The sequence below is a fragment of the Neopsephotus bourkii genome, unplaced genomic scaffold, assembly GCF_033783945.1.
Source record: "Neopsephotus bourkii isolate Nb327-2 ecotype Australia unplaced genomic scaffold, CSIRO-AGI_Nbou_v1 NB_74, whole genome shotgun sequence".
Classification (NCBI taxonomy): domain Eukaryota; kingdom Metazoa; phylum Chordata; class Aves; order Psittaciformes; family Psittacidae; genus Neopsephotus; species Neopsephotus bourkii.
In genome coordinates, this window is record NW_026900591.1 from 350,616 (window position 1) to 494,794 (window position 144,179).

Sequence of the window (144,179 nt, forward strand, 5' to 3'; positions counted from 1 at the left end):
GTCGGTGCTTCTGACATAAGTACAACACTCACACTGTTAGAGAATGGTCTCAACAGAGGCAAAATACCATTTTTACTTGAGAGAAATGGCCAAAAACTTCCTTTGCCTTTAAGGAGTACATTTTCTTTTCTTTTTTTTTTTTTTTTCACAAGTAGATATGAATTTACAGTTCTTTAACACGAAGGACTTACATGAAGGCTTCTGTAAGCAATATGGTGGGTCATTAAAGGTCCACAGAGGAGGCAGTGAGAGGTGACAAGTAGCTGCAGGTGAAAGCCAGGTAGATAAATATAAGGTACTTTGGCACCTGTTTTCTTATCTAACCTTTTAAGATTGTCATTAACAGTTTCCTGTTTATCCTTCAGTTGAAGTCTCTGCTCCTTGAATAAGCCGATTGTTCAGTGGGAAGACTCATTAGGAACTTCATTTCACTCCATCTCAGCAATTGGGTAGCTGGCCCTGAGGTTTTATTCCCAGTTCTGGGTTGAATGGTTGCTTTACTTAACAAAATGTTGCTGAAGCCTGGTATCTTTGGCCATCAGAACTTACTTGCTTTAAAGCTAAAGGTTGTGTGGGGCTTTTTTTTTTTTTTTAAATTTTATTTTCTTGTTCTTTCGGGCCCATTTTAAGATTAAAGCCAAGAGCTGTCTCTGGGGTTTATGGTTAGCTTTTGATATACAAAATTACACACGATAGGAAATCTGGGGACTTCTCCCTCTTGCTTCAGTGACTGTAGCAGCTTGCCCAGCAATCCTACAGTGACATGTTGTAAGGGTCATGGGTTTGGAGGAGAGCCAGCAGTAGTGTTAGCAAGCAGAATTTCTTATGATTCCAGTTCCCCCCCCCTTTAATTATTTATTTTATTATTATTATTTTGACCCAGTTGGCCCAGCACAGGCAGCAAAAGTAACATGTCTGTACCCATTTCCTTGTCTATTTTGTTGGTTACCCACTTTCTTCTCCCCTAGTTCAGGGAAAGTGGGGAAGAAAGGTCTTCCTGTGGCCAGCAGTGCTGCAGGTGTCTGTCCCTCTGAAAGAGTCCCAGCAGTGTGGGCGTGCTGGAAAGAAAAATCCCCAGTGACTTCACCCAGCTTGGCTTGTGGTGGTTACTCACAATGAGGTCATATTTTTTTTTTTCTTTTTATTTTTTTTTTTTTCAGCTCTGCATGTTTAATGCTACGTCTGAGTTTTTGCATATGAGTGAAACTGCAGCTCCAGGACTGGTTCAGGGAGTTTTCTCTGCAGAGTAGTTTTGGTGAGTAAACACAGATAAGAGGAAGCTGGGTTAATCCAATAACTCCTCCCTCAAGGGCAGGTGCAGCAATGTGGCTCAAGGTACAGAACAGAGGAAATGCCTTGTTGACACAGGTGATCAGAGCAAAGTGGCCAAAATTGGTATAATGATATTAGTTTGCAATGCGAAGCCCTGCTTTCTCAAGGCTACTATTTTCAGCCCTCCATAGCACATCTCTGTTCTTTCACCTCTGCTTGGTCAGGCATCCTGTTGTGGGTGATTTCCCAGCTCTTCATGATCTTGCAGTAGCTGCGTTTGCTACAGTGCAACTGTGCTATGTTAACCTGTGAGGATTATTAAAATAAACTCTGAGTCATATTTGAGCTGTATGTGGGATAAGATGGTTATCAAGGTTTATTTTTTTCTTATAATTAGGTCTCTTAAACATTGCCTCATTAGATATCTTCTGTGACTGTTGGAAAAGTCCTCAGGGGGCTAGCAGTTGTTTGTTTTCAAGGGAAGTTCACGTGATAAATAGCATACAGAAACTTGCCACTCTGTGAAGGGTTTTTCATTAATGACAATTAAGCAGGCATTTTTCTTAAATCCTTGGTTCTTGTCCTGAATTCTCTCCAGCCTTTCCACTGCTATTACAGTTCTGGTATTCTACAGCAAGTAAGAACATAACATTACAACTGTCTGTTCACACATGGGATACAGGAACTGCATTAAGAGCCCATCAGATAGGAAGATAGGAGGCTGCTTAGGTTCATATGGAGCCACTTCCAAGTTTGGCGAGCTGAACTGGGGTGCCTTGGCCCAGACTGAACTCCTAATCCTATAAGCACTGCTGGTTTTGTAATGGCCCTAAGGAATTCCTTTCCATCGTGTCCTTGAATGTTTATTTTGCATCTAGGGTTTCAGGCATGGCCCGCTTTGTCTGTAAGTACTCCTCTCCTTTCTCCATGCTTGAAGGTCTGCCTGGGAAGTAAGCACCAGATGCTTTTCCCTGCTGTGCAGTAGTATGAGCTTTCTGTGTTGCCTGTCCCCTGCCCTCTTTTGTTCACGTGGCTGCCTGCTGGCTTACCTCCATTTCTCAGTGCCTCTAGCTGATAAGACTGATGCTGTTTAGATATATTTTTGGGAGGTGTCAGAAAATATCCAAGGAGACATAGTTCTTTCTTTAGTCATCTTTTCTTCTAACCTCAATCAGGTAATCTTGCCCTTCAAATTCTACTTCGCCGTGGTCACCACTGTTCTCACCTCCTCCTGTCTCTGCCCTCACTTCCCCTTCAAAAACAGGAATAACCAGCTTGCTGCTCCTGCTCAGAGCTCTTGGTCCTCTGGGTGTGCCGGACACCGCACATGAAGTAGGAACTGCTCAGAGAGAAAAGAAAGGATGTTGCTGGTCATCTGAGGCATACCTCTGCCTTTTTGCTTTCCACTGTTGAATTATCTTTAACTGCCACAAGTTTTAGGTGAGGTCATTAGATAGAGCTAACTGCATAATATGATCTTTCCAGTGACAGCTTTTACAGTCAGATGTTGCAAGTTTTTTCCATTTCTTTCTTCATCTTTTTCCTCTTTGTATTCTCTAATTATTATTTTTTTTTTTTTTTTGCTAATACTGGCATATCTAGGAGGTATTTTTAGAAAGACTGATGGATCCAGAATGCTCACAAATTTTAGTGGAAATGCTTTTTCTTTTTTCTGCAAGTCTGTGCCAAAGGTGCATACATTATTTAATACTTGTCGGTATTCTCCTCAATTCAGGAGTTTCAGCCATGCAGTCAGGGACAAGGAGCAAAGAACGCATTTTGTTTTCTTGTGTCAGAAGCAATGAGTAGTGGCAGAGACTGTGAGGATGGGACTTGTTTCTGTGCATGATTTGATGGATTGATCTGTGAGTAATCTGAAAACAGAAAGAAAAAGGGGATAAATAACAATAAACATGAAATTTGGAATGCATAATTTGAACTAGTTGAAGCCACAGATTAGCTGTATTTTCAAATTCAGAGACTATTTGGAAAAGTTAAAGCTAGGAGGAGTTCTGGAATAGGCTGCATCAGCAAACTGGTGCATTATTTACTCTGGCAAGGTTTTTAGCGGTAGGGAAAGCTATTCCAGGAGGTGTTAGTCTGGGCATGGTCAGCACTGGCTCAGAGTTTGTATAAAATGCAGATTCAGAAGATTACTGGGCACAGAAGCAGATTTTAGGAGTTGTAAGGCACCTCAGAATATCAGCCTGTTGGACTATTGGATCTGCTGAGACATTATGTTCTCCTCTCTGGAAAAGAGGAATTGGCCCATGCTGTGGAATGACTAACAAATTGTCCCTGAGGACTGGCCAGTTAGGTAGGAAAATGTTATTTACCTTAAAAAAACACAATGTTTTCTACGCACATTTAAGATGCTAATAATAAACTGACAGTGGAGCTCTGCTGTCCTCTCATAACTGTGGTCATCTCTTCTCCACAGTGCGACTGAGTGTCAGCATTTGTCATTTCACCCAAACTACTCATACACTGAAACCAACAATTTGGCCATCACATCTCTCCTGGGAGGTTTGGATGTGAATCATGGAAGAGGTTTTGGGTCTGTGCCACAAGTCATGGGAATTGTGGAAGGAAATTATTATATGCTAGATTTGTTTTATAGTAAACCGTATACTGTCCTAGAATTAGGCCCCTACTTTGCCTTCTCAGGATCCAAGTCAAGGAGTTCTAATTCAGATGAAATTCCTCTTGCAGTTGGAAAGTTTGGCTGTCCCAAACATAGTTTAAATTTTCACTTGGGCTCTTGTTTACAGTTTATTTTCTTTCTCTTATATTTTCTCTTTGGATTCAGGCTTGCTCTTTCACATGAAATGTCTGTCTTGATTCCTTGAGTGGCTGGTCAGTACTTTTGGTTCTTATTTCTCTTCTCTTTCATGCAGTTAAAGATACTTGGTGGAGCATCCTTGCTTCACATCTGGTTCATACATAGTTTTTTATTTATTTATATTTTTTCCTCCTGCAGTCTCACAGGGGAAGCTTTCTGGAGTTGGCAGATACCTGGGGGTAGACCCCAATTAAGGCTGGATTTTAGTAGACCCTGCCCCAGGAACTAAGGGCCTTCAGTACATCACACACCAGCCAAAGGGCTGGTGAAGCCCAGCTGCAGCAGCACATACATTCGCTATGTCCACTCTGAGTAACTCACTGGTGGAAAAAGTAAACTGATAAACCCTGTGCACTGATTTCCAAACTGTAGTAATTTCATTAGCATGCTTTAAAAAACAAATCCCCTCCAAAAAAAAACAAACAAAAACCAACAAACAAACAAACTGAAACTTGCCCAAAAAACCTCACAAACTCTACAGAAAGGAGAGCAAAACTTTGAGGGATATATTGGGTTCATTCTGCCATAAATGTGTTGTCTGCAATATCTGAGGTCAGGTCTTCTGCAGGAAACTAAAATAGTCTGTGGGGAAAAATTCTTAAACCAGCCTAATAGAATGAATATGGCATTTTATTATTTTCTAGAGCTTGCTTTTATATGTGAAACATAATTAAAAGGAGAATACAATTAAGCTGAAATTGACTAAGGCTGGTGATTCTCCATAGGAAGTGATGATATCTGGGGCTTAACAAAAACCAACTTGTCTTGCTCATCCAAATGGTATTTTGAGATATATACTGAGCTTAAAAGAACTAATATTCCATTTGAAAAGAATAAAAGATACTATTTTGGAACTTATTCTTTTCTCAGGCACAGCTGAATAGTGAAACCAAGCTTTTCCATACAGATATATGAGACAGAATTCATACTCCCCCAAATGAGACCTTTACACTTCCACCTGCATATTATGGCTCTAATAAACACGTTATCAGCTCATGAAAATGATGGCAAACAGGTGACTGGAGGATTTGATAAGTCAGCAGCAAAGATTAACAGATTTTTCTCAGGGAAAAGCTGTGAGAGATTCCTTTATTTAAAACAATTGCAGCATGTGAATTTACTGCACTTAAATCATTACTGGCAATTAGTATGTGTCAGAAAGGTTGCAGCTGGCTCCAATTACAGGTAGAGCTTTTAGAAGCTGAACTTAATTGTACGTGTGATAGTGAGAGGCTGAGTAATGCATACCAGCATAATGCTGCTCCCAGTGCAGAAAGGAGGGCAAGATGTTACAAACTGGGGCTTGATTATTTTAACTAGGCCTGTCCCTGCCTCCTGGGAAATAGATATCATAGTGGAAAATGGCTGGGAATGCAGCAGTTCACCTTGCTGAGCTGCTTTGTGTGGTGGGGATAGCTTAGAAACTGTGCAATATATGCAACACCTCTCCCTTGGTCCTCTACAGTGGGTTTGCCCATCATATGGTCTTGCAAGTCATATCCAACCTGAGCTGCATAATTCTTCCAGAAAGAGGCCAGTGCCCTGCTGCCTCAAAGACCCTGCAGCTGTAAGCAGGGAGTGATTTGCAAGACTGCCTAGGTTTTTTGATGGGGCACTCCCTCTTGTGTAATTATCATATGTGAAAAACATTTTCCTTGTATGATGGAAGCATGTTGGATTCTGTGTTATAAACATTTTTGGACTTACAGCCATGTGCTTAGGGTGCTTCTGCTGTAGCCGTGTAATCAGGATCTCTCTCAGTTGTGTGTTGAGCTATAGCCATGCACCTTCACCCTAGCCATGGACCAAGGTGACTTCTTTGCTACTCCAGTTCTCTCTCTGGTTGTGTGTGTTTCTTGTCATGTGGCAAAATAGTGATATTTTATCGAATAGAAGACTAGGATGTGTCTCATAGTATGTTAGGAACGGGTATAACAGTATGTCAACTACCTTTTCACACTTCCATAAAAAGCAATGGGGTCTACCTTGCCAGAAATTTATCTTCAGTGCTCTTGAAGTTCCAGTTATATCAGTGATTGGTGTCTCCTCACAAGCTGTGTTGCTTTGCCTAAGTTCCAGTTACAGGAACCTTAAAGTATGGAGGGTATACATTAATATTCACATTGGGGGTTTCAGTGCTGCATATATACACGATGTGTGTCCCTGTGTCAAGATGATGCCCTCAGGTGGAGCCCAAGCTTACTGCTGGCTTGTGGAGGGGCTTCTGTACATTTAGTGGAAGAAGGGAGAGGGTGGGAAGCATGCCTCCTTTTTGTCTCTTTCCTTCCCTCTCTCATATATCCATTGGAGGAGAGAAGCTAAAACTTCATGATCCATGTACTGATGAGTCTTAGCTTCTTTTTTCTAAGGTTGTATGCAGACTATTGAATTTTGAAACATTTTGTTGGACACTTTCAACTTTATGTCGCTACTTCAGCTGAACTTACTCGTGCTGTGGTATAACTGTACTTAACGTCTTCTTGTTTATTAGCTTGCAAACAGCACTTGTGTAGGCAAAGAGCTGCAGTGAGCTTGTTCTTGGGATGATGTGTGGAGCGCAAGCATCCTATTGATTCTTTGTATTGCTCATAAACCCATGTTTGATCAGCAGGACATCTACCATGAAACTCATTAGAGTTGCTATTTTGGGAAAGCAGGATGATGTTTCACATAATGTGCTAATGTGAAAAGGATGCCATGCTTGTAAAACTAAACTGAAACTTTGCTGGAGAAGCACTTAGCATTCTAGGAGTGTGCACAGACTGTCTTTCAAGTAATTCTTCTGAAATCTTCCCGCTTACAACTTTCCTACTTACATCCAAGTTCCACAGTGTTGCTATAAGGTTGATAATCTGTTTTAAATCCCTAGCTCTTTCTCTAGGATTTTGAGATGGTAATAGTAATAAAGTAACAATTGGGACCTGGGAAAAGAGAGTCTGGGATTCCCAAACTCTTCCTGTGTTAATGCACTTTTCTTTATATCAGCATCAACAGAGGTACTTGCAGCTGTGTAGTCAGATAGGGTAGTTATTTGAAAATAGTGTTAATTTGTTGTGTGAGGTCTTTGCAAACAGAAACACCGTGCTCTGTCTCTCTGTAGTTTGTTAAAAAGCAGCACACCCATTTTTGACACAAATATATACTGACTTTACAAGAAATGATCTGTCATAAGTCCAGTAGCTAATGATCTGTTCTGCCCCATTTTATTGCAGTTCACAGAGTGCCCACAGTGCTGGAGGCTGGTGGCTGGAGTTCCAAAGCAGCACCATGTTCCAAATTAATAACTCATAATGCAGTGATCCATGTAGTGTCATCTCAGCTGGGTTGTGCACTGTTTGTTGCTGTCAGTTCATGAGGGCTGAAGTGCCAGCACAGAACATGCAGATCCAAAAGAAATTTTGAGTATGTTAAAGCAGCACATGCTACATCGCTTTCCCAACTGTGTCTCGGTCTCTCAAGATAAAGGCCTGTTGTATGTGTGAGAGGCACGTCATGTTCGGACCTGCAGCTTAATGGAAGGGGTGGGAGTGTTCGGAAGTGAGCTGTGTTAGCCATTATTGGTGCTAAATTTAACATTTTATTCTAATTAACTGCACAAAGAAGTGGACTTCAGCATTACTGGACCCAGACAGGAGCTTTAAAAAATGGGAAAGATGTGGATCAGTGCTCACGGGGCATGCATCTCTTCTCACATACTCTCTGGAGAACACCAGAAGGTTAGGGCAGGGCTGTCTCGTCTGGGATACTGTAGGGTCATAGGGCTATCCCACTGTCACCTCCCTGTGAGTGCCCTGTTGGCATTGTCTTAGGCCTGTGGGCAGCCTTCAGCCTCTTTGGTAGATTCAGTGTTTAAAGCTCCACGTAGTTCCTGAAGCTCTCCACACACACCAGAAACAGCTCTTTCTGTTTTTTTTATAATTAAAGCAGAGATACTTGTCTAGTAAAGTAATTGCTGGGATGATTTTGCCTTCTAAGAAACAAAGCATTACCATTAATGCAAATTTAAACAAATGTAACACTGCTCTTAATGGGAGCTGCCATGGGGTATGCGAGAAAGTTCATGTCATGAGCAAACCAGGCTGCTAATGGGCTGTCTCAAGTCTTGCTGGCCACATCTTCTCTTTAAGAACTCCAAGAACTGTACAGATGTCTTTTAATTATACGTCAACAGCTAAATACCCTGCTTACTTTGTGGGAATAACTTCCATCTTGGGCAATTCACTGTGAAGAATGGCGGTTGCAAATAGATTCCTCTCCCTTCATGGATTTATTTCATGGAAAAAGGTTCTGGGGGGGGTAAAGTTCTGGGGAAATAAATCCAGCCTCACACATGAGACATATTCTTTCATGTGTAGGCCTCCAGCAATTTGTTCTCTCACAGCTCATGTATTAGAAGAACTTGGGAGCGGTACAAGAAACTTAGAGATGCAACATTACAGTACTAAATAAGGAAACTCCTTGTCTTTCTTTAGTTTTGAATCTGTCTTAAATGCTTTTTTTTTTAATCTTTGGTCATTATAGTCATATCACTTACCAGCATTGCTTGTACAGATATGTTCGGGACTTTTTTGTGGTCCTGTTAGCTACTCTGACTGTGTGCTGGTGCATAGCTTTTTGGCTTTCTGGGCTCCTGTACAGTATACCATAAAAGAGCAATAGAAGTAACTAAATAGAGAAGTGTAGTGGTATATGTAAATTACTTCCAAGTTCTTCAGTGAAAAGCACTCTCCGAATGGAAATGATTTTTATTATTATTATTGCCTTCAATTTCGATCCATTTATGTCTCTGGACAATGAATGTCAACAAGAGAGCTTTTCTTCCCTGTAGCAATCCTAGCTCTGTGAAGTTACTCTTGGCTCCAAAGACTCTTAAGTTCCTTGCATGGGTCTTCTTCCTCTCTCTTGCCCACTCCCAATTGAGACTGTCTAGAACGACTTTATTTCTAAGGGTTTGCGTTACATTCTTGATTATAGCTTGTGTGTGAAAGAAAAGGCTTTAAAATGTGACTTTGTTGGACTGCAGTCTTTTCTGAAGAAGTGAGAGCTCTGCTGACAAGGCCTGAGGATCCTGGCACTCTGGGAACAGCACTGGCTATTGCAGAACTCAAGATGAAAATGGGGAGTCAGCAATACTTGAGGTCACTTTATTTCTTTTTGTCCCCACTGAACACAGCAGCAATTGAAACAAATTTTACTTGCAAAGAAGCCTCCTTTTATTTCTGTTTGACTTTTAATAACCTGCCTTGTCTGCCCTCATGACTCAAGCTCTGGTAGCATGGAGTCCCCCAATGGCTCAGGTGGCATTTTGAAAGCCATGGGATGTGTCTTTCTTCCTTGAAAATCTGTCTAGTGAAAAAGCAATTTCTTATTTTCACAGGTTTGTTGTTCCCCTGTGTGGGAGGCAGTCCCTATTTTGTTTCCTCCACTGCCATTCTCATCCCCCATATTTCCTTTACAATGTCTTCTCTGTGTTTGGGCATCAATAGCTCTGCTTCACCCTCCTCAAGGCTACGACTGGTGGGGATTTGCCTTAACAGCCAGTCCTTTCGTAGCAGGGCTTTTTCTAAGACCCCTTGCTCCCTTGGGAGAGGCTGTCAGCCCACACAGCTTGTCCTGAACAAGGGAATATTTGAAGGTTTTACTTAACTCACTTTCACATTTTTTCACAGATTAGTATTTTTTTAAACCCTGTTATGTTGTTTTAATTGAGTCTTGCCACCAAAACAAATGAACATTGTGTCACCACATCTCAGTTCCTTTCATACAGCCGCAGCTAAGAAAGTTTGGAGACGGTGCTACCTGCAGAAATGTTGAAGCCAATGCTATGTGTAATCGTGATGGATTGCATTCAAACTACTCCATACATAAATCTGGTCACACCAGAACAAGAACTGTGGAAAGTGTATAACGTTAATGTATACTCATTACATTCCTCCTTTCACAGGCTCCAAGGCTGTCAGGCTGTCAGGGGGGTAGGGAACTTGGAGTAATGAGGAGTTAGATTTAAACATTTTACTAGAAATCATTGCAGTTCTTCATCAAAAGGGGGGGTGCCTTTTAAAAAACAGTGCTTCTGTGATGTACAATGGCTGCTAAGGGGTAATGAGTTCTACATTTGTTGTCTTTTTATTGGTTGCAAAGTTTTTCTCGTTTTGTAAGTTTATTGAAAAAGGCAAGATTTAAAAAAAAACCACCTTGCAAACTCTGTTTAAAATTTATAGCACACCTTTCTACTCCCTTTGAAACCAAAGACAAATTTCCTACTGATTTTATCAGGAACAGTGTAAAGCCCTAAAAAGATAAGTAATGTTCTTTCTATCTCATGTAGAAGTGTGTCATTGGGTTCCTCTCTGGATGGTTTTGTCTGTATCTTTACAAGTGTACACCAAGGACTGAATTTGGCCCTGCAGTTAACGTTTTGTTTATTCAATTCACATAACCTCTATTCAAAATGAAGGGCTCATTGGCCCACAGAGTGGGGAGGAGGAGTATAGGGCAGGCAGCCATGCAAGGTAGCATGTCTCCCTCCATGGCTAGGAGTGGCAAGACTGATCAGTAGCTGGAGTGATACTTTTGAGCTCCCATGCCTTACACTGGCACTTCTGTCTCTCATTTCACTCATCTTTCAGAGCTGCTGAGCAGCCAGTGCCCCTTAAAGTCCTTCTCTCTTTTTTTCAGGGGAGTAAGTGTGGGTTCAGTCATGTAACATACATCCCAGATCTAAAACCTTTGCTGAGGAGCTTGGCTGGCTCAGGTGGAGGATGCCATGTTCTGTCAGGTATTTTTTGGAGAAGAGTGTTGCTTTGATAGCCAGCTCAAAAAGAGGGAATTTCCTTTCCCAGCAGACTGAGCAGGTAGGTCTGTTGCTGATCACCCTGTCTGTGGTTTATGTAACTGTTTTTTTGTGTGCCGAAGGCCCTAGCTGGTGATAGGGCTGCCAGGCTCCATTGCTAGCAGTGTACTGGTGGCTCTAGGGCTTCTATCTGACTTCCTACAGCTGCAAATGCTACCAGCACTGATTTCACAATGCCTGGGACACAACCAGTGGGATGAAGGAGGGTGCGTTTTAACTGAATTTGGGCAGTGAGAGAGGCTGTAAGGAAGGCTTTCTGCAGAAGAGAAGGCAGCTCATCACAGGAGAGCTGCCCCTACTTTTCATTAACGAAGCTGACTGCCCTTGCTGAGTCTACTCTTGGTTTCTTATGCCCTGAACTGTTTCTTTCCCAAATCTAGGTGTTGTGATTTGGCATGGCGATTCATGGCTCTGTTACCGTAAGACCGAATTCCTTCAATGGAGGATGAGGACGGAGGCAAGTTGGAGACTCAGCTTGTGCAAATATGACACCTTTGTATCCTTGTGAAGATGAGCCACTACCACCCCAAGCATTGATGTTCTGCTTGGCTCCCAGGCTATTGGCTGTGGTCTGGCTCATCAGAGCCATGTGTTAGTTACTACCATCCTTGATTCACTACAGCCAAGCCTTTAAGGCCAGGTCCTGCTCATGAAAGCTCCTGTATAGGTACCTTTGTCCTGTGATTCATACAGCTGTATTTGCATGCAATTATATTCCTTCCTCTGAGTTCAGACATGGCTTGCCAGTCAGCATGCTGTTGTTACATTAATAGTAGATGCCAGGCCCCTTGGTGTTGCTTATTGTTCTGCTGAGGTTTGGTTTTGAGAAATGCTATCCGCCTCCCACTTCAGCTAAAGCAAAAGGCAGTGTTGTATGCAGAGAGAGAGGATTTTGTGGCCCTCATGGACCATAGATATAAATAGTATTTGCAGTTATAAGTAAACATGGAAAATTCAAACATATCTGTAAGTTTTGGCTTTTAATATTTTTATGTTCCTTGACTCTCTAGTTTTGTCTCCAGTCAAGAATAGGTATTTTCACTGCTGAAACCCTCAGAGGCTGCTTTCTGGTGTGAGCGCTCTCTTGATGATTCACTTCTTTGGGCTCCTAAGCAGTTGGTTTGCTCAAGGTGTTGTAGCTGTTATTATCCTTGAGAGTAACACACAGGTCATGGCTGATAAAGATAACAAAGCAGACACTGTTTAAATAAAACCCCCTCAGTTCTGAGAGCCAGTGTTGTTAATCCTTGATCTTCACTGCCTGCCTGCAAACTTGACAGTGTGCTTCAAGGGTAGATTGCTGGTATTTTCAGTTTTAACTAACAGGCAGCCATACTGTATTGAGATATCATTAGGATCAGAATTACTAAACTGTGTTATAATCTAACCTGGGATCACATCTGAGATTTCCCAGTCAGCACAGGACTCCCTTAGATCAGATAGATGTCAGAGCTCAAGTTGGCAATCACAGAAAACAGGAAGAATTTGAAACTGGGATCAGAGTTGGTGATGTAATTCTGTCTTTAACAGTGATAAATATCTCAGGGATTTGCTGATGTTTTGTACTTCTTTTTTAAAGGTGGGCCTAGATATGAAGGCTTTTTCCAACATTTTGTGATTCCTCACGGTAATTATATTCAACTCAGTTCTACAAGGGCAAATTGGTATTGAAGAGCCCAGGCAGAAGACAAATGTAAGTAGTACAAAGCAAATACACATCACGTTACAAGACTGTATGGGCAGGTTTAGCCTTACCTAAATGTGGGGGCTGCACCCTCACAGAGCCTCTGCCACATCCAGTCAAATGGACAGTGCTCCATCTTCTAGTGCTGGGGAGAAAAATGTCTGCTTGTGGTGCACTCTAGTGAAATTGTATCTGTAGGACAGACTGAATTTGTTATGTGCATGTTGGGAAAATGAGGGAAAGAAAGTGAAAGAGATTATAAACATAAAAAAAATGTGCACATTTATTTTCAACCCAGTATGCTACATGTAGCACTGTCAGGTTAATTGGTAGTGGACTGCATGACTCCAGGCTCAGTTCAAATCCTGAAATTTGAAGACAGCAGAGTTTTTCTTTTAAACTCACTGAGTCTCTCTAAGGACTGAATTTTGGGTGCATTTAAAACTGATTTCAGATCTGACACTTGCAATAAAAATATGTATTTTGTGATGGACATTAAATTTGTGATATGTACCTCAGTCTATGGCATAACACAGAGCCTTGGGTGGCATGGTTTAGTGGGAGGTGTCCCCACCCATGGCAAGGGGGTTGGAACTAGATGATAAGGTCCTTTTCAACCCTAGCTATTCTATGATTCTGTGATTCTATGATTCTATAAATTGATAATGGGCCAGCACACACAATGCTTGTTGTTCCAAAATCAAAGCAGATACACAAGGGTGAGAATGAAGATGTGGAAAAGTTGAATGCAGTCTCAGGCTTTTCCCATAGGTAAGAACAAATCCCTTGAAGCCTCTCCCTTTCTAATTTTAGTGATAGAGTTGGTGCTTTTGCAGGAATTTATAATTGCTGTTGATTTCTTTACTTAGAACTTGCGTGACTTGTTTAAACAGCATTGCAGTTCTGGAGTTCTTTTGTAACATCTTAGGAGGGTACAAAACTAATGTAAGACAGACTAGGCCTGACCCCAGGGGAGTTGACATGGGTTCAGAAAGTCTTATTTGCTCATTCTTTCTGCAACTCAAGGACAGCCATCATGTTTTGCACCTGGAGTAATACTTTGTCCAAGGCACAAGTTGTCCCCAAATATTGCTTTCCATCTTCATGTCTTTCTATGGGTCTGAAAAGATCTACATGGGTTACACATGTATATTCTCTGAAAGGATGTCCTTGTTTTTCCTGTCACTGCCATAAATGCTTCCCTAAAGGTCATGGGATATAAGACAGGAAAGTATTGTACTTCTGGAACTGGAACGTCTATATATTTCCCTTGCAGCACGCCAGGTTAAAGATAACATGATTTTAATTGCCTGCTGCTGTAATATCCTTGTGGAAAAGCTAGTGGATTTCTGGAACAGAAGCATACTGCAGAAAGTCAGTACAAGTTTAATCCCCTGATCTGCACAGACTGTCAGGGTGCTTTTGAGCAAGTTAGTTGGTCTCCATGTAACTCAGTATCTTGTGAGTACAGCTGAAATGAGCACACTTCCCTATGGCCCTTTCATGGTGAGAAGTGCATTAAAGACTGTAAAATACTTGTAGTCTGCAATGGTCAATCTATGTGTACTATTAAAGTAGCTGTTAAAATACTTGAATAAACAATCTGACCAGAAGAGCCTCTCCATGAGGTATTGCAGCCATTGCTTTGTCTTCCTTTGCCAGCATGCTGTACTGCCTTGTATGTCACTGTTAATCATTTCCCTTCCTGAAAGAATTTGTTGAAGGAGTACTGTTTTACTCCACTTCAGACAGTGCAGGTTGGCTAAAATCTCTGGAAATGCTCATCACAGACAGTCAGCTTTGAGATGATGCAAATACCTCATAGGGGACCTGCTAGCCAGAGGAACTTGGTACTTGGGCATTAACTGAAGATGGTCAGGGCTTCTGTACCGTCCTAGACCAACACACTTCATTGTAGTTCTCTGCATACTGCATCTTGCATCAGATCTGTCCCATTAAATCAGTGGAATTATTTAAATAAATTATTTTTATTAATTTATTATATGAAAAATTTTAGAGCAAATTCCTTTGATGTGTGATATCCTAATCACACCCGCAGGGCATTAGCAGGCACAAGGCACATCTGAGTGTCTCTAATTCCCTAGTGGTGTGATTATATCTCATAATATTCAGAACCCCCTGGAGCTTCTTTACTAGTATAAATAAATCAATTATTTAAGTCAAATACTTTGATCATTAGAAGCTGCCAGTGCGTGCTTGAATGCCTGAGCTGTGCGATTCACCAGGAATGATCTTGCCTCTCAAAATGCTGAGCAGCTGAGCCGAGTGCTACCAGCACTTCATTTCAATCTGCTTTATAAATTAGATTAGAAGTCAGTTTCCAATGCTTCATTCTGGATAGTAAGGAAGGGTGAACTTTACAGGGGTGGAATTGTGAGATATCGCTGCCAACAGATCCTTTTATCATTTAACACTGCTGTCATAGGTTAAATTTGAGCTACTGTTCATATTAACTAATAGCTATTACACTGAAAACTGACACAGGGATTCCAGCTAATGCACCATGAACCTGGTTCACACGCACTGCATCATATTACCTATTATTTGCACATATGGATGGAAAGAAGTTTTGAGTCACTTGGGATATATGGCAAATTATCATTTTATATCATATTAATGAAGTGCTAATTGCTCCTTGCAACCTTTTTTTGTGCAAATTGAGTGGGTCCTATTTGCATTGTCATGTAACCGCTGTATTACCTTGCAGCACTTTCATTAGGATGAGGCAGCACAGAGTTCATCAAGGAAAAATAGTAATTGTGAGATAATTAGTTGTGAAACTAATATTGTTTAAAGTAGAACAGAAATATTCAGTTGACCTTGGTTTGGCTTGGGAATATTTTTTATTAATAGGTTTATAAAATATCTTTCATTCTGCATATGTTAAACTGACATCTTATAAACACAGCTCCCTGCTCCAATATTTTTCAGTTCCTGTTTGTCAGGGGGTTTCGCATCTTCTAATGAAACATGGAACTTAGTTGAAAAAAAAAAAAAAGAGTTGTTTCTTGCTGGCCGTTTATCTCTAAAGTGAATCACAAGTCTGGAACTTTGTGAAATTGTGAAATAGGAAAATTTCTCTAAAGCTATTGAATTTGCAGGTGTCCAAACAGCAGCAAATTCTGTAAAAGAATGTAAGAAACGTTAAAGACGATACAGTCTTAATTATTTGCAGACTCTTGTTACCTATCACAGATAAAATTCTCCATAAGAGTAAAATGTAGTACGTGTTATTTTCAGCCAAGACAGGCATTCTGTGGAAGAGGTAGGAAGTGGGAAAAAATGAGGGGAAAAAAATTGAAAAGTAGTTTCATGCTAACTCTGGGTTGTTTCCATAATTGTGGAAGAAGCATGATTAATTTCTGAAGGCTCTGTGGGCAAGGCATCCAGACAAAATGACATAAATCTACATTAGAGGATTTAAATGCTTTTTCCAAGAAAAAAGTGAGCTGAACTTTAGGTAGCACAGCCCTTTGCCAGTCAAGTCAGCCAGATTTAGGGCCTGCACCTTTTCTTTTTCAGTGAAGTATTGGATAGGGACAGATTGCAAGTTACAGCCAAAGGCAGTATGACAGCTTTATTGCTGTTGCATGGGCAACATATTGTCTTTGTTTGGGAAATAAGCTGTGGACTTACAGAAAGGTATGCACAAAGAAATGCCTTCAGATATTTGTATTATTAAAACAAAGGTTGTTAATACAGATTGACTAGTATTCTCTTTCTTTTGGCTGTGTATGCCAATGCATTTGTGTAAACATAGACCATATTTATTACAAGGTAGTCCCAGCTTGAGAGCAAACTGAATGAAGAAACTGTGCCTAACATAGTCTGTCACAGAATATATTCTCAATTGTCCATAGTGTGTGTGTGTGTGTGTGTAATTGGAATTCACACCTCACACAGACGTAATGAATGTAAAAGCAATTGCATAGGACATTTTCCCAGGTGGGCATGAAGCAGTGCAGCAAGTAAACACCTTCTCTGCTGACTTAAGAGTCTTAGCAGCAGCAAAGGAAGGAAAAAACAAGTAGCAGCAGCTCAGCATTTTTTTCAGACCTGGTCTAGATAGGGGCATTTGCAAATTGCTTTGTTTTGCTCTGTATGTGATCCTGGATGATGTAAAAAATGCAGATCATCTGGATTTCAGATGTATTCTGTCCACCCAGGGGCCAAACCAGAAATACTTGATTATGGTGCTATTTGCATCCAATTTGTTCTGAACCGGAGGAATTGTATAGGTGAGCTGGACAGAACTTGCTTAGTGACAGCATCTGCTTTGTGCTTTTACAAAATGCTTTCCACCCTGTCTACAGAAGCTTACACTTGGTGAAGTCTCTATGGGGAGAAATATTTTCTGTCTTTTTTTTTTTTTTCCTTTTCTGTCTTAAAAATACATTGCAGATCTTCCTGTCGCATTCTGGGAGACGTCAGTAGATGGTTGTGAGAACACAAATATTATTTTATTGGTAAAGCCTGAGTGCTTCAGCAAAGTCTTACCTGGCAGCAGTGCACTGAAGCTTGGAGTATAGCATGCGTCAGAGCTGAAGTTTTAATGGGCTTGTTAGTTACCACAATAAATGTGGACCCTGCGGGGAGTTGTTTACTGTATGTAAGAAGAGGAGGTCCTGGGTGTGGACAAGAGAAAAGGGCAATGTGGCAACCTCAAGAATTTTATGGGTTTCTGTTAAACAAACAGCTGCGGTAACATCAGGAGGTTATCAGGAGCCTGAGGAGATCCAAGAGCAAAGCTCTGGTAGATAGAGGAATCAGATGTACAAACATTCTTCCTTGCTGACAGGTAGGGCTGCACTGGTATATTCTTCTGCTAGTCCAAATGAGTCTGGGAGAGGAGTTGAGTAGAAAAGGGAACTTTTGGTAAATGAGGAAGGCTGCTTCTTGCTTCACAAGCCACTTCCTGTGTTACAACTCATCTCTTTTCCAGGCATTGCTGACAGGAGTCCTTGCTGAGCTCTGGAGGCTGACACTGGGCTATGAAGCTTTTAAGCTGTAGTTGAGAGTGCAGTTTAAGCTCATGGCTACCAAAAGTCATTAACATATGGCACAATGTTTGGTGGCCCATGGGAAATTAGTTCAACTTCACTACGATTCCCTACAATTACTTTATCTGGCTGAAAAGACACCCCAGATTTCCTCAGTTGGCACATTTTTTTCTGTGCCTGCAGAAATAAAGGGCCCTGACTGAGTGTGAAGCAAAGGCAGCAAGTGTGTGCCAAGAGGGGGGACTGCAAATCAGACTTGGAAGACATCTTGTTGCGATGGCATGGAGACTTCATTTCTGTTGCTGAGATACGTATCTCTTATTTTTCTTAAAAAAAGAAAAAAAAAAAAGAAAAAGAAAAGAACTCTTCCTTCTATGGGCTGATGAGTAAGAAACTTTTCAGACACCTAAAATGAGTAATGTGAAAAATTAATAGTTTGGAGTCCAAAGCAAAGTTTGTGTGACCTTGGAAAGGGAGGCGGGGAGAGAGAGAATGAGCCTTTAAGGGAATGACAAGAATCTAAAAATATTGATTTCAATTTGCCATGGGAGGGAGCAGGAGAAACAAGCCATTGGAACAAGTTCTTGAAGCATCCCACTAGCTGGAATGTCAAGCAGCAGAGTGAAAACAAACATTTCTATAAGGTTTGCCTTCCGAGGAAAGATTAAGTCCAGTCCCTCTTGCCTTGCATGCTGTCTCTGGCAGTATCTGGTCCTGCTTGAAACAGCAAAGAAGGGAGGACTTTCAATGCACTGATCTAGTACTGGTGGTCTGGGGAAAAAGGGGAAAAACTATTGAGGATGTCTTACTTTGGGAGGGGGAGTCCAGGCTTCAGCAGCATCCAGCTTGTACCCTTATGAAATGCTGTGCTCGGCCTCTGGGTCTGGAGAGAGAAGAGGGAACAGCTGTGCTCCGTGCAGAAACCCAAAGCAGCCACTTGACTTCATCAGAGCTCTTCTAGGGGTGCCTGCATCAGGCAGCCCTCTGCCTTTACTCAAAAGTGCTCAATGCAGATTTCATGAGGCACTCTGACCCTACCTGACTCGGTTCTGTGTTTTGTGTGATTTCTGGCCAGTCACTGTCTCAGAAATATTGCTCCTGAGTTTTGAGCCCCAGTAAACCCTGCCTTACACAGCTCACCTTTCCCTTGAGAGCGAAGGGTACAGTGTGCGCAAGTGTCTCCAGCTGGCCAGGCAAGAAGGAAGCTTTGACATTTGACTTGACTTTTTCCTCTTTAATAAAGAGTCTAAGCAAAATCACAGTCCCTGTAGCTTTTTGTCTTTGAGAATGATGGAGTGACTGAAATAAAATGATAAAATTGAAATTTGGAAATGGAAACGGCTTAAAATCAATGCATCTGAAGGTGACTGGCTATTAACATAAAATGAACTTTCTTGTGACCTATATGCATGCAAAGATTGACACCTATACAGGATCAAAGGAGCTTATGAAAGGCTAGAGTACTGGAGAGGAAATTGAAAATGTGTAGGTTGTCGATCTCAAGAGTGGCTTTTATTAGTTATTGTACATAATAACTATTGTGTCAGAAATGAAAGAGATTAACTCTTACCCAAGGTACTGCACCTGAGCAAATATTGTCTTGCCTGGATGACATTTGTGCCAATACAAAGAAGACCTGGTATGAGGCTATGTACTGCTTAAGTCTCACTTAAGTCTTCAAAATGAGGATTATGCAGGATTTTAGTGGTACAAAAATATGAGGACAAATGTCAGCCCTTACATTACTGCAGTGTATGTCCCCGGGGCTTCTAGAGTAATGTAGAGTCTCACCAGAACACATCAAAGCAGTTGGAAAGTATTTTCTCTGCAGACAGACCACTTTCCAGATACGGGAGTTCTCATGTCACTGAAAAGAAGCTCTTGAAGGACTATTAGAGAGAAACTAACTGGGTAAGTGGGTTTTAATGGCTGAATGTTTTATTCTCTGCTGTATTTTCCAATGGCTCAAGCGCTTTGGTCTAAGTGAGCAAACAGGGGAATGTTTTGCTGTGGTCAGTAGGTTTTTCTGAGAAATACTGTAAATATGGGATTGCATTTGACAGTGTGTTTTTGGAAGTGTGAATAGAAAACAGTCAAAATTTCAGAATAAAAGCAACAAACATTTTAAGGCCAGAGGAAGAAAATTCTAAGTCTGGAGGACAAAGGAAATATTTTTCATGCCGAATCCTTCTGACTAGATCTGCTTTCAGCAGATGATACCCACCTTTCAATCACACTCTTGCATCTGTACAGTTTGCACACCTCTTGCTAAATATTTTCCTGTGTGTGGAAGAATGGTGAAATGGTTTCACAAGAGCACGGCCCATTTACTGACAGCCGTTCCCTTATTTAATTGTCTGTCTTCAGCGATAAGGCGTGCCTGTGTAATCAGGACTGTAACCACCAGAGGGGACAGGAGTAGGATATAATCTTGTACACACAGTATTTTCAGAAAAGACTTTCTTAGTTCTGTGGGGGATTCCCATATTTATTATGTCTGCCATTCCTCCTGCCACAAGATAGGCTGAAGGGAAAAGAAACGGGGAACCTGATGGTGTCTTTCTGTAAAGCTGCCCCTCCTGTTTTCCCTGTTTTCAGGGATACCTTGTAGAGATGCCTGTGTTTTCTCCATGTATGTTCCAAGACATGGAGAGTACTATGGGGTGTGAGCGGCTTGGGGATATTTTCATATAAGACTGTTTCTTCTGAGAGGATGTTTGAAAATGCAATGTTTCTGAGGGACTTGTGTCATCTGTGACCTTCACTATAGTTTCCATGTCATAAAAATACTTTTCTTCCCTATAAAGCTAATATTGAGCATCGAGCCTTTGCTATATGGCTGACTTACTAGAGTTACTGCTTGGTTTGAAGGATCATGTTCCCCCATTTTCCCGCCCTTCTTTTTCTTAAATGCTTTGCAACCCAAATGTACTCTGATGTGATTTCATTAGATTCATTTGTCCTGCACTCCCCTCCTCCCCTTTCAATTTGATCTTACACATATAACTGTAAGCAGTATGTTTTTATAACTTGCATTGGTATAGTGGTTGTGTTCTGATTTGAGACAAGGAAGTACAAAATGAAATATAAACCTTTGTAAGTAAGTAGATTCAGTTCTAAGTAATGTGAAGGTGACTATTGAGCTGAGGAAGCCAGGTCAATGCTGGTTTAGGTAAAATGATCATAGGTCTTTCCCCAGTGGCATGTTTGGTTCCCTACCTTACTGTCAGTCCACAGTAGAGCACCAGAGCAAAGATTGTTCCTCCTGGTGAAGTGATATCTAATTTACTAGATTTAAATGGTCCTGCAATCGGCATGTTTATAGCTAGAGGTAATTATATCAAATTCTGATAAATTGATCTCATCTACTGCTGTGTGTCTGTGGACGTTGTGTTTCTTCTGTTGCTCTGACCAAATCTAGTTATCACAGCTAGATTACAACTGCTTTTTCTTCACAGCCTTTACTTGGCCTTGTATCTTGCTCTTTTGATTAGCTGATAATCCATAACAACAGTATTTCCAAGCGAGAAGGAACAGAACTGTTTTGCATGCCAAAAGCCCTATGTGCTTCTCTGACATATGAGGAGGCCATAGAGTGTTGATGGGCTCCTCTATCCTTCAGCTAATATTTCCCTAATGTAGGAACACTGCAAAGCAGTTTGTTGTCCTCACAGGATCCCTGTAAGTTTGGCAGTACTGCTGTCACCATTTTGCAGACGAGGGAATTTTTGGCAAAACAGAATCAAGTGACATAACCAGCATTCCTCTAATACGTATCAGATGGTGGTGTATAGAATGTGGGAATTCTGCGTTGTAGCACATGATACCTCCTTCCCAAGGCTTTGCATTTTTCTTGATTTCTATCCTAGTCAGAATTGCTTTGTCATCTGCTCCAAATTAATTTCTTTAGGTTTTCTCTAATTTCTGAAATAAAAATATTGGAATGTTTTTGTGTCATGTTTACAATGTACATGGAGGTGCAGGGAAGTTTTGGAACAGTCTGATCATGGATGTTAAAGCTTGCACATGTGTGGCTGTGACTGAGCTGTGAGTAAGCACAGACCAGGCAAGAACCTTTGTGTGCTAGGTGTGTATCTAGGGAGTCTTTCCTTTCCATGGTCAACAAGTTTCGGAAAGCAGGATGGTTTTCCCTTGGTGTGTTTTTAGACATGAAGGCAGAAGTAGAGGAATATCAATTTTTTTATTATTGGAGGGAAAAAAGTGCATTTAGATTTTTGCTTTGTCCAACTTGCTCACACTTCAAAGAGGAGAAGGGAAAAGTAGGAGAAAAAGCCAGGGGAGACAGAGAGAGAGCGTCAGAAGTTTTTGTCTTATTTCTAGAAAAAACGTCACTAGTGAGCTTACTCGTATGGCATTTTCAGTGGAAATACAGTATTTCTGCTGGACAAAATGCAAGAATGTTTTATCTCATGGAATTTCCCACTCAGGAACGGAACAGTTCTTCGTACTGCCACGGCTGCCTCAGCTCCTAATATGGATTTAGCAAGTAGCTCAAAAATACCCATCAGGACCCAAAGACGTAGTTGCTATGGTGGTTTTTGAAAACCTTAAAGGGGCATACCCAAAAATGTCAGGAAAACACTTTGCTATAAAAATTGTTGTTTGCAAAATAGGAAAGATCTTACATTTTGCCACTGAGTTATTAGCCATTTGTTTTGATTTCTGTCACAGCAAGTTCTGCCTTGAATATGCTGTGAAATTTGTTTTGGTTTGGTTTTGTGTGCACTGAGCCCAAGCAAAAGCCTTCTGTGAGAGTGTCAGTGCCATTTTGCTCTAAGAGATTGTAGCTTTCAGCTTGATGCTGTCTTGTAATGACACTACTCTTGCTCATCCTTGTTTTGATGTTTTTTTGATGTAAAATGCATTTTCTGAATGAATAGGTTTGCTCCCTGTTTATAATTCAAATTGCTAAAGCCTATTTTCACTGACTTCTTAATTATGCAGCATTTAAATCCAGAGTTCATTTTCTTTCAAAAGAATCCTCAGAGGGCTATTAAATACCAAGATAGTACTTTTGGTTCAGGAAGTCCTTGAATCACAAAGTGCTGCAGGAGAGTGTACTGAGGAAGTAATACTGCAAGCTTACCTTGATCTTATATTTTTTCCTAAGTTTGTGCCATTGGTTAGTGCTGGAGGCCTGATGGATCTGTGGTCTTACCTGGTATGGCTCTTTTATGTCCTTCTACAAACAAAATGTATATATGTCTTCATTCCTTATGCTTTTTGTTGGATGTCACCACATTTCTTATTCTGCAACTGGAAGTCACTTATGGAAAGGTAAGCATATTTTAGGGTAATATCCTAGCACAAGTCCCAGAATATGTCTGTTGGTAGCCTGGACAAGGCCAGGAACCGTGGCATGTTGTGACCTGTGGTGTTTAACTGTTATCACATTCCCTTGCCTGGTTTTGTCTGCACCAGGCAGCACTCTCTGCAGTGGTGTCAGGATATGGGTTAAGGCATCAGCATGAGCCAGGGACTACTCCAAGCTGGCAGATATGGATGAGGACTCCTCTTTGGAGAGTGAGCAGAAGGACAGAGTTTAGCCATATGGACATCGGCTTTGCCATAAAACTTGTGCTCAGGGGCAGGAAATTGGCCCTGGACTGCTTTATTTTCTATTCCAAGGCAGGCCTGTTGATTTCTGCGCCGTGGTGCCAGGCCCTAAGACAGAATGCATTTACAGCTCTCTGTATACAGGACATAATTTTAATGCTTGGCTCCCACTGCAAAATATGTCACAGCAAACTTCAAGAGGATTGTTTATGTCCCCAGAACCTTAAGCTGGAATAATGACTCTAATTTATTTATGAACATTTTGACAGCTTGTTATGTTTTATTCCATAAAGCTAAATGTGGTCACAACACTTTGGAGTTATTGCTACTGTGTAATGATACCAGGGAGAGACAGGGATTTTTGTCTCTGAGCACAGAAGATCTTTTCCACCCTGTAAGGATTTAAAGCCACTGTCCTTGTGTCTGCGTATCTGTTTGAGAAAGGACAGTGAAACTGAGGGTTGATGTGGCCTAGCTGCATAACTGAACAGGAACAGATCGACTCTACGTCAAAAGTGACCGTACAATCATCACAGAATCATTGAATGGTTTGGGTTGGAAGAGATCTTAACAATCACCTAGTTCCACCCCCACTACCATGGCCAGAGACAACTTCCTCTAAACCAGGTTGCTCAAAGCCGTGTCCAACCTGGCCTTCAACATGCTTGAATAACCAAATCTCGGTGATCTTAATATTGGACCTGTCGCATTCAGACAAGAGTAGGGAAACTCTGTCCTTGAGTAGAGAGCTGCAAATGCTTGCTTGCTTTCTAATATAACTCATTTTCTCTTTAAAATCTACTGACAATACAGTTTGGGTACCCCCTTAGGAAAGACTCAGTCTCTTATCTTTCTCCAAGGAGGTTTGAAAGACAGATAGACCCCTTCTGGTCTTAAAGGGTTGTATCATTTATGGGTGTGATTGTATAATATGTACGCATAGTGTTTATTGTGTCTAATATAATCAATTTTGATAGTACATTTAGAGCTAATCAGGATGTTTGTAGAAGCATTAAGTAGTTTTGTAAACCAGTAGGATATGATATTGGTGGGTTGTTAGGTGGTTTTGACCAGGAGTTTAAATGAAAACAAAAGAAAGCAACTGTAAAACCAAAGCACTAGACATTGACTGGATTGTGTATGACTTTGTTTCTTTTTCTGTTCTCTACAGCAATGTCTTTACTACTAAAAAAAATGTGAGGAAACATTCCCAGGCACTGCATTGTCTACACTTAAAGCATTAGAAGAATCCTTGGCAGATTTTAGACCTGTGCCAACTAGGATTCTCCCAAATAATTTATGGGCACTGTTCAGGGATTAATTCCAACCAGGGACCAATTCTGAACACATAGCTGACCATGTTGTTTTGGAGGCTAAGAGGGTTAAATTTTATGAATAGGAACTGTGTGCAATCAGTAGCTGTAATCATGAAGAGCAGTCCCAGGCTGGTTCAGTTTTCTAGTACAGATGTAGTAATGCAAGCTTACTTCTATACCATACACATTTGGAAGCAGTGCTGAAGCAGGGAAGGGGGGAAAGAATATGTTTAACCTAATCCAGGATATATAGGGATGACAGAAATCACATCAACACAGACTCTTAATTCCTTGCTGAATATTTTCTATTGGCTCTAAGCAGTAGTAGCACAAGAAAAATAACGTGAAGGGTCAGTGTGGATCCCTGGAGTTTCTGTAGGGACTGCTGAAAGACAAAGCTGTAAATGTGTCATGATAAACTGAAAAGAAAGAGGTACCACTCTAGGGGGGAACTCAGTGTGTAAGCATCGGCTCATGTTCCCTAACCTGAGTGACAGTTATGAGACAGACTGATCTCTAGGCTTTAGTCCTAGTTTTAATGTGTTGGGTTTTTTGTATGCTTTTTTTTTTTCCTTTTTGTTGGTCTTCTTCTTCCTCTACTAGTGTTTAAGCCACTGCTTCAACAGCACAGTTTCCAGGGCCAAACTTATCTACAAGTCACATGGAAAATACTAGTTACTCCTAGTTACTAGCTTCAGATACAATGGGAGGGTGTTTACTCTGCTGCTGCTGCAGATACACTGATGAGAATGATGAGGTTACTATTCATTTATTAACTCCTTAATCAAAGGTTTGACTAGGTTTATAATACATCAGAGAGAGCTGCAGCCTCACTAGGATTCATGTGCTAAGTTATTCATCATCAGAGTCTAGTGATAGTGGTTTGAATTTCTCACTCCTGTCCTGAGGGACAGCTGTTAATGACCAAAGTCAATCTGACAAGTTACCACTTTCACAGTCCCAGCAGGAAGGTCTTCTTGAACACAGAGAGCAAGCTAATTCCCCACCTCCTTTGGGTTGGTCCTTCGTATCAGGATTTGAATCTTATATTGTGCATGTCTCAGGGGTATGTCACAGTTATCAGGATGGCATTTGCATATAGTCTGTAATCATTGTGACAGCTCCTTGGTCACAAAAGGAACTTCATGGAAAAAAACCATGAAAATCGTGTTAGTCAGCGATTTATAGCATTTTTAAGTAATCAAATGCAGCTGAAAATATTGATAAGTGAAAGGTTAGGTGAAATCTTGGCTATAATCTTATCTCAGAACTGTGTGATGCTGCACGCTCCCTTGTCCTTTTTGTGAGAAGGCAACAACTTGTTCAATTTCCTGAAATGACTCCTGTTCCCAGTTTTAGCAGAGAGAGGATGTGAAGGTCGTTGAGGAAACAAGCCACTTGCAGTCTGATATAAGTTAAGTTATACCATCAGTGAACTCTCCTGTTGTCAATCACAGGCATGTCTCTGTGGTGTGTTAGCCTAATCCTAGTCTGAAGTATCTGTTTTCTTTTCAGAAGTGGCTGCCCCTGACACGTAGTGCAGATTGCACAATTTACCTGTTTTTAGGGCCTTGCCTTGGACTTTTTCATCTTGTATAATATACATAGTTCATCTCTAGTCATGTCCCCTTTTCACATGGGAGACACTGGCAACAAGAAGTAGCTGGTGGAGTTCCTGCCCACAGGTGTTTCATTTTATTTGGCTGTTATAGGGGGTTTTGATATACTACTGTGATTTCTTTTTCTTCCATAATTTATGTGAAAATGAATTATGGAGCTGAGGCCTGGCCTGCATTAGGAAGTTGCCCTGCTTTAAATTAATTCTCTATACGGTCAAATGGGACCTTTGGATGTTTGGAATGGCCAACCACCAAATGCTTTCTCATTTTCATACACTGTGGAAAGGGATTCTCATCTTTATACTCCTGCTCCAGAGATTCACCCTGCAGGAAAATGGGGTTGTTACTTTTCTGGCAAATAACACATTCATCATGGTAAACTTGAAAATTCATCTTTTCTAACTTTTCTGTTTATTTTGTTTTACCCTCAACACACAATTTCTGTGCCATGAGGTACACTAGTGTTTATTGCCAGAATGTTGTCCCCGATCTTTATTAGCCCTTTGAAACCAAATGCACATTGTGTATAAGTTACCAAGCTTAGTCTTTCACCTAACAAACGGCTAGCTGGCTAGGTAAAAACAAGCTGCTTTGTAAAGACTTGTTGTGGTTTAAGCTCAGCTGGTAACTCAGAACCACTTAAACCATGACAAGACTCTAGTCTCCAGCCCACCAGGGTACCTGGGTATATACAGCTACAGCCTGCAGTAACTTTTAGCATTCTGTAGTGTATGGACATATGTGAAAAGGAGATTATGACTTTGTAAAACCTTTATAAGGAGATGGCACAGGTCTATATAGTTCACTCTGGCTATATTTTGCTAGCATTTGCTCATATGGAATAGCATCTTCCTCTGCAATAATCTCACCTATATAATGGTGTCAGAGCATGTCGTGACAGCTGGAGTGAACTACTTTACACTGTATCTGATATTGTTTCCTTTTTATCTGTTGAGATAGAATGCTTTGCTGTGTATCCTGATACCCCATGGCTCTGTTTTTGGAGCTCTGTTAGCACATCTTGATTCCATCTGTAATCTTGAAGAGGTCTGTTAGGTGAAAGATGTATCTGTTAGACACATGTAGATTCTGGACAGCAGCCCTTTACGGGTCATGCCTTGAAACATTACTAATTTGGTTTCAAAGGGAGTTATTACAGAATGTCTTTTGTGTTGTTAGGCCTCAGGAGAAGGACCTCAGTTGGACATAGTGAAATGCTGCATTTGCTATAGTCATGGAGGCCCTTGTTGGAACATACATAAGAATCAGTTGTGCTTTGTCTTGGAGCTCAGCACCTTTCAGGAGTCCCCTGATGAGAAAGGGGGACGGCTGAATGTGTGTTAAAAGGTCCAGGGGACAGAAACTTAGTGATCCACAGCATCCATTTGATGCTGTCCAAGGCTGTTGAGCAACCTCAGGAAATTAGTGGAAATCTGACTCTTGTTTGACTATGCTGAGTCCTGAAACTGGGACAGTGGGTGCAAGAGGGTTGACATACACATCTGTTCACTCTGTGGCAGTGCTTTGAAGATCTGTGATGTAGCCTGTGGCTTTTTATGGTGCAGTCCAGCATTTTTAAGACTAAGAATTAGACACCTTTGTGCTTGAAGTTAAGCATGACTGTGACTCATTCAGCTGTCACTCTTACAGACTTGGTGTGAGAACCATATGGATAGGAAGGAGTAACCTAGACCCAAGATGCAAGTTCACGGATTGCAAGACAGGAGGCCAAACACTGAAACAGCATCTGACAAAAGTGAGTAATTGGTCAAAGTTTCCACTTCTGTTTAGTCAAATTTCCAACATAATCTATTGTCTCAGGGTAGTGACTTTTTGTCTGGTAAGCTGTGGATTCACAGCTACTTCCCTTTTTGCAGTTAGTTACAGTTGCTTGTTGGCTGTACAATCTCTGAGCACATTAGAGCTATAGTAGAAGCCTGACTGGCATTCGTAAACAGGCAATGCTTGGGACTTAGTAATACTCTAACTCAGTGCAGTAGCGTGCCAAAATAAAGGTCATTTCAATTTCATGTTATGTCACGCAGTTTTGAAGTGACATGTGTTTAACGAGTTTTCTCCAGTAAATGAACGATAGCAAGTATTACATTAATAGGCTTTGATGATATGCTCACCAAAAAAAAAAAGAAGGAAAAATCTTTCCAAAAACATTAAACTGATATTTTACCAGAGAAGAAAAAAAAAAAAAGGAAAACAGAACAAAGATTCAAACTCCTGCCCCCAAGCTTCTGTAATGCAGAAAATTAGGCTTTTTGGCCCCTTCCAGATGACAGTTTGCAGAAGTTTCACTCTAATTTATTTAAGTATGCCCTACACTACAGAGATTGAGGCTGATCTTCTGATAGGGATAGGAGAGCATGAAGAGTGCAAATTGTGCTTGTCAGAAGCTGTATCACAAACCTCATGATGGGACCACTAAAGAAGTGAAAATCTGGTCCCTATGTGTATGGAGCTTATAATTGTGCATAGAAAAGTTTGGAGTAGTTTCTGTCTTCTCATATAGCAATGCCTGCTTGTCTTGCAACTCTGCCCAGTACCCCAGCTTATTGTTCCCTGTTATCTCAATCAGGCTATAGACTCAAACAGGTACAAACTAGAACACAGAAGGAACTGTCTGAACATCAGGATAAACTTTTTCACGGTGAGGGTGGTCAAACACTGGCACAGGTTTCCCTCAGAGGATGTGAAGTCTCTGTCCTTGGAGATAGTCAGAAGCCATCTAGGCATGGTCCTGAGCAACCTGCTTCAGGTAGCACTGCTTGAGCATGATGGTTGAATCAGATGACTGCCAGAAGTCTCTTCCAACCTCAACCATTCTAGGACTGTGATTCTATGACTGCTTGATCAGGGCTGCTGACATCTTGTCATACAAAGGCTCAAAGGTGTTGAACAAAATCTGTTCTTGGAAGTGTTGCTTTTGGTGTCAGCAGTGGGTTGTGTGGCACATTAAAACTTAATAGTTTCTTTAGGACAGAATAGGCAGGAGAGCTATTTCAGTACTTGATCGTGTACTTGTTGGGTATGCAGGAGGGACCTTTGTATTGAGACTGGCTTTCTAAGGAGGACGTGTGAAGCTATGGGAGGTAGGGTGAGCCTAGTAAATGGTTGGTAGTGTAAATATTGGTGATGTACAGCTTTCAGAAGTTTGCAACAAAGTGTATACTAGTTGGGTTTTGCAAAAATTGGTTCTTAATGTTCTATGTAATCCTTTGCAGTCAGAGAATGAAATGTCTCTTGTGCTGGTCACACACCAAGCCTTGTCTTCTTTTGGTCACTGTTCCTACTGATGTCAAACTGATGGTGAACTGAGAACTGAGAAGTCAATAATGTATGCAAAATGAAGTGTTCGCTACCTGCATCTCCTGTCTGCCCCCAGTGAGTAATAGGAATAGGCAGAGATCAGGACTGGTGTCCTGGCAAAATTTGGCATTAGGCTGCAATCCTAGAACAGGGCAGCTAAAGTAATTCTAATTAATTTCCTTTTCAAGACACATTTTTCTGAGCATCACTGAAGGTGTTATATGGTACTTCGTCTTAGGTACACAAACTGCAAAAAGCCTGCTGTGTTGTATACAGATGCTAAATCTTTCTATATTGTTCAGCTGATTGATTACATTTTGGGGTCAATGGTTACATGACATTTAACAAGGGACAGCTAAGTCCATGTAGATACTAATTTAAAAAATAGAAGGAGACCATGTACTTGCTGTCTTAAGCAATATAATGAAATTTAATAATACAACCATTCATTACCACTCTAAATGTTTTTTACGACCTGTTCTGCCCAGTAATCATGCCAAATACATTGTGGTATTCATATTTTTCCAGTACAAGGCATGAGCACTTCTATGAGCTTCCATGATGATAATACTTGGCTTACAAATTATTTTCACAAATTTTGAAACGTTTTTATTCATATCAAATTCAATGCCAGAAGATAAACAAAATGGCGTCAAGAATATTTGTGATGCTGTGCTTGTTATTTAACCTAGCTTAATGCATTCATAGTAATAGGAAACTGAAGTAACCTTTTGAATGAACGTGTCATGCAACTGAGAAATCTCTTAAAACAACAAAATACTGTGTATTTGCTGCTTTTTAACTGATACAGTGCCCAGCAAAGTCAGTAGAAATTCTCTTGTGAGCAGAGATAGCAGGATAGTGCTGCACTTCTTTGTTATAGATTTCTGTACAGCTGCACATACATTGTGTTGCTGTTTTTAACTGGCTCTGTTATCTGTCAGGGTAAGTTATTCAGATGCCCTTTTACATTCTAGGTATGCACTGTCATCACGGTGCCTCTGTGCTGGGTACTGTGGCTGATCAGCCACCGGCGCTCAGATACTTGCACTCAGAGAAGGGGTGAGACATGCAGAATAGTGAAAGGGCTGGTGCCAGGGATGTCAGAGCCAGTAACCAGCCTGGCATTATGGGCCTGGGGGAAACCACCCCCTGGGACTGCAGCTGTGCTGTGGGACTGAAGACAGGTTGGATTGCAGACGTATAGTAATGCTTAAAGGCTGGCTGCGCTGTCAGAGCATCATGTCTCTTGTTTCACAAGAGAATGGTATGCAGTCTTCGGGCCTTTCATGTCTTGCATTTTATCCTGAGACCCATCTCTTTTTGAAAAGACATTAAAAGGGGTCTAGCATATATATGGGTAGGATTTTTTTTCCTTGTAGGAGAGAAATTTTTCAGACTTTGCATGCAAATTGTTGGAAAGAGCAGGTACACTCTTGTATAAACTCGGAGCATTTGAATTGTGAGACAAATGTGTTCTATATGTGATGCATTTGTTTGAATGAGTGATCACAATAAAAAAATACATCTTAAAAATAATCTTGCAGTCCAGGAGAAAATAACATGAACACCATGAAAACAGTTTCCAAACTTTATTGTTGTAGTGTAAGACTTTAGTGAAATTATGTGTACACAGTTACTGAGAAAATCAAGGTTCTATATATACTGAGAAATCCATATATACTGAGAAAATCAAGCTTCCATAATAACCATGGCTTTGCCGAAACTCAACTTGCATTGTATTTGCATAAATCCTGTATCTATACAAATGGGTTAGAAGCCCAATGGTGGTGAATTCTCATACTTACTTAATATAAAGGCCTGTAAATTCTCTGTTGTTGCTTTTGACTGATGCTGTTAAATAGAACTACTACTAAGTTGGCACTTTATTTTAAAAGTTAATAGATTTTTTTTTTTAAGGACTCCAAACACTTTCTGGCTTGCATTAAATCTGTGCTGTCCTCTGGGTGCATCCTCTCTTCATTAATGCTTCTTTTAAATTTCAAGGTGCTATATGCTGCCCCTGACATAAATGTGTATCTCTCAGTGGAACTTCCCATTCTGGTAGGACTAGATAAAAGGCATTGTACAATACTTCTGGCCTGATCTTCATCCAACAATGGAGGTAATTGTGGCATTAGGACACATATCTTGGAAAGTAAATCAGGTGGTATTGAAGTGCTGGAGGTGTTTTGATGTACAGAGTTGATTTCAGTACATTATTATAAGAAGAAAAGGCTCTACTTAGTATTCAAAGAGGGATGAACAGATTGAAAGTTATGTTCGGGATGGGCTTTGTCGCTACTGAAAATAACTGTGGAGTCTCTAGGGAATCTATTCAACTCTGCCACATCTATGTTAAAAGGAAACCACGTCAATTGTACTGAGGAACTTGGATGAGTTTCACAAAACCACTTCAGTGTGACCTAGTGTTTTACCAGTTTTAAAGAGTTCTGTACCTTTTTCAGATAGGAAAGGGATATGAAAAGTAAACAAACAATTCCTGTATCCAGGATGAAGAAAAAAAGTGGATGAGGAGGAGCATGGAAAAGCATACATACATGAATGTAGATTTTACTGCATGTAATGGCACAGAGCTGCTGTGCCAGCTCTGGGGACCAGCTCTCCGCTGTGTTGGTCTGTGGGCTGCCAAGTGGCTGTAAAAGTCTGTTGAGAGTGACCATGTTTCACAGTCTTTGCACAGATCTAAATACCTATCATGAAAGACAGCAAAGAATCAGACCCAGGTATGGGTTATATGCAGATTCTCAGTAGACTCCATTCTAGATGCAGGTTTCTCTGCTCACTGCAACAAGATCTGCAGCCCACTCAGCAGCTGCTCCACTTAATTGTTGCATACTTTTCTTGTCCACAATCTTTTCCCTTATGTCTGAAAGGGTACCTTTAAGATTAACTGTGAAAAATTATTTTTAAGATGTCTTATTTTCCCTTGACAGGAAAACTCTGTATTGGGAGAGAATGTGCCACGAAATGGGAGCTGTGGCTCAGGCTTGGTCATGCTGTTCCTAACCTTTCCCTGCATGACTGCACTGTAGCTTGAATTGATTATGGAAAGTAAATAGAAGCTGTTAGTTCATTTAATTGTCAGTTCTGTGCCTGTGCACTGAGTCAGTCAATGATTCTTCTGAAGTGACTGCTGCTACATCACATAGCTGCTCACATGGCCATTGGATGTATATTGATGGCACTAATGGAGTCATTGAGCCAAGCTCACAGCTAACAATGTCACAGCTTCCCAGGTATTGATCACAATGATGATTTGTTCTACAGCAGTGTCCTCAAAGCCCAGGCAGTATCAGAATCCAATGTACTAGTCAGTAGATAGAATGACATAGCCCCAAGGCTGAAGAGGCTACATGAAACTTGAAAGAAGACAGTAAAAAGCAAAAACAATGGGTGGATGGTGATACAGGATGCACAGGCTAGCTTTACATTACAGTTTTTGAGATTCAAAGAACTCCTTTGAACCCCTTGAAAATAGTGAATGTAATACTGATTTTTTAGATACTGAACTTGGCAATAATATTCTAATTAAAAAGAATTTTCTAATGAAGTTTGGCCATTCTGAACCTAGCAAACAGAGATGACTAATTTTTTTATGGACCAGGTGATAACTGTTTGAAAGACCAGCAGCAGTGTTAGATCTGAAAACATCTTGTAGAAAGCACCTGTTAGGTCATTAGTCGACGTCACCCCGAAGATAGGATTACTCTTAATTGTATGCTGTCTGGATATGTGTTTTCATGTTATTTTGAAAACTAACATTAATTTAACCCTATTTTGCCTCCTTTTTGTCTCCGATGCTGTGGTAAATTATCACTCTGTGTCTTGGATGTTTTTCAGCTTACCAGCTTTTGTAGACTCACCACTTCTGACTACTGACAGCCTCAGCTATAGCTGAACTAGTGATATAGAGACGAAAAGCTGTGTATTTCATTACTGAGCCTTCTCTGCCTCCTTTGCATCCAAAGAAAAATATTTTTTTTATAGGCTCTTTTTCTTCCAAGATTGCGCTCTCTTTGTCAAGCACTTTCCTTAAAAATGTCTTTGAGACCTGTCCTAGGGACTGTAATGATCTTCTTTATCAAAGAACAAGAAAGCAGAACAACCTGTAGCATCAGGGAATTACTCCTCGCATATACAATTGGATAAGATGGGATTGATGCGACATCTGATAATAACTGATTTCTTTTGGAGCAAAGGCATTTGATTGCTATTTGCATTGAGAATCATTCCATAATTCTAAGAATTCTTGTAGAAAAGAGGGTTTTCTGTATAAGAAGAAACTTCACATTTCTTGTGGGGGCTGGGGGAAAAGGTCAGTGATAATACTGTTGTACAAATGATCTGGAATGATGATAAGTAGTCTGCAGCTATCTGACACTGTGTGACCCAGCCAGAGAAATGTGTCTGGGCTGTACTGGATTGAAATGACACAGTTGTGTATTTATTGTGCTGAGATCAACTGTGGGGCCATGAACAACAACTAATTCTTTCTCAGAATGGAAAAGGAAAAAAACTATGTATCCCATTGGGCACCAATGGAGGACCACTTAGCTGATGAAGGTGCTAAGCCTATTGAAATGTTGAGAGTAAGTCCTGTTTCCCTATTGCTTACCATGCTGAAGTAAGACCATTATAGGAACAAAGCAGTGTATCCATGGGAACATAGAACTCAAGTTTAAAATTTAAAGCTCTTAAGAAAGCAACTGCTTTTTTTTTTTTTTCCTTTTAAAGTAATTTTATAAGTAGTATTTGCAGAACTTTTTTAACAAATGGTCTAAAAAATGGTACTTTATTAACGTACCAATAGGTATGCTAAGAAGCAATGTTGCTAAGAAGCAGTAGGTATGCTATGGAACTTAGACAGGATGTTACTTTAATAAGTAAATCTGGCTCTCGCAAACCAGGATTATTTTGTAAGAATAAGGACTGATAATGTGAATAAGTTTTTTCAGGATCAGATTGCCCTTGGCATTGGGAATTTCTCATAGTTAATGGTTCTTCCAGCTAGACATTTGCTGCCAGGAAAGCTCTCCTTATTGATTATGGTTGCATATTATGGTTGCATATTACTGGATCTATCAGATATTTATTTTGCAAGTTTCTTGGTTGAATTTTCTCTATTGATTTCTCCCAGGAATAAATGAGCTGTAGAAGTGGAAATAGGCACTCCTCTTCTGCTAGGTCTAGATACCCAAGTGTATTTTCAATGTGTGTATCTATTACAGGAGCGTTTGGGGCAGGCATTTTGATTCCAATAATATAATGGATGTCTTATATAAATGAGGACTCTAGAAAACAGCTGGATGGTTCATGTCAAGAATACAAGCACCTTTCCACTAGAATGCCGAAGACCTTTTTTCAGCACTGTCCATGCTGAATGAGTAAAAGCTGTGTATGCAGATCAAACTACCCATTTCCAGCTATCCAGTTGTGTGTGCAAATGGAAATTCAGCAGGCATAAGTTTAGTTGTCCCCTTTAAATTGGACTTGCCAGAGGTGAGTTTATCAGTGTTCCAGATATAGCTTATAATTGCTGCTTCACATTATAAGCAAAGTCATTAACTGAAATGTATCTACATTTACTGAAAAGAATTTCATTCATTGAAGACATTGGGGCATATTTAATGCCTTTTTGCTTTGTGTAAAGACAACAATAAATCTTTCACATTTGCTAATATTTAAATCAAACTTCAAAGTTGCCCAAATGCCTACTTTGACAGGGGAGCAGGCTTTATGCATTCAACTAAAGATCCGTTTTTTTGCATAAGCACTTTTATTGCAGATTTATTTTTTGTAAAAACTTGTATAAAGACACTGTCTTCAGGAAAAAACATTGGAATTTTAGGGTTGTTTGAAACAAATGTATAAGGATATATGTCACAACTATGCTGCTGCACATGCAGTTGGATAAAAAGGACTTGAAATACTGGTGGACCAAAATGAAACTCATATTTCAGTAGACATGGTTGCATGTACTACTACAGAAGGACACTCATAATCCTGGACCTCTTTTCAGGTGAGGCTGGTGATATGAAGATACTTCATAGAGCAAATCATAATAGAAGACTTGTAACAGTGCATGGAGTTACATACTTTGCAGGGTTGCTTTTGGGGCAGCACAAGGCTACACAGCAAGGTGTAATTTAACCTTATGCATGTGTACCAGGATTTGCATAATTGCATTCTACTGCAGTTAGATCCAATGGTAAACAAGAATTGCAGTGAGGGAGGAGGTTCATGCGGTCGTTTTGCTACCTTGTCCTGCAAGGTATCAGATAATATATCAGATAAAATATCAGATGGATAATACTTGCAGAGTTACTATCTTTTTTCATACTTCATCATGTTCGGGTAAAAAGTCCAAGAAATTTAAACTTAAGGTAACAAATGTTGGCATTAAAAATTCAGTGTTTACCTCTCAGTAATTGTGAATAAATTTGGTTTTGTTTTTGTTTTAGTTGTTTGGTTGGGATTTTTTTGTTCTCAGAATAAAGTCTAATTTTGAACTGCTAGAGAATTAAACAGTTGTTCAGAGCATTTGAATTCACTAAATTCTATTTTGGAAGCACTTATTGGAATCACTAGTTTTTATAAAATCAGTAACTAAATCCAAAATAGGTTCTAAAAATTAGTCTAGTCATTACCAAGAAAGATCTGTTACAACTGGTTATCTTTATGCCCACACTACGAACTTTGAAAGACTACTTTTCAGACAGATACTGTTATATGAGTTTTCAGACAGTAGACACAATAATTCAAGGCTTTCTGCCTCCATTTGGAAGTAAGTTTGGATAAAAACAAAGTTTGCTTTTAAAGTGCAAAAGCTCTTCCTGCATAAATGCATGTATGGACAGTTCTAATTCAGAAATCAAAATGTCTTCTTGTTTCACTTAATCTACTTTGAAAATAGAAGTGTTTAGCTTAATCCTTCATTGAACTGGAACAGGTCCACTTATTCCAGTCCACCTGTGAGTTATGCTGGAAAGGGAGTAGCTTTTCTGAATAACTACTGTTCATTTCAGAAATATTTTTCCAACTAGTTAGGTCTGAGCCTGATCTCTGTTGACACATGTTGCAGCCTTCCAAATCTCAGGTCTGAATTTTGCAACTATCTCTTCAAATATCAGACTCCATTTTAGTGCTCAGAAGACTTGACTCCTGAACTGAACCTAAACTGTATTGCCTGCTTCTGACAGAAATGTAACTTAGATTTTGTGGCTTTTACCAACTTCAAACTACAATTAATTCTTTCTTGTCTGTAGATATGGTAGTAGCAGTATTTTTAACAGTAAAAATGGCAGTGATGATGGTCATTAGTTGAACAAATTAAATCATGGATTGTTTTGGTACAGAGGAAATCAAAGCATGTGAACAAATTCTATCAATCTCAGTTAAATGGTGCCATGATTTAGGAATAATTCTCTGAACCAGGACTTAAGGCTGTCAGCTCTAAGAAGCAAGTCTTGTTATCTCTGCATGTCTGAACTGTGCTTAACCAACTAGAACTGTTATATGGTTGGGAACTTGAGAGACAATTGCAAAATATTATATAAGCATCTTTTTGGCACTTTGGGAGATTCTGAGAGTTAGAAATAAAATCCTTGCACTTAGTCTCTTGAGAGGCTGGAGTACTTATTTTTTATTTTTTTTATTTTTAAATGAGAATTCAAGCTCCTCATGCAGTTGGTAGAAGGCTGATGTGCATACGTGGGTTACTCTGAAGGTCAAATACTCTTTATACTGGACATTTCAAGCTGCTGTCCTAACTTCCAAATCATTAGCTTAGCAAATGGGAGCTTAAATATAAGCCTAGTCAATGGGAAGGAAAGAAAGTCTGCTGCATAGTATGTCTAGCAATAGAAAAAGCTACAGAATGTGAACATAAATTTTTAATTCAACATTCCTTAATTTAAAAAACCCCACACCACCACCACCTATCCCCTCCCCCTGACAAGCTTGCAAAAACTAGGTCTGAATTCCCAGTGGGAATAATGAGCAACAGCAAGAATGAATGCTGGGAGAGAAGAATGCAATTGTATTAGGCTCCATCACAATGGGAGGTAAACCCAAATCATTTATAAAACGTAAATGCTGGCAGAACACAGGGAGCTCAGAGCACCACACTGCAGGTGTGATTTATGAGGCTGGGGACTGGCTATAAATCAAACCCTTTTGTTTTAAATAGTACTGCTTCAACGCAGGAGATCAGTTTACATGTAGAGGAAATGATGAAAAAAATGCAGTACATTGCATCCCAAGAATATTAGAGAATCAGCTTTACAATGCGACTATCAGTACCACATTCAGACAATGGCTATCTGATGTGCGATTGAACGAATGCTCCCACTGTTTGAACAGAGCGCCCTAATCTAGCAACTCAGGTTTGTTTCAAATGTATTAATCAAGTAATCTATTTTGTGAGACCAGCTGTTAAAATTATTGCACTTAGGATCAGGAATGCATTGGCTATTCCTGTTAACTAGCCAGAGTATCCTTTTGTGCCACCAAAGGCTCTGCTTGTTTCTATGTTATCTGTATTTTCCCTTAATTATAAAGGTTTATGGGTCTGATTATTTAGTGGCCTTGTCCTGTGAAAATGGGTGGATAAAACAATTAATTCCTAAGGATTCAAATAGAGGCTAGGTATCCTGGGAAGTTCTGCTCGATTACAGGAAAATACACGTCTGGCAAAGAAAAATGCTTTTCTCCCTCTATTGGTTGTATAATTATCAAATGGATGAGATTTTAAAGGTAACAAGCAAAATTATTTCTTCTGCTCTGCTTCCCAGATCTGCCAGGGCTTATCTTGGCTGCATATTTTGCATTCATTTTGCATGCATTCCACTAGAGCAAACTATATGCCTGAAACCCCACTGTGTGTCCTGCAACGTGGGCCAGAGAAGCACTTAAAGAAGCTGAAAGGACAAAAGGCCTACATAAAGGAAAGTACAGTAATATCAGCGTTGAAAGACATTTATAATGGAACAAAAGCTGAGTGCCTTGCACTTGCATGTGTTCTAGTCATTTGATGTAATGGTATTACATCAGTAATGGTTTAGCCATGTGAATATAAGAAATTGCCTTTAATTCACTGATAAGCAGAGTGCCTTTAAGTCATCAAGGAGCCAAGAGACATCTTGTATTGCAGTGCTTTATTACTTTCCAAGAGTCCAAAATGCAAACACTATAGAAACATACAAGCTACATTTCCAGGGTCTTTCTGAGGCTCTGATATTGATATAGCCAGCATCAGCTGTTGCTGGAGGCATTAATATCAATTGCTAGTGTAAGGAGAGTATCATTTAACTGAAATAATTGATTTTTTTTTCTTATTTATTATAAAAGTGCATCCAGTGCCATGAATTTATGGGCAGTCTATGAATGTAAAAACATATTCCCTGCTCAGGAGAGCTTGCAGTCTAAATTAGACCAATATATGAAGAAGATTGGTGGTGAACAGAGACAAGAAAGCAGTGTCTGAAATTGCTTTTACCAATTTCTTGAATCTGACCAGGCTTCCGGCTGATAATGGGCCAGACATTTAGAAGAATTTGGGCTTCTGTTTTCCAAAGATTAGGGCTTAAATGTCTTTAAAAATGCTGTTGTTTTACACAGAAAACCTAATGAACCACAAAAGGCACATAATGCGGGAGAGGAGTGAAGGTGGCTTTATGTTTTATGAATCTTAAGTTGTCTTGGACACTAAAGTCAATTTAGGTAGATAGCCTTGAAAGGGTCTGGCCAAGTATTGTGGTCCTTTCTGGTTGCAGTGACATCTGTAATCTTTATAACATTTGTGTTTTAACTGGATTCCTGAAACCTCTTTCCATCTTAGGGATTTTTTGGTAGGCAAACACTCTGTCTCCTTTCTTTGTCTGTTGTGTCCTGTGAGAGAAATACTTCTGTGGGCCAGTAGTAGTGTTTTAAAACCCATTTTTGCAAACTCTTCTACCTTTTACACAAATAAAGATGTCACTCAAGGGACCTTGTTGCAACAGTTGAGAAAAAATATAATTAGAGGTCACTCAAGGGACCTTGTTGCAACAGTTGAGAAAAAATATAATTAAAGCTGATTTAAACATTGAATTTCTTTGCCATCATAAAGGTTAAATAGACGGAAAAGCAAAAGAACATTTATATAGCAGAAACAATAATGAAGGGTTTACTTTTGCAGCCTCCATGAACAGTGGAGGTTGTGGCTTTTCCTATGTACAGTCATCAGGAATAACTGGTAATTACCGAGTTCAAAGTCTATTGTCTCCTCCAAAAGCTGACTTGTTTTTCTGGGGCTGTTTCAGAATGACGTGACGTCTGATGGCTTTATTTCTTTTATAGGTCTTCTTGATACACAATGAATCCTGATCTGGGATGGAAAGTAATTTTTGTGAACATATTTACAGAACTATGTGTAATAGATCTAGCGAAGACTGAAGGCTTGTAATAGCGACTGATGTAGTACCATGGAGAAAAGAAACCTGAACACTGCTCTCTGAGGAGGCCAAGTGAGGAGTGAGGTAATAACAGGTTTCATTGCCCAGTTGGGGTTGACAGAAGGAGAGGTGATTTTGCCCCTCAAATTGTGCTCAGAGGATGGGAGGAAGTGTGTATTTTACATATATGCTGTAGGTGATGGGACAGACTTGTTCAGTGATCTAGGAGGCATTGTGTTACATACAAAGGTCTCCTGCAAAGCTGATGAATTTTTTTTCCTATTGCAGGGCTGAAATGCTGAATGCCTCCCTGCAAACCTTGAATCCAGCCTTGCCATGTAGAATCAATGTAGATTGCTCAATGTAGAATATTAAGCCAATGAGTGTTGCACTGAGGTAAAATTACAGGAGAATTTTTTGGATTCAGTAGATGACAAAAGGAATGTCCTGAATTTATTCTAATGACATGGTTTTACTTTCAGGTAGATGTTGGCATTTCAAACTGCTTCAATGGCTGCAAGCATGAAAAATTCCATGGTAGCTTACTCACTCTAGCATGCTGTCTGTGGGCAGGGTTTATAGAGGGCGATTCATGAACTTTGCTTCTTAAACCATAACCTTCCACATAAGGAAGCTCAAATAGGTCATGTGCTGAGAGGAGCCAGGAAACACCCATAAGTGTGTGATGCAAATCTTACAGCCTGTCTACTAGCTGTGAGTGGCCAACAGATGTGCATCCTCGTTTGTCAGATGTGTTTATACATCTTCTGAGATGTCACAGCTATTAACTGTATATCAGAGCTTAGAATCTGACCCTAAAAAGTAGATGTTTTCTAAGATGGTATTCAGCTTCCTTGTGATGAAAATTAGCTTTCCAACTTAAGCAGCATTTGTGACTTGCTTCAGAAGAGCACTGAAGATGTGTTTATTGCAATCCCCATTCAGCAAACTTTTAAGTACATGCTCCTGTAACAGAAATGAAAATTAAATATGGGTTTAGACGCTTTTGCAAAACTGTGTTTCAACTTTTGGCCTCTGGATGGGAAAATTAGTCACGAATGTTTGGTTCATAGTATAAGGTTTCTCCTTTTTTACTCAGGAAGGGACTGATACAGGAGGTGTCATTGGAAACCATGACTAGTGGTGAACAGTTAGCAGGAGATTTTAGAATGCATTCTGAAACAACAGCTAAACATGTGAGTAGGTATAAATAAGCAGAAGTAGTGTTTTTGACATTTGGATATTAAAAAAAGGAAAAATTTTTGGAAGACTGATATTTCAATTTTAAAATTAAGTGAAAAAATTGTAATTCAAAAAAAGATTGCAGCCATCTGTAACCCTCACGGTTCATGTGTCTGCAGACAGACATTCCCTTTCTAAGTCATTTTTCCAAGATGATGGATTTTAAAATGTAAAATAAATGAATAAATAAGCATACATATTTTGATATGCTCTACCATTCCTCTAATATTGTCCTGTAGGATGCAGTAAAGACAAGATGAATAAAGGGACAATGAATAAAGACATTTGGAGTAAAGGGATGATGAATATCAGACCTAAAGACTTTTTTTTTTATTTCTTGTCAGGAATATAGATGTAAGAATAAGCACTTTGGAGAATGCCCTGTTACTAGACCCTAATGGTGACAGAAATGCCATCTTCAGCTGTGCTGCTAGTGGAGTTCTGCAAAGTCCACTCCACAAAGATGGCTGTAGTCCAAATATGGGACCTCTTTTGCTTCAACATGCCACTGGCAGCAGCAATATCTTGCTTCCTCCCTTGCCATCTGCAGGCCAGAAACATCACTATCTTTCAGCTATGGCAAACTGAAGAACCCAATCATCCTTTTCTGCTCTCAGAAACGTGCACCGTGAGGAATGTCCCAGAAATGGTAACTTCCTGGTGTTATTTAAACACTGTATCTTAAGGTCTGTGGATGGCTCCCGAATATTTAAGTATTTGAGTGCTTTTTTTAACATTGATATGAAAGACATTCTCTTACAAAGAAGTTCACTAGTTGAACAGCCCTCTTTCACAGCAGTGTAGGAACTGGTGCTCCAGACAACAGCGCTTTTCTGGTCTGGTGCCTACCTTCAGCTTTACCAGTGGGCAGCACTGTATGGCAAGGAGAAGCTTCTTTAGAAGCTCTGATTAGGCACTAATGCAGATGATAATTTCCGCCTTTACTGTACCTTTAATAAATTATCAAAGTGTAGTGGTATATAAGGTTTGAGCAGGCTGTCTGGTGGGGGATGTGAGAGCGATGGAGGATCCTGCTGCACAGCCCACCTTAAACTACTGGAGGTAGAGTTTTAAAGCAGGAGTCTGGATTTGTTTGCAATTCTGTATGCATGGTTTTAGTTTAGTAAGTGTCAAGAGTATAAAATAGAATATAAAACTATTGCTTCAAAGGGAAATGTTTAAAAAAATTTAAAACCACCTGTCCAAATTACTGTGTATGTCATTGATTTTAATTTTCAATTAGACTCTGAGCTAGATAATATCCTACACACATGACTTCTGCTGGTCACCTGCAAATTATGGGGCAGAGCATGTTATGCTGTTTCTAAATGATTTATTTAATGTCCTGATGAAGTTTCATTTCTGTCTATTTAGTTCTAACCCAGGTAAGAATTTATTTTTTAAACCTCATAAATTAGAGAAATTTCCTGTTAATTCATCTGGTATATCCATTGCTGGCAATGTTAGGGTGTTTTTCCTTATGAGTTGCATAGTTGGTGATTGATCTAGATAGGTCTAAGTGGTGAAAGAAGCAGAAACCCCTCTAACTTCCAAAACCTGCTCCACAACTTTGTATGCTGTGTATATTCTAGTCACAGTCTCTATCTGTGCAAAATTTGGAATAAATGGATTGAAGTCAACAAAGCTGTTTTAGTTTAACATAATGTAATAATAGACTCTGTCCTCGAACTCCATCTATCATTCCAGCACTCGTTAGGCATTCTGGTTTTGCTCATAGTAGAAGCCATCATAAAGAAATTGATTTCCCTCTGTTCACTCATCCAATTTATTGCAAGAGAACTCCATGTTCATTTGCCCATTACACAGCATTTTGTAGGGTGAGAAAGAAACAAGCCAAAAGAAATCAGAAGAAGTAGTTATCATGTTGGCTGAGGTTCTGCTCTCATTTATATTTGGTATAAATGCAGAACAGCTCCACTTCTCCTAGAGGAGTTTATTTGCATTTTGTTGGGTGAGGTGAACTCCAGATTATACTGTGAACCCCAAAACTCCCCTTCTCTACCCTTATTTGCTGTACTGAGTTACAAAAGAGACTTGTCATGATCTTGTAGCCTATGTGTTATGATTTTTAGTACCTCTGCTGTTTCTCCCCCTCCTTTATTGCTAGTTGCATTCCCCGAGTTGGGCAGCCAAATAATGTGTCCTCCATGGCTGTTAAAATGGCACTATAAATAGGCTAGGAAGTAGTATTATTGAGGCAAAGCAACCAGCACAGTCCTCTTTCCTCTCCTCAGTGATAAAAGTTCTTCATGACCACAATGCACCTGGTGTCTGTTATTGGTAGAGCATAGGCATGGTGTTGTTTCTGCATCATTGTCTCTCACAGGGTTGCACAAACCATGGTGCATTTCAGTAAGGATGGCACCATTAGTGTGCTGAATGCTGTACAGTGGCAATGACAGAAAACAAGAGCCCTCTTCTCCCACATTGCTTCACGCTGTGAACAAAACGGTGTTCTTGGTGAAGCCAAATCGAAAACTTTCTGTGCAGTTGGCTCAGTTAGAAATTTGCAGTGAGGAATGTGTTAGCTGGTAAATCTGTAAGCTGTGAATTGCATAGAGACTTGACATGACAGTATATGAAGTGATCCAGTAGTAGTTTTGCTTTCCTTTTATGCCACTCATTTCTTGTTTAGCTGCATCACATGAAATCTTCCCACCCTCATCTTCAAGGCGTTACAGATGTTGCCTTCACTGCCATGTCGCCTTCCTGTACTAGTTTACCAGCTTCATATCTGTCCCCTGCCTACAACTTTGTGCTTTCTTTCATTTATTTTCTATCCCTGGAACATTTTTTCCTCAGAAAACCGACCTGCTTCTGTATGTTGGCAGTTCTTTGCCCACCTCCACCCCTTTCTTGCCTTCTCCATAGCTTGATTTGGTATGTTGTGGATGCTATATATTTATACATGTTGGGTGGGCTAAGATCAGTACTATTCTTGGGGTGTTGTGTTTCTGAAGGCTGTGTATATCTCAGAATATATTTTGTTTTCAATTGTGTGAGGACAATGGCTGAGACCATCACTTCATGGCAGGAGCTGTGGCTGAAGTAATTACAGCAGTTCACTGCAGCTAAACATGTAGATATTATAGATGAAGTGTTTATGCATTTGTGTGGTTCTGGGAGAAAACAAAAAATTCTGTTTGGAAATTGTGAAGTAGTGGTTTTGATTAAATTAATATTGCAGAGACTTTCTCTTTGGACCAATGGTTTGTTGGTAGCTTAGAATGAATCAAGCAAGAACTTTATACAAACACCACACTGTTATTTAAATGTGTCACAGCATTGGTAGGGCACCCCTGAATTGGTGCTAAACTCAGCTTTCAAGTTTGTGGTGAACTTTGGGACTTGACTTTTCAACCACTTTGACTGGATGGTTGAAACTTGGTCTCTTCTTTTGGCTTCTCTGGCAGTTTTCCAATAAACAGCCTGTCAGCCTGTTCTGCTTTCACAGCTGTATTAGCCCCTTTGGCCTCCCCACCAAGCTGCTGACTAAAGTCAACTCATCTTTGCTGAGAATGTTGGTCCTACTGGAAAGTGAGTTTGCAATTTATTCTTTGGGCATGTGACATCTGATAGCAAGCACGCAAACAGTCTTTGCACTCTAGTCACTTTTATACTGAAATAGCACAAGAAATAACACATACATAAATGTATGTGTATATATATGTATGTTTATGAACACAAAAATGTCTATTTATGTACAAAAATTTGTATGTGTATGTTTCTAATGAGAAGAAGTAATATATATGCTCATTGCCTTTTCTTTCTTCTGTCTCTATTGCTCCCAGGAGTTGTCTGTGTCAGAGCCTTCCAGGCTGTCCCCCTGAGTCCTCATGTGTTGCACAGCTCTTCCTCTGAATCACAGGCTCGATGTCATTTGGTTCCTACTTCCTTCCTTGGCCCACTGCCTTCTCCATCTCTTTGTCTCAATTTCTTTCTTGCTCAGCTTGCCCTCAGCTTCTTAATGTGTGAGATTTTATCGAGGCAAAATATGTGCTTCTGCGGGATTGTATCAATGCTTTGTTTCATTCTTCTGCCTTTAGGAAAATTCCCAGGCTCCAGTTCCAGCAGCCAGTGCAGACAATCTGCCTTTTCCTAGATATTAGCCTTCTCATTGTCCTGCCCTGGTGCCCAGACAATAACACTTACAAGAGACTTTTTCAAAGATAGATTTTTCTTTTGGCCCCACTTTCCTGCTTATTAGTACAAACTGTATTGAACCAAGGTATGGCGAAGACAGCCAGATATGAAAGTTTAAGAGATTCTTACACTGAAACCAGGATTTTGTAAGGTGTGCAGATGTGTCCTGGATGACTCCTAAAAGGTTTTGAAAGAAAGACTGACCTAAGGGGAATACAAGGCCCCAAACTAAATTAGTAACCAGGAAAAAAAGTGTTGAGCTCTCAAGTTACAACCCCCCTGCTCTTAAACAATGCAGCATAGGGACAGTTTTCACTTTCATGCAGTAAACAGGAGTTTCAGGAGTAACTCGGTTTCAAATGAGCCGTATTTGACAGGCAAACTCAGACTGAAACCCGAGTGGAGTGTTTGTGAATGCTTGGGCTGAAACTGAAGAAAAGCTTTCCATGAATCGCTATAAACAGAAACCACTACGTTAACCTAGATGGGTGCCCTACTTCCCAGCTGAGATACCTCCTTCTGCTCACTCCCTATGGACCAGCATGAAGCCATAAAAGGCGACCTTGAGTATAGGGCTCTGCCCCAGATACAGCACTAGAAAGGAACTATTAATGCACAAATATTTCTCCTCTCCTGTGTGAGGTGGAAGATGAGTAAGGTATAAACCCTCCTGAGCTGTATCCTTTCTTCCCTCTTCCCTCAGCTGCTTTTGGCATAGTCTTGTCCGCATCCTCCTCATGCTATGCGGGTGTCCAGCCTCTGTGTGAAGCCTGTTTCTATGCAAGCTATGGTTTGCAGCCTTTACTTATATCTTTTGTGCCTACATTTCCAGGGGCTGCCTGAGTCGTACTTTTAAAAGGCACCTCAGCCTTATTTTATTTTTTCACATCTCCATTTTCTATAGAAAAATAGAAAGGCTACAAAATGCTCCCCTCCCCTTCACCAGCCTTGTTTCTTGTAGACCATAGCAATTCCCCAAAGTATAGCCACTGCTGGGGTTGAAAAGTAAGGGTTGTTTAATAATACACAAAAGCCTCACACCATGTTTATTACTACTGTGCTAAGGAAAATGTTGTATTTAGGGCAGCAAGTTTATGGCAGAGTAAATGATCTTTTCTCTAAATTTAAGGCAATTTTTTATTTTTAGATTACTTTCCAAAGCTGTAGAAATATTAGATAGCTAGATATATGTTTAATATTTTCCATTGTTTGATTGTAATTATTTCTGATAGAGAATTTAGATATTTTTCTTTATGAAACTTGGTGAACTTTTAGACCTTCCAAGGGATTTCACTATTAATTTTAGTCTGAGCAAAATCCAATATATGTCAGTAGTTCTGATTTGTACTGTTTGTTGCACACTGGCATCAGTGCTGACTGAATCAAATGGAAAAGCACAAAGACTGAAGTCAGTGCTAAGTTGTGTGATTGCTCTGTTGCTGCTTCTCTTGTCCACATGAAATCTCATCTGTCTGTATTGCAAATCAGCTGTCCTGACTGCTGTTGGTCAGACTTCACCCAGGTGCTGTTGGAGAAATTGTTTTAAAATCATGAGGGTCTCCATGCAACTGAGAGCACCAACCTGCCACAAACTGGGACAAAATTGAAGTCAAAGAACGCTAATTTCCACAGAATCAGACTGCAGTTCCTTCACCATCTTTATGGCTCTTTGCTGGACTTGCACCAGTATGTCCACAGCTCTTGAACTGGGAGCCCAGGGTTTGACCCAGCACACCAGATGTTTCTCACCAGTGCTGAGCAGACCTGCTGGGAAAAGCTCTTCTTAACGCAGCCCAAGAAGCCGTTCCCCTTCTTTGCTGCAAGGGCATATTGCTGGTATGTGTTCAACTTACTGTTCTCCAGGGAGATCAAGATGTTCTTCTGCAAAGCTGCTTTCCATCTGGTCAGCCCCCAGCATGATCTTGTGCATGGAGTTGTTCCTCTCCAGCTGCGGGGCTCGGCATTTCCCCTTGTTGAACTTCATGAGTTTCCTGTTGGCCCATTTCTCCAGCCTGTGGAGGTCCCTCTGGATGGCAGCGCAAGCATCTGGTACATCAAGTACTCCTTCCAAATTTGTGCTGCCTGCAAACTTGCTGAGGGTGCACACTCTATGCCCATCATCCAGGCTCTTAATGAAGAGATTAAACAGTACTGGCCCCAGTATCAGCTCCCATAGTACTCCACTAATGACTGATCTACAGCTAGGCTTCATAATGCTCATCGCAACCCTTTCAGCTCAACACTTCAGCCAGTTATCAGTCCACCTCACTGTCCATTTATCTTGTCTGTACTTCACCAGTTTGTCCATGAGGCTGTTACAGGAGATGGTATTGAAAGCCATGCTAAAATCAAGATAAAGCTGTACTTAGGTCAAGACTTTCAGGACCGAACCTGCCAGGTCAGACTTTTTATCTACTGAATTATACTGCTGTTGAGGTCTTTTGCCCTAGACAAGTTACTAAGTCTTTTTCTGTGCCATGTTTTAGGAGGCTGGACCTGAAGTTAGCAGTTATATAGAAAGAAGGGAGGAATGATCTTTCATAGAAAGTATTTTAATACTGTCAAGTATGAGCAGTTTACATAATAAGATTCAGAAGTGAGAGTTAGGCATGGACCACTGAGACCAAATATTTAAAATACAAAAAATAAGATAAAGGTATTTATAAAGACAGAGCAGTTTTATAAAGCTTTTAAAATTTATTGAACTTAGCATCCACAAATGTTAAACATGTACAGTTTACCTTTAAGAGGAAAGGCTCTGCAGTGGGCATTTAGCTAGATTTGTACACCTACACACTGCAGATGGTTTAGTTTTATAAGAGATGAAACTGCATTTGGTGGAACTGATTAAATATAAAAACACCACCATCTGCCATTTATTCTAATATAAAATGGTTTGGGCAGATGCTGACATCTTTTGAGATGATTGATTCGTCTCTGACAAGTGAAGATTCTCGGAGGGTTCCAGCTGCCCACTGCTCACACAATACCCGCTTACGAGAGCAAACGCCAATCACCGCAGTGTGATTTGGATGTAGCAGGTGACCAAAGGGCACTTTAATAACCAGCAGCCTGGAATTCCTAACTACATCAGTGGTGGGTTTTTTTTCTTCTCTCCCCCCCCCCCCCCATCTCCTACACTTCTGGCCCACATTAAACCGTGAGAATATTTTATGCACACGGTATACTGTATTGGAGCACAGCTACCCTAGCATGGCGATAACTGGAAGAGTGTCAATTTCTGGCACAAACAGCTCTCTTTCATTTTTTTGGAATGGAAAACCATCAGATACTCTCCACACATGCTATTCATTTTAAAATTATTTTTTGCTAAATGTCCATCAGGATTACATTTAAACTTCCTGGACTATTACTTATTGAATATGACACAAAATGCTTTGTAATAACTTAAATAACACGTCTATCCTGTTTTATTTGATAACATTGTCACACTTTCTACTGTGGTATGCTTTAGAGTAGCTTGCTGTAGCATCATCTTTATTGACGGTTTTGCTCAAACTTTTTAAAACATGCATGAAAAGTTGTAGAAGAATGCATTTAAATATACTCAGGACCAGACTGTGACATCCTTACCCACCCTGGATAGCTGCTTGCACCAGCAGTAAATCCTGCTGCAGACAGACCATTTCTTATGAAATATGGTCCTGACCTAAAGATTTGTGGTAACTGCAGTGGACTTTTGGTCTGATTCCAAGTGGGAGAAAGTGCAGTATAATTAGACCATCATGGAATAAGGAAGCAGATCAAGTCAGTCCATCCGTTGCAAGTATATAAACTGCAGGACTTCTTCAGATTTTAAAATAGGACACTCTTTTTGTACGTGTAAAATGTAATCTCCATGTCCCTTACTCAAAAGTATCACTTTGCACAGCTTCTTCACTATAAAAAATTAGTTAAAAAAGGAAAAGGATCTGTTTATATGAAATGACATGAAAATGTGACAGTTTAGCGTTGTGCTGGCAGAGCAGCGTATGGTATATATATATAAGTTTGGTCAGAGGGATACTGAGTGATTGAACTGTCATTTGCTGTTTAATGTATCTGAAGTAATTCCAACAGTCTGGAATAACCGTATTGGACATGGAAGAAGTTGGTGCTACAATATGGGCAAGAAACCACTCTGTAGGGCGTTTTTAAACTATTGAGAAAAGCTAAAAGCTTTTTGAAAAGGGGCGGATTCTTATAATTGGTAGAGAATATTTTCTGCTCACCTCTTGCTGAAGGCAAGGCTATAGATAGTGTCATTTTATTGTTTTAAGAAGTAAGAGGTAAAATTAAGTCAGCTGGATCCTTATCTGGCATAAATTGGAATTTGAAGTCAGTGAAGCTAATCTTATTTTTATCAGTTGTACACCTGGGCCAGGGGATTCAGAAATGATTTTCCCTACGCTTCTCTTCATATTAACCCCTTCTTTACTTACAGTGTTTCCTTCATTCAAAACATGAGATTCTTTACATTTCCTTCAGCCCCCCTTTTCTGCAGGTGCTTTTTCTGCAGGAAGAGGCAATCTGACATCTTCCCTTAGAACAACCTTACTGACCCTTCCTGGATAGTGGTTTGTAGAAGGCATTGGTGAATGCTTCCCCCTGTGAAAGGAGAACTCTCCCATCAGAAGAAGTGTGTTATTTCATCTAATAATCTGGGAAGCTGGATGCTTGGAATTGCCTCTGAGTTTGGGTTTACTCCTTTGAAAGCGTGATATTTATGTTAAACTCGAAAAGCAGCACCTTAATTTGATTGTTCAAAAGGTTTGATTTTAAACAATGAAACAATCTGGAAAATAAGTGTGTTTTGGAAGTGGAAAGGAAAATCAGAATCCTGCTAAATATACAACACTTAATATATGGAATGCATATCTGACTGTGAGGAAAATACTTTTTTCTCCATTTTGGCTCCTGTTTCTAATGACATAGAAACATAATACAAACCTAAAGTGTCTAATCCAAGAAACAGCCATCGGAACCTTTATAATGCAAATGATCTGACTGTTCTATAGTGTCTTTCTTCCAGAAGGGTCCCAAAGTGCTATACAAATTACATGTGGCTACGTGAATCAGTTCCCACACCACTGAATTACAGGGAACTCCGGGGAGTAGAACGTCTTTCTACGAATGCATTACCCAGCATTTTGGAATGGCAAGCAGAAAATACAAAGGAAGGTAAATAACAAAATAAGTAAAGACATAGCAGATAGAAGTTAAGATTCAGAGGACTGAGGAAAAGGATAAAATCAGCTCCATGTTTTTCTTTGATAGTGTCATCAGAGCTGGTGGTGCATATGGTTATTGATAGCTATAGCTGACCTTCACAATATTCGTCAAGAAGGTTCCCAGGACTTGGGCAAAGAAGGGTGTCTGGGCAGGGAAGAGCACTGCTCTGTTTCTGGCTCTCTGCAGGCCCTTCCTCCTGTATGCCCAAGTTCCCACAAAGAAGACCCCGGTAGAAAGGCCCTGGGGTACCTATGCCCCAGGTGTATGTGATTCTTTAACGGAATGCTCCTGATTTTCCTGAAACGGGAGAGTTTGATTCCTGTGCCACCTATCCTGCTCCCATCACCCCATCATCAAATAACAGGGTTGACTACTTGTGGAGCTGGAACTGGGATCAAACCTCACCACTGCCCTTAGAGGGAGTGCTATCCTGGCTGCCACTGTGCCAGCCAAAGTCCTGCGGAGCAGAGAGAGTAGAAGGGACCAAATAAAGGATGGCAGGGGAAGAGTGTTTCCCACAAACCCAGTTAAACAAAAATCAACAGTCCTTCACAATGCTGTTTATTTCTTTAAAAAAAAATGTTTTGGATTTCTCATAGATGTTTGGAAATAGATACCTTTTTTTTTTTTTTTTTCATGAGGCTTTTAGGATTGAAAGTTGAAACATGAGAAAATCCCTCACTCTGTCTGGTTTTATGTCAGCTAAAAATTTTGTCTGACAATGCTAAAACTTGCCATAGAACTGACTTTTGAGATTGGGGTTTTATGTGATAAGCACTCAAGTATTGTCATTACATTGTTGCTTACCACCTAAATTCTGTTAAATGCCCCCTCTTATGTTGAAAAGATATTTGTTCTTTTTTTCAATAGATAGCTTGACATTCACTCTCGTAAGAAATCATGTTGGGCTAATCATTTCCAGAGTCTGCCTGAATGCAGTGATGGTGACAGTGCTGCTACTTGTGCATAATAGTTCCTTCACTTGTAGAAGACACACTAGGTAATTAAGAAAGTCTGTAAACAAAAGCTAAGGTGCAGCTTCTTAGCAGAGTGATGCACAGTGACATTGTGGTAGGTGATTAGTCTTCTTGGGAACAAAATCAATGAAAGCAGCAGTAGTCAGATATCTTCTGGCATAATTTTTCCTTTGTGCAGATCAGGTGTTTTACAGGAGTCCTAGGAGCTGTCATCACAATTTTCTGCCTGCTTTATAGTCAACATTTACAAAAATGTCCAATGGATTTGAGTGTGCTTCTGTGAATATAACCTGTGTATGGGATTTAGGCAGGTATGAAAAATGGAAAGGGGCAAAAATCTCCAACATTTCTCCCCACAAACTCTCATTGAAACTTCCCAGGTTTCTTCTCTTGTTGCTGCCCACTCCTTGTTCCCTCTCAGTGCTGCTTATCTGGAGGAAGAATCACGGCTGGAATTTATAAATGCTTCTCTGTTGTGCAAAAGAACTTTGATAGCATGAAATGAATAACAGGTAACATAATAAGAAAAAGTATCTGGCTACAGCTTTGGAAATGTAAATTCTTTTATCTGTCCCCTTGCTAATTGGAATTGCTGTTTGTTGTTTCACATTTAGTGGATTTCATTACATTTTCTTTGGTAATTAGATATTTTAACTACCAATTAAAAATACCCTCCTTAAAAAGAAAAGGAAGAAAAAATCCAACAACCCCAAAACAACAACAAAAAGTCTTTCATTAAGATTCAGTCAAAGTTGTGTATAGATATGACTTTAATTAAAATAATATTGTTAGAATGTACTGTTAAGGAAAACAAAGTGAAGAAATGAGCCACAAACATTTGATACTTGGAAAGAAGGACCTGATCCAGTCCTTCCAGTCACTGCAATGGCACTTGCAGTCTGCACTGTGCTTTCTGCATTTGCAGCTTCACTTTTAGAGCTGAGCGTAGATGTGGCAGAAGGAAAACCGTTGCACAAAACATTCATTCTTTCTGAGTCTGATTTCTATCTTACTAGCCAGAGGAAAGGACAGCCCAAGAAGAAAATATCTGAGAAAGATCTGAGTCCAGATTTGTTAGCAAAATTAACCTCTGCTCTGTAAGCTAGGTCTGATAGAGGCAGGCAGCAGTGTTGGAGAGATTATGAGGTCTAGAGACCTCATATGTATGAAGACAGCTTTCCTTTGAACAGAAGGAAGAAATCTTGTTCCTTACTCACCCATTTACTTTGCCCTGTATAAACTCCCACATTTATTAAGTTTTCAAATCAAGCTTTTTTTTGAGATGATTTGCCTTGTACTGGAAACATTAGATAAATGTGAAACATACCAAAACCCAAACGAAGCAAAAGGAATGGCATTTTTCTCCAGCTGAAGGTCAGTGTGAACACTGAACGCATTGCTGTGCTCCCAGAATTGTCTTCTTAATTTCAAGTCTCTCCCTGCAACTCAACCTCCTCCCTTTTGTATCACCCCTTCTATTAGTTTAGTAATATGCTGTCATCCTGATTTTTCTTAATTTCGCTTGTGATATTACTTCTGCTTTTTCTCCTCCTATGGGAACAGATTTCTTCTGCCATATGCCCATTTAAACCTAATTGTAGTATCTGAACATCTTGTGTGCTTAGCCACAGCATCCCTTGGGGTTCAATTGAGGCAGAGTATGTATGTGACCTTTAGAGCCATGTCAATGTGAGACTCTCTCAGCACATGGGTCTTTAAAGCCTGGATGTCTATGCTTCGTACTAGCAAATTTGACCAGCCTGCCTTTTTGTGAGGATATCATCGTTTTGGGCAAATTCCAGGTTCCATATTTTAAATCAGCATGTAGAGCACTTTTAAAATCTCAATTTCCCAAAGATCAAGTTCCAGAAGATTAAAAATAAAAAAAAATAAAAATAATCAAAGCAGTTGTTAATTTATTCCAGCAAATTTGTAATAGTAACTATTTGAGCATGACTAATTGGCAATTTGTAAAATGGACTGTTCTCAGTAGCAAAGTTTGAAGGAAATCAGTGGTGTAACTGTTTCCTTATTATGACAGTTCTTAAAAAGTGTGATAAGGTTGTTATAGGAAACAGTGAAAATTCCCTAAATTTCTGGGGATTTTAGATTTTGTATTTGTAACCTAAATAGTCTTTATTTTCACTTTTTTTTTGCATACACCAGAAATGTGATTTTGGTAGGTAAACAGTGAGCTGCTCTAGTAGTCCTGCCATAATAATGCTATACTGTGCTGAAGTCTCATAAAATCTCTTTGGCTCAGCGAAAGCCTTTTCACAAACATCCTCAGTTTGGATCTTTGTGTCATGCCACAGCACCGTTTTACAAAACCTGAGCTTTTGCCTTCCCAGAGCCTCTCTGGCAGTTCAGCACATAAATTGTCCAAATTTCAGTGCATTGCTAACGTAGAAGTCCTTAAATATCAAACCTCAGGTGTGTCACAGTACATGTAAACCAAAACGTTGTAGCGCTTATATAGTAAGGATTTATAAAACACCAATATTTGGGGTCTTAAGGGTATTTTATGATGCAGCTGAATGGAGAGACTGAGAGAATTCAATGATTGATTTGTATTCTGAAGTAGAAAAGAATGTTAAATTTTAATTAAAATTGACAGTATGTTCTAGTAACATAAGTGTAATATACACTATACATGTATGGAAATTAACCCTACAATAAGTATGCAAGGCAAGAAATTTAGTGCTAAAATGACACATCTATGAAATAAAAACATTTTAGGTTATGAAAATAAACAATTATGACATCCATCCAAAGAATATTAACTTTGCTCAGTAGTGCTATATAACATGCAATAGGCTTTTGGCTGTTAGGCATTTTAGTTTACCAATTAAAATTAGGCATTTTCATATTCATCTTCCAGCTTAGCTTGGTTAGTTTCTTTATAAAAATGCTTTCTAATCCTTCTGATATCATTAAATGAAAATTCCTTATCCAAAAGCCCTCAGCTTTGAAAGATTTCTAAATATAGAATCTAAGTTTTGTAGAGCCAATTGTTTTCTGCTGAGAATGTAGTAAAGGAGAAATGAATAGCATTTAAACAGAAGACAAAACCAGCAGCTGGAGTTGGCAAATATTGTAAGCTGGTTTTAGTCCTTTTCTTGTTTTAACTCAATAGTGAGGAACTGGGAAGAGAGTTGCCTTTGCAGTGCAGATTATGAACAAAATCAAATGCTACGGGACTTGCCACTTAAAGTTAATTCCTAAATCAACTGTCTTTTCCATGTTAACCACTTCCTGAATCTGATTAGAGCATCTCTGTCCAATGAAGAACGCTCCTGATTTTCCTTTTTGGAAGCAATTTTTGTGGGAGATTCTGAAGGGGAGGAATTTGAGTGGCAAGTGCGTCTTTTGCAGAGGTAACTTGTAGATTTATAATGTATGAAAGCCAAGCTTATGTATTGACTATTTGTCCTGTTGAGATACTGTTAAATCCTGAATGCCTGGAAACCCCATGTCCTGCATTCAGCAGTAGCAGTCATTTTTCTCCTTCTTAGTAGCTGGTGCAGTGCTGTGTTTTTGACTTTCAGCTTGGGAACGGTGCTGATAACGCTCAAATGTTTGATCTGGTCAAGGACTTTGTGAGCCTCATGCTCTGCCAGGGAGGAGGGGAAGCCGGGAGGAAGCAGAGACAGGACACCTGACCCAAACTAGCCAAAGAGGTGTTCCATACCACAGCACATCATGCCCAGGATGTAACTGGAAGTTACCTGGAAGGGCAGCCACTGCTCGGTTGGGCTTGTTTTCAGCGGGTGGTATCATACTCTCTTCCCTTGTTATTTCCCTTATCATTATTATCATTGGTGGTAGCAGCAGTGGTTTGTGTTATACCTTAGTTACTGGACTGTTCTTATCTCAACCAATGGGAGTTACATTCTTTTGATTCTCCTCCCCATTCCTCTGGGAGCAAGGGGGGGGGAGGGGTGGGAAGGGAAGAAAAGGCGGGGCAGGAGTAGAAACTGGGAGGCTGACTTGCCGACAGGGCTTAAACCACGACACCCCATCAAGCTGGAATAAAAGTAGCAGCAAATGCATGATTTCTACCTCCCCTTCAAACAATATTATTTATTTTGTTATTTTACAAAATCTTGAGTTTCATTTTTTTATTTGCATTACTTCATAGTGAATGGTATTTCTTATGTGCCTTGAAAATACAAGCATGAAAATTTGTGTTTTCACAGAGGACAACTAACTGGAAAGACACATTTTACTTTAAGAAAATACTCAGATGCAAACTCATGAGAGTACAATTACGGGTGATGTACATGCATGTTTAGGGGTGAGTGTCTCATGTTACTCATACACCTTTCAACTCAAGGGCCTCCACAGAGAAGTCCCCTTGAGTTAGTGTCTCCTTCTTTTCGGAGCTGGTTGGCAAGAACCTTGGGGGGATGCTGAGGCAAATGGAAGCTGCTCACATATGGACAAGGATCATAGCCCTGAGTTCAACTGAGTGATAACACAGCTGAGTGACTGTGTCAGCATCGGAGAGGAGTATGCCTGTGCTGTTAACATGGACTCATAGCTATGCTTTGATTTTGCTCTCTCTCTATATGATGAACTATATTCAAGATATTTTCCTTCAGTGATATTATCATGTTCTTATTTGATGCTTAAATCAAAGATATGCTGTCTTTTAATTAGTGCTGTGTTCTCCTGCACATTTATCTTGTGGCATAAAGAAAGGTTATCTAGAAGGTCAAGGGCCAGAGAGAATAATGATATCTTATAGCTTGAATTAATCTAAAAATAAGGAAATAGATTTTTAGAGAAGAAAACAGTTTGAGCCTGGCCTAAATTGGATGAGGCCCAATATCCTTCTGAGGAAGAAATAAAGGGCTTGAACCTTCTCCCACTGAGAGCAATTACAAACCTGCAGTTGACTATAATAGCTGTGTGTGATAGGGGCATAATAAATTTAAGGTCTGAGATAATCAAGGAGGACTGTAATCTTCTGCTAATGCTTCTGAAAGATGCTCTGCTAAAATGCTAGGCAGGAAGAGCACTACACTACCCTGTTAATGGAAGAAATAAGCTTAAGCCACTTGCTTGTTGTGCTCAGATATAGCCAATCCTCTGAGTCTGATTTAAATTTGACAGTGATTTAAAATGAAAAATATTTGAAAAGAAAATCTATGGAATGATGACTGTGAATACTGTAACTGTGAGGGAGTAGGCCTCAGGATGGGAAAGAGAAGTTTTGCAAAGGTATCTGTCTGATTTTCTGTATAGTACATAAGAACATTAAAAGACCATTTTAGCCAAAGGCCCCCCAGCTTGGTGTCCTCTTTTTGACAGAGGCTGACAGGAGATGCCTGTGGATGGTACAGGAGTAGGGCACTCACACAGTGTGGAATCCCAGCCTCCAGCAATGTACAGCTCAGGGATTTCACTTTCATAAAGTGCCTTCAAGGAAAAGCTATCGCTATCCATTTAAATGTCTTCCTGAAACTCACCTTATTCATAGTGTAGCTTATTCAAAGACATTCATTAGGCATTTGCAAATTGTAAGGTTCACTGAGTTTAACAGAGCAAGCTAAAATGCTTTATGACCTTAGCCTAAATTAGATAAAAATAGTAGTTCTGACCCAAAATGCCACTGTAGCCATTATGTGCCTTTCTGCTGCTATTTGGCTCAGAACCCCTACACCCTCTATCAATTTAAAATAATTGTGACAATGGCAATTTTTATTTTTTTGCTTTTCCTAAGTTTAGGAGTCTCTCTGACTTGCAAAGGTGATGCTATAACCTTGCCTTGTCTCTTCTATTCATTGTCCCTAGTTTAACTAAAATTTATATTTTAGGTTTCAGAAATGAGACACTTTTTTTTCATCTTCTCTTTGGAATCCTATAAAATAGTAGTAGTAATGGATCCTAGAACTTTGTTGGTATTTTGCATGAAGCTGAAGATATATATACATAGCTTTTTTGCATAGAAAGCATATGAAATACTATATGTACTACACATATGGCAGAATTACCTACCAGCAATAGGAGAACCTTTTGAAAGAAAACCTAGAAGTTATTTTAGCAAAGAAGTATTTTCTGCTCACCTAAATTTTTTCTGAAGCCAAGAATATATCGTGTCACTGCAGATTGTTAGATTTGAGGGGGATGTTAGGTTATTTCTTGTAAATTATGTTGATATGTAATTTTATGTGCAGCTTGACCAGTGGTGGGAGTTTTGTTGTCTTTGTTTTCCTCTCTTGTATTTTGCAGCATGTGTATTCAATTGGCATAATCTGTGAACATGAAAATACATGTTGAATCTCTAGTGGGCAACTGATGCATTAGTAAAAATAAAACAAAAAAATCTTTATCTTATTCCAGATAAAGGCATTGATATCCTAAGTAAAATTTGAGGTAAGTTTCAAAGCTGAACCATATGTGAGGTTGTATGTAGAAATGCTGCTGTGGATGTAATTGGTGTAAATGGGATTTAACCTATCGTGTTTCATACAGGCAAGTTCTGTAACCACCTGGCTAATAGGCATACGCTAATCCTTCTTTCTTAATAAGAAGTACAATTTACACTGAAAGTGAAACAAAACATACAAAAGTCATGCATTATATATAATAAATATATATAACAATTTGCTTGCATATAATAACAGACTTTGCAATCAGTTTCTGAAGGGTCATTTCTCATTAAATTTTCTGAACAACCCCTCTCCCCCTTAATTGATTCATCCACTTGTTTAGTATATGCATTTGTGTGAATCAGGAATTTATTTTCAGACTGAGAGGCTCCAGTGCTTAGGGGAACTACTGACAGCTCAATGTCAAAACCAGTCTCTGGTTAAATGTTATCCTTGGTTGTCTTCAGGAACACAGACTTTCCAGCCAATATTTTTTCTACAGTTTTCCTGGTTTGTGCATCATGTTTTCCTTATCCTTCTCTAGACACAGTAAAAATGGGCTCCATTTTATAAGCCCAGTAGTTAGCAATTCCTAGAAATGTGAATATTTGTTTTAAAAAGGAAAATATTGCAAGCAAATTATTAAAAATTCCGCTTTCAGAAGTTAATAAAATTTCTGTTATTTACTGGAACCTTGAGTTTTTTTTATTGCCCACAGTGTTATAACTAAGCTAAAATTCAGAAACACAGCTAGAGTGTTATTTCTTTGGCGTACTGCTTTGGAACTTTGGGGTATGATATAAGGCAGAGAGCATTCAGTGCACTGCAGCAGATTGCTGCTTACTGAATAACCAGGGGAAATAGCTGTACAAGGGAGTCAAGGGAAATGATGGTCAGAAAAAATTCTGACTAAAGAGTTTTTCATTGGCAAATGTCAGATTGCTGTAACCCAGGATGCATTAACTGTGACGACACTGGCAAAGAGTTTCTGGTCACATGCTGCAGCCTATGCCCCGGCCTGCACCCCAGCTTAACAAACATCCCTGTTCTTAAAGGTGGGCAACAAGCGTGGTTCTCTAAAGTGACCTCTAAGCCTTTTTGTTATGGGCCTCTCACCTTCCCAATTAGAAGTTGTTCTTATTTGTACAAATAAATGTACCTTTAATGAAGGAGAAAAAAATGGACTTTGTATAGTGAAGAACTCCGTGGAAGGTGGAAAATGACTGAGATTCTGTTTCCAGTGAATATGTGATTGTTTACACAAAACTAATTTATTCCGGCAAGTGAGGTGGATAGAGCTGAGCCCTGAATACCCCTGAAACAGTGACTCAGACATTCAAAGGATGGTAGAAGTTTAAGGTTTAATATCCAAGCCTGCATCTAATGTCTCCTAGATGTCCTCAAACTATTGGGTTTCGGTTGTTCTTGGGTGCGCTACCTTTTTCTTTTGTTTTGTAAGAAAAATATTCAAAGGATACCATTGATGCTCAGAAATTGTCCAGAGCTGGTGTTGCTTTGTGCTTGGTTTCTGCTGTCACAGCTGCGTGGGGCACAAGCATCTGTACAACACAGCTGCTCTTGTAGATGCCCAGGTATCCATACCTTGTTTCCCATATTGTCTCAGACATAACAATAGGAATAAAACTGACAGTAGTAAGATTAAACTAAAAGAGAATCCCCCTGCCACCCTTGTAATATCTCCCATCTCTTATGTTACCAGGCAGTTTGCCTCTGTGACATCTGGAGGTATATGGACCCTTGGGCACTTCACTGGTGGCCAGCACCACTCTTGCTGGAAGGTCACTTAGTTATGGGTGTGCCTGACATGAAGCTAGGCCATCTCAGTCTCCTGAGGCTGTTGCCTGCCCATGATCTGAAATAGGACAGATTTGGACCTACATATGATCCTCTCCAGTGGAGATACGTTGTCTGCCTCCCAGAGCAGGTTTTTGTAGCCTTAGGTCTGGGCATCTGAGCTCCAATGCAATGTGTAGGACCTATTGATGCCCCAAGCCTGTTTTACAGAGATCAGGACATAAACCGGGAGTGAAGTTGTTGAATGCCTGTGCTAGCAAATAGGAGCCCCTCTTTCCACTTCCCAATATTCTTCTGTCAGTCTGAGATGTGCCTTTGGTGAATCAGAGTATGTAACTCTTGAAAGGCTTCCCAGGTGCATGTTTTGCCTTGGGAAAACTGGCCCATTCAAATTTTTAGGAGCCAGCTACCAGGAAAGGTGGTGTCAGAGGTGCTGAGAGGACCCTGTGGTGAGAACTGATCCCCAGGAAGTGGGACCTTCTGCTTCTGCATTCATCCATGCACTGCTTACCCCCAGTATATCAGGTACAGCCCTGCATCCAAGTGGGTGAGCTGTGAGACACTTCACCTCTCTACAGTGTTGGCTGGGCATTTTGAGGACCACACTGTTCCATGTAAGGCTTTTTTTGTGTGTCTGACTTCAATACAGCAGGCTTGCGTATTGTCTGCACTGTTGGTGCAAAGCTGTGTTGTGCTTGGCTTGCTTTTGACTGTTGTGGGGAGGGTGTTTTTTAAGTACTCCCTTCATTCAATTGGAGTTTTGTTGGTTTTGTTTTTCTGATGCGCATTTGCCATCTGAGTTGTAAATGACAGCGGTGAGGGACATGAGCTTCTAAATGATGGAGCAGCCAAATTGAACTGGTTCATGCTAGAGCTGCCATCAGTTAGTCTCCAGATGCAGAATGGGGACAGTTTTGAATTACTAATACTGATATCACAGGACACCAGTTCCTGCTCTCAACAAGAAACCTGCATTGCTTTTAACAAATGTGTTTACTGGAGGAAGAGTTCACCCCCAAGGGTGTTTCCACAAATTGCAGTACAACAAGAAGTGAGCTGTTGGCAGATGCTGGCTGTGAACTCAGTGCCTGTCCAGTAAAACATCAGAGCAGTGGACATGAACATGAATAAAGCAATCCTAGTTTACTGCTGCTGTGGGTCTGGTTCAGCATTGATAGCTTTTTGCCCTGTGGGTAGTGTGCACAAAGTAACACCACAAGGAAAGAATCACAACTGGACCCCAGCTTTTATATGGGGGGGGGGGGGGAATGTTTTCATTTCATTAGTGTTAAGTTTGCCATTTCCAAGGATTGGGAAGAAAAATCTCTTCCCTCTTTGCTAGAATATAGAGCGGTGTTTACTTTCTCATTTTGAAATTTTCGCATCTTGTGTAACAGCTGTGCTAGGGCAGGACTCGCTCTGTGCTGAACTGCTGCTTTTTTCCTTTGGCCTTTGTTAAAATTTCTGATAAATAACAGACTGTCTACAGCTGTTCAAATGATGTTGCTGTTTCTAAGTGTCACTTTGGTGTTCATTCCCACCAATGTGGGCTTTGCTTTAGAAGGTAAATAAGGGAGAAATAGGGCTTGCTGTTGAGTAAAATTGAACATGTGGGCAGTGGGAAAAGAATCTGAAATGTGAATTGCCCAAGCCTACAGAAGCCATCCACCTCCGGCTGTGATGGAGACGCTGTGGCATCTTGGCAGCATTGCTGTGTGCAATTTTCTTTAAATAACTAGTGGGGTTTTTGTTTGCTGCAGTTGCTGCTATTTCTTCACATTTTCTCATTTGAAGGTAATCTGCTTCTAAGAAGTGATTAGTGCACTTTGTACATGGAAGGCTTCACTGGGCTTTGAATTTTTGCAGTGGCTTTAGCTATGCTGGTGCTACTGGGCTCACCACTGTAATAAATACTGAGAAGAATATGTATGCGACTTAATAGTATACTAATCTATTGTTATAAAGATAACTTTGTATAATTTGTAGTAATCCATGATTTAATTTATCTATAGGCTTTCTCTAAAAACTATAAAATTACTGTTCTGGAATAAAAGTATATTTCGAGCAAGGACTAAAGATTTTCTTTTCCACACACTGTATCTCTCCTTTCCACAGCAGTAGTTCTGTCCATTTTTTACTCTTAACTTTTCCGTGCAAATCCCTCTAAGAGGCTGAAGGGAAGAATTTGGTCTGATTTTGAAAAACTGATCAGAAATTTTAAAGAAACAATATGAGTGCAAAGTTTCATCTATGTTTAAGATTAGAAATTGAATTTCTGTAGTAATATTTAAGTGAGGTTTGAGGTTAATACTCAGATGAGTTTGATTTATTTCCTGTTGCAAACTGCCTATAAAGTCAAAAATATATAATTTATAAATTCAAAGAGAGAGAAAAGGGAATGAACTGAAGTAACTCAACTCTGTCCTTTCCACAGCTGAGGACACAAAGTAATAATTGTTGCTTAGCTAAATTATCACACAAAAGAACAGCAAGTCATTCATTTCCACATGAAAAAGCACAAAAATAGGGTGTCTGTAAGACTGATAGGAAGGCTTTAGATGAGAATGTCAATGTTAAGGTTTCCCTTTAAAGGTGTTAGATCTGCTTAGGCTGAAATTGGTCCTGCTCTTGCACAAGCATAGCTAGGGTAAACCCATAGCAGTCAAATAAATTGAGAGTCAGTGCCTTGGTTTAAACACCAAAAAATAGGATGGGCCAGATCCTCAGCTCTTCTAGCTTTTTTAAACCTTTCTCAGGATTGTTGGAGTTGAAACAATTTACATCATTTATAAGCTAAAAGTTTTGGTTCCAGCATAGTACCAGCACTTACTGCAAGATGACAGATCCGATGGCTCTGTAATTCCCTGGCTGACTCTTTAAATACAGGATGCTGGCTAACAGCAGATCTGCATGGCAGACAGATATCATTCTGTTGGAAGATCCCAAATTTTGGAGCTTTTGGAAAGAAGCTGGGTTTGTTGGTTACAGGGAAATCTCAAAAAGGAACTTGAGAATTTTGCGAGTGTGTGCTTCAGGTTTGCTCAATGTTTTGAGGCAAGTGTAAATCACTTCTAAGTAAGCTGCGATGAATGAAATGTTTGTAATTACAAGCTGCTAGCCAATCTTTAAACTATTTTTTCCTGAGTACTGCTTAAACTACTACAGCACATTTTATAGACAAAAAAGCATGACTAATTAATACCTGCAAACATCAGTAGACTTATATAGGAATGACAGTAAGAAGAAGCCAAACTAACTCCTCAAGTTGAATATAATTATTTCTTGGATTAGAGGTGATAAATTAGGGGCCTCAGACAAAATCTGGGTGACCATCCACTCCAGCCCCTTTTCACCAACTTGGCACAGAGGCCAGAGACTGAATGGAGGCAGAGGTTGAACTATGCTCTGGTTCCCTGAGATGGCTCCTTCTCACGAGCGTTATGGGGAAAGTTGTGACTAATGAGAAATGCGTGTCCTGCTGGAGCACAGCTGCCTGCATTCACTGGATGAGTGAAGACCTGCAGGCCACTTTTCAATTGCAAGTGTTTTAATGGTGATAAACACTAGATTTTGATCAGGTTTTCAAGCAGCATCATAAATGCGCTTGCAAATTGTTGATCTTGGTTGATCTTAGGACCTATTTTTCCTGTGACAGCTGAGGCCATCTTAGCAGAAAGCAATGATAACAGTGTGATAAAAGCATTTCTGTAGACCTTTGTAGTTGATGAGAGAGGATGTTCAGTTTACCCCAGATAGTAGCCATAATGCATAAACAGCAAGGCTTGCACATGCTATTTTCTGAAATGTGGTTCAGAGAGGCTGACCACTAGCTTCTGCTAATAGCAGTGGAACAGCCACACTCCGAACGTTGGACAGATACACATCTAGGTCACCGCTGCCGGGAGCCAAAAGTGTGCGGCTGAAGTCACTTGGGGAATGTATCTTTGTCACTGCTGTTGTGCATTTCTAACGGTTGTACTGAGGCCTTATATCTGCTAGGAACAAGATTTTTGGTTCAATATTTAAATGCCTTTGAAACCCAGCTTTCATGTAAGAGAAATATCGGGGTTCTTCACTTTGCTTAATCAAAAGAGTACTTGGAGAAGTGGAAGAATTGCTAGGTTCACGGGGTCACTTGATCGTTAGCTTTATTAGCTGGCACAGCAGCACTGTTCAATCTTGACAGCTTGTGCTCTGTTTTGAAAGCAGAAATTAATCCAGGAATACTGGATTCATTTGCACTGGTAAGAATCAGGGCTTTGCTGTGTCAAGGCTGGTGTCAGGTAGGATTTTGCCTTGGACTAGGTGGTGAGAATTTTGTATGTGGAGATATTAGTCAGCATCATGGTTATGTTATGTTACTTTCATTGTCATGGTTTTTTTTTTAGTGAAAGGTGGCTTTTATACATCCGCAAATGGAAAGCATTCATTCCTCATGTGTGCCATCTGGATACAAATATTGTGTCTGGAGATTGTGTTTTTAGTAAATAATTGCCTTTTCATAATCAGTACGATGGAGAAGATCTTGGGCAGGTAGTCCTTTACTTTTCCACAAAGGAATTCTACCTTTTTGAGCTGAATCATAACATTTACTTGTGTGTTCAACCGAAGTACCTAAAGCAGGATTTCTATATCCAGAATTAGAACTCAGGGGTTCTTAATTACCATTCCTTTTTCACATCAATTGTATTTTAAACCATCTTATAAGAATCCTGTTGAAAAAAAAAGGGGAAACAAAACCTAACCCTCCCCCCACCCTTTAACTGCCCTGATATTTGTGGAAGAAAAGCTGCAAAAACACTTTATGCAGCACATATGAAATGTAAATTATTTTCATGTTTAACCATAATATTTTACTTTCCTGGAATTTATCTTCTCTCTTGGAGGTTCTCTACAAGAAAAGAGGATCTGTAACCCTTCTGCAGGCTTTATTTGGAATCTCTTCTAAATTTTCTTTAATTACAAATGTCTTGGATACATTGTTGGAAGGATTTATTGGAAGAACAAGGTCAATTAAACTGTGACTATTTTGGCTTGTGCCGTATCCCAATACTTTCTTACCTGCCTATTTTTCCCTGCACATAACACTTCTATTAACTTCCTGTGTCATTATATTCTCAGCTGCCCACAACAGAATAAACTTCCTTACCTCTTTTCACTCTGGTAGCGAGCAGAACATGCTAAAAACGTATGTGTGTGTGTGTGCCTGTGTGGCATCCGGTGTTTACACTTTTAGTGGACATTTCACTCTCAGCCTTTTCCATCCCCGATGCTTTATGTGGTCAGCTGTGGCTCTGCAAACCTGGCCAGCGCCCTGTGGGAAGGCATGAATAGCCCTTGTTGTGCTAGCACACCTGTGTTCTGTGCACAGCTGTTTGGTTCACAACAGGGTTGCTGTTAGCAGTTATGAAACGTTTTCACACCACCCACCCACCATCCACTGGTTTATAACATTTGCTGGCACTTCTGTCCAGCTTGGACTTTTTTTTTTTTTTAATTTAAAGGACACCAGGATACTTTATGTATCAGAATAACAAGCCAAATTGGCACGGCACCTTATTAAAAATATTCCCTCTCTCCTGTGTCAAAGTTTACTCTTTTCTGTCTGTGGTAAATCTGACACTGTAAGAATACAGTTTTCTATTTATTTTACTTCCCCCCTCACTTTCCCCTCCCCCTTACTTATCAGACAGCTTTGTGCTGGCTGGAATTTAAACAGGCTGGAACATTACTTTGTTGAGATGTAGAGTCACCCATTTGTTCTACATTTTATCTGTGTGTTATAATGGGAAATTAAGACACGGAGCAATAGAATGCTGCCCCTACAGCTAACTTTTTAAACCACCAGAACTGATTGAATGGACTCTCCTGAAAAAAAGATGGCTAAAAGCTCACCTTTCTGGTAGCATAGATGATGTCAAATCTCCAAAATAGAAAACTGAGCTAAAAGAGAAAACTAAATAGAAAATGAGGTGGCCAAGTAAAGCAGGTGCTCCATACGGAGGAAAAAAAAAAAAACAACACCCAAAAGACAAATTAACTTAATGTAAAAACTGCTTCATTTCTATAGGAGAATGCTATTTAAATTCATAGACTAGGAAGACAGCTGAACTCTTCTGTGTAGTTTTATCAGCTGTGTTTTGTATCTCTCCATGACACAGTATGTGGCTCTTTTCTGAAAGCAGGACAATGTGTTTTGACAGCCCTTGGCAGTGAGAGCAACAGTGAGAAAAGCAAACCAAAGTGATTCAAATTAACACGAGCTGGCTGTTGTGAAGCTGGACCATCCAAAGCATTTCCCATGAATAGAGAACCTCAGATATTGTAAGATGCAATATAGCCAACTGGGTTAGAAACAATGTGGAAGGGCTGCTGCTGACACTGCTCACCATGCCACCACGTACAGAAAACATTGTTTTTCTTTGGTAAGCTACAGGGGCATTTTGCTCTAGTCCTGTTTGACAAGGTGAACAGATCCTTACTGAGCTCTATTAAGGACCTGCAGGGAAAACAGCATCAAGCAGAAAGGCAAAGCTCAATTAAAACTGCATTAGACAACCTTGACCATTTCTGTAGGGGATGGCTTGCATGGGAATTTGTTGCTCTTCATCACACATACGTGTATGTTTACTTTCCTGTAATGTGACTGCTAATGGCTTTTATTTTCTAAACACTTTATTGGTGATCAGAAGGGAAAACATTGAAAACTTATTATACCTTATTAGTTTTCTAAAGTCTTTCAAGAGAGAGGCAGACATCTTTGTAACCTTAGAATTAAGGATTCTTTGATGATACTAGAACAATCTCCATGAAACCCATTGACTCACAGATGACTGGTTTGAGGAATCCAAAGTGGTCCAGAAAAGAGACCCCTGAAAGTACATCAAAGCTGAAAAATGTGATTTCTGTAATTCACATCATCGTCTTGCAGGACTTTCATATTCCTTTCATATTCTTTTGCTGCTAATACAAACATCCAGTTCTCTGAGGTTAACAGTGCTATGACACATCTCTCTGTTTTGTGTTCCACAAAATTACTTTCTCCCACATTCTGACTTTGTAAGAATCTTCCTTTTATTTAAGATTCTTTCATTTTGCTTCTCTTCTGAATGTCTTACTTTAGATAATTCAAAGTATCTCGTTTTTTTTTCCCCGTTCCCACACCTGTTTTCTGTTACGAGAGGGATGGTAACCTTTCTATTGGTATGTCAGTTGCTCATGATCCATAACAGATTTTATCTACCCTGTGCCTGTGAAGCAAGGAATTGTAGTTGCAAGAAATTAAGTGATTTGCCCAAGGTCATAAAGAAAGTTAATGGGTAAATTAAGCTCAAACCTCGTTGATCCTGATCCTAGCTGTTGAGGCTGTGAGGAGGGTGCAAAGTCCAGGCAAATGATTTGTATTCCTTACTTACGGCCAAATATGACACAAATAGAGGCACCCTGTTCCTGACAAGGAGAGGCGGGAAAGGGGGACATAATTCATACTATTCAGATTCTGCTATTTAGCATTTCCCGATCCCTAATGGGATATTTGCAAAGTATAATATTTTCTAACAGCTGTAAGGACAAGAGAGCCTAAAATTTCTCCCTATACATAATATCCATGAAATTGCATTGAATATTGTAATGATGTGTTATGCTGCCATTAGCTCCCTCTGAATACCTAATTTGGAAGGTTAATGAAATTGACAAATGTGTGTACTGTATGTGCATTGTCAGTACTAGTTAATGGCAACTCTCACATTTTTATTTGGAAAATTATATAAAACTGAAAGTGACAATTATTGTAACTTCATCTTTTTTTGGAATCTAGCACAGTGTGCAGTTTATTTAAATAGGGTTGTATGTGTTTTAAACATGTATACCATCGTATGAAGTCTTTTGCTCATCATGTGATTATATACTTAATTTTTGCATGAATGAATGCATGTATTGTGGTCTTTTATAGCATATTGGGCCAATTCTTAGGGTTTTTTTGTTGTTGTTTTTTTGGTTTTGGTTTGTTTTTTTTTTTTTTTTTTTTTTTGTGTGTGTGTGTGTGTCTATTCCACACGAAAATGCTGTAAGTCCTTGTCTTTCTGTTGGCTCAACAGTGCTTGATTACAAAACTGGTGCCAGTTAATTCAAAGAGACATCACACATCCAAAATGAATTTCCCCAGGCAAGGAAAGTATGCTAGAGTACACTGGGAGGGAATGCTCTTGTGTTTTATGTAAATGACTGAGCACCATAAAAGGTCACTTGCAGCTTGTACAGCTTCCATGTATAAATTGAATGAGATCCTTGAAGTTTGGCCCCTAAATACTTCTGTGGCTTTAGAAAGTACTTCTTTAGGTCACGAACACATTTTTACATGTAAAGAGTCTGGCTTGAGATCTTTTGATCTACAGCTGTTTATTAGGCAGAGTTTCACATAGTGAATTATCCCTTATGGTGAGGGTAATTTCAGATTCATCTGCTAGGAAGTGAGAAGATACATTATGAAAATTGTGTGTGACACACCGCAGAATGGATGAGGTTTCCTCATCCAAACCTTGAGAGCTGGAAAAGGGTGGGTGGATGTATGTATGTACGGATAGATGTATATATGCATGTATGTATGTATGGATGGATAGAAGGATGGATAGAAGGACAGATGAACGGATGGAGTGAGAGCTGCACATCCCACTTGCCCTCTTACTTGTTTTTTAGGCAACTCTTCAAGTCCTTGTGGATTTTCTTCTGAGGGAGCAGGTGTCACAGAGGAGGGCTGGTGCCCTGAGGAGACTGTATGTGTCACTTCCAAGAACAAAGCAGTCTTTTAATCCCAGTGCTATATTGAGCTTGTGAGTCATGAATCTTTAGATCAATAACCAAAATGTTTTTATATGTGGGGGCAGCCCCAAACAGACTGACTCAGCACCGGCAGTTCCGCATTCAGCACATTTCTGTGCTGGATCTGGTTTCCGATGACTGATTGCGGGACTGGGGCCGGGTGATGTGTGGAGGCTGAGGCACTGCTTGCGGGCACAGCAGAGCAGAAGTTTCTTTTTGATACTTGCACACCTGCCCCTCATTCAGCTGCACACAGGAGCTGTGTTCTCAGGCTGTCTGAGATGCTGCCTGCAAATCAGCAGCCTGTCTGGCTGTCCCTGGCACTTTTTATAAGGTGACTTAGAGGCGCTGAGGTTTATGATTTTCTTAAGATTCTGTTGTAGCTTTTACTTCTTTTGTCATGTTTTATTAATAAATACATAGCAAAATCTGGTGAAAGAATATATGTATTCAGACTCTTTGTCACAGATGCCACAGATTCCAGTGGCCTAAAATTCTGAGGAGTGATTGTCCCTCTCACACTTGACAACAGGGACTCTTTCTGCTCTTGCTCCAGTCCTGGTGACTACATCACATCAGGCTTATGCTAACCCTCTGGGAGAAGATGGGGTCCATCAATCACTCCATGGGTCTCTACCCCAAAGGCATGTATTAAGCTGACAAGTTTGCATCAGCTGTGGTGGTCAATGTATACATTGATTTGAAATAGGAAATTTGGAGCCTGGAAAAGCTTCACACTGAGATTTGTCCTGGTAAGTGGGAGCGTTTTGCTCCTCTCTGGATTAATGATTTACCAATAGTTCAGTGAAGGATAAGGGATGTCTGCACCTGGCCTGTTGAAGGGATATTTGCATTTGAAGAAGGTAGGCCACTGAATAGTCCAGGGAGAGGACAGTGAAGCCAACCCCTGAATGTGGGAGGGGAGATGGATTTGAACCTTCGCAGAACTCCACCAAGGAGTACAGGGTTGTAAGTTAGCTGCCTTCCCCGGCTGCAGGTTCTCTCCTGGGAATATGTATTTGAAATGGAGTGCATACACCAGCTCTGAGACCTTGTCCACGTGAATCAGATGTGGCTTCGATCTTATTTGGCAGCAAGATACCAAGCAAGACAGAGAGAATGATGGGCCTTTTGGACTTGATTTTAGAGCAAGAAAGCCAGACTTTTCTTTCCTTCTTTTCAGCCATATGTTATAAATTTCTGCAACTGTGTTGCTTATTTTGGATTGGATAAATAAGTATTTTTCCTTGCTTTTGGCTTGACTTGGTTTGTGCCGAGGATGATTTCTAATGATGGCTAGCATAAAAAACCTACTCTGGAAGCTGGTATATAGGCACAGTCTAGTAACATCTGAGTCTCTAATACATTGCTCCACAATAACCCATGATCAACACAAATTGCTACCTGTGCATGGGACAGTATAGGGGCTGGTAAAGTAGGGAGACTATACTAATGTAGAATTTTAACTTTACCAGCACAAGCCAGGCAGTTTTATGCAAACACAGAGTGTCAAAAACCATACTGATCCTCCAGGTTTGGGTTCCTCCCCAGGGCTCTTGGGGAACACATAAAAAGCAGGGAACATGCTTTAGCTATTGTTTGAGAGCTCTGCATCTTGTATATTGAATGCTATTTGGTAATTTGTGCAGGACTGAGCATATTTGATATGCATATGAATTCTTCTTTTCTGACCAATTCGCTTTTGGACTCTGTGCAGGAGGGAGATAGAGAAGATTGCTGCTGCTGAATCAGATTTACTTCAAGGTCAGGAACTGAAGTTTTACCTACTGTTAGATGATGAAATTGGAGTAACTTGGAGAAAGCAAGTAATCATGAGGACATATTTCAAGTTAAATGATTTTTCCTCAAGAAAGATAACATGAACATAATTTCAAGGAGAAGTAGAAGGAGATTAATGGTGAGTGATTTTGAGAGAAGATGCTGCCAGGGCACCATAGCGCCTGAGTGTCAGGAGCAGCAGGCACTCTGAGCTGGGAACTAAGGAGCTTCCAGCCCATCCAAGGCCTGTTCAATCACCCCCAGGAATGATTTCTTATAGGAAGTTTATTCCTGCCCTAAGGGTAGTAGGAGTGGAGCCCAAAATTCTCAAAGAACATTGACTTTGTCAGTAGCTAAAATGCCACCAACAGAAAGAAAACCTCTCTAGAAGAATAATCTCTTGCCTTTAACAGGGAAAGTTATGCTGGAAATTTGGCTTCAAGCATAGAGTGAACAGGGGGCAGCAGGAAAAAAATGAAACTGAGCAACATAACAGAAAACTTTCCTGATATCTGTGGAATATAACAGAAGTCCCAACTATCAAGCAAGTGTGGATAATTATTGATTCACTATGATTTATTTCAGTATTCCCTGAAAAAAATAAGAATTCTCACTGACTTCAAGAGATAGCAAACTGAGCGCAGGGAAAGATAAAATAAAAACCTGGTCATTTAGTCAATGGAATTTGGAGAGTGAAAGTTTCATTTATTTTCTTATAAAAAACACCAGCTATAACATACATGTTATGCCTACCTTTTTTCCAGCTTGAGACAAATTATTATGGAATGTGTGATTCCTGAGGTGTGGGAAATGGTGCTATACCAGAAGCAGAAGAGGCAAAAATTGGAGTTCACAGTTCTGGGAAAGGTTGTTATTCTGTTGCTGCTAGAAGGTATTTGTTTAATCTGAGAAATTCAGCATCTTTTCTTAAAATGTCTATGCTATGCAAAAAGAAAGAGAAGGGATGCCATTTCTTTAAAAGCATTTAGTATAAACCATAGTTTTGCCTCTGCAGCTGTTTCCCAAGCTAGAAGAAAAAAGAATGCTTTGGTTCTCAAGAACAAAAAGTCTTGATAAAACATCATGTTTTAACCTCTTAAAAAAAAAAACCCCACCAAAACAGTGTTACTGAATCAACGAGACACAGAAAAAATAACAATTTTTATTAATGTGAATTTGTGCTATGGCGCCTTCTAATTGAGAGGCAAAAACTGAAATTCTTCCTCTATCTGAGGCTGGAGGCAAAAATCCTACTAAGTCAAACCTATCTGGATTTCTCTGCTAATCTTCTGCTTTCACAGCCAATGAACCAGCACTCAGGATATTTGGCTTTGTTCAGACACTGACGGTATGGAGGTTTTCATGGCTTTCATAGTTCCTCTGATCTTCTCTCCATCCTTTAATTGAATGTATTGGACACACCATTCAGCTTTCAATATTTCCCTCAATATCTTCCATGACTAAGTTTGTCACAAGCAAACCAGAAGTTCAGTCAGGTGGAAGTCCTCTGTCCATTGTCTACTCCAAAATGGTTCAGACTGTGTAGACTTATCATCATCACAATCAAGTGTTAGCAGTGTCTTTTGCAATCCGCTTGTTATCCTTGTTGCCCTGGTAGAAAATAATCTTTCTGGATCATACTGAAGGTATTCAAATGCCACAGGGATCAGGAATAAATGCTGGAAATAAAGAAGTGTGTCTGTCCTAGTGCTCTGTGGCTCTAGCTTGCTATGCCAATCTTTGCTGGACATCCGATTTGTTATTTTTTCCATGAGAAATATAGCTGTTTGAGCAGGTTAGCCCTGTAGGAACAGCTTTCAGCTGGAAGCAATGTGGGATACAGGCAGCATGTGGAATACAGGGCATGAAGGGTGCTCAGCATGCAGCATTATAAGATTCTTCGTTTTTCTTGACTTTGGTGAGCCTGCCTGGGTGAACAAGGCTTACCTGTGGGAGTTCTAAAGTATGTTGCTAAGCTTATTTTTGTTTTTTCTTGCAAAAATCTTCTGTGCCTGTTGCCAAACATGCGGGGTTTGTTTTCAGACTCTAATTTCTCAGGTAAAGCTGTCATGTTTATTCTGACTCACTACATCAACACATAAATATGGTATTTTTGTTTACATTTGTTGTTTTGTGTGTGTCCTTATATAGCCTGGAAATATTTTGTTTTCAAGGCCTTACTAATTTTCCAGGTATGAAAGAATGAGGGAGAAAAACCATCACTGTCTAACTTAATCTCAGGAGATGCATTTGGGCTCATATGTTGGCTATGACACAGTGAAGTATGGTTAAACAAGGGACAGATTGGGGTTTACATCTTCCATAATAAGTAACAATCTTAATTTTGACCATCACTTGACAGTAAAAAAATATTTCCACTTTCCAACATGAAAGATGTGAGTCATCCTTGAAGTGAGGGTCACCAGCGTAGTGCATTTGAGGAACGGTTTGGGGCAGGCTGATTTGCTTTCACGGGTTCTGTAATCTGTCATCCACTTTGCAGTACTTTACTTACAAGCATTTTCACAGGCTGCAAACAGTGGTTCTCTGCTTGGATTAACCACAAGCTCATTCTGCTTCACCACAGTTTGACCTCTCTGATTAGCCACGCATTAATGTGTTTACAGACTGCGTATATATATCTGGTATAGACTTGTCAAGGCATGCACAGCACAAAAATTGTTTTTATTTTCCAATGTGTTTACTTTTGGCTGTGATCTTGCTGGTCATTTGTTTCAACAAATTATTTCTGTGGTGTCAGTGGGTCATTGTTGAGGTGTGCTGTTAAATATTGGCCCATCATCAAAAAAAAACCCCAGACCAAAACAGAGAGATCATTCATGAGGGGTGTTACAGAATTAGGTCAGAAAAAGACCCTGAGAAGTCATGTAGTCCTGCTGTGTTGGCTTAAGGTAGGCAGTCTGAACCAGTTAGCCCCCTCACTGCCTACTCCAGCTCACTACTGGAGATTTTTCCTGCTCCCTAATGTCCGAGTGTGCATGCTCTGCATCCTCTGACTCACCACAGTTTGTTGGAATAGACCTCAAGTCTATTTTGCTAAGGCAAGCCGCAGGCTTGTGGAAGCCAGGCAAACCCTCCTGCTCTGTCTCCTTGACTAGGGGAGAGGAGAGGCAGAGCAGAATACTGAAGGTCAGGACTGAACTAGGACAGCTGAAGATCCCTGCCATGGCATGTGCATTCTCATCCTTGGCTTGAGTTTTAACTGCTGAGTTTGGGCACCTGCTTCTCAGCTTCACCAGGTCTTTCATAACTGGTCTCAGCAGAGGCTGCTCTGAAGTGAGAAGCAGATGATCCCGCAGTCTGTTAAATTTGTACCTGCAAATGGTCCCTATGTCTGGATAAATAATCAAATGTTTGAGGGGGCTCTACTATGCCACAGGAACGCATGTTCTGACCTGAGGCATCTAGGCTCAGTGTAGATCATGAAGTCACTCTGTGCTGCAAGGTTGACATCTCCAGAGGATGATGGACCTCACTGCTGTTGAGGGATGTGGGTGCCTCCACATGCACTTGCAGTTCTCTCTCCCCTTTGTAATAGCTCCAGAGTGAAAAATGATCTTCAGAGTTGCTAGTCTATTGTTGGCTGTGCCTTCTCCCAGTGAAAACTAAGCAGGAGGAAAGCTTTGATGCCCATCTTGCCAGCCCATCACAAAATGCCAGCACTGAGCCCCACACAGCATGTCTGTCCCCCCAGTCAGAGATGTGGAGTGGGTGGACTGAAGGATGTTAGTGACATCCTCCTCCAGACCAGGCATAAATAGATGCCCCTTAGTGAGTACCTTATGATCCAACCTGGTTTTTAGTTTTGTATTGCTGTAATTTCAAAGGAGATTGTCCAATGGTCAAACAATAGCATATCCAGGAACTTATTCTGAGGTTTCAGCTGGCTTATTTTTGGAGAGCGCTTTCTCACTTGCTCTGACATGAGACATACAAAGGTAATGTGGTCCTCTCCCTTTTTATCTCTTCTTTTGTTTTTTTTATTTTTTATTTCCTCAGCATGTAGGAACTTGTTACTGGTCTCACTGTGCAGATGAAAAGCGATGTCTTGAGCAACATCTATAAATGTCACAGGGCTGGGTTTTCTCAAGTGTTTACTGAGAACATATTATGTTTTAGTGTCTCTATCATAAATACCTTTTTGTTAATCTTTCACCCTCACTAAATCTATTACAAGCTTTAATCAACCTTTCTAAGCAGTAATAAAATGTTATCAGCAGTTGGCAGAGATTATAAGTGACAGACCCTAATGTTTTCTAATGATTGTCATTATTTAGAAGGTTGTTTGTAGTTTTACAGAAAAATAATTAGATCTATTGCATATTTGAAGAGAGGGGAGTGTGTCTCCTCTGATAGTTTACTCTCAAGAAATCTAATTTGTAAATAATTACTTAAAAAGAAAAAAAAACAAACCCAAACCAACAAGCCAGAGCTGAATGGAAATTCAAGATATATTTGGACAAATGCAGGCAGAAGAGAACAGGCTTTATGCTAAAGAGACAGGATATTCCCTAGATGAATAAATACAATTCAAGTTTTTCACCTATTATCAACAGGATCTGAGGTCTGCATTTCCAAGAAGAATACATACATTTCCCTCTTTATCAACTCGTCATCATGTTACACACTCAGAAATAGGCTTCACAAAAATATTATATTATGCAAATTGTTTTTCCCTTAAGAACAAGTCAATACCCTTTCACTTACATGCCATGTTTCTGCAACTGGTTAAGTGAAAGGCTTCACATGGGACATAAATGAAGGTGAGGTTTTCTCGGTCCCCTTAAAGTTTAAAGGTGTTTTCATTTGGTTGTTTTCACTGGCTGAATTCCAGCTTTGTAAACTCAAGCAAGATACATTTCCCTGAATTATCAATGGTGTGACTATAGCTGGATAAGGTGCAGCCCTAAGTTTAGCACAAGCTAATTGTTGTGCTTGAAGTATGGTGTTCAGTCATCGGTCCTCCAGCTCCTGTCTCCCATGTACCATGAGTTCACCATGATGCAGTAGCTCCCTAGCTCCATGCTCTGCTAAGTCCCTGAAGCTGCAGAGGCATTTCACTGCACTCCTGGTGCAGCCCTTGAGCTTAAAGAGACCCACAGGCAGGACCCGCTCTTGGGCAGCAGCCTCATGGCATCTCCTTCTCCCCTTCTTGTTTTGTCTCCTACTACATGATGCCAGATGTGTATCTGTTAAGAAAGGGCACCTAGGAAGCAGCACATCAGATACCTGTGGTGAATGTATCTACAGCACTCCCTGATACTTGGTTGTGCCCCAAACCTGAAATCCTTGCTAGCAGCAGGCAGGGAACATTTTATAGTTTAATGTTGTTTCATGCCCAGTGAATGCTCATTCCTGACCTGCTTTTTTAGAGGGTATAAAAAAAAAAATCCATGTAGGTGTTTAGGTGCAAGCACACATGCACAATCCTCTAGGCTAAGTGACCAGTGTAAGCAGAAGTGTGGAGGAGATCAGATTAGTGTAACTGTGCTGGATCTTAGCTTTATAAACACAGACTTCATCCAGTCTGCTTTTAAGCCTCAAGCTTAAAACTCATTCCCCAAGTACACCCTCTTCTCTGACTTCAGCTTGCCTCTTGCTTGGCATGAAGAGCAGCCATGCACTCCACATGAACTTGCAAATGATTATTAATTTCTGTGTATTTTTTGAAAAGTTTGGTTTATTTCTTGTGGTGGGTTTCTGTTGGCCAGCATAGATGTTGACTCTCTGTGTTCCTGTCATCACCTCTAAGGCATTTCTAGAGTGTTATGCTGACCACCAAAAAAAGGTGCACATTGCAGAAACTTCCTTGTTTGATTCTGCTTACAGAAAAGGATGATATGTTTAAAAAAAAGACCAGACTGAACTTAGCTCCTCAGTAAAAACTAAATGGTGCACTTTTTCTAGGCATTTTCAGCAATTAATTTATTTTCTGAAACTCTCCATTACCCTGGAGAAGGATGTGCATCCTAAAGATATTATAAAGTAAGCAGAAAACCCAACTTGAAAGGACTGGCAGTGTTTAAAGTTAGCATTTGGAGTATATCTGCAAGAAGCAGCAGCAGTGTTTAAATGGGAAATTCCAGGCTATAAATTCTTTTTCAGCTAGATTATATGCAGTACAAGTGTTGACTTTCAATTTATACCTTTGATATGACTCATTGAATGTTCTGATTCTTAGTTTATTTGTCCTGTCTTCAGCAAAATGGATTGAATATAGGGTTATCCAACCATGATGCGTTGCCTCTGTGCCTCAGATGTTATATTGATGAAATCTTAGTGTCTGGCACTATCTAAGAGGAATATAAAAATTTGATTTGGTCTGCAGCCAGCTTTCCTCCCACTCTGGAACAATGATGGAACATCTGGGAGAATGCTGTATTCATTAACCCAAATCCTGAGCACTTCGTATAATACCTGATCCTGTAAGAAGCTGCTTAGTTTTCCAGCCTGTGTAATTTGTGCTGGATGCAGCTAGAGCATATTCAGTCAAAGGACCTTGTCTCTTTTACATATTTGAGCTTTTATGTGACATTATGCTTTGTCGTAATTGATGATAACAAGGTTGCCATTTGTTATCTGATTTTAAATGCCAGTTACATGCATGGTGGCTCATTCCATTCTCTCTCCTCCAGAAATTTCTCTTTGTCATTTGTATTTTCAGCTGGAGACCTTGGGGTTTTCTCTTGCCCATCGTCTCAGCTGAAGCCATATGCCAAGAGGCCTCTTAACTTTCCTGAGGATGGATCTTGGAATATCAGACTGGTGTCAGTGTGCCACCTTTATTGTTTTTCCTGTTTTCATAATCTTCGCTTTTCACAGTGGCAGATGCACACCAGCATTGTGGCTGACAGAATAGCCATTTTCCTCCTGGGGTTTGATACTGTGCTCTGTCCAGCTGCTGTGGGGTATACAAAAGGGATGCGGTTGGTACATCCCAAAGTTTGAACATCCCCTGTGATTTTATGGTCTGTGCTTGCCTAAGAAAAGGATTGTGTTTGTCTCCATGTGACCCCAGATTGTCTGCATGGGTTTGATTGTTCAGGAGACTAAATAAAGCTAAACTCCTGATCTTGTGCATAAAAAATGGTTGTCCTAATGCAAAAGAACATGGGAGCTCAGCTGTCTGTTTAGGAAAGGAGGAATAAGACAGCAGTTAAAGCAGTAGCATGGAACTTTTTTCTCCCTTTACGGTATAGATACACTCTGTGCTTGACCTTGGGCAAGTCAGACAGGCTGAGTTCCAGAAAATACTTATGCACCTAAATCCCACTCTGGGATTTAGCCACCTGGATAGGAGAAAGGTCCAAATTTTCAAAGATTCTACATCTTTCATCTGCAAAATGAACATGGAGGCTCATGGTTTTCTTCAGCAGGATGCCATGAGAACAGATGCAGCACGTTTGTAACATACGAACTGCTCATCTTTGCCAAGCCCAAACACTGAATCAAAAGGAGGTAAAACCATGTGCTCTGCAGCTACCTGCCTCTTCTGTTGGTGTTTCTAAAATGTACCATTTCTTTGCAGGGTTTGGCAGAGGTGGAAGAGTGGGATAGAAACAGCAAATTCCATCTTTGCATTTTGTCAATATGGCCTACTAAAGGTTTACATAAAAATTGCTCAGAAGGACCACTTTTCAAGGCCTTGACATCAGTATGGCTGAAAGAGTTAAGGCCATTAGGTGGATGCCATTAAAATACTTAGTATCTCACATCTTCAAAGCAACATACAAATACTAACTAATTAATCTTCAAAATAGCCTTACCTCCACACCCCACAGTCAACCCTGATTAAAAAGTAAATATTCCTCTTGCACATGTAATCAAGACTTAGAGCTTTATGCTCTAAGAGGGTAATTGATTTGTGCCTTGTTTGTGATTTTGATAAACAATTCAGAGTGGTTCAAAGGATGCAGAGCCAGAGGGAAGGTCAGTAGCAGTACTGAAGGAGGACTGCTTCCTCTCCAGACGTCACCAGTGTATTTCTGGACCTAGCTCTCTTTCCACATTGACATGAGGGAGATGATATTTATGGTAAGAAATACTGTGTCTGGGAAGGCTGAGCTAGGGGGAATGCATAACTATGATGGTACTTTGATATACTCCTTTAGGTGCCTAAAATTTCTGTTATTGCTCACTGTTTTTCTTGGTATGCAGAATGCAGTTGAATTGCTTCAGCTCTTTCCTGAGAGTGGACTTATTACTGGATCCAGTGACAAAGTGTAATACTGATAGCAAATTGATGGTTACTCAAAGTCAGGGGAAAGTGCTGTACTTAAAAATATATGCATTAATTCATTTCAGATGAGGCTGTGTATGAAAACTGACCCTAAGAACAGGTAGATGGGAGATACTTCATCATAATTGATTTCTCTCATGCAACTGAGACAGTGACATTTAAAATAGAACCACTTAGGTGACGCTGACTAGAAAATGTTCACATCAGACCTCAAAGTTCGTGGTGCTATATCAGGTGAAACTGCTTCAGCAGTCTGGAACCTCCTGCTGCTGCAGAAGTGAAACTTGGAAGACCACTTGCTACTTTTAAAGGTTTTGCTAAAATAGGGGTGTACAAACTCCCATTGCAATAACAAGGTATTTATCCATGGAAACAGCTCAACAAATTAAAAGGTAATAAACGCCAAAGAAAAGGGAATGCTTAATGCTTTAAGGATAAACATTTCAGGTGCTTAAGTGTATTACTGCTGGGGATCAGAGGTTATTGACGTGTGTGAAGTTAGAAAAAAGGTCTGAAGGCATGGAGTTGAAATTTATGTAGATGAGTTGGCAGGAATGGACATCTGCATCAAGAGCTGAAATGTGCTTTTATATTCAGCAAGCTTAGGCAGCAGCAGTAGTTGCATTGTTAGCATGGTATTTAGTGTCCTGAGTGCTAAACTTGGAGCTTTGAATTACCACTAGAGTACCTCTATCAGTAAAATTCTGCCAGCCCAATAGTGTGTTGATTCTCTGGACATATAAAGCATCATGTAAATCTTCTTGCCAGACCAGAGTTTTAAATATCAAAAAGCAGTTCTAGTAATGAGTAATATTTATAAAAAAGCCAGTAAATTGGAACACTTGATAAGGTATTAAAATATGCTGTCTGAAATTCAGGTGTAGTTGGTTAACAGAGTGAAAAATAATGGATTCTCACTGTGCACAAATTGAGTTCAGTTTGCAAGATATTCCTGTTCCTGCTTTTGAACATTAAAAATTCAGGGTTTGTCACAAAGCCACTTCAGCTCAGTTCAACACACCTGGGTGCATGCCACAGTGGGATTATCTCTGATCTAATCACTAGGGAAAGTGGTCTTTTCAGGTCAAGACTGAGGTCATGGTTAGATTGTAGATAGAAAATTATGCCTCTTCTCTCTGAAGCATGCTTATTTACAGTATCAGGTGGTGTTCACTCATCTCTCCTCATTTCATCATTGAAATGCTAATACTCATTCATCAGTGTCACTGGTACTCCGTGTGTGTGTGGGAATATATTTTATTCTCAAATAGGTGGTGTGGCATTTCAGTATCATTTTCAAAGGCAGACCTTTCTTAATACATTTAGGTAGCTCTATATATGTATTTAGGTCAATGGCCTCAGTAGATACTAAGTTTTCATGCATAATAATAATATTGGGCCTTTGTATTTAGCTTGTTATTAGTAAAGCTATGAAGAACATGTGTAAAGTTTTAAGCAATTCTAAAACGTAAATCCTTATCTTTGTGTTGAAATATTAAATGTTCAAATGTCATGAAGCTCCACATACCAAGGATGTTCCAACAGTATGCATTCACTGCTTGTCTACTGTGCTTTCTGGTTTATATCATACCATAGCCTTATCAGAAAATAATTGATTAAAATGCATATATTTAACAAGGACAGCATTCTTATTAGAAATGAGATGAATATTTTGAGATGAAATACTGGAAACAAGGTGAAACGCAGCTGAAGGCAATAGCTGTAAAATCTTTTGATCCTTTCTGTCTCCTTGCTATCATTTTCCTGGATCTGTTTTGGTACAGAATATCCAGAGGCTGTGTTTCTCCCAGCTCCTCCTAATCCTCCAGACTATTATATCAAAACTCTTGGGAAGTCCCACAGCATCAGCTTGGTGATTCTCACATCAGGATTTAAAATCCTCTGCAAAAGCTAGAGTCAAAATGAATGTGATATGTAGACAGGAGGAGATCAGAACAGGGTTTAGCATTTTTCTTCCATTGGTCTACTCCTCTGCAGGTATGTAAAGTAACTGACTTTCACTGGTACTTCAGAATCTGGAGACATGTTGCATGGGTCAAATTATGTTAGATTCCAAGCCGTCATGTGAGATTAATCACTAGCAACTACATATGTAGAGGGCTGTGTCTCAAAAAAGAAGGTAGTTCCAAGGAAAATGGAAGCTGGATGTATAGATAACATCAAAAGTTATTAAAACTGTGGCTAAAAAATAGCAAGGATGTAGGAAGAACAGGACCCTCTGCGACCATGTCCAAGGAAATGGAAGATAAACAAGGAGGTGGAGGACACAATAGAACATAGGTGAGTGTACTGTGATTGCTCGAAGTCTAAGCTCATCTTCTAGACACACTTAGCAGCCATCAAATTAAAGTTAGCACAGCTAGGGTATGATCTGTTACCCTAAGTTTGACATCTGAGTTCAGATTTGTGAAGCCTCTGTTTCTGTCTATTGACTGCATCAAAAGGAGCGTGACCAGCAGGTCAAAGGAGGCGATCCTGCCCTTCTACTCTGCTCTTGTGAGACCTCACCTGGAGTATTGTGTTCAGTTCTGGGGTCCTCAACATAAAAAGGACATGGAACTGTTGGAACAAGTCCAGAGGAGGGCCACGAGGATGATCAGGGGACTGGAGCACCTCCCGCATGAAGATCGGCTGAGAAAGTTGGGGCTGTTCAGCCTGGAGAAGAGAAGGCTGCGTGGAGGCCTCATAGCAGCCTTCCAGTATCTGAAGGGGGGGGCTATAGGGATGCTGGGGAGGGACTCTTCATTAGGGACTATAGTGGTAGGACAAGGGGTAATGGGTTCAAACTTAAATAGGGGAAGTTTAGATTGGATATAAGGAGGAAATTGTTTCTTGTTAGGGTGGTGAGGCACTGGAATGGGTTGCCCAGGGAGGCTGTGAATGCTCCATCCCTGGCAGTGTTCAAGGCCAGGTTGGAGGAAGCCTTGGGTGAGACGCTTTAGTGTGAGGTGTCCCTGCCCATGGCAGGGGGGTTGGAACTAGGTGATCTTAAGGTGCTTTCCAACCCTAACTATTCTATGATTCTAAGACTAGAAGATGGGATTGTAGCCTACTAAGTCAGGCATGAACACCTACTTTATAGATAATCAGAAACAGGTGAGGTGATTTGTGTCCTGATCATGCTTGAGACACCCCTCATGGTTTTCATCCATTGCACAGTATCTGACTGTGAATGAAGGGTCTGAAAGAGCTTTGTGCTGGTAAATAAAAACAGGAGAGAAACCCTTTACAAAAGGCCAGGTGGGTTTTCACGATTTCTGGAATATAGCAACATGAACTTCCCAACAAACAGTGCTATTTATTCTGTTTCTATTGACATCAAAGAGATTTTGATACTGCATCTGGAGAGGGAGGTAACAGAGCTGGGCCCAGCATTTCCATTTTGGAGCCCTTATTAACCTCATTTCAGTGCAGGTGAAGAGCAGAATGCAGATGCTGCTGGAGAAATAAAGCCTAGATTAAATAGTGCACATGTATCTTTGCATTAGTCCTGCTCACATATGCTTGAGGGATAATGTGTATGTTGAACTCTGTGCTTCTATTTGTGCACCTATTAGAAAACATAATCCAGTTTTGTCATCCAAATTAAAAACAATATTTTTTAAAGCTGGCAGAAAAATATGCTTTTGGTTTGTGAGTATACAGCACTTTGAAAGGTATTTGATAACTGAAGACTTGTTTTTCTCTCTTCCCCATTCTCTAGTTTCTGTAATTGATTTTCTGCTCACATGTAGCTTGGGCTCATCTGAACCAGTGTCAGCAGTAAGCACTTAGAGCAGCATGGCTGCAGTGCCACTGAAAGCCTTCCTGGGGCTCATTCCTGACATTGCAACAATGCAGTGCACTGAGGCAGGAGCTGCTGGCATTTCAGAGGTCCTCGACTGCCTTAATTTTCATCGTCTGTGATCATTTGCTAAAAAACAGAAAAAAAAATCCAAACTATTCTATTTTCTGATAGAGAAATCTTTTCCAAGTCAAGCCATACGTTCCTGGGGTATTTAGATTAGTAGCTTGTCTTTTCTTTGTTTATAGACACATATACAGCTGGTGTGAATCTCTTTCTACATTTGACACTATTGCTGCTTAAACAGTGTTCTAAAGGAAGGCTCTGTAATCTGGTAGTACAGCTTGCTTTGTGTTTAACTATGGGAAAGAGTACCTGTGCTCTACCAGAATATCTCCTAAATATTGTAAGGGTAATCTCTTTAAAGATATCCTTATTGTACAAGGCAAAAATCCATCAAGTCTTATAGTCAAAGAGTTTTGAATCTGATAAGAATGCAGATACAAACCCTACTGAAGACAATCATTCTTCTGTACACAATAGGCAGGTAGGATATGAAAAGATTTGCCACAATGCATTTTTCAGGTTGAGCTAGTAAGTTTTCGATTCATTATATAAAACAGAAACTGCAGGCACTGTAAAATAAAATGTGGGTCTTAGGCCCACTGAATGTACTTCTGTTTTCAGGATTGTTTGCGACAGGTATGTGCTATGGAGGTTAATCACAGGTGTAAAACTCAGGGGAGGGTAAACGTACCTTGCTCCCAGGCTATTCAGGTGTTGTGTGCATCTACCCTGTTTGCAAACACGTTGAGAATGGTTTGTTATCTCTGGAGACCACCTGGACTGTGCAGTTCCCAGAGGGATCAGCAAGTGAAAGAGCCTCTGTAGTGTTCATGCCGCTTTGAGATGGCCCAGGATCCCAACCCCAAACCGGGCTTGGTGTGGCATAATAGGTGGGATGTGCGAACTGACATGTTTCCTGCCACAGCCCAAAGCTATGGTCGTCTGCACTGAAAGCAACCCAAGGTCTTTTGTTTGCCTTTTTAAATCCTAGGAGCTTTTGTAGTTGTTTGCAAGGGCGAAGGCAGAGCTAATATGTGGTTTAGAAACAGTAAGATGTGCTGTACAGCTATGCAAAAATTTTAACTTGACATGCATATTTCCTCTAGAAGCACCAAAGACTGCGAGGGAGGGTTAAAACATCAAAAACTGTTATTTCCCACTGGAAAAGAAAAAAATCACTGTGTGAAACATACTTCTCAGTGTGAAGCTTTTCATTAAGAGATTGGCATGGTGTGATACAAAAGAAGAAATCAGGGGTTATACTGTTTTCCTAACAAATGAGGAGATTTTTTTTTAATGCTGAGGTACTTGCGACAGAATGTTCCTCTGTAAAAGTCAAGGTTTGATTATAGTTCCTGCATTATTATTTATAGTTTAGCAGTTATACATGCCACGTCCTTGGCTGTGGCATTGCAGTTTGCACCATCTATGTCTGCTTCCTAAATTTATTGATCTCATTAGAAGATAAAAATGACAAAGATAGCTCATAATACTTCTGAGAAATGTAAAACCATTAGCAGGTCATTGTCAAAGTTATAACATGTCCTTTTAAGCTGCTTAGCAAACTGGTGGCAGCCTATGATACAGGGATTAACCTGTGCCAGGAGTGACTGAGTGGATGGCAGTGGATGGTTAATATTCAGCCTGCCTGCAAAGCTTTGAAGCTGCCTCAGAAAATGATACAATGAAGAGATAAACAGAAATACATTAAAAACAAAGGGAACAGAAGTTTTATTTTCCTGTACTTTATCTTAATGTTTGACATAAAAGAAGCAGAATGGATGTTAGAGTTTTGGTCTGAAATTAGAGTTGCTTTTTTGTAAGCTGGGCTTTGCTCCCCCAGGCAAAAGGAGCTTGGGCTTTGCTCTCTGAGTGCAGGCTGACCTTGCTGAGACCCCAAGGCAGCTTTTCCTGAGGTGGGAGCTTGAAGGTGCTATCTTAGAGCTGTGTTTAGGTGTGTGGTTTTAATAATGACTATTTCAGACACATGGTGCATGGCAGTATTTTGAAGCCATCATTTGTTGTTCCAGTTGTAGCATGTTCCATACTGCCCAGTACACCCATTAGTTCAATGGGCATCACAAGACTTCCTACTTTTTTACAGGAGAGCTGTACATCTGCATTATAACTATTGTTGTCTACATTTCTTCCAATAGGGAAACGGGTGCAAGCACCAGTTGATTGCATTATTGCTTACTGTACTGTTTGGGGTTACAGAGAGTATTCTTAAACTGAGCAGATCACATACAGCTGTGTAAGATTTGGGCTGGGGGCCCAGGTTTTCTACATTGGTTCTCAGGGATGAAAGTAGTGTAGGTGGTTAAGGAGAGGAGGATGTGTGCAGAAAGATTGGCACCTAAAGGGTCTCTTCAGGATCTTCCCTGACTCTTCACTCACAGCAGAGGGCATAGTATTAGTGTGGTTCACAGTTACTGCCAAATCCCTTTGTGGGTGTGTTGGGTTTACACAGGTGGGCTCTGACAAGAGAAGTAAGAAGGTGAATAGACAATAGAAACCCAAGCCCCAGTTCACTGTTACTGAGCATTGTGTAACCTGATTTGCACCAGTGCATTATTCTCTTTCAGGAGCATTTTATGTGCACATTCCAGTAACAAGTAAACAAGCATTAGGGCAATGATGAATTAGCCTAGACAACTGTTTACAGATTACAGCTGGGGAGAATGAGGACAACAACATTATTAATCATTTCAGTTATTTACTTCATTTTTAACCTATTAATGACTATTTGTTTATGTTATCTATTGGGAAGTCAGAATTATCAGGAAGTGGACCCTTGAGTACTGGCACAGAAATTTCTCCCAACAAAACTCAGATCTGTTTTCTTTTTCTGTGTACATAGTAGTAATTTTAATTGATACAACTATATGATCTTGGCTAGACTACAGATATACACATTGTGACACTTACTATGCTGTCTACCTCACTAAGGTGGTTTTGGGTTAATTGGTGACCTCCAAATACTCAGGATGCTTCATAACTGTGCTGTATTATTAATTTGTACAGGCATTCTCAACCATTAATTGCCCTGACATTGTAGTCTGGACTGCTAGCATTTGGTTGTAGTAGAAACATAATTTTCTACTTGATGTAACAAAACAGTCTTTAAAGAGATGTTTTCTCAGTCTCAGACCTTGCAAATGCTGTTACGGGATGCGGTCAATAAAGAACAAAAAAGTGCTAATATCATTATTAAAATTGTGGGAGGAAAGCCAATTCAATTTCATAGAGAATTCTGAGCTTTAAACCAAAATTTTTTATTCTAATTCAGATTGGAAAAAAAACCCAAAAAGTACTAAAATACAAACTCTCCTTTTGAAGACTGAGTTCTACGGGTCTGGCTCTGAAGGTCCTTGCCTTGTTCTCATGTCCAGCCAATGGGTAGAGAAAAATTCTTCAATTTCTGTCCTAAGAGCAGCCTCACTTCCTAGCGTACCTGGAGCCATGCAAAAAGCTGATGGCCTCTGATTTTAATACCGTTCCCGTGGTTGGTGTTCCAGAGCTAGGAATGTTTCCCATGGATTTCTGTCCCAGAATCCTGTAATCCTTTTGCTGAATATTCTTACTTCTGAAGGATTAAGGCAAACACGAAAGGTTGCAGAAAAGAACAGCAAGAACAATTGAAAGTCTGAAAACCCTGTCTGACACTGAAAGATTAAAGAAGCTCAGTGTACTTACATTATCTGAGGGAAGGTTAACAGGTGACATGATCATGGTCTCAAAGTCCCAAGTTGAGAAACAGTTTTCCAATACATGGGGAATCTCTAATTTAGCAGACAAAATCATAGCAAGATCGAGTGATTTAATGCTTAATCTGGACAAGTTCACACGAGATACAAACAAATATGAGACTGTAGCAGCTAAGACCATTTTTTTCTTAAGGTATTGGTAGAGTCTCAGTCATTTTGAGATTTTAAAACATATCTTCACTAAAATTTGTTCTACCTTGACCAGAATTTATAGTCCCTGGGTCAAATGCTGTGGTATGTGTTGTGCTCAAGGGCAACCTATACAATCATAATTTCAGAATACATTAATTCTTTCATAATTAATGTTCCCTACTGCTACATAAATTAGGCCTATATAAAATACTATCACTTGCAGTTTTCTAACCCTAATGTTGATATTCAGAACCTTGTCAAAACTGTTTTGTACCTCTGTGTGCTTAGCCCAAAGAAAAGCTAGTTAATATAAAAGATATTTTTAGCTTTTCTGAAAGCTTCTTATGCCAATCACGAAAAGAAAATAAGAATATTCTAAAAAAAATGCAAATGCTCTGTCTAGAAGCAAGAGTATCATTTTCAGTTTTAACTGCTTCATCTCTATGTGTCACTCCCTATGTATAGTAAGTTCTGAGTGACAGTTATTTCTAAGAGACAATTAGGGACTTTTCCAATAACTACATTATTATATTTCATAATAAATATATATGTGAGGCGTGGGGCTTTGTGTTCAAAGCACTTAGCAGTCACTAACTAATGCTCACAGTACCTCTATGGACCAGGTAAGATAGTATTATAAAGGCAGATGGTCCCCAAAAGGGGACCTGAAAATCAAACCCTTGCAATGGTTTTATTTGCCTCCTACACTAATGCAAGGGGTATTGCTGTGCTACACCAATACTATGACACTGTGTAATTTGTCAAGATCAGCAGCCTTAGCCTCCAAAGTTCTTATGAGAGCTTGATCTTACTTACTGGGGTAGTCCTACTGGAGTTAAATCACTGCATGAAAAGGACATTTCATTAAAAATAACTGTGAAGAAGAAGTGGTGCTACTTATTTTCAAAGTTTGCCTTTATTTTACAGAATAATGGTATTATGATATGGCAGTAACGTCCATACAGCAGCAGGGGCTAAGTGCTTGCTATGCCAAGCACAGTCCTTGCTGTTAAAAGAGTGCTTTATAAAAGGGACTACATAAGTAACCAATACCAGGCCCAAATAAATAAAATTTATGAAAGACCCTCCAAGCTGTCTATTCTGCCTGAGTGCAGAAGGGAAGTATGTATGTCTGCAATAGTGGAATATTCTCTCACAAGGGATTCCTTTGGCCATGGGGCCCCTGCCCACAGCCCTTCTTCCCACTCCTTGACCCTGCATGTCTGGCAGAAGCATCTTGAATTTGTGTGTAGATACTGTGATGGCAATGCAGAGCCTAACCAATTAAGCCTTATTAATGAATAAATCTCATGCATGCCAGGCTTGAAGAAAGAACTGATAGTTGCCTACCTCACCCAGAAACTTTCCAGTGCCATATTATGCTTGCTTATTATGTTTCCCATGAATTTGCAAGAGTGACTGGCAAGGCAAATGGTGAAGGAGCTGGTTATGGCACAGATGTGGTAAAAGGACCGTGTGTTCAAAACATGAGTTCCTCTGTGGATTTATTTTGCCCTGAGTTTTGGGCACCATCAGGCATAGCTTCTAGACTTCTTTGCTTCTTGGGACTGTCACTCTAGCTCGACTAAGTTATGTCTAACCCCTAAGTTGTGTTTAACTACTAAGTTATGGACAAAGAAGGAAATGGGAGGATTGCCATACTGCCACTTCACAGACTATCAGGAATATATACTAATATATTTAAGAGATGGATGATGGGATGAATAACCTCATACCAGGCCTTCTGAGTGCATTTTGACCATTTCTATTGAAGACTAATCAAAAAACCCTAAGAAAATACAAATGCTACTGGGCTGCTGGTGTGTGCCTTTTGAAGGAAAAATATTCCCCCCAGAAAGACCAAGTTTCCTTTCCTCTTTTTGGTTTGTGGCACAAGACATGCAAAGAAGAGAATCTTGGGAAGTCAGCAGTGTATAAAAAGAAGTGTTTTGAAAGCAAAAAACACCAACGCAAAATCCGTGTTTCACTACAAAAGGAAAAGTAGGGTACAGAGAAGGCAGGGGTCACAGATCTGTTTCTGTCATGTTTTCAATTCACCTAATTCCAGATAACTTCTGGCCAGCACTTCCATGCTACCTAGGCTCATCTCAAAGACTTAAGACATGGAGACAAGAAGTACTACCAGTTTTGTGGAATATGATCCTGGCAGGTGAAGTGTTCAAGGGTCCTTGCAGGCAGTGATCTACAGAGCAAAAGCAGATTGTTAGCTTTATCGTAAATGAAGCAGGTTATTCTTGTGAGAAGAAAACCAGAATCATGATATTGGAAAACACAGAACAATTAACCTGGTAAGATATGTGCATCCTCTGCATTGTAAAATGCTTATTTAATCTGTATTATGGTATCACTTTATGGCTTGACAGTGCAGCTTACTGATCATATAGTGTCCCAAGAGGAATCTGACCATTTGCAAAAATCAATAATTTCAGCAACTGAAATGGGATGGCGAATGTCCATTCCCTTCAAATGGGTATACTAGCACTTCCTATAGAGGAGGAAATGGAAATGAAGGAGGAAGTTCAGCCTTTCTAAAAATGTACATCCAAATTATTGGTTAAACTGCTCTCAGTAGCATTTGGATCCCAGATATTAGCTTTCTTCTGAACTCTAAAATTATTCAGCTCAGAAAAAAAAAGCACAAGAATTGAAAGTAGTGTGAGAATTTGGGTTTTCTGCATATGTTTTGCAGCTATTTTTGAAGGGGAGAGCAGGGACTGAATTTGGAAGTTCCATCATTGAAGTCTGAAGCCATGATACATCCTGAGAAACAGTATTCAGAGAGCCCTGTGCACAGGGAAGGAAATAAGGCAAATAACATACAACTGGTATTAGTCACCACCACAGCATCATTTCCAAGCTTAGGCACTTTGAGTTTGGAGGTATTTTATGAAGAATATCATTATTTTCAGAAGAAGCAGATGCTTTTGTGGAAAACTGACAGTAGCCCAATACAAAAACCTTTCCAGAGCTATTAATAAGAAGTTTAATGAAGTGTTTTAAGCTGAAAGATTTTTTTTAACTTTGTACCCTAGCTGTTATCATAGTTCCTTAGCTTTGTGGTGCAGGATATTTTAGAAGGAACCTTTATTTTGTGAACCATATGGCCCAGATGCCACAAGAAGTACCAATAAAGAAGCTGTGCAGAACTGCCATCACTTATGTGTGATAGACTGATTTCTGACATTTATTTCATCCTGTTCTTCCGGTTCTCTGTTCCTCTGCAGGGACTAATTGAAAGCATAGGAATAAATGGTCATCTTTTCCAGCAGAAATTCATCAGTGATGTCCCTCAAAGACATATGCAAGGGCCTGTTAGAAGATCTGAATAAAGAAATATCGAAGTAATGTAGCTTACAAATAATACAAAGCTATTAGGAAAAATAGTGGCAGAGGAATACGATGACCCTGACTGACTGTGTGATAAAATGTCAGATAATATTAGATGATAATAAATATGAAGTGGTGCTAATTTTAGATACACAGCTTTTGGGCTTGCTCTTACCACTCAGAAGAAACCTTTGAATTCTCTGAAAACATCAGCTTAGGACTCAATACAGATAAGAGAAAGAAAGGTATCACAGTATCACAGTATGTTAGAGATTGGAAGGGACCTCAAAAGATCATCTAGTCCAATCCCCCTGCCGGAGCAGGAACACCTAGATAAGGTTACGCAAGAACGTGTCCAGGCAGATTTTGAATGTCTCCAAAGAAGGAGATTCCACAACCTCCCTGGGCAGCCTGTTCCAGTGTTCCGTCACCCTCACTGAGAAGAAGTTTCATCTCAGGTTTAAGTGGAAAAGGTGGTCAAATGTGCGGAACAGCTTCTTCAGATGAAATGATGAAATAGGCTAGGGCTCTTCAGTGTGAAAGGAGGAAGTGATGGGAATCTCTGAGATCATGACAGGTGGGGGAAGTTGAATAAAGAATTATTATTAAAACCTTCTTATAGCACTGGACCTAGAAGTCAATATAAATTACTGGATGTTAGGTTTGAAACAAATACCTGCTGTGTAGTTAGATTGTGCAACTCATTATTTCATGAGTGGAAAAAAAAGTTTAGATGTACACGGAAAGTTATTAAATGGGTTCCTGGAATAAAAACCCATTGAGAGCTATTAAAGTATCTTATTGGTGAGTCCCTGGCAACACATCATGAACGGATGTGTGAGCCAATGGAGGATCTATATTTGCTCTCTTCTTTTGCTCTTCCATAGCTCCATTGCTGGAAATGAGATAAAAAGCTGTAAAGACTCTTGCTCTCATGCAGCAAAACTGTTCCTGTGTTGAAGGGTGCTTTCGGGTATTCTGTTTTGTAATCCATATGATATATGAAGCATACGTGTAAATGTGTGTGGCAGTTGCTATGACCACAGTGGGGAGATGTTCAGATCAGGGCCACTGCTTCCTAGTCCCAGCTTCCTCACTGTGCTCTTGGGTGCTAATGAACCTGAGAAGAAGGAGGGGAATTCAGAGCTTCTGTGTCTCTCGATTCCAGTAAATTTGTGCCAAGAAATGGTAAAACTTATTTCTGTGAAATGGTGAGGCCAGTGGTTTGGAGTTTGGCTGCATTTTTTTTCTCTTCTACCTATTTAGTTTTATTTTCCCCTGTCCTGATTTAATTTAACCAGGCAATCAAGTTTCAGTGATCCTTATCACTTGACTCACTGTTTTATGTTGATGTTTATTCATATCTTCTTGATTGTACAACTCACTAGTTCCCTCTCAATATGTTGATACCAATGTTCAGGGATGCTATAAAAATACTAGAGGAAAACACGGTCATTTACTCCCCCTTGTCTTGTTTGTTTGCTTCAGAAGTACTTGCACTGACACAAATAGACTTTCCTTGTGCATGGAAAGAGATAAGGTTGGGGTTTTCTGGTTTATTTGTTCTGTACCACACATATTTTCCCCACCCACTCCGTCGCTCGCTTTTATACATGCTCACACCCAGAGGTACTTACATACTAGCAGGTTTCAGAGAATTTCACTCAGATTAGGAGAATGTGACCAATGTCTGGGATGAAATGTTTATATTTTCAGCATCACGAGTCATTTCCGCCAATCTTACCATCACAGGTGGGTGTTTCTGGGAAGGGTGCTAACGCACCTATCACTCAGCATTGAGGACATTGAAATAACATTAGTGAAAGTAGTGCTATGAAGAGTTGGGGTGCACCATGCTGCCACAAGCTGTTGCTGCCTGCGCAGTTTAGCTCCATTTTCAGAAGTAGAGAAGTGATTTAGCTAATAGGTGATGAAGTTAATCTGTGTTTTATTGCCTGTTCCTTTCTTAAAAATGTCACTATGGCTCATAGCTCTGCCTCTTTGACATATCTTCGACTACTGCTTCTCATAAGGGAAGCTGCACATTGGTAATTCAAATGATTTTATGAATAGAGGGATTTTTCTGAACTTGCTGCATTGGCTCAAGTGTTCTCCCTAAGCTGTGTGTCTCTGCAGATAGATGAGTGCATCTGCAGGTTTCAAGATGTGCAGTTTCTGTGGGTGGGGTGGGATGAGCGTGGTGAGGTGAAAGAAGAGAAGAAACGGTCTCCAGCATCAACAAAGTTTCTGGTGCCTCACATCAATGTATGTTCCCTTACAGGTTCTGCTTTTTAAGCACTGACCTCAAGAGAAGGTCTGCAGGATGAAAAGGTTATTATGTGACTGGACACCTTGAGTCACCTGGGGTAAATTAGTACAGTCTCTCAGTTAAGTCCTTGTTTTCTGTTGACATCAGTGGAGCTTGTTTTCACTGGTGTAGTGTTTGAGCCATCAAGTTTAATGATTTGTTACAAATACTTTAATATGCACTTTCAGGTGCTATTAAAACAGCCCCCCCGGTCTATTCTATTCTATTCTGTTCTGTTCTGTTCTGTTCTGTTCTGTTCTATGATGAAGAACAACCTTTCTCAGTCACAAGGGTTTAAATATGGAGTAGTGGGATAGGTTTTGCTCTTTACAAAGCCTGATGCTGAATTCAGTATTCACTTCTAAACTTACCTCCTTCAGAATTTAAGACTTTTAAGTTTCAGGGGATAAAACATAAGGTCCTGGTTAATTGCAAATAAATAGTGCCAGAAATATGTACAGATGGTACCTGAAGTTCACTGCTGAAGACTACCCAGTAAACTATATTTAATTTGCACAACATGTATGTACAGGAAGCAGGAGAACAAGTTTTTTTGTGGTTTCTCACATTTGTAAAAAAACAAAATAACAAAAAAACTGAAATCATAAATGAACACTTAGTCTGTGAAACTTCTGATTTGGGAAAACAGCAACCTATACTGCTATTTATTTACCTTAATTAAATTAATTAATTTAACAAGTCTGAAGATTTCAACAATTTACAAGATACAGGTATAAATATCTGGCGAGAAGTGTGTATATATTAAACTACATCTACTTAGCTAGTAAATATTTTGCCGCATTAGTTTGCTCATTCCCAAGCAATCAGTTGTGAACTCCAGTGTTGTAACGGGTCCACAGGGAACATTTGTGCTTTCATTGGCACTTAGATGAAATTCATCAAATGATTTTTTTTCCCCCCTTCAAGGCTGACATTTCAGAATGTTTTTTTTTTAAAAAGGTTGTGTGCCAACTGCCAAAGTCAATTAATTAAATGGTAAATCTGAAATTTGTAAGGGAAGACTATAGCTCCATTTTGCTGTGCAACCTCAGAAAAGTGAACATTTAATCCATGTAACACATGGTTCACCAGAGGGCCCAGGTCTGCTTGCACTGAAGGTAAAAGCAAAACCCCCAGAGAGTTTTTTGGAGATTAGGAATTACCTCAAGGATGGCATTTTACCCTGCATTTTCCTTCTGCTTTTGATACTCAGTACTAATAAGAATATCCTTTGAGGTTCTGCTATGTTTGATAGCTTAAAGGATACAGCACTTAGTAGAAGGAAAATGTGCAAATTTGTTGCCTCATTTTTGCTCATTTTCCATCTGGAGGTATCCCAGCTGAAGGCATGATGTTTAGTCCCAGAATTAGTGATCCCTACGCTGGCCAAAGAACTTCATCTCAGATCTGTTAAAGAGGCAAAATTCAAGAGACACGAGCAGATGGTGATCCTATTCTAAGACAGCGTAGGTACTACAGATTTCTCATCAAAATGTACACCTCCCAGGGAGTGCAGCCTTCAGTGGCTGCAAAGGCAGCCTGGTTTCAAAGATTAGACTGGACCTTACTCGTCTGCGTCCTACTCCCCATGTCACAACTTGTACATCTTACTGAACTCCTCTTACTGTATTTGAAGATTTCCAAGCTTCATAAGGTGCTTGGCAATGAGTGCAGTGCACTTACTGTTCTTCAGCTGTTAGTTTTCTGTCATTTTTATATTTGTTTTGTGTTTATTTATGTTTTCCCTGCCTGAAGACTGTGGTGTGGATCAGGACCCTGTATTGTGGACCCTGTATATTCATAGACAGTAGAAACATGAGTAAGACAGGTGGACAGGTGGTTTGTGACAGAACAAATGACATAGTACTTTTCTCCGGTTGTCATTTGAAATTGATTTTATGTTTTGCTATAATTTCAAGTTCAGGACTTACACCTAATTTTCGGCCTGCCTGTTTGCTTCATGAAAATAGGTATTTACTTGGGAAGAGAAAAGCAACCTAAAGAGGGTGGTTCCTGCCTAATTCAAAAGTTGTTAGGATTTCGTCTCTATTTTGAAAATTTGGCATGAGAGGGGTAGAATTCAAGGGAAGGCACTGATCAGACATCTGTAGCAGGGAGAAGTGGTGAAAGCTTCTAGTGCCAAGGGTGTTTCTTAAATAACAGCCTTGTAGGAATGTAGGTGCTATATATTAAAATATAGGAAGTTAATCCTTCTTAGGATTCATAATCTTGTGCCTTCTATCTCTTTGCTTTATACAGTGAATAGAAAGAAGCAGTTCTTCCTCTTAAAGCCCTGTACTGCAATTCTTAGGACATGTTTATTCCCCTGCCACCACTTTGGAATTACCCTTCCTGTCCAGATATAGGGTATTTTGCAGTGAAGATATCTCATATTTTGCCATTGAAATTGATCCTACTTGTAAAAAAGATTTACAGATGTGGCCCAGACAGACTGTGTCACTTAGGTGTTGGGCAGAAGTGGAAGATCTTAGCATGTTTCTGAGCCTCTGTTACTGTATTTAAACGGAGGGATATTTGATGTAAAACATTAGCAAGAATGCTTCCAAGAATGACATAAATGAAGTATGCCAAGCTGTGGATAATGCTTGGGGGTCAGAGCTACTTTGGATTCCCATCTTCTTCATACTGTAAAAATTGAAGCATTTCTATGCGTAGAAGGAGAATCCCTGTGGGGAGCTGGGAAACTTTAGTTTAAACACTTGGAGAGCTTCAGATGATGCCAAGGCTAACAATAGATATGCGGAAGTTTAGAATATTGAATTGTTTAAATCCTATCTGAAGCACCTAAAGTGTTGTGTGGGTCTAAAACTCAGCCGACATGTGTTTAAAATTCCTTCCTGTAGGACGGATTTGTTGATATTTGTTTATCTCAGGGGGACATTGGGCAGAGAAATGTGTTAAGCACTTGCTTTTTACAGTAATAACTATACCTTATATGGACTTATTCATATAGAAAAGGTGTTTTAAATGGCTTGCAAAATTTAGCAGAGAAATCTCATGAATGTTTCTAGATCATCACTAGATTGACAAGTTCCCCTTAATCAGTGTTGGGTGGTCATATATATTACTGCTGTGCAGAATGCCTGTATCTTCCTGGGAGATGTGAATCCAGTTTGCCAAGAGATCATCAAACATGAAAGAACTAAACATCCTATTTTTAATCCCTAAAGTTGTATCTCAGCATTGTCTTCATCAGTAGCTTTGTCTGCAGGAAGTGTAAAGTTTCCTGCTATGATTGTTTGACTGCTGCCAATTATCAGATTTGCTTTTGGCAGCTTTCCCCTCAACCTGCTGATTAGCTAATGTGTGGTTACTAATACAATATGGGAAACTGGTGTAAACGAGGAAGTAAAAGATTTATTAATTTCATGTGCTAAAAACTGTTTGTAATATAATTATCAATACTGTGAAAAGAAATCCTGGCTTAAGAAATAGCCAGGTTCCTATGTCTTTTGTGAAATGAGGTGCAAGAATTTTGTGCAGTAAACAGGTATATTTTCCCCTTGATACAGACACATAATTTTCATTAGATTTCTAGGTTTTAAAGGCAGAAGAGAGACCATTAGAGCATCTAGTCTAACTACCTGTAAAAGATAGGCCAGATTTTTATCCAGCTACTCCGTGTTAGAGCTAATAAAAAACAGGAGCCAAATCCTGAGCTGAATGTACAGCAGTGTTACTCCAGCAAGCTAAAATAATGGTGATTTATATCAGCTGAGAAATTGGCAGTACACTTAAGTGACAATTGATTCTTTTTGCATAAACCTAAATGAAAATGGTCATTTATATTTTAACAGCAGTATTGAAAGAGCCTTGCTGGGAGCGAGTACTCAAAAAGTATTTTAAACCTTAGAAGAATTGGTTGTTTTTTTTTTTTTTTCCCCAGACCTTTCTGGGATAATTATCTTCCCTGTTTGAATTTAAGCTTGTCCCTACACTGGATCTCCTGAAGAAAAGGCATAAAGTAAGAAAAAACAAAAGTTTATTTTTAAATTGAAACCTGTGCCAAGATTTAATTTGTAATTAATTCATGCCCTAGGATTTTAGTGGGGGAAGGAAGACCTAAATAATGTAATAAACCCCTGAATTTTATCAAAGCCAAGAAGAACTTGAACTGAAAAGTTCAAAGATTGAAAATCTCAAGAGCTAAAATTTAGTCTGTGATTTCTTGCATTAGGTTTTATAGCAAAACAAGATGTCTCTTCATTCTTTTGTAGCCATCTGTATGTCTCTGGCTGATGTTATTATATTTAGAGCAGATACAGCCTTATCATTTAGCTACAGACATAATTCTACCTGCACAAAGCTACAGGGTTTAAGAATGCACTCAGACAATACTGATATAGCCAATGCCATAACATCCTGCAATCTGAGCAGAAAATAAGACTCTGCACACCAAAGCTGAACAAAAAAACTTACTTCCTGCTCCCCTAACCCAGGAGAGAGTGTTTAAAGGAAAGTACCAGTGTGGGGAGAATATCCTACAGATTCCCAGCATTTTCTGTTAGTTTTATATCAGGAAAATGTGGCAAATGCTTTTGGTTGAATGGTACAGAAATCTGTGAGTATCATGTCAACATGTAGAATATACAGAAAGGAAGATAGCTTCTTATTAGAGCAGCTGCTTATGTGGCTAGTAAGCAGAGAGAATCTTCTCCCATAATATTCACATTCTCAGTGATTATGAACCAACTGCTGGTTTAGTTGCTGAACAGTTGGAGGGGCTTTATATTTGCTTAAAAAAGGTAAACAATTTTAATTTTAAATTTAATTTTAATTTAGTTTTAATACATTCCCCATACTTCCACCTCCCCACTCCTCTACCCCCACCGCTCCAAGTGTTTTTCTTCTTCAGAGCTGGAATTCCGTTTCAACATGTCAACATGCATTTTGGTGCCACTGTCATATGGAGAAAAAATTATAATGATTTACTGCACAGATAAACATCAGAAGACATGCTCTGAAGCCTGCCAGTAAACCACACTCCTCTGTATGTGCGTCCCTCTCTCCTTTAAGCAGGACTAGAAGAGTCAACACCCCCTTGAGAAGAATGTTTCTTTTTGTCCTTGCCTGGAAGGATTTCCGTGGTCCCATCCTTTAGGAAATCCTCATTTACCTCTATCATACCACTAAGTATTTGGTAACATTACACTTGCCTACAAAGCTTGTAGCAACATCACATGCTTCAGCTTGTTGCGAACAGCATCTGCCTTATGAGGTAAACCAGCTTCTGAACTGCTCTTCCCACAATGTCTAGACCTAAAGTTCATTCAGCACTCCATAAGAAAAGTGAGAAAAATAACTGTATATCCTCTATTTTATGCAGGCAGGCAAAAGCAACCATCTAACAATGCTGTTTTAAATATTCTTCATTCCTGAACATCAGCCTACAGCATCTAATAGCTTATGTTAGATGATACTGTGGAATGGATCCTCATGAGTGAACCATTGGGAACAGCAGCTTGTGAATAAGACAACCCTTTCCAGCACTACACCAAATTTGGTGATGTATTGTGGCATGTAGAGGCTACTGCTGCTTCTCACTGTGCCTCATGACAGTATATTCTGCCCCAACAAAGATGTGTGTAGAATGTGCCAGCATATTTGCACTTTGATACAAAGTAAAGCAAGACAAAACATGAATGCCATGGGGAAGCTGGACAAGAGACACTCTGACTGAGGTCTGAACTTAATATTGTGGCTAACTCAGTATCGTGTGCTTACTGCTTGATTCAGTCCTACATTTCTTGGGCCACTAGGCTGACCTCCAAGAAACGTTAAGACAATTTTTTCCAAAGGCTGAAGTTAGCTTATTGTTACAGAAAAATTAGCTGTGGATTATGGTCTTGCCAAATTAGATTTAGCTTCAGTGAATATGATGTAAAATCTGTATAGTATAGCCACACCAGTGAATAAAAAGGCTCCTTCAACCTAGTCATATATAAATATCTGTAATATAAAAATCTGCATTCACAGAAGCTTTGCACTTTCAGTCTGGTGATAAAACATCAGTCTGTATATAATTCCATTTTGTCATTTGCTCGTGGAGTACTTCTTTCCTACACGAAAATTCACTTCTGGGGAAAAGAGCACCATTGAAGAGAAATTCTCCCTGGCAAATTAATAGATAAGGTCTTCCATGCTAACTCAAAAGCAAGCAAAAGGTAAAAATTGAATCTGTTTATCACAGTTCAGTCATTCTTCTAAACTGGGAAAGTAATATAGTATGGAATTTATAGGATAGATTCTCTTACAGAAAGTGCTTTTAAACTTTAAGAAATCCATAACTAATATTGGGAATGGTTATAAATGACAGTCTTCTCTTTCAGATTATGTTGCATTTATTACATTCTACCAGGACTTTATGGAGATTCTCAAAGAATTAAAGTTATATTTATGATAAAAACATGGAGCTGCTTCTAAATAGCATTTTCATCATATTAACTGTTGCCTAGATAACAGGCATATCTCCTCGAGCACCTCTATTCTGGTTTAGCACTACAGCTTGCAAATTAATACAGTCATTATAAGACAGCAAAGCTATATCACTTACCATTTCATTATTGTTCAACTCAAAATCCATATTTTTTCAGTTTTCCCTAGGGTTACAAACTGGATAGGGAAATGTTATCATCTTGCAAAATAATCTTTCAAGACTCACTCTCTTTGGTGTTGGGAGAAGCAGTTAATCATATTACAGTAATTTTCATATTAATAGGTCCTGTGTAAAGACAGAGTTAATGCTCTCCTTCTACATTCAAGCCTCCAACAGTTTTTTATATATACATATATTTATATATGTGTGTACGTATATATATATATTAATCTGCTTGGAACTAGATTAGCACAAAAGATATCACGTCCTACTCAGTATATGAATCAGGGTCAAATCAACAGCATACCCTTAAATTTTTAATCAAAATGGCAATCTGTCATCCCTAAGAGAGTTAGGTAATGTTTAAATGAATAACATGAATACATACCATGTTTTAATGGAAAATACAGGGGAGAACTTACTGCAGCACAGGGAAGTACTCCATAGAGTATTTTGCAGATAATTTACTCCTTACATGAGAAGCTGTGGTCCCACAACATGCGTATCCACTCTCAAATGAAAATAATCCTCAGGCCTGAATTCTATTTTTGGAGGAATTAATGCACCCTTCACTTCTGAGATCTTTTCACATATGGTAATTTTCTGAAAGTTTCTCATATAATGTTGTGCATCTAATAATGTAATGTTATTTAACTCAAAAGCTTTGACTTTGTGTGTGGTCATTTTGTGGTACTTTTCTTTTGCGCAATTCATTAACCTGATTAGGGTGGTCTGTTCAAAAGAACTTGAGCCTGAAGCTGGCCAAGGGGTCAGGTGTTTGCCTAATTTTCTGCAGCCTGAATGTGAAAGAAAGTTGGGTCAAGTCTGCAGAGGTGCATGGGAGGTCTAGCTCTTCTCTGCCCCAGCTCAGTGGAAGCTGCTCCACGTGGGAGCCCTAGTGCTGCCCAGGCATTGTGGCTAACAAGCCCTACGGAGAATGGGACTGAGATCTGGAGCATGATGCTGACTTAATGTAGTTATCTGGCTCCTGGACCTGGTCAGCCTAGCCCATGAAAGAGTCCGCTGCTCTCCTTTTGCTAAGCTCCATTACTGTAATGATGCCATCTCTCTTGAAGTCCTTCATAATTTTCCTCACTGTCATTCCCAGGGGGTCTGATTAAAATTGGTGGAAAGCTTCCTTAGATTTTACTGGCTTTGGTACTTGGTCTGTGCTCCTTAATTTGCCTTTCTTGTCTGTTTTTAACTCTGCTTTCTGTTCAGACTCACTTCTGCCACGTTCTTTGCATCCCTCATCTTCCCCCACTTTTATATACTTTTATTCCTATTCCTGACCTGCTCGACAACTGTTAAATTACTTAGGCAGTGAGTAAAATGCAGATTAAAGAAGTGCTTTCAGCTCTGAGCTAAAATGTGTTGACAGGACTCACAAGAGGCCTAGAGGAGACATGGAAAAGTGGCATCATTTGGGGAGAAAAAAAAGCTAGAAAAATTCTTCTAATCGGATCTGAGGGCTCACCATGGTTTTGTGGCAGCACTCCTGGCTGCCTTAATGAGGTTACAAGTCCACTAATAGTGTGTAGAAACAGTTTTAATTGGTGATAATTTTAACACTTGTTTAATGAAAGTTAAAGGCAGCTGGTTCTATCCACACTATAGTGGCGTAAATCAAAAGTAATGTTATTCAAACTTATGTTCTTCTTGATTAGCAGCACTTTAAAAGAAATCAGACTCTAACGCACTCCTGAATTTCAGATATTATACTGTATTTCCATTTATAACCTGACATAAGTCCCACACAGCATATGGTATTAATCTGGTGTAAACACCATGTTATGATGATACCCGAACACATACAGCTGACACAAAAATGTCTTCAAGTACAATATTTCCAAAAGCAATTATGTCTGTATGGTTGGTAGTTAACTTGCTGTGTGAATTTTTATTTCTTATTCATATGTACATGAATGCACACAGGATGAAGCTTTATGTATAAAAAAAGACCTATTTTCACTGTTTGCAAAAATTAAAGAAAACAAAACAGGATGGTCTAACTTCTTTGGCCTGTCAGGCTTTCATAAGGAAATCTCACCTTCATGTGAACACAGTATTTGTTCAGTGTTGGAATTTCCTTTGTTTGTGTTAGAGGGTGGATGTGTAGATATATGCAAGAAATAGTGACACAAAGTGAAACTGATGGCATTTTTGTAAGAGAAAATGATCTCCAAGATAAGTATTTAAGGAAATTTTGAAATTCCCAGTGAAGGTAATACTCCTCCTCATGTGTACGTGCCCCAGGCATCAACCTCTGCTGGTAACCAGGCATTTTTCAATAATGTTCCCTGATGAGAGGGGTAGGAGAGCAGCACCCCTTGTCCAGGTAGGTGCATGTGTGAAATCCTTAAAAAAATTGCCTAATTTTGGAGTTGAGCCAATCATTTTGTTAAAAGGAGATAAATAAAAGCGTGTCTTTTGGAAAGTAAATGTTTACTGGCAGTAGTATTTTTGCTTGAACACTTGCCAGTAGGGCCAGATTCACAGCTGGTGTAAACTTTCTAGTGCCACTGAGCTAACTCCAGTTTGAGATGGAAAATTCATTTATTAGGTTGAAGTGCAGCTTTTTTGCAGATTGTTTGTAGCTCCACCTGCTACCCACACTCTCAGTTTTTTAGCTTTTCTTACTCTCTTTTCTTCCTGAGGATGCTTTCTTAAATATGTTCCTAAGACAAACAAAATAAGACAACCTCAGTATCACATTGCCATAATGAAAAGGAACTGCTCAACAATTCAGCTCTGCACTCATTAGAATCAGTATAAATCAGCAATGACTTTATTTTAATTACTCCATACTTGTGCTACAGTGAATAACAGTAGACTAGGCTGTTGATAGGTTTGTAAAGTGAGTGTTGCCATCTCATCACTACCACCCAATACAATAACTTACTTTTAAAAAGGAGATGGCTAAACGAATTCCAATGGGGCAAGTATAAATCTGGAATGACTCCACTGAAAATTTGCACCAGTGTGACAAAGAATTGAATTTATTCCATTTTGTTGAATTCCTTTTAATGGTTTCTGCATGTTCAAGCATCCACCAGAGATTAGATGGAAACCAGCTTGCCGTTATCTGCGATACAAGCAGGACACCAGAGGTGAAAGGGTAACACATTATCACACTGTGCCACCTGGCCCATCCAACACAATTTGTGCAACCATAATTGTATTGATTACTTCTTGTGCTCATGACTAATGACCTCTAGCTGCAACCTTGCATTTTCTAAATCTTTTATATTCTGATTTAATAATAAGATTTGATTAAAAATTGCCATTAGCCAATGCCAATGATTAGTCAGCAGGACTAAATGCCGCCAAGTTCCAATGAGTTTCATTATTCTGGAATTAAAAAGGACAGAGAACTTCTCTGGGTTAATAATACAATGATTTTGTCTCAATCAGAAATGAAAGAAAACAACTCTAATGTATAAATGTAGCATTACTAATAGCCACATTTTACAGAGGAGTGTTTGAAGAATTAAAGGGACTTTGTCACAGATGGTGGGGACAGTTTGATTTTACTTTTTATATTTGATTGGAAAGCCAGTGTCAGATGGTGTGTGAGGGGGCATTTTCCTAAAGAAAGCCATTCCCTTTGATGAAACACAAATACGGGTTTATTCAGTTTCTCCATGTGCATCCCTGCCACAACAAAAAATGTGAAGTGTATGTATGCAAAAATGAATTGTGATGGCTTTAGAAAATGACAAGGGGATTTGTCCAGGCTATTTAGCTGCTGAGAATATATAAACCTATGTGTTTATTTATTTATTTTCAAAACAATGGCTTGATATTTAAAGAAAAGCACATATTTTCATACCTTCCACAGAAAATAAAAAAGTATGTTTTGTCCTTTCAGGGAGGTAAAATATTTAGGAACATGCTAATTTTTAGACATGTAGCTAAATCCTGCTGAAGTGTGTTTGATTAAGTATAGACTTAAGCGGACACCTAAGAGCTCTGCTGAATCTCAGCTGAGGCCCTGGTGTTTCTGAAGATGGGGTGCATGAGCAGAGATGTTCTGTGGGGGGAACATCTGCTGTGGGATGTGCTGTTCCTTCAGATTCCATTGAAGCTACCTGAAGGACTGTCTGACATTGAAGTCAATGAGAGCTGAGAGCACGCAGTACCTTTCAGGTTCAGACCTCTAAATAATAAAAGACCCTGGAGGCACAGTAAAAGCATTTCACCCCACCTGTCTGGGGGGGAGGCAGAGGGGGGAAAGGAGCAAGAAAACAAAACCTGTCCCAGACCTGAGTCCTTTAAGATTTTTAGGGTGCTTGAATAAATAAATAAATACATACCTCTTTTAATTACTATGTACACAAAGTCTTGTATTGGGTTGGCATGGTAAGGTTTTGATAGCAGGGCAGCTACAGGTATGGCTTCTGTGAGAAGCTGTTAGAAGCTTGCCCCATGTCCAATACAGCCAATGCCAGATGGCTCCAAGATGGACCTGCCACTGGACAAAGCTGAATCAGTGACTGTGGTAGTGCGTCTGGAATAACTTTTAAGAAGGGGGAAAAAATGCAGTGAGGCAGCTGTGCCCCTGCAGCCCATTGAGGTCCACGGTGGAGCAGATCTCCACCTGCAGCCCATGGAGGACTCCACACCAGAGCAGGAGGATGCACAAAGGAGTCTGTGACCTGGGGGAAGCCCGCAGTGGAGCTGGCTCCTGGCAGGAGCTGTGGCCCCATGGAGAGAGGAGCCTGCACTGGAGCAGGTTTGCTGCAGGACTTGTGACCCCGTGGGGGATCCACCCTGGAGCAGTCTGTTCCTGAAGGACTTCACCCATGGAAGGAACCCACCCTGGAGCGGTCTGTTCCTGAAGGACTGCACTGCATGGAAGGAACCCACCCTGGAGCAGTCTGTTCCTGAAGGACTTCACCCATGGAAGGAACCCACCCTGGAGCAGTCTGTTCCTGAAGGACTGCACCCCATGGAAGGAACCCTCCCTGGAGCAGTCTGTTCCTGAAGGACTGCACTGCATGGAACGAACCCACCCTGGAGCAGTCTGTTCCTGAAGGACTGCACTCATGGAAGGAACCCACCCTGGAGCAGTCTGTTCCTGAAGGACTGCACTGCATGGAAGGAACCCACCCTGGAGCAGTCTGTTCCTGAAGGACTGCACTCATAGAAGGAACCCACCCTGGAGCAGTCTGTTCCTGAAAGGCTGCACCCTGTGGAAGGGACCCACAATGGAGCAGTCTGTTCCTGGCCACATGGAAGGGACCCACCCTGAAGCAGTCTGTTCCTGAAGGACTGCACCCGTGGAAGGGACCCACGCTGGAGCAGTCTGTTCCCGAAGGACTGCTTTCCACACTGAAACAAGGGAAGAGGTGAGGAGTCTTCCCCCTAGGAGCAAGAAGATGCAAAGACAATGTGTGCTGAACTGACCACAACCCCCATTGCCCAACTCCCTGCACTGCTTGGGGGCGGAGGAGGTAGAGAACTCAGGACTAAAGTTAAGCCCAGGAAGAAGGGAAAGGTAGAGGGAAGGTATTTTAAGATTCAGTTTTATTTCTCATTATCCTACTCTGATTTCATTGGTAATAAATGAAAGTAATTTCCTGAAGTTGACTCTGTTTTGCCTGTGATGGTAACTGGTGAGTGATCTTTCCCTGTCCTTATCTTGACGCACGAGCCTTTTGTTATATTTTCTCTCCCTTGTCCATCTAAAGAGAGGAGTGACAGAGCAGCTCTGGTGGGCAGCTGGTGTCCAGCCAGGGTCAACCAACCCACCACAAATCTGTTGACACCTTCAGGAAAATAATCTTTAAACAGACTTTGTTAATAAAGTTTGCTTTTGGCAACTGTTGCTTTCTCTGCTTATTGTAAGTGCCTTTAAAATGTTTCCATTAATTAAGGCTGCTTTTATGGGCTACATCCATTTAGTAAAATTACAGAAAGAAGTGCTGCCGACACATCTGCCATTGACTTCTGTTTGCCTGGGCATTTTATACCCCTGTGAATATCACAGTGGGGAGGGAAAGCCTGTGGAAGAGAATGATCGAAAGAGGTGAGTTCTGTCCAGCAAAACATGGAGAGGTCAGGAGAGACTTTGCTGATTACATACTCATGTTTTCCAGGATTGCACAGGGAGAGTGGAAAGTTGGTTGAACTCTAGTTACAACAGAATAGCCCCCTTAAAAAATAATAACTGAAACGCTCAGAGAATAGGGATGCATAAAATGTGAGTTTGAAGATAATGAGATTGTGTTTTCGGGGAGCAGGCAAGAGGGAGGTTGGTCTGAGCATCTCAGCATTAACTTACGGAGGTTTTTATACAGTCTCAGCTGAAAGCATTACTAGCCAGATTATAATTATAATTACCTTGGCTTCATCTCAGTGTTTATCTGCCATGACACCCACCCAGCCACCTGCCTGCTATTAATTCATTCAACACTAACTTCATCTTTCTTCCTTTTATCTTGTTTTTTTTCCTGTTATCCTTTAAAAAACGTGTCCATTATTAGAAACAAACTAACACAATATTTGTTTGTCCGTGACATCATGTGTTCCTTTGTTTAAAACGAAAAAGAAAAGAAACAATCCAGAATTATTTCTATAATAAAAATAACCTGTTTTATTTTATAGTGAAAACTGGAAAGATCTGGCATTTGACTTTAAAACTCTGAGCAGCTGATAATCTTCTTTAAATGACATCTTTTTTTTTTTTTTTTTTCATCCCAAACACTGCCAGATATTCAAATAAGAGGAAATTCATGACAAGGGGGCAATAAGCATGATACACAGTGGCTTATAAGACTCAGCTGAGGGTGCAGTTCTGTACTGAGTCCTAGATATTTGTTGCTGTTTGCTGCTCTAGGGGTGCTGAAGTTTGTGGTTTGCCTTGACAGAACACTGAATGTTCAACTATCCTGTAAAATGATATTAAAAAACCTGGCAAAACAGGCAAGACTTGAAATAACAGCCATTCCCACAATGCTCAAAGCCTTGGAAAGACTTAACTCTGCATTCTGCTTTGCTATTTATAGGACAGAAAGCACTTATTCCCAGTATGCCTGAGACCATGAACTGGTGCTGTTGTGTGGATGTCCTTTTGGATGTTCAGTGAGTGGTAGATTGAAGAACAAACTGTAATGTGTCAGAGGGAGCTAATTATAATAATGGCCCTGGGTCAGGTAAATGCTTCAGTATTTATCTGACCCAGCCACTGTTTATTATATTCCCTGTGTCAACACATTTTTACAGAGTGAAAATTAGCAACTAATTAATTTAATTTCAGGATTTAATGCCTGTGTAAAGGAAAATAAGCAAGGTTTATATTGAATGGTGATGTTTCTAGAAGGCAGCATTATAAACATGGAAGTGAAGGATCTTTAAAAGCAGCTTTGAGTTGAATGGTATAAAGGTCTGATCCTTCAACCATTCATCAAACCTCAGTTCATCAAACTGCACTTAAGTATCTGGTCAAGTCTTGTTCAAATCAAAAGCATGTGTTTAAATGTCTTCTGCACAGGGGTCTTAAACCCTGCTCAAGCAACATTTCTGACTTTGTCAAGCCTGCTTGCTTGGGGAAATGCATCAGGGTGAAGGTCTAATTGCCTGTATTCCTCTCTACTGTTGATGCTCCTTTTTTCAATGACATTTCTGCTCTCTGTCAGTTAAAGTTTGGAAATGTCAGAATGTAAGACATGTTATGCAGACCTCTGTACAGATTTTGGGGGCACAGTTCAAGCAAGCAAATGAATGAAGGGGAACTTCTGAGGGAGTATTCTCATTGCTTTCAGGTCCCGAAAGTACGCAAGCTGCTGTTTATTGTTGGCTCTTGACCTGTTTCAGCTAATGCAGTCTTCTTTTAGTATAACTCACAAAAACACAGCGTATGAATATACATTCTCCTCGTGTATATGGGGACAATAATTCTTTGCACTTTTGTGATCTCCTTAATCTGAAGACTTTAAATACTTGGGACTTTGGGACCTACTGGGGCTGGAGGTTTCCCCATCTTTACTACTTTCTACCTTTTTTTCTTATATTGCCTTCCCCAACTCTCCTCCTCTCTACCCTTCTATTTTTAAAGAAGGCAATCAGTACTGGAGAAGCTAAAGCACATTTTTCCCAGGTCTTGGATGATTTCTTTGCTTTCACTTAAAGCTCTGCTGTTAGATGAAACCACCTTTTCCCCTGAATGCCAGGAGAGAACCCTATTGTGCCCCCGCTGTCTCCACACTCTGAATGTGTGAGGGTCCAGGGCTCCAAAGCATGCTGCAGGCTGCAGCAGCTGCTGAACAGTTTCCTATAGTTTAAGTGACTAGCCCCAGCAGATACAAGAAACCTGTGGCAGAGCTTAGGAAACAACCCAGAAGTATTAGGTGCTCCTCCTCAGACTTAAAGGGCTTTCCCTCCCAATGCACAGCCATTGATTGCTGGATTTTCTGGTCCATTGGTCCAGGAATCTCTACTTTTAGATTTAATTTTTCTAATGATAAATTCAGGAATTATTTTAATAATATTTATCAGAACACAGATGTCAGTCTAAAACTTTTCACCAACACTGCTGATTTGACCCATTGTGGCTAGCCTGGCTTTGTCTTCCAAGTCATCTTTTGTGTCAAATAGCAATTGCTGCAAGGGACATATGTACAGGTACAGCTTTCACCAAGATATCAACAGCTCTGGGGCTAGAGACTAAGAGGGCAATGTGTAGGTCTTAAGATCTTCCTCATCACATTGAAAAAGGTCACAGAAGTCATCAGATTGACTGCAGAACATTCCCTCAGAGCAATGTACCTTTCGTACTATAGAGCTGCTACTAGTTTTGAAGCCGTGGTCCATGTGGAACACAAATCTTTCTAGCATGTATATCACTGCAATAGAAATACCCTCAGGGGGCAGTAAGAGGCTTCCTGTTCAGTGCAGTGTTTCAACAAAGTATTCTAAATTAGGGTAATGTAAACCAGGCAAGCAAAGCTATTGCTGGATTTTGTTCCTTCTTTCCAAAAGCAAGTCAAGGGCAAACCAAGGCATGGAGATCCTTGACTGTAGTCCATGAATGTATGATTCCTTATAAGGAGGTAGTAAGAAAAAGAACAATGTACTGGAGGTCTGTGGATTCTTTAGCATCATAGAATGGTTTGATTTGGGAGGGACCTTAAAGATTATCTAGTTCCAACCCTGCTGCTACCGGCAGGGAAATCTCCCACTAGACCATCTTACTCAAAGCCCCGTCCAACTGGGCCTTGAACACTGCCAGGGATGGAGCACTCACCACTCTTCTGAGTGAATTCCAATGCCTCACCACCCTCACAGTAAAGAACTTCTTCCTTTTATCTAGTCTGAATCTACCTTCTTTCAGCTTAAAGCCATTCCCCCTTGTCCTATCAGTACTTGCTCTTGTAAAAAGTCTCTCTCCAACTCTCCTGAGGGCACCTTTTAGGTACCAGAAGACTGATCTAAGGTCTATCCAGAGTCTTCTCCAGCCTGAACAAGCCCAATTCTCTCAGTCTGTCTCTCTAGGAGAGGTGCTCCAGCCCTCTGATCATCTCTGTGGTCCTCCTCTGGACTCGCTCAAGCAAGTCCATGTCCCTCTTGTGTTGGGGGCACCAGAGCTGAAAGCAGCACTTCAGGTGGTGTTTCATGAGAGCAGAGGGGCAGAAGCACCTGCTTTGACCTGCTGGTCAACTGCTGGTTGATGCAGCCCAGCATACAGTTTTGTTTTTTTTTCTGGGCTGCAAGTGCACACTGCTGGCTCATGTTGATCTCATCAACCAACACCCCCATGTCCTTCTCCTCAGGGCTGCTCTCAATTCATTCTCTGCACAGCCTGTAGTTGTGCTTGGGATTGCCCCCCCCCCAGGTGCAGGACCTTGCACTTGGCCTTGTTGAACTTCATGAGGTTTGAACAGGCCCACCTCTCAAGCCTGTTGAAGTGCCTCTGGATGACCCTATAATGACATTGCATACTAATAATGAGTGACCATCAAGAATTGCTGTTAGTACAATCATCGTTCTCTTGATTACTGAGTGGACACGATGAAGATTCAATAAGGCTGAGTTTTGTTACTAGTCTTGTCTGACAAACATTATGTGAATACTCAGAGGTGTGAATAAACCCAACACGGAAGAAAAAAACTCACAAACCAAGTGATCTATAGTACCTGAAACATTTTCACTGGTTTTCAGATAAAATACTACAAATTTTCTTTACAGAATTTAAAATTAATTTAACTTTATTTGATATCTATTTACACAGAAAACAGAAAAAAACATTACCTCTTCTGACTTCTGTGGCTTTTCCATGGGCTCAAGTCTTACCATGTGCAGGTCACATTATCGGCCAATGTTTCATTAACAATGAATCATTTTTATTTCCATTTTACTTTGTTTCTTGTTTGTATCATGAGCTTCTGGAAAGTGTGGACTTTCTCATGTCATAGTTTTGGAAGATAGACCAGATTTGCAGTCTAGTATGCCTGATTAGAACAGAAACAAATAACAGCAAATGATTGCTAGTCATTGTTTTAGGCCATGGGAAATGTATAGGAAAAAAAAAAAAAAGTCATGCTAAACTGACATGTTAAAGCACCGGAGATGGACCCAGACCAAGTTATCAAAATCAGGATAAGCCAAGACTGTTGCTGGTTACTTCTTAATTAACTAAATGAAGCATACACATCCAATAAAGATCTAACTTTTGCAAGGGAAATAAGCTAGGACTTTTATGGATGCCAATAAAAGGAATGTTGTCTGGAAGATATTCATTAGCTGAGTGGAAGAAGTCTGTAGAGGCTATGGTCCAGAAAGCTGGTGGATTTAATGACACGGGCAAGAAGGATTGTGTAAGAAAGTGAGTGGAGCCAGTAAAAGAAAAGAAATAGCACTTCTTCAGTGTGAATATGTTTCATTAAAGTAGCAGAAAATTGCATGGACTTTTGTACCTTGGTTTACATTAGCCAAGGTCCAACTGATGCTAGAGGGTCTACCCATTCATTTGCAGAACAATAAGACTGGTTTACCGTTCCTCACAAGCTGAAGGGTAGCTAAGTAAAATGTAGTTGGATGCCTACTGTGCATGGGGGAAAGTGAAGAAAAGCGTTTGTAAAACAGCAAATTCACCAACAGATGTGGTATGCTTAGTGTTTGAGGTACATCTAGATACAAGGATCCCACAATAAATATGCATGTAAAAGGCATATAGGTGCTGGAATAGTACTGAAAATAATGAGGATTAATTATCTAATTGATTTAATGATTTATTTTTTTTTTAAGGCTCCTTCATCTCTTGTAGCTTCTCCTGTAAATGGACAATGCCTGACAGAATCTGGGGACTATTAAACTAACGATACGCTCTGCATTGGGTAATGGCTTGTATGATTTTTCCAGCTGAACCATGAAGACTTGTGGAACAGTTAAATGGATGTTAAAAAATTTCCTCAGTTCTTACCTGGGAAGTTTTGCTAGGCTGTCAAACAAACCTTTAAAATCCTGCATTGTTCTTCTGACGCCAGTGTGATGGCTAGCTCAGTTTCAACTTCACATTGAACAAACAGGAATATTATGCATCTGAGAAAGAAGAGAAAATGGTAACACCTACTTCAGCACTGCAAAACTGGGTTGGCTATTTGTCTTCTGCAACTCCATAGCTGTTCTACTACCTGTAATAAGAGTGCTAAAATGAATACTTGTTTTAATCTGGGTAGATAGACCTTGATGACAATTGTATAATATTCTGAAAAACTAGAGAGAATGTTTTAGTCACTATAGCAGGGCAGATTTAGCATCTGCTACTGAAATTGTACTGTACACATGAGTAACTGCTCTTTTGGTGTGACTCATTTGCTAACTCTTCAGCTCTGATGACCCTAATACTTACAGTCTCAGAGTCTTTCTGGGGTCCGTCATTTTTACACTGGCACATAGAAAACTTCTTGAATAAATCTTGACTGTAGGCATAAGGGATGCTCTGCAGACTGTCTACACCTGATGTCCAGTTTGCCTGCTGTGGCTGATATTTCCTGCAGAGTGAACTGAGAGACAGGACACAACAGCAGTAAGTAATGAAGCCTCACTGAATCCTTTAAAGGTAGATGCTGTGGCATTTTGAAGTTATTCTGATACAAGCTACATGAATATGATCATATTCCTCCCATTGCCCTTCTCCTCCCGCCACCAGTTTAAGTGGAAATACACCAGTTTCAGAAATGTGGCATTGGGGCTGCTGTATTTGAAAGTCTTTTTGGAAAAGACCCTGCAAATATAACTAATTATATTTTGCCATAAAGAACTAAAATCATAGAAACCTCTTATTCAGTTTTCTTCAGTCAATTCTCCAGCTCAGTGGTTTAAGAACAAAAGGTTATCCTTCCTCTCTCCTCAGCCTCTGAGGAATGCATATTCACTTTTAGTTAATAGCTGAAGCACCAGTGCAAATGCAATAGACGTGTCCCTGCATCTATTAGGATATAAATATCTGTCCTTTTCTCCCTCCTAGGGGTTCGCTCTATTTTGAAAGAGGCAATGGTAAATTTAACGTCCAAGGTGTCATGAGTGGAAAACTAAAGGCAGGTGCAGAAAAATCTTACAGTCCTCCTTTCAATAAAGGTTAATTTCCTGATAGAAAGTGGAACTGAAAGAATTGCAACTCTGCCATTGAAACAGAAGCCTCACTCAAAGCAGGACATGGCTCACTGACATGTGCTGACTACATAAACAACTCTATTTCTTCTTGCTTCAGCCTCTTCTTTTCATCTTAGCTGGAGGTAAAAAAAGTAATCATAAAATACTTGCAGAAAGTTAGAAGAGCTTCCAAATCCATGTGCATACCTTGGCCAGATAAATGGAGTATCACTGTAGCCCAAATTGTGCTTGTGTGAAAGATTGCACTGAAGGCAATAGGGTGAGGGTTCCACTGGAATTTCTTCTGCACCCTGAGCCCACTTTGCCTTCTTGGAAAGGTGAGACATTTTGAAAGATGATGTTATTTTTTTTTGCAAGAAAAACAAAAAACAAAACAAAACAAAACAAAACAAAACAAAACACCCTTAAAAGCTGTGCTCCGTAGTACAACTCTTGAATACCAGTGGATTCTCTTGCTTCTCTCAGTGACAGAGAAGTTCTTGTCCTCTGAATGTAAAACAACACTCCTAGTAACCCTGATGGTCCGGACACCATTACATGAGGTAGCTATGTAAAGAAATGTATATCTCTCTTACTAGGGCAACAGACTTCAGAAAAGACAATTGGGCAAATCAGATCAGTAGTGTCTCAGGCTATGGATCTCTTTGCCCGCTGCAACTTTGCATCACAATCCAGGATGCATCCAGAATATTTGGGTTGTGAAGTAATTTCACTGTAGTACAGAGAGGACCTCCCCTCAGAGACTGAAGAGCTGTTGATATTAACCACTTTATTCTGAGGCAAAGGGCTCTGCAAGCTCCTCAGGGCTGTCCTGCCAACTTTTTTTTTCCCTATGCATCTCTACAAAGCCCGGACTGTCTCCTCAGCTGCCTGTGCTGACATCAGAAACTTTGTGGTGGTGTCTGTCACCAACATTCTTTATTACAGACCATCACCATGTTGCTCTCTAATGGTTTGCAATTAGTTTGAACAAGATATCAGTGCTCTTCAGATGATGTAGCCATCAACTATTTTCACACATTATCCCTCAAAACCAGAAAAATTATGATTTAGTTATCAACACACATTTAAAAGTAACTGGGACTAAAATATCCTCCTTAGTACCTTTGGGGATACATCTGCAGCTTGACCTCACCATGTACTTTTCTATATTGAGCTAGTTTTGATGTTTTAATAGGCACAATATTACAACTTCACACTGTGACATAATATTTTGCCTTCAAATACATACACATAGGCAACACAAGGGACTGTTTGTTATCTTCCATGTCTAAGAACAAGTGCAATGCAAGATAAAAATGGAAGCAAAAAGCTTATGTAGCAAAACATGTTTTCTTCCTCCTGCTTTTTTCCTGATGAGGTTACAGGAAAAATACACAAGTTGTTTGTTTGTTAGGTTTGCAAGCTGCCAATATGTACAGTAGAGAAAAAATAAATAAATCAAACTTCTGACAGGTGCAGAAAGAGAGAGCTCCAAGGCAAACCCTGACTCCCCAGGGTAATTTGAAAATTTTCCTCTTGCCAGACCCAAAATAAAATTCAGTCTCTATGTCCCAAGAATATAAACAGCTCTGTTGACTTGCCACTTATCAGGGCTTGTCGTGGAGTTTTTAGGAGGTTCATGTATCTGAAATTCAGGGATTTTTAACCATAGATACTGGACTGAAATTATAGTTGTGGAAGAAAGAGAAAATACTGTATTTCCGAAAGCAAAGCTTTTAAACTTATGGCAGATGATTGACATGCGCTCTTCCAGTGATGCCTGCAGAAGCATTCTTCAGCAAGTATGTCTCATTTCTTGTTTCATCCACTGTCCTTTTGGTTGGTGCTGTTTCCTATCTTCCAGTCCCTTTACAACTATTATTTCCTTTCAAATCATTGCCACTAAAAAATTCAGTCCAGACAATGCTCTCTAAATATGTGTAAGATATGACAAAGGCTGCGCTGTGTGAATGTGTGGGGAAGGTGGTAGAGTGATGAAGATGAGATGAGTCTGATACTTAGCTGCATGGGAAATGGTCACAGCACTACTGTGGTATGTGTCTTAGTCACCTATTGCCTAGCTGTATTCATACAAAGCTGCTGAACCCAAGACACAAAAGAATGCTAGGTTTGGTGACAGCAAATTGCACAGCCCCATAATATGTCCCTTAGTGGTAGTTTGTGCTGAGAAGTAGGATCTCTGCTGCAGTTTGGTGGAGTCCATTCAGCTCCAGCCATCTGACTCTGGACATGCAGCATAGCTCAGAGACCTTCCTAAATGGCCACCCCGATCCCATTTGCCTCAACTGACTTCCTAGTAGGACCATAATTGTACACACTGTGTTTTAAAACTCAGTTTTGAGGAGGTAATCCTGGTTCTATGACAAAGTATCATAAATAAAATTGAAATCAGTCACATTTATGACTGGTTGTTAAAAAGCTGTAAGTGTTATGAATTTATGACACTGTGCTCATATTCAGCTGTTCACTGCTTCTGCTTCTAGGTCTTTTTGTCCTATGTGGGATAAAATTTATATTTGTGGGTGAGATCATTATAAATCTTTTATGTACCACAAGTGCAATTTTAAATGTTTGCAGGCATGGAGAACTGTGCCCATGAGATATCAACTATATTTCATGGGTTATTGCTTCATAGAACTGACAAAAAAAGAGCTTTGAGCTTTGGAACTAGTACACACTCACACACACTTCTTAAGTTTACATGTTTGACCTTTAAAAGCTGGTAGGCAGCATGAAATGTGTGACTTAGGAAATAAAATGCTACATGGTTCATATTTTACTTGGATGCCAGTTTGCCATGTTCATTTTCTTTCTTTAGCAAAAACACTTTCTTAGAAGACTTGCACATGCCCAAACCTCCAAGGCTTCTTGCTGATTCTGATTACAATTGGACAAGTTCCTTGGGAGTGAGTGTAGTTTACATACACCTCTGCATAAATCAGTGATGAAACATGGGCCAGCAGAGATGAATATGTGGCTCACACTTTATGCAAGCCTACTGATGAGTTCTGTAGCCTTCACACTGAGCTTTCCTATCACAGTTGTTAAACATGGTGTGTTCAAAGGCATGAAATACAGAGAAATGTAATAATAAAAAACGAATTTTTTTTCTTTTTTTTTTTTGTCTGGATGGAAAGATGGATGGAGTGGAAAGATGGTACTAGAACTGGGTGACCTGTTAATAGATGACATGCTGTGAACTAAGTTTTAAGTGTAGCATTAACTTAAAAGAGCACTTAGAAGAAATATGCTTTAATGGAAAGCATATTGTGTGGAGAGCTAGGAAGCCTGGAGTTTCCTAACTCTGTAGCTGGACCACCAGGACAAATAGTTTCAATTCTCTGCGACTTACATAGGCATGGATTTAACAGAGGAAGAAATGTAGGAGCTTTCTGTCCTTTCTCTATTTTCCCCTATGTCATGGTTTAACCCCAGCTGGGAACTAAGCACCAAGCTGGCACTCACTCATTCCCCCTCTCTGGTGGGATTGGGAAGAGAACTGGAAAAACGTAAAACCTGTGGGTGGAGATAAGAACAGTGCAACTTTTGAAACAAAGTAAAATATAGTACTGCTACCGATAAGGCAGGAGAAAGAGAGGAATAAAACACAAGGAAAAAGAACCTCAAGTGATGCGCAATACCACAATGCTCACCACCTGCTGACCAATGCCTGGCCAGTCCCTGAGCAGCAATAAGTGGCTCCCAGCCAACTCCCGCCAGTTTGCATACCAAGAATGTTATTCTATAGTATGCAATACCCCTTTGCCTACTTTGGGTCAGATGTTCTGTCTCTTCTCCCTCCTGGCTTCCTGTGCTCCTCCTCACTGGCAGAACATAGGAGCCTGAAAAGTTCTTGATCAGGGTGCTACTGAGCAACAACTAAAAACATTTGTGTGTTACCAGTTTACCAGCTAGTAAGATGACAATTAACTTTATCCCATCCGAAACCAGGGTGCCCAGATTGCCAATTAACCACTATGTTGGACATGGTTTTTTTTCTGCTTCCTGGCCCATCTCCCAGCCTGGGACAATTTACCTCTCGGCAAGCAGAGGTGCAGTGCGGAGAGCCATCCTCTGCTACACATCTCCACACACTGGGAAATGATATAGTGTTAGCATCTACAGGCTGCATCTATATTGGCTCCATCCTGTTATTTGCCTCATTTGCCCATTTTGGACAACAGGATCCTTGAGACTGTCCCTCACTGTGTGTTCCAGCTTTTGGTATCCAGTGTTAACATAAAAAGTAAAGATAATTTGCTAAGGTCCCTGTGTCCTCCATTCCGGTGTGATGTGTTGGGGGTGGGTGTCAATTAGTTCCCGTGATTGTTTCTTCATGTTTCACCTATGAATTTCTGTGTATTGGACTGGATATTTGGTACTTCCTCTGTTACTTTCCTTTGCTTAATCTCTTTATCTTTCATAATCTTTTTACCTTTTATGGTATGTGTTATATTAGAGTGATTAAGGAGTGCACATACCATTGTCTCTGTCCCCTGATTTGGGTAAATGAAATTTTGATGAAGAGATGTCAAGATGTCAGTGAGAATGTTGCCTCCATCGACATTAGCACAAATCTGCTTGTAAATGTTTTAATGCACATGCTTCCTTTGAACATTTTAACAGCACAACATTACTGAGTACTTAGAAAGCGCAAAGTAATTTCGTTCACTGTATCTATGTTAATAGGCACAGCCTTCTTTAATGCAACATTCATCCAACATCATAGTATGCATCAAGATATATTTGTATTGTTTATGATTGATATGGTCATCCTCTTATGATTCCTTTGGGCTAGATAGAAATAGAAATGTAGGGCAGGAGTCTCCATTACTGTGCAGCTGCTTTTTTCTGCACTGTCAGCATAAACTAAGGCAAAAGCTGGGGGATCTGGCTCAGCATAAATGTAATTCTGAATGATAAGCTGCTGTGAGGCACCTACATTTCTCTTAGTGTTGTTGAGATAACATCAAAAGGGTGCATGGCTGAAGGGAGAAGACAATGAAGCAATGCAAAGTCTCAATCATACTCATTCAGATTGTCTCTTGTTTGTGATTTGGCTTCAGTGTGTTACAGCTAAGCATTAACTGGAGCAGCTTTTGTGCAGTTGTGATATAATGGAAAACAAATGGCCCTTTCACAAAGCAGCACCAGGTTCAGTGGGCCTCAGATATAGCCAGCCAGCAGGTCAGGTTTAGATATTTTGGAGCCATAGGTCTCTATTCTAAAAAGCACGTAGGTATCTGAAAGCTCATACAAGCTCTCAATATTAATTTTCAATAGGGTTTATGACTTGCAGGCACACATTTCTGAAAAATGACAAAGTTTAAGCAATTCAACTATACCTTATTTCTGGAAGTGACACAGGAGACTAACTATCCCATTTTGGTGAAGCTTGAATTCTTATTTGCTTGCTTTTCAAAGTAGAGCTTATCTGTGGGACTTAAGACTGATAATGAGCTTCTGAAACTGTTGACCTCCAGACTGAATTCTGTTTGTATCTTTCTGTGACCTGTGCTGTCTGCAGATGTCCAGATCCCCGGATCTGGAATAGTTATATGTAGAAGGAATTTACATACTAGAACAATTTCTGGAGGAAAGCAGCAATGTTGCAATATTTAAGCAGAAGAAAACCATCTGACATTACTGGATGTACCTTACACTAACTTAAATGTATCTAAGGGAAGTGGATATTCCAAGAATTTTTCGTGCTCCGTGAGTCTGAATATTTTGCATTAATTAGTTTTGTCTCTTTAAAGTTCTTTTCCTCAGTAGAACATGAATCCTTAACTAAAAAGTAATTAGGCCTTTAATATGACTGTGAAGATTTAAACAAACACACAGACAACCATTGCTTTCCTTAATCAGAGTAACCCCATTTCTTTCTTTTTTTTTTTCTTTTTTCCACATATGTACATTGTCTTTTAATCCTTCTAACATTCTCCAAGACAAGCAAACTACTGCTTGTGTACCTGGGGGATTTTGCAAAGCAGAACAAGTTTGCTGCAGCTTTTTTTTTTCACTTCTTAAAAAAAAAGATTATCATGATCTGCTTAATCTGACAAGTGAAATCTTTGGTTATGTTACCTACACAATGCTGCTTTTTTTCTTGTTAAGGCAGAGAAAGAAATAAAATCAGAAATGTGTCTGCTAAACTTCCAAGTTAGCAATCTGTTGGAGGAAACTGTGATCCTGACAGGTGCAAACGCTGGACTCTTGGGCTTAGGGAGTCTCATGAGCCTTTCAAAGGTTTCTCACCTCAGTGATCCAAAATAAACTTCAGTGCTTAGGAAAAATCAAAACAAGAAAAATGTTTTATGTAGCACAATCTGGTACAGAAGCAAAGAACAGGAAGAGAGAAAGAGAGAGGAAAAAAACCCCAACAGGTTATTTCTGTACTTTGGTCGTTAATTGCAGTTCTGACTTGCCTATTAGAGTTGACCTTTCCCTGGATGTCTCCAGTGCTGGGTTTACCAATAGAAATTTTACTGGTTTAATACTAGCCATGTCACTAGTAGTTAAAATGGCAATTGCTTCTCTAATACATAATTGAACAATTTGCTTAATGAGCATCATGGACATTAACTCTTTACCATTGCCTTCTTTTACCTCAAGGACAGTTGCAGGTTTTGGTTCTTCAACAGCTTTCAAGGTTTTGTACCACTGTATGTCTCATTTATATTAATAAAAAAAAAAAGTCAGGAAAGAATATACTGTAAAATGTAGAGATACATCATTCACACTGTCGTATCAGCTAAGAAGAAGCCTGTCTGACTGGGAGGCAAATCGTTTTGTGCACATCTCCCATCTTCAGGTGCTAGGAAAAGCTCTGCTTTAGAGCTTTTAGTTAAGAGTGAACTAAAAAGGAAAGAAAAACCCTAACACAACACAGCTTCACTGTTCACCTTTAAAGTACAATCACTGGTCACCATCTTTGACCTAAAATAAATACCTTCAGCAGAATCCTCAGCCTCAGCCGTCAGGTTTCAGCTTCAGTACCACAAAGACATGAATATGAGCTTGTAGAGTCATTGTGTTTACAGAATTTTCTTTTCTTTTGGCTCATGCACCGTAAAAAAATAATAGAAATAGCCTGCTCCTCTGGAAGGGCTTCCGAGATATTAGTTCAGCCCTGAACACATCTAAAATTAATTGTGAGACATATATAATTCTCTGTGCCACATATGTATGTATATACACACACATAAATTGTTGTAGTATATCACATATATGTCACATACATGCATGACTATTTCAAGAGGCAAAAAAAAAACAACAATGGGACCAACATGCAAGACAGAAATAGAGCATCTTCTTGTCTTAAATAGAATAAATTATTGCTGAATGCCGATGTTAATGTTCACTCTGAACTGGGGCCTGCACAGCTGGGATTCTCTGTGCTGTTTGATCTGCCCTTTCAAGCTCTGATGAGCCCACTAAATTGCATTTAATGGTCACAGGGCTGAAGTACAAAAAAATGAGAGGGCTTGTTATAAAACAATAGAGACAACTTAGCTCACATGCACACCTGTTCTTTGTACTTCATGAAAGACTTTGTCCTGATAGGGAGGGAACATTTTATGAAGCTCTCCACTGGCGTTGTTTGCTTGAGGTACGGAAGTACAACTGCCGTTTTTGGGTTGTTTGATTTACAGTTGCTACAGTCATGGGTCATTTTGTATAGGAGGCTATATGACTCTGCTAGACACATCAGAATAGCATGTCAGACACCTGCACACCCCATTGGAAGAAAGAAAACTACTCTGAATAATTATTAGCCAGACATATCTGAGTTAAATTGACTGATTTCACCCATGCAGGCTACTGAAGGCTGACACAATTGCGGTAACTTTATGGAAACACCCTCCCCACTTTTCTTGTGCTACAAGATGGCACTCAATATCTATCCCATCTGAAGAATGGGAATTTTATATTGCTGCTCTTTTTGGTAGTTTCCTGGGATGTTAAATAAGGGAAGGTGTTATGATGTGCTGATTGCTTTAAATCTTAGCCTCAAATATGTACCTGAAAGGGGAGCGGTGAGGCTGATATTCCGTGAATCCCACACAAAGCACTGTGTCACATATATTGATTCCACTAGGACTGGAATTGTGGAAACTTGTCTGAAGGATGTTTTCTACCATAGCATGCTTGATATTACAGGTATGTGAGGAAAATTTGGAGATAGGCTAGTGAAGAAGGCTTTTTTTCTCAGATGGTAACAATAATTTTGGGGCACATAAGAAATACTGTCAGTCTCCATGGCTAGGAAATGTGTGACAGCACTGTATAAGGACTACCTCAGGAGAGCAGGTCTGTATTTACATATTTTAATCCTACAGTGGGTCATCATGATATTCCAATTTGACCTTTGTTGTGTTTCCCTCCTTTCCTGACTCTTCTTCCTGGATTTATCTGAATTAGTTCCTGTTTCAAATCCACGAGTTGTGGCTGAGTTGGGATATTAGATAAAAGCCTGTGGCTGGAAAAGCCTGAGGGGTGGCCATAATGAGATCTCTCCCAGCTCTTCTGAAACTGGAGTTTTCTAGCTACTCTTCAGGATTATTCACCTGGCTGCTGGAAGGGGACAAGGGTAGGATGGTTTCTATTGGGGTTGATTGGACTCGAGGAAACACAAGAAAAAAAGAAAAGTGCTATAGAAGCTTTCATTTCAGGTCCTTAAAACTCGCTCTGGAGTAAGCTCCAAGGTGCTTTGCTTCTTCAAGGAACAAGAACGTTAAGTGGTGAAGTGGGCAAGTGATAGGAAATGTGGTTAGGAAATAGCCAGCAAAGGTGAAATGAGAATATAAAATCATAGGGAAAGAGCAATTAGCTATTGTAAGGAGGTAATTAAATTAGATGATTCAGGGGAAAGCAATCTAGCTTGGATTCTTTTTCCTTTCTTTCTTCTCTTCTGTCCCCTCCCTTTTTTCCTTTTTTTTGCTTTTCCTTTCCCTTTTTTCCTTTCCCCCCCCTTTTTTTTCCTTTTTGCTTTCCTTTATCTGGACTAGTAAGAGGGAACAGCAAGAATACAGAGCAAAGACTGCCAGTAGCATGTAGCATTTTGCTGTCTCTGGTGGCCGGTTTTGTGTTAGGTTGAAGCTGGCAAGCTGAGAAAATTAGAAAGAGGAGGCTAATTTAAAAAAGATATACTCTCTTCCCTGTTATATTCTTGCTTGAATTCCAAATGTTTTCAGATCATGGACTTTTTGGCCCATTAAGTGTCTAACTTTCAAATCTGGACTGAGATCCAAATCACTGCTGAATTTATGCTTCACTAAAGGAAACAGATTAGATCCAGATCACTGATCACTCGTGTTTGCTACAGAGGAAGGCCAGGTGTGTTTACTTAATTCCTTAATTTATTAATCTTTACCTACTTCTTCCAAAGAATCTACTCTTAAAGGTGTTCAGATACCACAATTCTGAGAACAAGAGGATACTTTGGACTGAAGTTTTCTGAGTGATCGTCTACAATGTTAAGGCCAACATACCTGCGTAATAGCTGGTCCCAAGCTGCTGCAAGCAATAGAGTGTTCTCTATTGAAAATTTTCTGATAAATGTATAGAATTGTGTGAGAGAAATATTAAGTGTTGTCAATGGGCCACTGAGCCAAAGGCTTTGCAAAACAGAGTCTGACTTCTCCCCCCGACCCCGAAATATCTTTGATTCCACCTGCTGTTTCTGTTTTGATTCTTTTGTTTAGTGGCATAGTATGAAAATGGCCCCAGCAGGCTTTTGATGCCAAGAATGGTAGGTGACTTAACAGAGCTCTATTTTTTGACTTTAAGTATCTTGTCTCCTTATTTCCTATAATGAACACTCCAGGATGGAGTTTCCTCCAAATTAGAACAGCAAGTGTCTGCAGCGGCTGTTGCAGGGCTGGCTTGAGAACTTGCTTGTAGTGCTGAGCAGCAGTGCTTTGGGAGGTTGCCCTAGTAGAAAGGACTGGGAATTACAGAAGGCTGGGAGTCAGGAATCTCCATCTGCAGAGACCTGTGCCTTCTTCCTTGCAGGGCTCCCTGAGAACTTCCGGTGATGGTAGATAGCTCCATTATTCTGCTCTTACACTTTCTAATGGATGGGCTACTATTTCAATACACTAGTTTAACAACTGGAAAATTATTGGTATAATCGCATAATAATAGTTTAATAAACATCAGTACTTTTACTACAAATACGTGTAACTTCATGTGAACATTCTGTCAATAAAATTATGGTAGTTATGGGGAGCTCATTGTTAACAGTATCTGATTATAAATGATGCAATAGTACTACTGTGGTTAGAGACCAAGGTACTCTATGATATTTTTAAGAAAAGAGGAGGCATGATCTGCTTTTTGGGGAACAAGTTGGTCTTGGTATATCATTCACAACCCTGCACACATTTACTCTGTGACCTTCGCTAGTCAACAAGGTGAGGATTTTCAAACACAGATGAAGTGCTTATGCCCATGTTCTGCCATTTAATAAAAATGGCTTATTTTCAGATTATTTTTGTCTCCCCCACCTCCTAATTCCAGTCCAAATCATGATTACTTGCAACCAAGGTGAATTTGGCAGCTGGGACCATAATTACCCTTCGTCCTTCCCACTCAGTGCAATTGATGCCAGTGGACCTCTCTGGATTTACTGAGCAAAATTTCACTCTTGGCTGAGCTCTACAGGCTAATATTTTCAAAGTCATCTATAGGGAGTTAAAGTCCAGATCTAACTGAAAATCAGTAGGATGTTAGTGGTTTATTATCGTGGATTGCTTTGAAAAAAAAAGAGTCTAGATTTGCTGACTTTGATTGTTAAAATACTGGATTCTTTTTCCACCCAACAAGAAATCTTTATCAGGTATTACTCAGAGCCCAAAGCTGAAATTTGCACAGTGATGATGTTGTATTAATGATGACAGTATAACTATGATGTGATTTACTTCTAATCAAGAAAAGAAATGCAGTTTATTAGCCTTACTACAGAATCCTGTGTTATGCTAATGCACTTCCACTCAGCAGTAGGAAGAATTTTTTCCATTACCTCTAACATTTCTATTCCAAAGGAATGAATTTTTGTATGACTTCAGAACTGGGAGAACCTCTATTCTATGAAGAACTCATCATCAGATTTTGGGACAGATTTAAGATGAAAGGATTGGCAGGGGAAGAACTAAAAGCCCTGTCTCTGTTTTCATTAGCACAAGACTGGCGTGCTGCATGATCTAAGACATCAGATGATGACTCCAGTAAAGGTCACTGCTGCTCAGTTAACATCATGGAGAGGGATAGCAGCTCTCTGCTGTCTACGGGAAGTTTCCTTCTCATTCTTCACCTGAATAGAAAACAACCTTTCCCCCATTACAGAAGGATCTCTAATTTAAGGGTTGAATTGGATGGCCATTAGGGATCATCTATATCACTGTCCTGCATTTACAGATGTGTGGAAATGTACGTATAACTGCTATCACAGAGGAGTTCATGCAGGGTAACTTATCCAACTGCCTGTTTATGTGCACATGCACCATGATAAAGTGAGGTGATTCAAGGCAGCTAACTTTCAAGGAGACAAGTCAATCCTTGTGTTTGAGATCTCTAAAAGAAGAAAAGGTTTCTTTGCATTGCTTTAAATATATGTTTTTTTTACAGTGCGAATAACATTCTTTAATAACTATATTTGGTTAAGCAGCTACAATAAATCTGGCTCTGGAACATAAGCCTAGAGAGCGTCTGTTTCTTTTCGTTGGAAGGACTAACCATGATAGTTGTTTCTTTCATGGGGTATTTTTCATCTTTCTTTGCAAAACTTTTCCTGTGAAGGGTTTTGCCTGTGTTTGCATCTATCACTGGAGTTTGTACAAACTTGGAAGTACTTTCACAATATGCCAGCAGTCATTTTCCTTTCTGTTCTGTCCATTTCTAGAAGAAAGAAAGAAAGTTGGCATGCTGTGGGGCTTGAATACAGTGTTTCCTCTTGTCATAGCAGTCAGGAAAAGATCACAGATTTTTTCCCCTAAGATGTCCATAAACCATTTTACATTAGAAGTTTTCAGGTAAGTATCTGTCACTAACCAACACACAAGCAGAATGATTTATTGCAGTGAGCAGAGCCGACTCAAAAATATTCATGTGTTGGTGAGCGTTTAGAGCTCAATCTAAAAATGTTGCATGCAAGCAAAAAAGGAGAGCATTTAATAGAAGCTTCAGTCTTTAATCTCTCTTAGCTTTACAGACATGCTAGCATATGGATTCACATGTGTCTGCCATGTGGTAGAGTTTGTACTTCTCAGAATCCAAAGCAAATAACATTTTAAGCTTGCTTTTTAGGGGAGGAAAGGGACAAAACATTCACATACTAATAGCTCTTACAACTGAAGAGGAAAAAGCTCAGCCTATGTCTGACCCATGTAAATGGAGAGTGATAGCAAAAGCTCCAACCTGGGATGTTTAAATGGATTCCCATGTACCAGTACTTGAAGGAAGAGAGGTGAGGCCAGCTAGTGCTTGCATGTGAAGTGTCTGGGGCAGGAGGTCTGGAAAGGGAAGGTGACAGTTGAAAGGCAGTGGGCTGCTCCACTGACAAGGAGACAGGTGCCTGGAAGAGCCCATCCCTCCAAAGGGCAGCTGGGCACAGGAAGGCATGCTGCACCAGCTGGAGAGGAAGGCTGCAGCCCCATGCAGTTATCCTAAGCATCCTCTCTGAGTCTGTGCAGGGCTGAGCTGCATTAACTAAGGGCAGAGAGTAATGGGCAAATCCCTGTCTGATATATATATAAATATAGCAGTTAGCTCAGAGCAGGTGGACTCTTTGGCTTTCAGGCGGGATGGGCCTGGAGGGTCTGATTGCAGGATTGATTGTCCTTTATTAAGAATTATTTAGATCTATTTTTTGTAATGCTTTATTATTTAAATGTTGCTTGTGTAGAAGAAAACAAAAACAAAAACAAAACCCCAAAAGTTTCAGTGTGTCCTTAGAACATATCAGATATAGAAAATGCACCTCATTTGATTACTGTCCACTATTCAGAAAATCCCAGACACTGTATCTGTTCCAAAACAAATTATACTTAGGGATTTTTTTAGATTATAATATCCAGGGTGTTCCTATATATACAGCAGAAGGGTTATTAAAAATAAATCAGATCCTTAATAATGGAATCATTCCCTTCAGTGCAAGAGCTGAATGGCATTTGACAGTTGAAGGACAAAACTTTTTGTCAAAGTGGATTCAGAAATGTCTAAACAAACCCAGTGAGACCCCTTACTCCTCCCTCGCTGGAGACAAACACTAGTTAGCTGCAGGAGAAGACTGGAAGTGTATTTAAATCCACAATAAGCACAAATGCAATTGTTTGATAGGTAACAACCCCACCAGACCACTCTGATTGTCTGACAGCTGCCTGCAGTCAGCCACACGTTTGTAGGTATAGATAGATGCATTCTCCTGGCGGGGCCCTGCAGACAGCTGCATTCTTCAAGTCTTGTGCTATAGTCAGCTAACTCTCAGCGGCTTATACTGTAATCAACTACATTCTTATATTAATATATTATAGCCCTTCCTCTTCAGGACTGTATGTTGCCCTGCCAAAGTCACTTGCTGTAGTCAATCAGACAGACACAGCCTGATAGGTGTGTGAAGGAGACAGAAGTTTTTACTGGGAGAGAAGCACATATGCTGTGGGCTGCTGTAGCATTAGAACCCCGTGCTACTACCAGACCTATGTCCTTTAAAGTATAATAAGGAGTCAGATGGCACAACCATATGCTGGCTTCCATACGTTTTCACTACAGTCACTTTACTATCAAGGACTATGCTGGCAGTTCCCAGGGGCCTCTACTCCATCTGATAAGCTGGAGTGTCACACTGGATTTGTTGTTTTTCCCTAAGGAATAGCTCCCTTGTTCACCTGCATACTGGTAGCTGTGTAGCTGTTGCCTAATGAACAGCTGAGGTCTCTGAAAGTTTCTCAGGACATTTACATTAACCTCCTTCCCCTCAGTCCTACACCCTGCTACCCAAATCTTATTTTAATTACAGGAACTGTCACTGAAAGAAAAAAGAAAATGGGTATTTGTTTTTTTCTAGGTAAAACCAAGTGAAAGGCCAGAATGGGAAGAGCTACAGACTTCTCTGGTGTCCAGATTTTAATGAGCTTTTTAGTATGTGTAAATGCCTACCACTCAGTGTGCAGAGTGCTGACAAGCTGGTATCATTCATTAGGTTGTCTTGCTTTATATAGCAATACATTGCATACAAAGAGGTAAGAGTTTTGGAATAAAGCAGTTCTTCTTTTTCCTCACAGATTTATAGATCAGCGGTGGATTGTCTTTCAGACTGGAAGAGCTTTGGATGGGCATGTCTTCCTTCATAATACCTCACCTACTTTAGCAGAATACACAAAAGCCAGATGTCTATCATGGACAGCAATTTTAATCTCAAGATACATCAGACACTGTTTGAGGTGCTGCTGTCTTTAGAATGGTTTAATATAAGGGCAGTAGGAATATGAGAGAATTGCTGGATGTATCGGTTCATTTGTCTAATTTATCCCCCACCGTTACAGTCAGTTATTAGTGTTTTGTCAGCCACCACGTTTTTCATTCATGTTGCACTTAGGTCATCACTTGCTTCCTTTGATATGCCAACAGTAGTAATTTGCAGGACCTCAGCCACTTCCTTCTGTAGACAATGCTGTGTACCCCAATTAAGTAATTTCTGTTACACTTTTTAGTAAGATTAGTAAGATATTTTAGTATCTTTAGTAAGATATCTTTAGTAAGATATTTTGTTACTTGTTTAGCACCAGATATATTTCTAATACCGTATAATTTACCATCTTACAATTGCCATATATAACATAATTAGTAAAATAATTACCATACATAACTAAGAGACAATAGTTCTTTGAATCAGTATACAATTTGGTGTTGGCTGTGAGTGACTCAAACTGTCACCTTTGGGACACAATGCCAGAGAACCTGTCTTGTCTATATGGTAACAAGAAAAGACCATAATCAAATATGATTATTAAAGGCTCCAAAGGAATCTCTTACAGGAGTAGAGGTGAAGTTCCTGCATATTGTTCTAATTCCTGTGCAAGTGTAATCTCCTTCACCAAACTCCTTCTGTAGGTTGGACTGTTTGACTTTTACTGTTGTATGACCTTTTTGAAGCTGTTGGTCAAGAACTGCTAAACAGTAAATGCACATAAATAGAGCAGAGCTTTCTGTAGTGCATCACTTTTCAAAGAACCTGGAGGCCCACTGGAGCTGAAAAATTCTATCATCTAATCATAAGCTCACTGTCATAAATAAACTAGTCCAAGTCTCCCCTTACTTACACACAGTGTAGCTTCATTGCATTTACTGTAGCTACACGTAGTACACATCAGAGTAGAATCTGGTTAATTAATTCTAATTCCATTCTGGCTGGACAAATAGACCATGCGCCCAGACAGAATTGTCACTGCATATAAAAGAAGTGCTTTACATATTTTCAAAGTATCATTAAGACACTTATTTGGGCTGCAGACTAGGAGCATCTCAGAACACAACCCCAATGACATTGCAGCTGTTGTGCTTGGGCATTAAAAAGACAGTCTTTCCTTTCATTGTAATAATTTAAAAATTACCAGCCATGTGCAGAATCTAAGAGCCTGACCCTCAGCTCATGTGAGTCAGGATGGGAATCAGGGCATGTCCTTCCATTGAGGTGTGCATGCTTTGAATCACTCTGTGGATTTTGAGGACCTGGCCACTGACACCAGGTAGATCACTGTTTATTGAAATAGTCTGAAATAGTTAATATCTGAAGGCTATGTTCATGATGGCAAGCACAACATAGGTGGGAAAAGGGTCTTTTTGACAGCTTCTGTTAGTGTAATGCTGGAATTCCTTCTCTCAGGTGAAATGAGGCAACTCTTTGGTGTTGTCAAAAGTAGGACAATCACCCCCCCAGCCTTCTACTCTACAATGGCTCCTTGAATCTGCATGAATAACATAATGGTTAATCTGTGATTCGTTACAATGTGTGAGTGTGGAGGGGTAACATCTCTCTTCCTGAAAGCAGCAATGCTGTATGAGTGTAATCTTATCTTATGTTATGCTCATGGCAGCGCTCCCTTTTGCCATGTGCTGTGTCTGTTGTTAAGTGTTGGCTCTTTCCACAACTTTGTCAGCCCTATTTCTGTCATAGAGGGGGGTCCCATTCTGATATTGCTCCAAATCATTGTTGCACAACTGTTGAGCATGGCTGAGAGCTGTGCTGTTCCTGGCAGTACAGCCCTAGTTGCTCTAAAGCCCCAGGAAAGGCACTTCATGCTTCATGTGTGGGCTTCTGCTTAAAGCATGTAACACACTGCACAGACATCACTAACTTGTCAAAGAATTGCTTGCGTTTTAGTTTTGCTCACACTGCCTATGTAATGAATTATACTATTTATAGTTTATAAGTGTTTATATATTATCAATAAAAATACATTAGTACTTTCTGTGGAAAAGCTTATTAGAGGAAGGCAATTCACATAATCAAGAAGTTAGTTCATGCAGCACCTCCCATCAGACAGCATAACTATAAAAACAGCTTTGTAATAGATAGATAGTAAATCCTCAGGTTTATGCAGTAGGAGCAGCTTCTGTCTCAGGTACCACATTGCCACCTGTCATAGGTTCACAGGAAAACTGAGGTTTGAAGTGACCTCAGGAAGTCATTTAGTCCAACCTCTGCTTTGCAATTTTCTTTGCCACTTACCATATAGAAAGCACATTCACAGCGGCAGTGTGGATCTGAGGTAGTTACAGCATCTGTTTGCAGTGGTGAAGTTTTGTCTCCCATTATGATGCTTGGCAGTAGGCTAGTGGGCAGTGGGTTAGTTCTCCTGCAGGAATTAGTGGTCTTCAAAAGAGCCACAGTGCACACACGTCTCTGTAGAAGACTGGACATTCAGAGGAACATCTGGATAAAAACATACACACAAAAGCCTACCAAAAATATGGGAAAAGAGTCTGGAATAATTCTAGGATAAGTTTTTCAGAAAGATAAATGGTATTTTAGGATGTGAACAAGAGCACCTACAAAACATTCCCTTTCTAACCCACTTTCATGTGGCTGGATTTTCTTCCAAGATATGCATCTGTCTGAATGAATAATTTCAGTGCTGTCTCAGATATTTACTGTGTTCAATAAGGGTGAGAAAGAGTCCTTCACTGTGGGTACAGAAATGCAAGCCTTGTGAAAAAAAAAAAAAAATAAATTGCAGTGAACATAAGTAAGAAAGTACTAACCTTTCAGTTTTTTATCTTGTCATAGATAGAAGGTTTATTAAGCACCACATAAAAATGCTTAAAGTTCACAGATTTCATATGGGAATTTTGCAGAATTTCCATTAATGCCCACTACATGCACAGCATTTTTTTCTTCTTTCTTATTCTTCATCACTTTTCATTAAGGCCACACCTTCAGGTGTTGTCTCTCTTAGATACCAAAGAACACTGGAAAACAGGTCAATCCTGGGCATATAGGTCTACAGCCAGGCTGGTTGCTTTCATTTCCTGGCACAGACAGTGTCCAAAGAAGAGCAATGAAGTTGCTGAAGGGTCTAGAGCACAAGTCTTACGGGGAGTGGCTGAGGGAACTGGGGTTTTTCAGTCTGAGGAGAAAGAGGCTGAGGGGAGACAAAATCGCTCTCTAAAGATGCCTGAAAGGAGGTTGTAGTGAGGTGGGTGCTGGTCTCTTCTCCCAGGTAGCAAGTGAACGGATAAGAAGAAACAACCTCAAGTTGTGCCAATGGAGGTTTAGACTGGATATTAGGAAAAATTTCTTCACAGTTGTCAAGCATTGGAACAGGCTGCTCAGGGAAGTGGTTGAGTGGCCATCCTTGTAGGTATTTAAAAGACAGTTATAGATGTGCTGCTAAGTGACATGGTTTAGTGGTGGAATTGGCAGTGCTAACTTAATTGTTAGACTTGATCTTAAAGATATTTTCCAACCTAAATGATTCTATGAATTCTATAATTTTGACTTCTACTGGCAGAGTGATACATGGACAAAGTAGTGAACTGAGGGATCTAACCTCAGCTCTCCGAAGTTTGTCTTTACTTCTTTGATGCTCAGTTAATCTCTTTTGGACATGCAAATCTGCAGATAAATATTATCCAAGTGCAATATTTTATCTTCATAATTAAAAATCCTTGCAACATTAAATAATGAGGTAAGACAAAGCTTTAATTATGAGCCGAAGCACTAAAAATTTAGTATGTTTGAATCTGGTAGAGTTCAGCTTGAATCAGATCTTCAGTACTGAGGATACAAGATGTAGGACTTAACGGATAGAGAAGAATACAAGTTTCCCGGAAAGTGACCAGCATGGGCATGCACAACATATCTAATGTTAATGGTTTCTAAGCTCTGTTGTCTCACCATTAACAGCTGTAATTTGTTCCAGACAACCAACCACTCTTTGTCTTTTTGTTTTTCTTCCTATAGATAATAGTATCATGTTCTGCACACAGTTGGAATCTGAGCAGAAGGCAGGCATCATATTGTAGCCACACTGTACTTGAAGGAATTGCCCTTATTTCACTTTCAAGGATCCTACTGATTTGTATAAATTTGGTCTTTTCTCAGCATATTGTTGAAAGTGATCTTCAATAAAGAAATACAAGCCTGCAAAGAAATAGTGTTTTACATCAAAGAATCCTGCTGCAGCTATATTATTTATGCCTTGGTGGTTCATCCTTTTGGACTTTTGTCATTGGAAACTATTGTCTAAAGCAAGCTGAAATGTACAGAATCATAGAATTAATAGAATATGTCAAGTTGAAAGGGACCCATAAAGATCGAGTCCAACTCCCTGAAGCAAAGATCTGCATAATTTATTCTCTGTGCTGCATGCAGATACGATGGTGTTGGTGTCACATGTCTATGTGATGAGGAGGTTGAACTGCACTGTTGTTAATGGGGAAAAAGATGGCTAAACACACTGCCTCTCCTCCTGGGAAAGCTTCCCAAGGTTCTCTTCCTTTACAGCAAATGTGACCACTGCTGCTTCCAGGCAGCTACTTAATATTTGGCTGCCTAGACATAGTACTGGTCTTTTGGAGACAAGAAAAGGCTTTATTCTGTAACTAAAAATTATTTCCATGTGCAAGTAATATCTGATCGAGGACATATGTCCACAGAGGTCTGTTGTTTTTTGTCTGGTGTGCCTGCTTACTGACTTAAAGTCAAATTCTGCAATCTTATGTCAACACAAGCCCATTGTCTCAGGAGACTGAGAACAGAGTTTGGCTCTGGCACAGGAGAGGTCTACCACAAACCATGTAATTCCAGTGTATGTATGATGTGTGACTTGTAACCTTGTTCTCTGCAGTAAGTGGTTTGTACATCTCTCATGGAGACACAGTAAAGAATTCCAGCACTGCAGCTGAAATTCGTTCTATTTTAAATTGTCCTCCTGCCTTTACAAGCAACTGAGTTTTCTTGCCCACTTCTGTATAAACACTGATTGTGGTATAAATAACCTTGAATACTTTGTAGACTGAGTCTGTGGTGGGATGAGTGAAAGGTCAGGACAAGGCTGAGAGAAGGCACTATCCAAATAGGATAAAGAACATCTCACACAAAAGCTGTATGGTTAAAAAACACAAAACCCCAAAACCATTCTGAGTTGTGGTAAAACTTGTCTTCCTTAAACAAGGGAGAGATACATGAATTTTAAATCTGGGCTGTAGATTTAGAGGCTTTCCAGTTAGGAACTCTTTTTTGAAAGGTCAGTCTGTGAGTTTTTTTCAATAGAAATGGTTTTAAAGAGTTTGAAAAACCAATTCTAAGTAGCATTTTCTCTTGTATTCTAAACATCTGCCCTGTTTATTAGGAATGGCATCAGATTTTGGCAATTCAATCTTATCTTTGGTGTGGTGCTTGAAAAAGTAGCACCACTCTTTCTTCAGTGCAAATTGCTGGGACCTAGGGATTTCCTAAAATTGATAGTAGAATATCATCCTGAATATTTATATATATTTTTTTTTCAGAGGGGCAAGGACTACAAGAGAGAGGAAAAAGAAATAAGATGTTTTCCTGATCTATGCAACATCCACATACAGTGCATAAATTGTTTGCCACTCCAGTTCTACTGCCAGCTTCCTAATTTCTTAAGGCAAAATTGTCATTGTATTTGAAAAAATAGCTGATTTGTAGTAATTATTAATATAATATTGCCAACTGTGTTTTTGAGTAGATTTTAAAATTCTTATGCTTTTCTCCATCAGTTGAGGTAACATTAAAGAAAGAGGGAGGGCATTATTTATACATTGCCATTAATGTAAAGCTGGGAAGCCTTGTTAGAAGTTTAGTTCTGTCTGCAGTAGAAAGAGCTACACATGCTGTGTACAAAAGTGTGAGATATATTTCTTACTATACAAAGATGACACTCAGTAGGAAGTCCTTCTGAGTGTCCTTTGTAGTGTCCGCAGTTTAAGTATAAAAAATAGGACACAAACCAAATAATATCTGCACAACATGTCAACATTTTAATGAAGCTTTGTGTATTTTATACATGTGTTTTTTGGAAGCTAGAAGAATCCTGTACAGGATACTGAATCTCACTGTTTCCATCTGATCAGACTAATACTACCTCTCCTTAAAGCCTGTATACCTTGAAGCACTGTTTATTTCTATGTGTAACCTATTTACCCATTCCTTTCCCCATTGCACTCCTAAGTCTGTATTGTAGTCTTGCCTTCATTTAAAAAAATAAGTTCTTTCAGGTTAAGAGAAGTCGGCACTTCTCAGGTGCTCAGTTTCTCCCATACGCAGCCTGGGGATGCCTCCTGTGCTATGTGAATCTCAGGAGCTGAAGCCCTAGGAACAGCTGTCCTCTCATGAATCATTCATAGGGGTGAGCTGTGATGATGAATGATCAGCTGCAAACAATGCATAATATTAAAAGCAAATAAATGCATTTCACTCTAATTTCATTCCACCCTCACCCCAAGAGGTGGAGTGGAGCCCCAGGTGTCTCTATAGCAGGGTAACTTCAGTGATGGAGGAACACTGAAGTTCTGGCTACTGCTTTCCGATGACCCCACAGGACTTCTCAAGACCTTTCTCTACAGAGGGAGGCGAAACAGTAGTGATGTTGGATAAGGTAAGCAGGTTAAGACATTAGGTGCAAACAAGGAAACAGAAACATTTGTTCATGCCTTTTTCTGTTTTTCCAGATTTTGAAAAATTCACAAAAAAATTAAATAGGTGACTATTTTCTGGCTGGCTGGGTAGTGCCAAATCACATGTTGTTGTTTCTGCTTTTTGACTGGCTGCCTTCTATAGCTAATCAACACAGTGTCATTTTGAAATTCACATCTGGGAACTCTTTGAGCTAAATATGCACTTTTCATAAGCTCTGGCAACTGTAAAGCTCCAAATGCTTGAATATTCAAGGAAAATAAACACACATGCTAAGAACGTGACAAAATGGAAATCTGTGTCAAGTTTGAAAGAACACTCTAGGATATCCTCTGCCCTCTGTTCCCTGCTCTCCACTCTGCTGTGCTCAGTCCCAGAAGTAGATGGCAGAAACGTGTGTCCCTTATGTAAGACGTGCTCACAATGCCCCTGAACTTTTGGCATCAGTTCAGAATGTAGTGAATTTGATCGTGCCAGTTTAAATATATCTGGTCATTTTCCAGTACACTGCTCAGCTGTCTACCTTTCAGAGCCCTAGCTGGCATCTCAGTAAGCTCAATTTGCATTTCTGTGTTTGCTAATGCTACCGGGTTCTCTAGTGGGAAACTGGATATTATTATGTTGAAAGCACGGGATCAGGAACTGGAAGATCCGAAGTAATTTTTGGTGGCTACTACGATTTCGCTCAAAATTATCTAGACATTCTTCTTGCTTTTAGCATTTAGAGCAGATTCACAGACCCCAGACTAATGAAGCACACTTTTAATTTTGAGCATGTGAGTATTCACATGGCACTTAGAGGAATGAGGCTTTGATGTCTTCAGAGTTCACCATCCTGCATGTATTTCACAGTACTCTGGGATACTGAAGCACAACAGAGCTTGGAAGCTATTAGGAAAAGTCATACAGTCATGGGTCAAAATGACATACTTCAAATGTTTACAACAAATCTGCAGACTTTGATATTGTTTGCTATTACTTGCACCAGAAACAGGAAGGTTCTCCTGAGTGGAAAAAAAAAGCATTTTCAGGACCTGCTTCTGACTACGTCAGACTAATTTCTCATTCTGCCCAGTGGACTCCATGAAACTATCATGACTCTTTGCTTATATCCATTTTTTCTCTTTTCACTATATTACAGTGTGATAGTATTGAGACAAGTACAAAGGCTGTGACAAGAAATGATGCAACTTAGACAGCTGTAGACCACCATAAACGTCACTGCCTGCAAAACTTCTGTGTCCTGTGGAGAATAATTTGAATTCCAACCTGCTCTGAGCATCTCCAGTTTTTCTCTACCAGTGCCCTTGAAGGGTAATAAATAAGACTCTTTCTTTAATAACTATCATAAAGCGTAAGACAAACGTAGTCTCAACAGAAATGGGTAAGCCTGAATTCCTTGCTATGGCTGATTTGATGCCTGTCATGCCTTGACTTTGTGGCACTATATATTCTGAACTTAAGCTTAATAACTTAATTTCTAGCTGTGGATTCTATGGATTCTCCTTGTATACTGCAAAAAGGCTGAAGCAGAAGGGAGGAAGGAAAGATTAGAAAGAACTGTGCCAGTTATTTGGGAAGTTGTTTATCTGCATTTAGGAAGAAAGGGACAACATTTGGCAGTGTGGGGTGCCACCGCCTTGGTTCCAGCTAACAATTGTTGTGTGAATTGAGCTGTAAGGAGAGCTGCCCATTGACCAGCATTGATTGCTGTTGTGGACAGGTGCTAATGTTCAGAGGGCAGATCACAGCTGCTTGTACAGGGTTCCCATTATCCTTTGCTGGGTATTGATTCTCCCTGTGGGATGTTTCCTTTCTAGCTGTGTTAATTTTCAGACCACATATTTGCATTGGTCTCTGCTGAGAGGGATAGGCAGAGGTACCTTGACTATGTTTAATGGCCTTACCCCCTTCCCTTTCACACCCCCATACTCCCCCAATCCCTCCAGTCTTTAGAGACCATGTCTGTTGGGATCCAAGTTTCCTTTAATTATGGTGCACATTACGGGGCAGGCTCTATGAAAAATATCATTACTACTCTTGTAATTGCTTCAGGTGCACTTAAAAATTAATCAGAAAGCACACAATGGGGTTTTTGTTTTGGTGTGGGTTTTATTCCGAATCCTTTCTAATCCTGAAGACTTGCTGCTTATGTGCAGAGCTCACACAAGTATAATGTGGAAGGGATGGGAAAGTAGTTCGTGATGTTGCCAGGGCAGGGATTATTGTGTCCCTTCAGTACTATTTTGGCACTGGACACAATTGACTAACTGATGGACCTCAGTTGCCATCAAACCAGGGTGTTGATATAATAGTTTCATTTTGCATTGGTATAAACAACTTTCAGGGTTGAGTGAATATACGGATTTTCCTATGGGTAGGTTCTGCAAAGTGCCTAGAGCTATGTTGGGATCTTGTGGAGTTTTGGTACTACGTAAAGCTTATAAAAGTGGTGTCTTAGCTCTCTACTGTAATAAGTCAAAGAAGCCTGAAACAGAATTTTTGCAGAGAAGGGAGTAACAACGGATGACAGCAAAAATCTCCAGCAACTGAGGTTTTTGCTTGTTTTGGCAAGTATACTTACCTCAGTGCAAATGCTGCCTCCACATAACAAATGTTATGAATTTTGCCTCTGTAACATGGAAATGGAGCAACTAATTTAGGTTCTCCGAACAAAGTATACCTTTGCTCTGATAAATAGACACCAATTTCCAGTCCTTCCTTAAGGCATCTTCATTTATGCCATCTGCGTATAAAGAAGAGGGTACGTCTGAACCTAGTTATCCCTAGGGCTGAAATAGGTTGTGGTGTTTCTGTAATCAATAACAACCAAAAGATGTATGTAATTATCTTCAGTTCCCCAATTTAAATGACCAGGTAGTCATTTATAGCTGGATATTCTTCAGCATGGGACCAACACTTGGAGTAAATTCTCTGGAACCATATCCCAACATTTATGATTTCCTCGTGGAGTCAGCAAATGTAGCATTGTTATAAAAATAACTCTAATTCTTCTTCAAGCTTCAGGGTGCCAAAATTGTTACCCCATTCTGGTAGTATGTATCCAGGATCATATTCTAAGATCATATTCTAATACTAGGAATTTTCTTGGTTTTCTAGAACATGTTTCCTATACTGTATGTGCATGGCTTTAGAATGGTGAAGTGTACAGATGTGAATGTTGGAGTGTCCTTTTTAACTCCAGCATGTTCACAGCATACCTTTCAAAACTAAAGCATGGGTGGGTAGATTAAAAAAGGATGTGAAAATATACAAAACAATGTACAATTGAAGAAAAAAAAATAAAAGGCCAGGGGATTTCAGCAGCATCTGAACAACAGGCAGAGGATGTGTTCCTCTTTTAATTTTTCCACTGCTGAAGTTGCTTTACCTTTAATGCACAGGAGTTTCTGCTCATCTTGACTTTCCCAGGACTGCAATTGCTTCTGTGGTTGCTGGAGTGAGTAACTTGTGCTGCAGTGCATGCAGGATTGAAAGAGACGGTTTAATCCTCAGTTGCAGCATATCAGCTCATTTAAGCAACTGTAGTGATGCAAGTGTGGACAAGGGTACAAGTCATCTCATTAACTGATAACTGCTGTATGTTGTTGGAGAGTGCAGACTTAAGCTACTCCTGAAATGAAAAAAGACAGCTGCTTAAGATCAGCTGGGACATCAAATTTAAAAAGTAAAAGTAAAAAAGGAGAAGGGAAAATCCCAGCCCAACAGAGTGCCTGAGTCTGCTCTTGCTTAAGCTTGCACAACTCTAGAGAAATGAAACAGAAATTAGTGCGGTGAAGCCAGTGTAAAAGTGGTAAAAACAAAATCAGCGTTTGTGCCCAAGAGAGACGGTATATGTGAATTTTGAGGAAGAAGGGGAGCAGAAAGAGAAATGTTGGTAGGGAATGCATAAAAATCAGGAATATTTATTAACAGCTTATTCCAATGATTTCCCACCTTCCTGGGATCAAGAATATGAAAAATTTGCCCATTATTTGTCACACTTTGAACAGTTGTTTCCCAGTCTGTTCAAAAGGAAACATCCCCATTTTGCCCAGGAAAACAGTCCAGTTTTCTTTACTGGGTTTGTTTTGCAGGCCTGATTTTTCTCTACACTGGAAGGGTACAGATCTGGTGCTGCTAATTTGGGACCTGCAGCACTGCATTGATGTAAAAGAAGCAAAAGGGGAGAAACCTAGACCCTTTGGCTGGAAGGGAAACTCATGAGTTAAAAAAAGAATTATTGGGGGGAGGGGGGAGAAAAATTAGAAATGCAAAAAAAAAAAAAATAATTAGAAAGTTGAGACTTAAAAGAGGCAGGTGAAGCTGAGACAGAGCTTTATTGAAGGGGGTGGTGAGATAGTGTGCTGTGTAAGAGAGGAGTTGGCTGAAAGGGAAGAAAATAATTAAATTCAAATAGAAGGCTAATTAAAAAATAAGAGGGAGAAAAGAATATATTAAAAATGAAGAAAGGAAATAGAAATATGAAATATGAAAATGTAAGTACTGAGAGGTAAGAGATGAAGAAAAATATCTTTATCTAAAGCAATTGTACAAAATAAAAAGCAGCAGCAATTTTATAGAAGTCTTTACCTTTGGGTTGACAGCCACCCTAAAAGATCTCCAAGAAAAGCAATTCAATTCAAATTTGACTCAAATTAATTAAGACAACAAAGTAGATTACTGATTCGGGCAGCAATTCAGTGCAGTTGTAGTGGAGTTGTCAATCAGTACAACTGCAATACAAATTAGATACCAATTAAAAAAAGAAAAAGAAAGAGTTTAGTCTTGCTTCTGCTGAAGCTATTAACAAAATTCTCATTAACTTTCATGGGACAGGAAGAACCATCCTAACAAAATCATCCTTTGTTCCATTACTGGGAAAGAGAGCAAAAGACAGGGCTTAAATTCAAAGTGATAATTTGTGCTGCAAGCCATGATGGAAAATGAGATCTTCCTTCATACCAGGCCCTTGCTGGTTCCTGGTCCATTTTGCCAAGCTGCCTCTAGGTCAAGTGGAAAGCTGAGGATGGGGATGTATTTTCACAGAACTATAAAATATCCAGAGTAGTATGGGACCCATGAAGATCACTGAGTCCAACTCTTGACTCCACACTGGGCAACCTAAAAGTTAAACCAGGTTTCTACTAGGAGTGTTGTTCAGATGTTGTTTCAACATCCAGCAACTTCGGGAGCTTGTTCCAGTGCTTGACCACCCTCTAAGGGAAGAACTTTTGCTAATACCCAATCTGAACTTCCGCTCATGCAGCTTTAAGCCATTACCTTGTGTCCTGTCACTGGACACCAGGCAGAGAGATTAGCACTTCCTGCCCCATTCTGCCTCTTGAGGAGGTTGTAGACAGCATTGAGGTCAGCCCTCAATCTCCTCTAAGCTGAAAAAACTTAGTATCCCCAGCCATTCCTCGTAAGTCATGCTCTATTGTCCTTTCACCATTTTTGTTGCTCTCCTTTGGACGCATTCTAAGATTTTTATATCCCTCTTCCACTGTGGAGCCCTAAACTGCACACAATGCCTCAGATAAGGCTTCACCAGTGCCAAGTATAGTGGGACAATCACTTCATTTGACCAGTTAGCTATAACGTGCTTAATGCATCCCAAGTACAAAGTCAGCCCTTTTGTCTGCATGTTGTTATCTCAGACTGTGCTTATCATCAACCAAAGCCCCCAGATCCTCTTCCCCAGGGCTGCACTCCAGCTTCTTGTTCCCCAATCTATATGTACATCAGTTTCAGTCTTCTCTTCAAGTCAACCAGCATTGATAGGGTAGGAAGGAAAACGTGCCTTCTTTGCTCGGCTCGGCACACACAGGAAAGAGGATTGACAATACTTCAGAGGAGCAATTCTGAGCACAATACTTCCTGGATCTACTTCAAAGATGGTGCAGCTTGCCATCCATTATTTCAAGCTTTTCCTGAAGATGCGATTTAATCCCTAAACATTAAAGGGATGAATTCTTGCAGATCCTTGAGCATGCCAGTTATTATCCGTGGACTAAAATGGTAATAGTCACCTATAAAGCATGTCATATACTGATGTCCCTACTGGTTGCAGCAGTAAGGGGTCTGAAAACCAGCCTCTAACCAGGATGCTGCTTGGGACTCGGGCTACTGGAGGAATATGTTGTGTGCAGATCTTATCTTCTGTGTATGCATTAGTTCCACTCTGGGGAATTAAGTTGCTTTTTTCTTCTTCACAAAGGCGCTGTGAAAATAAACCTGTGACATTTTAGGATAAAGAGATAAATGAAGCCATTCCAACCCACGGCACAGCCACAGGGTAAAATAAGGGCCTGTAAGTGTCTTTTGGACAAATCTTGTTCATGTGCAGGTGGATATAACATGAGCTATGTCTCAAAACTGCCTGTTAGTCATTAGCTGCAGCTGCAGAGCTTTGGTCTTTGCCCCTGCTAGCCAGGGGAAGCAGGGGCACACTGTATGGCTCAGGTACAGGGGTGTGGGAAAGGGCATGCTGATCAGGGGGAGTGGGGTGTACAGGTGTAATTCAGGATGGTATATAGCCCAATGAGTTTAACAGCCCTGCTTAATGACATCGTTACCATACTACACAAACTCCCATTGAAATTAATGGTATTTCACATAATAAAGTACTGTGGAACTACTCAGTTATGTAGAACATTAATGTGCCCTTAAAAAGCCATAAACCCAGAAAATCAATTTCTTCTCTGTAGTTGTATTTGAAGTGGGGGGCTCATAATAGAAGCACCAGCATACCCAAAGATGGAAGTCCTTAGCTTCTGAGGTTTGTAGTCATTTGTTCTCCATCACTTTAATACTGTTAGAGATCTTAAAACAAGAATTCTCTTGCTTTTCTTTCTTTTTGCCTGTCAAACACAGTTTCCCCTTGGGTTTCTCCAGTGCAACAGAGGACAATAAAACTATGGGTTTTGTTTTCCTGTGTATATGCCTGACTCTCTAGCGATGCTAGCAATGAAGTATTTTTGTTGTTGACTGAATTGAAAAAAAACCCAAAATGAAACATTTGTGCTCATCCAAAACAGCATTTGTTTTTGTTCCCTCACTAAACAAAACACCAACTCTTTAGACTTCCCAGATTTAAAAATGTTTTCCTAGAAATCACTATTGGCAAGTTTGTGAGCATGCTGTTTTACATAGTAAGCATCCAAAAGGGCATGGATACTTTTATTAATACCTTCTTAGAGGACCCAGTTCAGGTTTTCTGGAACTGTGAGTGGATGCCTTAGCTAAGTCAGGTTCTCTCCATCACATGAATGTACATGGTTTTTTGTTCTGTGTGTTTTGTGACCCTTCTCTGTCACAACTACGTGTGTGCCTCTAAAATCCCTCTTGGTATTTTTCTATTCCTCATTCCACTTGGCAGACAGGCAGTTAAAGCTGGTTCATCAGTCAATCTCTTAAGCCAAGATGGTCAAATCATAGTTGTTAAGATTAGCAGTTCCTCAATGGTCCTCATCTTGTGAGAACAGTAGAGGCAGATTCATAGAAACGTTTCAGAGCCCAACAATTTGCCTTGTTACTTCATCGGTGACCAGAATTTACCAGTTGTACTGGGGCAGATTCACCAACTCATGGCTGAAGGCACTACTGCAACATTGTTTGTCACCCCTTCTGTGGATGTTTTTCTTAACAGAAAACTGAGAACTATAGTGCCTATAATGAAAGAAGCTGATGTCAGAAGAAACGGGGACTTGTGGAAATATCAAATGACAGATAGAACCAACTATATGCAGATACAACAAAATATATGAAGACTGTGTGCTAGGAAGGTGGCATCATGTCATTCCTGGGACACATCTGTGATGCAAGTCACCAGTCCCAGAGAGCTGAATTGTTGCACAGGTCTGCCCTATAGCCTTATGAGGCAATTCATTCCTGACACATAAATGAAAGAGAAATACTGGGATCTGAAGGAAAGAAGACAAGAATTTCAGGAGGTCTATCTAAGTGACAAGAAATACTCCCAGCAGAGTAGGTAGTGATCCACTGTGCTTTCAGTCTAATGCTCCAGAGCAGAACTATTGTATTACTCTATTTTCAGTTCTATAATTATCACCCCAGATAACCCACATTTGCATAAAATCAGAGGCAGAGACAAGAAGGGTATTACAACAGAGAGAGAAAACAGGCCTTAAGGAATTGAGGGGAAGGGGGTTAATGCAGGAATTGAAAGTCAATGGAGACTGAAAAACTGGTAAGGGAAAAAGCACCTAGCTTAAGCTTTCCCTTTCATGACTTTTATACGTACAAGATGTGCACTGGCACAATGGCACTTTTTCAAAAATTATTTTTATGTTATGAATGATTTGCATCATGCGTTTATGAAGATACAGATTTTTTTAACCTGAGCTCTGCTGAGTAGGAGGCAGTGCTCTGCAGCTGCTCCCCAAGTGATCAGAGGACAGGTAAGGAGTATTGAATATCTCCAAGGAATTTCAGAAATGCCATGCATCTAGGACCTCACTAAGGGTCTGGGGAAATGTGCTTGCTTTCCAGTTCTGATAGCAAGATATCTAATCTCCTTCAAAGTATATGCATCAGTCCCTCCCAGGGCTGTGCTCAGAACTCAAATTGTAATCGTGCAGCTATGAAGAAAGAAAATCTTATTCTCCAGGGAAAATTTGTCAGGTGTCCTCTGGCAGTGGTGAGCACTGGATTATGGTTGGTTTTAAATGGAACAGTTCTGGCAAAAGGGACATGAAACTTCCTATATATCTCTAAGAAGAACCAACTCTTTTGTTCTCCTCAGTTCTTTTTAGCATATATGGTGCATTAGACATCAGAGTCTAAGTTGAACTGTGTAAGGGAAATGCAGTAGGCAGCTGAGTTTTCCACTTCTATCACTGAACTGCAAGACGAAGACAACTTTGATCAACATCTTTGATTTCTGGATATTTTAATTAAATTTTGCATTCTTCATTTATTTAATCTTTTCACATATAAAGCTCACCATAGGTTAATTTGGGGTTTCTCTGTTGTCATCTGTGTTTTAATTCTGGGTTTCAATCATAACTGCTGTTTTATCAGCAAAATATTGCTAATTCTGTTACTAAGGCTTAGATCAGGCACAAGATTTTTCTTCCTTTTTTATTTTCCCCTTTCAGATTCCAAACAAGATTTACATATTTTCTTTCCCTGAGTCTTCTGCTTACTCCTTAAGTAAATTGCATAGTCTGCTCTTCCTGCATTAATTTAAAACTTTAAAAATTGTCAAGTGCATAAGGGCTTGGACTTCACAGAGGTTACAACCTGGTTGTTTTCCTCCTCAATGGCACCTGCTGCTTTTGGAAACCAAACAAACTATTGTTTAAAAGCCACTTGTTTTCATGTTTCTAAGTGAGTTTCAGCTCCATGGCAACTCTTAGCTTTGGTGTTCTTTCACATTATTTTGATTTCTTATGCCTTGCAGTAGTCAGTAAGATCTTTGGGCCCGGACTGCTTCAAACAACCTATTCAGGCACAGGATAGTTCTTCTGCTTAACAGAAGATAAACCCCAAAGATATTTTTTTTCCCAGGTTTTCTGGTTTTTGCAATAAAACTACAAAGTTCTCAGCACATCTCACAAGAATGTGAAAACTTTCCTGCCCATAAGGCTGGTAAAGGTTGGGAAGTCAAGAAAACTATGCACTAAGTAGAAGAAATATTACTAATCTGCCTGAACTGTAGCCCTGTAGTGTTAGCTGGGATTTCATGCTCAGCCTGGTCCCAGCTTCAAGCTAGCCTGTGTATTTCATGTAGAGTTATGAGGAATGGCAGTGGTGCTGGCTTTTAAGAGGAAAGAAGTGTTGGTAGGTCTTACTTTCAAGGCTAAAAAATGTGCAAGAAGTTCTTCGAATCCTCTAAACCCAGCTATAATCATGATAACGCCATTCATCACAGCAGCCTACCCCCCCCCCCCGCCAGCCCCTTTAAACACAACTCTTCCTGCTGTATAAAGTCATTCAATGAAAGATTTTATTACTGCTGTCTGTACTATTTTTCCAGGGCGCTACCATAATAGAAATCAAGACAGAGAAATCGGTAATAATCACACATGTTTCATATTGGTTCCCATGTGGAAAACATTTCAAAGGTGTCAGTGCCTGGAAAACCTGATGGTTTCATTGAATACCAGAATGAAACTCCAAGGCAAACCCTGAGGAGAGATTAACACTTGGAAGTATAAAATTCAGGTAGTAATGAGAAGCCAGGTGTTCACTGTCAAGGATTCCAAGTTTCCCTAATTACGGGCAAGTATCTGACTTTAACTGCCTCTCTCAGGTGAGCCAGTAATCCTTTGTTGACAAAGATTTATAAAGAGAAAAAAATAACAATAGGAAAAGAAGAAGAAATATGCCTCTGTTTGCTGCGATGGAGAAAATATTACACAGGCAGTCCTATTTCTAACTAAATTAAGATGAGAGAGGGAGTTGGAAGTCATGTTGCACCCACAGTGATCATTCTGCAAATTGCAATATGGATCTAGAATTTCATGTTAATTACGTTTTATTTGAAAAGTGCTGCACTACACAGTATTTTCCACAGCAGCAGAGGCTTGATTCTGCTCTCAATTATGTAGGTGTAAAGTGGAGTATCTCCAGTGAAGCTAATGAAGTTAGAGCAGTTTAACGCTGAAATGAGGAAGATTACAATAAGGCCCTAGAGCCTGCAATATTGCTACTGCAGTTAATGATCATTACTCCAGAATGCTGTAGTCTGGTAATTATTTTGTTCGTGCAGGTAGAAAGATACACAAAACTGGCACTGATTGTGTCTCTAAGAGAAATAGTCCAAAATTCTCCAATCTAATATTGTCTCTCCAAATTGGATCCTATATTCCTTTTTTGTGTGTATTGTGGTTCTGTACAAAAGGGAGTGTGTTTGGATTTTGAAGAGGCTGATTTAAAAGGCTGCATGGGAAGCCAATCATCAAAGTAACAAAACTGTGCCTTCTGTTTCATTAATCCTTAGGCTCGTCTGATGTCTATTGCCATTATGGTGAGAGTCCATTACTTTTGCTGCTTTCAGAGTGTTTTGATATAGACTTTAAAATACGACAACCCAGTTGGTCCTAGTCAAAACCACTTTCCCAATCTTGGCTTACCAGTCACATCATTAGATGCCAGTCAGGCTTTCCTGAGGACCATGCTGCAGTGTGTTTGGGGCCATAAAGTGGACCCAAGCTCCTGCGATGTTGGGTGGAGTAGGCCCAGGTGAGACCTTGGGTTAGCAACCCAAGACAACAGTGGATATCTTGAGTTTGTTTCTCCCTGGGCAGGCATGGACATAATATGCGTGTTGGTAAACTAACCTGGGGTGGGAGTTTATGCTCAAGCATTGGTATGTGATTGTCCACACTTAAACTGCTAGCAGGGTCTCTGTAATGGAATTAACCAGCATGTTATCTCAGCTGGGGATGAAAAGGAACAGAACATATAACAAGAACTATCTCCGAAAAGCAGTTGTGATATGGCCATCCCGGTTTGAGGGTTGAGCGTGTATGAATGCAGACTGGGCCATGCCACTTGGCTTGAGAGCTTAAAAAAGAAGTCTAGCCTGAAAAAAAAGATCTCTAGTCTGCTCTTGTTTATGTAGTTGTAGCATAATGTAAGCTGAGCTGTGTAGCAGCAGCCATGAGGCTGGAGGCAAGTTACTACCAATCCATTTTACTTTTTCCTTGAAGACCCACAGGTCAAAACTCATGTACAAACTTGGTAGCCTTGGGATAACTAA

At 39.9% G+C, this 144,179-nt stretch overlaps 2 long non-coding RNA genes across 3 annotated transcripts; both read left to right on the top strand.

Moving 5' to 3' along the window:
• Positions 1-12,544: 12,544 nt before the first annotated feature.
• On the top strand, positions 12,545-40,061 carry LOC133212812 (uncharacterized). Its single transcript, XR_009725615.1, has 3 exons — positions 12,545-12,660; positions 27,835-27,940; positions 39,865-40,061. It is a non-coding gene; the product is annotated as an uncharacterized LOC133212812 (long non-coding RNA).
• Positions 40,062-70,198: 30,137 nt separating this feature from the next.
• LOC133212869 (uncharacterized) lies at positions 70,199-98,030 on the top strand. 2 transcript variants are annotated; one of them, XR_009725632.1, is made up of 4 exons: positions 70,199-71,229; positions 92,022-92,079; positions 95,995-96,033; positions 96,909-98,030. It is a non-coding gene; the product is annotated as an uncharacterized LOC133212869 (long non-coding RNA). The 2 variants fall into 2 exon arrangements; XR_009725631.1 differs by lacking the exon at positions 96,909-98,030 and having other exon boundaries at positions 95,995-96,831.
• Positions 98,031-144,179: the final 46,149 nt, after the last annotated feature.